This window comes from Apodemus sylvaticus, chromosome 5 (genome assembly GCF_947179515.1).
Source record: "Apodemus sylvaticus chromosome 5, mApoSyl1.1, whole genome shotgun sequence".
Lineage (NCBI taxonomy): Eukaryota > Metazoa > Chordata > Mammalia > Rodentia > Muridae > Apodemus > Apodemus sylvaticus.
Window position 1 is genome coordinate 141080321 of NC_067476.1, and position 143378 is coordinate 141223698.

The following is a 143378-nucleotide window of genomic DNA, read 5'->3' on the forward strand; positions in this document are numbered from 1 at the left end:
AGCACTTGGGAGGCAGAGGCAGGTGGATTTCTGAGTTCGAGGCCAGTCTGGTCTACAGAGTGAGTTCCAGGACAGCCAGGGCTACATGGAGAAACCCTGTCTCGAAAAACAAAACAAAGGACCAGGTCTCTGTCCCCGAGCACTCGTAAGTGTTTGTCAGCTAAGGCTAGAGGGAGGGAAACCCACGTCTCACACACCATGTTCAGCTCTGCCATTCCGACATGCCCGCCTTCCTTTACCCATGAGTCCTCCTGCTCTCCAGGCTTGTAGCTAGGAACTCTTAGAACTTGAGTGAAAGATAGAAGATAGGGGTCCAGACGGAGGTGGCCGCCTGCGAGGTCACCATGTAGCCCCCAGGAGCCTCCTCTTAGTCCCTCTGGAATCCACTTCAGCAGGCCTGGTGGGGGTGTCTGTAATCCAGGGACCAGCCATTGTTTGAAGCTGGGAACAATTGAAGGACAGGAGAGCTATAGATAGACGCACAGCAGCTGTCACCTGTTCTAGCTTGGGCCCAGGGCCCGGCATTGTCTACGTGGAGTCACTGAATCAGCGAGGGCCCCTGGGGGTGGGCAGTGGAGCAGGCTCAGCTGAGCCTCAGGGAGACAGACAGAGGCAAAGGCCAGGAGAATGTCCTCAGAGGGCAGAGACGAACAGGTAACATGGAAAGACCAAGACCCTTGAAAAGATACTCAGTCCTCCCGTCTGCTGTCCAAAACAGTCAGATTGGTGCTGGAGAGAGAGAGAGAGAGAGAGAGAGAGAGAGACACAGAGAGAGAGAGAGAGAGAGAGAGAGAGAGAGAGAGAGAGAGAGAGAGAGAACACAAGAACACTACAGCAAAGGATGAACTCCTGTGTGAGCAGATCAGATCAGAACCGGGAACAGAGCAACTGCTGGGAGGTAGAGACCTTTGGCACCACACACCTGCTCATGCACTTTCTCCTTTTACTGGGGTGACCACATCCCCGAATTCTTACTGGGGTGATTTGAGGCATTCTTTAGATCCCAGAGTCTTTATTAGAAACTTGAGGTTAGACTGCTGGGTGATATTGGCGCAAAGGCCTGCCTCTCCTTCTGTGCCTCAGTTTCCCTGACTTTAATGAGAGTTGATTTGTACAACCATTACAACGTCCCTTCATCCTCTGGGGCTGGCAGGACATCACTCCTCATGTGTCCACCCTCACCCCCTTGCTGCAGATGGGTCCACAGTCCCTTACATAGTCCTTTATGGGATGGGGGACAGCTGGTTCCCCACTTCCTCCCCCTAGTAACCTTCCAACCATAAATCCTTGCTTGGGCATCTCGTCTCCGGATAAACAGCCTAGATGCCTCTTGGCTGCCCTCATCCTATTTTCTGCTCAGAGCATCAGAGCTGGGGCCCACTGGAGCCCTCTGCAGCTGCCCAGGGCCCTGTGAAGAGGACAAACAGGGACCCAGCCACCCCCAGGGTGCCAGAGTGACGGGCCCCCCTTGGGGCCTCACCACCTTGCATGTGGACCATTATGGTAGCCTCCTCCTGAATGCGTCTTCCTGCCACCGGCGGGTCTCGCCCCTTCAATCCATCCTCCACACCAGCTGCCGCCGGGATCTGATGAACACATAAATCTGACCGCGGTGTCAGATCCTCTTGCTCAAGGCTCTTTGATGAAGAAACAAATAAAAACGCCTTTGATGGTGCCCCAACTCAGACAGGGGAAAGCTCAAAATCCCAATCCTGCTTTTGAAGTTCTTCAGAGTTCTATTCCAATGATAGGTCCAGCCTCACCCCTCTTTATACCCTGGGGCCTAGCCTCAGCCCATGCAGTTGTTCAGGCAGGATCTTCAGTTTCTTCTTCTGGGATTGTGGGCTCATGACACCTGTCTTCAACCCCATCCCCCACCCCCTGCCTTCAGCACCCCCAACCCCATCTGCCTCAGCTTGGGTGAGTGCAGCCAGCTCTTCAACTGTTCCCTGTACTACCTTCCCAGTCTGTTCTCAGTGTGACGGCCAGTGTGACGGCTCTTACACTTGAGGGCACTCACACCCAGTCCCGTCGTCTCCCTTTCCAAGTGTTTTGAGATTCTGAAGGACCTTGCCTTCTCCCTACCCTTGCTCTTCCCCAGGAAAACTCTTCTCCCAGCACACATGCTTTTCAACAGCCACACCCAGTGTTGTGGGGTAATGGTGGCAGGGAGATTTGGAGCTGGCTTCTAAAATCCTGGAGTCTAGCTTCCTGAAGTGGGACCAGACTTCAGCCCTTGTCCAGTTCCAAGTGTCGACCTCTACTGCGCGCTCACTTTCTTCCAAGACTGTTCTTCAGTGGCAGGCTGGCTCTGAGCTTAGCCCTCCTGGTGTACACAGCTCTGCACCCTGGTTCTTCTTACCCTGCCCATAGGTCTACTCCCCCGTCCCACATGCTGGGGACTAAACCCAGGGCCCAGGCTTACCAGAGACATGTTCTGATGAAGTTCTGTTTCCTTGAGGCTGCCCAAGTCCCACAAGTTCCCTTTGCTCCTGACAGCACCTGAACTTAACACCTCAAGCCCTTGCAAATTGCAAGCTCTGTTAGCTCTCTTGGGACACCGGTTTACCGGTTTCCTTACTGTTTTGCTATTCTGACCCAGATGTTCTAGCAGGAAGATGTGCTCAGAGAGCAAAAGGGAACCAAGCAGGATGCTTCTAGGCCTGGACTCTGGTTTGTTTCTAAGCACTCATCTGTACATTAAGCAGGTAACTAGAACTTTATCTACATTGTGTCTTTGACATAGACTATGGTTATTGGGAAGTTCTGATCTCTTTAGGTAAATTCTGTCACTCTGTCCTGGGGCAAAAAGCCCTGCATTCTGAGCACCTTTGAGCAGTGAAAAGTTGAATCTACTCTCTGTATTTATTTTCCTGGGTGTAGGTGTAGGTGTAGGTGTGGGTGATTGTGGGTGTGTACACACTCTTGTGCTCACATGTATGTGTGCACTCACCTCTGCATGTGTAGAGGTCTAAGGAGGACATATCAGGTGCCCTGATGTATGACTCGTGGCCTTTTCTTTTGAGGCAGGGTCCCTCACTGAACCTGGAGCTAGGCAGATGGCCGGCAAGCCCAGCCGTTCTCCTTTCTCTTTCCCCACGGTGACAGGTGTGCACCTGGCTATGTCAGCGGTTTGCAGGCGTGCTGGGATCTGAACCTAGATCCTCAGGCCTGTGCAGCAAGTGCTCTTACCCACTGAGCCATCTGTCCAGTCCCTACTCCCCACACCTACAAACTGTTCACCCTCGGCTCCCAGCCTCTGACCTTGTACAGAGATGAAACCCTATCACCTGACCTGTCAAGGTTGGTTCCTTTGCCTGTCAGCTGCCTACTGAGTCTCTCTCCTGGGCAGGCTTCCTGGAAGGTGCTGGGAACACAGCCCAGTCCCTGTTCCTCAGGGTTCCTTTCTAGTATCAGGAGGCAAATGAGAAACAACCTACCTCTACAGAGTGAAAATTCCTTATTCTCACAAATATGTTAAGAGGATGAGGACTAGAGATGTAAGATCCCGGACATAATGTAGATTTCAAATGTAGACAAAATTGGGCAGAGATGATCCCTCGGGGGGAATAGGGGTTTATACTCATGTCAGGCATTACCAAACTTGGCAATGAAGTTGTTTGTAAAACTTTCATTTTTGGGGGGAGGGGGAGGCTTTCATGGTGTATGTGTGCATGTGTGTGTATATGTGTGTGTGTTTCATTATATATGTGTGTGTGTGCACATACTTTTAAAACTTACAGCTTGATTTGATTCACAAAGCAGACACAAATATGTGACTGCCATAGCTCGACACCGTTTCTTACAGTCTAAGAATATTTTTACATACTAGCTGGCTCCCTTATGCCCGGCGTTCTCAGCAGCCTAGCCTTCCTCTTCTGTCCCCGAGCCTAGTTTCACCTGCTCCGAAAGCATATGTGGTGAGAGTGTATACAAGTACCTTTGTATATTTTGTTTGGCTCTGACACGTGTCTGGAATGGATTACCCGCTGATACAGAGCACCCCCCTGGTGTCTGTGTGGAACGTCCTGGGTCTGAGCGCAGTGGCCAAGGTTTTTGGATCCTTCTATGTTCTGCTTAGCCTGGCATCTGCTTGGAATCTTGGCTCTGGGATTCTCTAGCTCCGCGTCCAATGTTCTCTAGATCATCTGAGCCTATAATTCTAAAATCCTGCAGTGACACCAAGCCTTGAATGAATTGATGGACAGAAGATTCTGGAAGTGTCTTGACATATTCTTGAGTTGTATCAGGCAGGCTGAATTGTAAGCATCCCACTCTTCATGAGAGTTGGGTACAAGATGCTGACTTTCTGTAAATCATGAATGTCAGAATATGGAGGAGCTCCCAACTGGTATAAACTTTTAGATTTTCTTCCTCCTTTTTACTGTATGGTTTCATTTCTGGTTTTCTTTTTTTCCTTCCCTCCTCTCCTTTCCTCCCTCCATCCTTCCCTCTCTCCTCCCTCCCTTCCTCCCTTCTTTCCTTCTTTCCTCCCCTCCCTCCCACCCTCCCTCCCTCCCACCCTCCCTCCCTCCCTTCCTGTCAGGGACCACACCTAGTATCTCAAGCTTGATCTGCAAGCAATCTCTATGCATTTACATCCCCAACCCTCTTCCTGTCTATTATTATTTAATTTTGAGATATAGGGAACTTGCTAAATTACTTAGGTTGACTTTGAACTTGGCTCCTTCCTGCCTGGGTCTTTTGAATGTTAGGTCTAAAACTCAGGGTAGATGGCTAACTGCATCTCAGAAATTTGTCTTGAGTTTCTTTGAGACCTAATACTGAGTGCCAGGAGTTACGGGTGCCCACTAGGCCCAGGTTTGTTTGGGTTTTCTTCATGTTGGATTTCCCTTTGGAGACTCTGAGGGGGGAGCTGGAGGCTGAGGGGTAGTGTTCAGAAGGATGCAGTTCCTTTCAGTACTGTCTATGTGCTGCTGACCTTTGAGGTGCGCGTGTGCGGTGGTTAGTGCTGTTTTCTTCTGGGCTTCACTCTTCCTAAGCGCATGAGGAGAACTGAAATCAATGGCCACAGTGGGGATTCTAAGGCTCCCTTCCCTGGTCTCTTTGTTCTCTCCTTCTGGACGTGTAGGACTTTTTTTCTGCATGTAAGAGGCTCCCTGTGACTCAGTTTCCACTCCTGAGTACCTCACAGCCTTATCCTGGTCCCAGTCACTCTGAATCCTAACTTCCTGATTGAGTGACTGTCTCTCTCCGCCTTTGTGATCCCCTGACAATGGGAGGTAAAAATAGCCCAGGGGCTGAGCTAGAGGAGATAAAAGGGAATTTGCCTTTTGTGTCCTGTGGCTAGGCTGGGGGGTGCTGTGACACGTGGAGATTGCTGACATAGCTCTCCTTTGCTGACCTTGACAACCACAATAAAAGGGGTAGCAGCGTTCCCTGCCCTCACCGTAGTGCCAGGTGGGTGACCAGGGCTGAGGGTGGGTGACCAGGGCTGAGGGTAGGTTTGGAGCTTGAGGGAAGGCAGGAGAGCGCCCAAGGGTGGGCCCAGCACCTCAGTATAGCTATAGCAGAGGATGCTCTTAGATCTGGAGGTGTGCGGTTGTAGGCTCACTCGGAACCTCCCACTATCAAGCCTTGGGAGTTAGAGGATCATACCCCAGTGTGGGTCCCGGTCCCTGAGTTTCCTGTCCTTGCCACCTTGCAGGGCCTGCTGCCTAGGACTGCTTTGAGTTCCTGCCACCAAGGTTTTGGTGGCTCTTACATCTCTCGCCACCATGATGGATATGAATGAACTTGGAGAATCAGCCTGCTACCTCCGCCAGGGCTACCAGGAAATGATGAAGGTGCACACTGTCCCCTGGGATGGTAAGTGAGAGCAGAGGGGACACAGCCATGGAGAAGCCTGACGGATTCAGACTGGGAGTGAAGAGGACAGACGCTTGATAGGACAGGGCACTGTGGCCCGATACCTGGGTCTTCCCCTCCATTTCTGAGTGCCAGAGGCTAAAATCAAAGGCACCATGTGAGGAGGCTTGTGTGGCCAGAGTGAAACTTGGTTTGTTCCTCTGTAAAATGAGACAAAAGGAGACCTTGCTCCTGAAGTCTCTGTGAAGACTCAGGCTGGAACCTGGGACCTCTGACATGAGACTGATGTGTGCAGGTGGCCTCCATGTCTACAAAACCTGTGCTGAACTTATTTTTAGTGCTGTCCGTGGAGCCAAAGCCACTGTTGATTAGGGACAGGAACAAAGACTACTATTTATGACTTGATTGGCTCATAGTACAATAATAACATAGGCAATGCGCGTCTGGGACTTAAGATGTACCTCGCCTAGAGCTGATAATTTTCTGTGTATCTTCTCAATAATCTGGGGAGGTGGGAACTAAATCAGAGCCAGATTCAGTGGTATGTAACACCTGGAGTTGTACACAGCCCTGTGCTCAAAATGTACAGTGCCTAGCTGGACGTGGTGGAGAACATCTTTGATAGCAGCAGCTCTCAGGAGGCAGAGGTAGGGGGATCTCTGTGAACTGGAGGCCAGTCAGAGCTACAAAGTGAGAACCTGTCTCAGAAGAAAGGAGAGTTGTCTTGTGCTTGATCTCACATTCTGCTGTTGTTATCTTAACTGGTTCCTTTGCATGCAGAGGCTTTCTTTCCAACATTTTTAAATTAAAATTAATTAGTTGAATAAGGGAGCCTGGGTTGGAGCCTTATTATATGAATGGTTTCTGAACAAGGAATTGGCTAGCAACTGTGATAGCAGGGAACGGAACTTGCTGTCCGCACAAGTCCACATTTTATCACCATAAAGATGTGGGCTCTCCAAAGCTCCAGGGAAAGCTGACCAGTCAGGAGTGAGCAGAGGACATAAGGTGCGTCCCCTGACCGGCTGGCTGTGTCCAAGTCTTCAGTGAAATGGGGAAGGTACAACTCACCTGGAAGCCTCATCCTGAAGGGATGCCCACCCTGCAACTTCTCACGGCCTTCGCGTTTGAGGAAACAGGCCCAGAGAGAATGCAGGCATCCCAGGTGGCAGGGAGCCTAACCCAGGCGTGGAGTGTGGGTTCTTATTCCAGTCAGCTCATTTGAGATCTTTAGGGACCATCTCTGCCCTGAGTTTGGATGAGTCTACACTGGAATTTCTATGTCCTGGCAGAAGGACTCCCAGTGAGGACTGGGGGGTGGGAGGGGTGGGGATTATTGCTCTAGCATAGAAATCCCACAGGACACTTGGAGTCCTTCTCAAAGTCTGATTGGTTGATTGATTGATTGATTGATTGATGATTGATTTTGCAACCCAGGTAAGAAACGGGTCTGGGTGCCTGATGAACAGGATGCCTATGTCGAGGCTGAGGTCAAGACTGAAGCTACTGGAGGCAGAGTCACTGTGGAGACCAAAGACCAGAAGGTTGAGCTTCTCCTTCCTTGAGATTAGCCCCTCTCACCCTGGGTGCATCTCCTGGCCAGCTAGATCCACACGGCGAATGAAGCCGAATGGGGGCAAGGGAGTGTGTAGGAAAGGAAAGGTCAGGTGGCCCATCTCTGTTCCTCACCATGTGACACATCTCCTCGGAAGGTGCTGACGGTACGTGAAACGGAGATGCAACCCATGAACCCACCCCGCTTCGACTTACTGGAGGACATGGCTATGATGACGCACCTCAACGAGGCTGCGGTGCTGCACAACCTGCGCCAGCGATATGCTCGCTGGATGATCTACGTGAGCGCTGGGCGGGGACAGCTCAGCGGTGGGCGGGGCCATCAATGGGGCGGGTCTAAGGGAAGAACCCGCCCCGAAGGAATGGTTAGGCTAGAGGAGGGCTGGAGGTGAGCTCTGGGGCTGCAGGAGCAGACCGAAGAGTGGCAAAGGAGAGGGCTAGGAAATCAAACAGATGAATGTGGGGGGCGGCCTAGAGCGATGACTTGGTGATGTCCAGGGTCTTGGATGCAGAGCCAAGGCCTTGTGTGGAGCCTGGATGCTGGCACCTCTGAAGGGTCAGCAAAGGGTTATGGGGTCGGTCAGTCGTTACCTTCAGCTCAGGCTGGAACAGGAGAAAGGGCCGCGCATGGCCTATCTGGAGGCTTCTTGAATATTGCAGGGGTCATGGTGGGCTTGGGAATGGGAACTTGGACATCTCTCTTCCTGCCCCTAAAACTCTGCGAATTCTCTCTCCTCAGACATACTCCGGCCTCTTCTGTGTTACCATCAATCCATACAAATGGCTCCCGGTCTACACGGCCTCGGTGGTAGCTGCCTACAAGGGCAAGCGCCGCTCCGAGGCCCCACCTCATATCTATGCAGTGGCAGACAATGCCTACAACGACATGCTCCGCAGTAAGAGCCACCTCCCTCAGCACCCCTCAGCTCAGGGTGGCTTCCGGTTAGGATCCTCTCCTCTTCCCTTCCCTTCAGTGCTACCCCCCTCCCCCTTTGGTGCTACCCTAGCTATTCTGACTTTTTAGTTTGGGAGTCCTGCTTGGTCTCTCTCACAGGGCGTTCGGGTAGTGGTGACTGTGTCTAGTCCAGGCGGTCCACCCATGGCCAGTCCCTCACCCCGGCTAACACATTTATTATCATTATCTCCCCTTCCTCTAGACCGCGAGAACCAGTCCATGCTGATCACGTGAGTGGGAGTGGCGACGCTGGCCCTTTGATGGTGGTGGTCGGGGGAATCAAAGTTAATTGCCAGGGTTGGATCAAAAGTGCTTAGGTCAGGGTCTTTACCTCCTGGAGCCAATGTCCTTCCTGCCTTCCCGACCCACTTAATGTGCGGGCGGGGGTAGAAAGCAGATATTCAAACATGGAGTGACCCCAAGCTCCTTGCCGTCGCTTCTGGGATCTGGGAATCTTGATTCTTTGGAGATTCTATATATCCTCTTCCGTTCCTTCTCATCTCAGTTTCTCAGCCCTCATCCTTCCTTAGCCTTCATGGGAAAGGGATCTATTTCATATGTATTGAGTTCATGTCCAGTCAGGCCAATACATGCAAATGCACATGTGGATACACATGAGCACTTACACACGTAAGTGTAGGTTATTAAGAACAAGCCCTCGGAAGCCAGATAGAGCTGGATTTAGGCATTCCCATTTCTTGCTGTGTGTGCCTTCGGGCCCCTGAACCTCACTAACACAACAGAACAACCTAACATGCACCCAGAATGACCAGCAGTTAAGTCTGTTTAAATGTGAGCCTTGCACGGAGTGGAGGCGGCCCGAGCCTCCGAGGCTCATTCCTTTATCCATAAGATGATCGCGGTCTACCCTCCGCGGCTTCTGATGGAGGTGGGGTGCCTGGATTGGCACGGGGAGCTAAGATAGTACTCCGTTTTCAGTGGTATGTAGGTATTGTCATCGCACAGAGTGCTCTGTACCTGGCAGTTTGGATCTGGGATACCGAGTTGGGAAGAGAGATGGTGGGGGAGGGCTGACATTTGGAGGGCTGGGAGGATTAGAGAGACAAACGGGCTTTAGTGACTGATGTTTGTGTTGTCCAAGCGGAGAGTCGGGGGCCGGTAAGACGGTTAACACCAAGCGAGTCATTCAGTACTTTGCCATCGTCGCTGCCCTGGGAGACGGGCCTGGCAAGAAGGCAGTAAGACCCGCCCACTCGGGCACCAATCCCCACTGATTCCCGCTGGTTTTTGTTTTTGTTTTGTTGTTTTTTTTCCTTTCTTTCTTTCTTTTTAAAATTGCAACCTCCCAGAGCCCCCAGCCCTGCCTGAGTCTCCTACCTTGGTGAGAGGCTCTGGCCTGAGCAAGGCTCGACTAGAAAACCCGCGGGCACCTCAGACCCTGTTAGGCCTGATCCAGACCAGCTGCAGCTCTTCCAGGCACCACACTGACAGGAGCCACATTGCTGTTGCTGGGTGTGTGTGTGTGTGTGTGTGTGTGTGTGTGTGTGTGTGAGACAGAAAGAGAGAGAGAGAGAGAGAGAGAGAGAGAGAGAGAGAGAGAGAGAGAGAGAGAGAGAGAGAGACTTTTCCATTGTGACCTTCATAATTTTTAGAGTTTACCAAGCAGGGTGCTACAGTTTCATGGCCGGTGGTTTTGATTAAGAATTTTTGGAAACTTCTTAAACAACAGAGGCATAGTGCTTTTTGTTGTTTTTAATGTCACTATGCTGTCCCTGGCCCACAGGCCAGCTGTTGAGAGCTCTGTGGCTTGGCTGACCCCCACACATCGACACCAACGTGAGCAGGCCCAGGCTTCCTCTGCTCAACCCACATTCCTGGTCCTGCTGAGCCTTGCTTTATTCTGGGGCAAATTTCTTCTTTTCTTTTTTTTCTTCTCGCTGTGTTTTCTTTCTTTCTTCTTTTTCCATTTGTTGTTTGTTTTGCTTTGTTTTTTGTCTTTGGCTCCCCCCTTTTCTCCACTTCCTCACTTGATTGTCTTGATTTTGGATTTTGTTTGTTTGGGGGTTTGGTTGCAGCAGTGACTTTGGTTTTTGCTCTTGACTTTTTGAGATTCTTTCTCCCCTTCCTTTCCCTCCATTTCCCAAGCCTTGAAAGGCCTCCTGAGGGGACTGTGGGCAAGAAGGGTAACCCTGTCACAGGAAAAGAAGACAGAGCCCAAAGCTGGCAGGAACACAAATGGAAGGGCTGGGACAGGGGAGTACCTGCATAGGAAGGGGCTCTGACCCTGGAGTTGGCCCATGGGGGTGGCTCAGCAGAAGGTCACCCACAGGATTTGGGAACTTAAAAGCTGTACTAACTCCCTCCTCTGGAGCTCAGATTTGGCTAACCTGGCCAGAAAGAGTCTTTGAGCAAAATGGCTTTCTTAAGTCTTGGCTCCCTGGAGGTCAATAACTGAATGAGCGACCACAAAATCCCTAGTGACGTGTTTACCATGCCCAGAATTGCTCTGGGGGTGGAGCAAATGGAAATGGTGGAAGAAGGACGCTAGGAGGGAGGAAGGAGTGCGGGCTCCGGGCAATACTACCACAGAGCTTAGCGCGTGCAGCCCTGCAGCAGCCGAAAGGGCCGTTTTGGGTAGCAGTTCATTCACAATGCTGAAGGCACAGCTAACATAGGACAGGGGAGGTGTGCAGGGGCCACCAGGGAGGTTGGGGAAAGAAGGGGCAGAGTTGGCAGAAGTTGCTGCACCATCAAAGATCAGGGAGTCTTTCCAGAGGAGGAGGAGCTTTGGCAGGCCACTAAGGAGAGAAGACTCTAGCATGCCCCTTGTGCAGATGCAGACAATGAAGAGATTCCTGAGAAGGCAGAGACAGGGTCAGGCTTGGAACACAGGAGACTCTAGTGCTGCCCACACCCCCACCCCCACCTCAAGTCCTCAAGATGATGCTGGCCTCCCCTGCCTAGCATCTCCCAGCTAATCAGCCCAGGAGAGCTGGGTGCTCCAGGGGAGAACACTATAATTAACATTACTAAACATCTGGGTGGCTAACACACACTGCCCCACTGACTACCGTCCCGATGCCCCGCCCTTACTCTGGAAGACCTCACACCCTCTCACTCTTTCCTTCTCCCTCCAGCAATTTCTGGCAACAAAGACTGGGGTAAGTAAAGGGCCAGCTATGGGGCAGACAACACTTACGGGGTCCTGGGGATGCCCACTACTCCTTACAAGCAGAGATTCCACGGGCTGCTCTGGCCCCTCATTCCTGCTGCCACCAGGGCACCCTTGAGGATCAAATCATCGAGGCTAACCCTGCCATGGAGGCTTTCGGCAACGCCAAGACCCTGAGGAACGATAACTCGTCCCGTTTTGTAAGTGGGCACAGTGGGGAAGCACCTGGCAGGGGTCGGGGGAGAAGAGTCAGTATCCAGGAGGACCGGGTGGTAGGAGCCTTCACCAGGACTGAGGGTGGTGTGGTTCCTCTGCTGCAGGGCAAGTTCATCCGCATCCACTTTGGTCCCACTGGGAAGCTGGCCTCTGCGGACATTGACAGCTGTGAGTCTGGGGGAGAGCAGGGGAGGTGTGGGAGGAGGGACAAAGGCTGAACGGAACAAAGCCTTTGGCTTCTCTCTGCTCTGATCGTTTCTCTCCACCTCTAACCAGTTCCCACGCGAGTCCACCTTACCCATCATACTGGCCCCCTGGTCTCTACTCCCCGATCTGTCTATAGTTGACCATTCCCTGTCCCTGCTTCTAAGTCTGCTCTGAGGAGCTAGTGTAGCCGCCAGCAGCTACATGTAAACTGGGTTACCTGTTGAGAGAATTTTGGGGTCATAGGGAAGAGCGGCGAAAAGAAAGTACGGCTAAGTCAATGTTCACTGATCGAAGCCGTAAACTTTAATGGCGCCAGACCTTATAACAGTTCGGGCAAACCCTCCCCCCAGACTCCAGGCTGAGTTCCGGTGGAAGTTGTCTAGCTTCTCTTGGAGGTCTTCGTCTTGACTGCTCCGGCAGCTGGGTGGGTCACCTGTTTAATTCAGGAATTCCTATACTTGGAGGAACAATGAACTTGACCTTTACTACGTGCACTCCACCCTAGGTGGAGCAGGATCCTGGCTAACTGGGAGAAGTTAACCTTGACCAAAGTCAAACTCTGACCAAGTGCAAGACTGCCCCAATATGGCTCTGTACATGTCCTCCCTTTTTTTATTAATTTGAACACGAGGAGGTAGAAAACAAGTGGATAAATATCCTTCATAAGAAGGCGGGCCTTAACCAGGAGGGGAAGCATTGACCGTAATTCCTCTTAAATATTGTATAACGTCTTTTTCAGAGGAAGGGTAATAGGCTCCCTTATTATTTTAAGGACAGCCTCTCGACGTTAACCCCTATGCAATTAGGTGTACTTCCTGGGGACTCAGAAGCAGAAATTCACCTCCCCATGCAGTGCTTTGCCTCGCACGTCTCGCTGGTACCCATGTTTGTTCAAAAACAAACACACATAGATCTGAGTTCTATGTGGCTCCCTCTTTGGAGATCCACTTGTGTAAGTTTTGAAGCCAGGGGGGTCTGCAAGTGTCTTTAACAGACATGTAATCTCTCCATCCAGGTGAGCCTGGGTGGAGACAGCCAGTCTGCTTAACAGACAAGGTCAAGAGTTAAAGGTGGAATAGGATTAACTTGTCCCAGAAGTATCCAATTCAGTTGTAAATTAACAACTTTAAGGATCCAAAGCTTGGCCTCTGAGGTGGGAGAGGTAGCCTTGTGAATCAAGAATTAAGCTGTTACTTCTCAGGAAAAGTGGAGACTATATGTTAAATTAACACAGCTGGCTGAAGATTGTTAGCCATCTTCAAAATTGGAATCTTCAAAATTGGAATTATTTCTAGACCAGTCTATGGTTGAGTCAGCTGAGCACAATAAGGAGAAGAGTCATTTTAACTCTTCTAATTAATTTTTCCTAAGCTAGCATAACAGTCTCCATGTTCTGTCCCACAAAGTCTAAAAGCTTGAAGCTAGGCAATTTATCTAACCTGGGACATTTAACAATTGAGGTAAGTCAAGAACATATATCCAATATAGCTCTTATGTTACCATGGTCTGGGCATTCAGCAAGCACACAGTCAGCATATCTTCTGCCGCATTCTGTGGAAAAAACAGAGGACATGCCTTCTCCCCCAATATTAAATCAGGATCATGGCATATGTTAGTAAGTGAATTCCTTCATTTCACCTAGACATCAATATGTCTAATTACAAGATGTCATATACATTTAGCAAGGAGTTTCTTGGCATCTAAATTTTAAAATTTTTTTTTTAAAAACATGCAAGCATAATTTAAATTATATGCACAGGGACACAATTTCCCCTCTCTTCTTTCTTCCAAGAAGATATTGTTTTATTAATTTAAGTTGGAACACAAAGTATAAACCATAACATAGGCAATAACTATGTAATTATATAAAATATAGTTGCTTTTTCTGTTAGAGCAGTTGCAACTAGACAGCCTAAAAATGAATCATTAGTCACATGTACATATTTTTTTTATCTTTTAAATTAGAAATATGAATATCATTTATCTGTAATAACTAAGTCCTCTAGGATTAACACCATTACGTGGTAGAGGTAGAAATTGAGGACATCAAGAACAAATCTTTACAATTTGATGTGCACAAAATATAAAATTATTTCAAATACCTAAAGGACAGTCATTTAGAGAACATATCCTTTGTTCTTAGAAATTTGAATCACATTTGTATAAACTGTAGAAATTAAGAATTAGCAGTATTAAAAATGGACCAATTTTAAGCAATTATAAACCATGAGCTATGTATATCTACTATTATTAAAAGCTTGACCTTTAACATCTTAAAAATAGCTGCTATAGCACCCAATTCAGGTATCTGTGTTGAAGCAGGGAGAAACTTAAAGGAATAAACATGTGATCTGATAGTACAAATTATCTTTTGGATAACAATTATTAATTTTGCCTAAAAATGCTTGTCATGTAATAGACCAACCATTAATAATAAATTTGATTGTTGCTTGAAGCAAGGAACAAATGTTTCCTACCTTGAAAACAGAGGTTTAAGACCTTTTGTGGCAAGCTTAAAATGAGGTAAATAAGATAAAGCCAATTAATATATCCTAACAACTTTTGAAAGCCATTTACCTAAAAATTCTAAAAGTCTATAGGAGCAAGGGCCTGTAACAAACATTCTATGAACATTATACACTGAAATTTTTAAGATCTTAACTTCTGTATTGAAAGAGAGACAAACATTTTTTCTCACAAGACATAAGGCTGTTAGCCATTCCTTGAGGCAAAACTTTCTAATGAAATTGTTTTGTTGTCTCTTTAAAATTAGAAGCAAATGCTTTTATAATTATCAGAATGTAAAGCAAAAAACCAACCCTTTAAATTTACAATAATTTTATAGGGAGTAGACAGGCCAAATGTTAATGCTTTTATAGCCTCCTTGACCTTTCATAGATTTGAACTGCATTTTAACCCACACCTGGATAAGTCAAAAACCTTTTTTTTTTTTTTTTTTTTTTTTTTTTAAAGCCAAACACTCCCTAGGTGGGGCCTGTAAGGCGGAAACAATTTCTCAAAACTTCCTCACTAGCTTCCCCTGAGGCAACTCTAAGCTTTGCATTAACTCAAATGTAAATTTTTTTTTTTTTTTTTTTTTTATCTGCCCTAGGATCCACCTTGAGTCCTTGGCAAGAACATTGTAAATATCTTCTAATCTGAGCCTTTTATCTAAGACCAGAACCAAACCTACAAGGAAGTTGAGGATTAAACAAAAGAAACCTGTAATTCCACGGTCAAAGGAACCTGCTTGATATCAAATACATTTTCACTGAGATCTCCTTTTTAATTTTGGAGACAGCAGTATCACTCTTAAAATTATCTTAATTACAAAATGTTAACAATTACGAGCCTGCAAACTGAAAACTGTAGCCAATGACACACTGATTTTTATTGTAACTCAATGTTTTCTTGTAATATTAGAGCACAATTGTAATTTTGGAAGCAAATCTCAATTTTAAACAATCTATTTTCTTTAAAATTAATGGCAAACACATATTTACAGCACAAGGTTTGTATGCCAGTTCTTATGTTCAAGTGTATAACAGTGTAACTTATTAAAGAGACAATATTTTAGATCTTAATCTTCATTAAGTCTAATCTCCAGGCCAAGATTCACATGAAACACCATGCCAATTTAGGAGCGTCCCAAAGGCCTGTATTTCCTGGATTGCGTCATGCCACGTGGTGTTCAAAATGGCGACTACCCTAAACTACCAGCCTTAATCGTCATGCCACGTGTTCAAAATGGCGACTACCCTAAACTACCAGCCTTAACCATCATGCCACGTGTTCAAAATGGCGACTACCCTAAACTACCAGCCTTAACCTAACTTTTGTTAATAACATTATACCTTTTAAATCATGTGCAGTGACTTAAGCCAATACTCTATAGTCAAGACATGCAAAATATACCTTTAAATCCAATTATAAACAAGAACAAAGCATGAGTGGCGTTAGGCCACGTGTAGTTAGTTAAGATGGCTCTAACACTGAATTACCAGTTTTTAAACTAACCTTTTCTTAATAACACTATACCTTTTACATAATAACCAATTAATTTATAACTCTTTAGTCAAGAAATGTAAAGCCTTATATCATTAAAACCAATTAGAAACAAGTATAAAGCGACTACATGAATTTCACAAGCCAAACCAAAGTCTTCCCAAATCTTGAGGTTTCTGGGCTTTAAGAGCGGCTTTTTCCCCAGCCACGTTTCTGTCTTGGGTGAGTGAGCTACGCTGCTGCAGCGTGGCTTTGAATCAATCCCCACACAAACTGTGGCTAGCTCAAAAGGTTACCAGCAGATGTAATCTTTACCAATTTTTTCTTTTTAACATGAAACAGTCATTCACACAAAGACACAGAGAGGACATAAACATACACATAGACAGTCAGTCGGTGCACCGGGACAAACACGGAAAGATACACAGAAAGTTAAGCGTGCTTGTTAAGCAATTGCATCCATTTTCCTCTTTAAACAGCTCTTAGAAGCTGTGGACATATGCCTATTTTTAAAAACCCCTTTCTTTTCGCCGAAATCAGCTCTTACGAGCTTTGGGCAAATGCCTACCAAATTCCTTCCCCATATTTCCCTATCTTATCAACCCAAGCAGTCCTGCGCTGGGTCCACGCAGTATGCTTGAAAAACTGTATCCATTCCTGCACTCACAACCATAGACACGAATTCACTAGCGCTAGTTTTGCCCTCTATGTTGCTTACCGTGCGGACACCATTAATTTTCACCTTTTTCTGCGAAGCTTCGCTGGATAGGGCCACCTCAGGAATTCTCTCGTGCCAGGTCTTCCCACGTTCAGGCGCCACTATGTAGCCGCCAGCAGCTACATGTAAACTGGGTTACCTGTTGAGAGAATTTTGGGGTCATAGGGAAGAGCGGCGAAAAGAAAGTACGGCTAAGTCAATGTTCACTGATCGAAGCCGTAAACTTTAATGGCGCCAGACCTTATAACAGTTCGGGCAAACCCTCCCCCCAGACTCCAGGCTGAGTTCCGGTGGAAGTTGTCTAGCTTCTCTTGGAGGTCTTCGTCTTGACTGCTCCGGCAGCTGGGTGGGTCACCTGTTTAATTCAGGAATTCCTATACTTGGAGGAACAATGAACTTGACCTTTACTACGTGCACTCCACCCTAGGTGGAGCAGGATCCTGGCTAACTGGGAGAAGTTAACCTTGACCAAAGTCAAACTCTGACCAAGTGCAAGACTGCCCCAATATGGCTCTGTACAAGCTAGGAGAGGACCTGTGAGTCAAGTCTTTGCTGTGCTTTACAAATGGCCCACTTGTGGTCAGGTAGTGGTGACGCACGCCTGTAATCCCAGCACTCCAGGAGGCAAAGGCAGGCGAATTTCTGAGTTCGAGGCCAGCCTGGTCTACAGAGTGAATTCCAGGACAGCCAGAGCTATACAGAGAACCCCTGTCTCAAAAAAACCAAATAAAAAACAACAACAAACAAACAAACAAACAAAACAAACAGCCCACTTGTAAGCCCAGCCCGTGGGAGGTGATAGGCAGGGAGTCTTAAAGCAAGCTGCAGAGTTAGGCAGCTTCATCTGTGAGCTCTGAGTTCAACTGAGGGATGTCTGCCTCACTATATAAGATTGAGAGCAATGGAGAAAGATACCAGGGACTCCCACAGAGACACAAGTCCCAGTCAGTGACACAGATACTGGGAAGGCACTTCCCAGTGCAGGCCTGCCTGAACACAGACACAGGGACCTCCACACATGCCCTGCCTTTCCTGATTGCTGCTTCCCTATCCCCACACCATACTGGGGTCTTTGCCCTGGGAAGGGAGAGAGAGAGAGAGAGAGAGAGAGAGAGGAGAGAGAGAGAGAGAGAGAGAGAGAGAGAGAGAGAGAGAGAGAGAGAGAGCAGGCTAGCACTCTTCTTCTGCAGATCTCCTGGAAAAGTCTCGAGTGATCTTCCAGCTGCCCGGTGAGCGTGGTTACCATGTCTACTACCAGATCCTCTCGGGGAAGAAGCCAGAGCTGCAGGGTGAGGATCAGGGTGGGAGGTCAGATCCCAGAGACACTGCCTGGCCCCCCTCAGGCCCCTCTCTGCAGAGGGGTAGGGTACCTCCACTCTCCTGGAAACACACAGCCTGTTTGTACCCACCCTCTTCTTAAACCCTCTTTTAGTTTTTTATTTACTTTTTGGTAGTGGTTGTTACTGAGGGGGTGGTGATGTTGGCCACGTGGTGTGTGTGCCCTTAGCTCCACTGTCCTGCCAAGATTGCAACTGCCCATCCTGAGACTGGAACCCCCAACCCAGCACCAGGGGAACCCGGTGGTAATCTCTAGCCATCGTCACTTTTGAAAGGCAAAGCATGGTCTTCCCTTGTCCCAGTATCTAGCTGAGGATGTGGGGTAGAGAGATGACGGAGCAGTGGCCAAAGGATGAGGGAGTCTGATGGACTGAAGGTCATTCCCCAGAGAACTGTGAAAAATGGGGCTCATGCCCAGATATGCATGTGAACTTTAAAAATTAAAAGGGGTGGGGCGTGGTGGCACACAACTTTAATCTTAGTACCCAAGAAGCAGAGGCAGGCAGAGCTTTTGAGTTTGAAGCTAGCCTGGTCTACACAGTTCCAGCCCAGCCAGGGCTATGTAGAGAGACCTGTCTAAACAAAATAAAATAAATATGCTAATAAATATGTTAATAAGTAAAATACAAACTTGAAAAGAGCTAAGTACAACTCAGTGATAGAGAACACTTATGTAGGAGGCACAGAATCCTGAATTCTATCCCAAGCACGCAGGTGTGCACACACACACACACACACACACACACACACACACACACACACACACACACACACACGCACGCATGTACATGCGTGCACACACATGCATGCACACATATACACACATACACACACATACACACACGCACATACACACACATGCATGCTCACATACACACATACACATACATACACATACATACATACACACATGCACATACACACACACATGCATGCACACATGGAATGCATGACATGCGTGCACACACATACTCACACATAGACTCACACTCTTTTATACACTCACACACTCTCACACACACTGTCTCTCCCACACTCACACAACTGTAAAAAAAAAGGAAGCAGCCAGCAGGCCATGCCTGTAATTCCAGGACTCAGGAGCTAAGATCAGAGGATTGTGAATTACGGCCAGTGTGGGCTACATAGAACCTGCCTCAAAAGACTAAATAAGCAAAAATAAATGATGAAATAAGCTAAAAGCTACCTCTATGAATTATAGGGACCCGAAGCTCAGGTTCAGTGATGTCCTGGGGAGGCTCCAGACTCTAACTCACAGACCCCACCCCTCGGGCTTCCTGATGGGATGGGAGAGGGGAAGGCAGCCTGAGAATTCAGCCTGACTCTCTCTCCTCCTGGGGCTCTCTGTCTGCAGACATGCTGCTCCTATCCATGAACCCCTATGACTACCACTTCTGCAGCCAGGGCGTCACCACCGTGGATAACATGGATGACGGGGAGGAACTCATTGCCACTGATGTATGATGCTGGGGGCGGGGGCGGGAGGTGGCATCAAGTGGATTCCCATGGTTTGGGGGTGTGTGAGCGTGTGCACTGGGTAGAGACCTGGAATTAGGATGAGGGGTGGTCCTCGGCGAGACTTCTCTGAGGCTGCTCTGTTCCTCCTGCGTCAGCATGCAATGGACATCCTGGGCTTCAGTGTGGATGAGAAGTGTGCCTGCTACAAGATCGTGGGCGCCCTCCTGCACTTTGGCAACATGAAGTTCAAACAGAAGCAGAGAGAAGAGCAGGCCGAGGCCGACGGCACTGAGAGTGAGGCCCTCTAACCTTAGTCTGACCCGCCCTTCCCCCACACTGCCCCATGCATCCTCACTACCCCTTGTCCATAAGCTTTGATCTCAGTGTTGTCAGTTCCTGCCTGAATTCTAGACCCTCCTAAAGGTGACAATCTGCAGGCCCTGATTCCTCCTTTTTCTTCAAACCCCCAAGCTGTGACAAAGACAAACCTCCCCTCCCAAGTACCCGCATTGTTGACCTCCTTCTTATCCAAGCCGCATTCCCTGCCAGGTGCCGACAAGGCTGCCTACCTGATGGGGGTCAGCAGTGGAGACCTCCTCAAAGGTCTTCTGCACCCCCGGGTTCGTGTGGGAAATGAGTATGTTACCAAGGGCCAGAGTGTGGAGCAGGTGAGACGGCTACGAAGGCTTGTTGTGGTCAGCGGAGTCGGGATCCCCCTCTTGCCAAGCCCCACCCGACCCGGCCTCCCTGCACCCACAGGTGGTATTTGCCGTGGGGGCCCTGGCCAAGGCCACCTATGACCGCTTGTTCCGATGGCTGGTGTCTCGAATCAATCAGACCCTGGACACAAAGCTTCCCCGACAGTTCTTTATTGGGGTCCTGGACATCGCTGGTTTTGAGATCTTTGAGGTGAGAAAAGCACTTAACCGCGGTGGCACGGTGTGGGGGACCACAGCCCTGCTCCCGCCCCCTGCCCTCCAATCCCCATCCACAAGGAGCCTGCTGACTGGGGCTCTGCTGCCCGCCTGTAGTTTAACAGCTTCGAGCAGCTGTGCATCAACTTCACCAACGAGAAGCTGCAGCAGTTCTTCAACCAGCACATGTTCGTGCTGGAGCAGGAGGAGTACAAGCGGGAGGGCATCGACTGGGTCTTCATCGACTTCGGCCTTGACCTGCAGCCCTGCATCGACCTCATCGAGAAGGTCAGCTATGGGAACGCTGCCGGAAGTTGCGCATGCATGCGTGCGCGCGTGCGTGCAGTTCTGTATCAGCTGCCTATCATTGTGGGCTGTGATTGGAGTGTGAGTATGAATGTGGCTGCGTGGCTGTGCACATGGGTGTGCAGGGGAATATGTGGGTATAGGCGAATAGAGTCATGAGCGTGGTATGCTGGCCAGTGTTGTGGGCGGCTCTGCCATTCACCTGGTCCCTGTGCAGAACAGACTTGAGGGCTATATTTATTAGATTGTAACACATTGCATATGCGTCCCCACTGCACGCAGAATGGAAAAAGAAACTGGAAACACCGGAAATAAAAGTGGGGGAACTCCCTCGGAGCCTCGCACGGCCTGTGCATTGAACTAGTTCCCTCTGGATGCTTTGCCTAGACGTGGGTTTCTTTTAGTAATCGTGTCGCGTGTTTACTTGCTTTGCGGATTGATGTGTTGGTAAGGATGTACTATGGCGCATGTGGGGGCAGGTAACAATTCAGGAGTCGTTCTTCTCCTGCCTCATGGGTCCTGGGGGTGGAATTCAGGTGACCAGGCTCAGTGGCATGTGTCTGTTCCTACCGAATCATCTTGCCAGCCCAGCATGTATGTTTCTTACGGACACAGTCCTAATTTTTAGTATGTTTTCCCTCTGAACATGCATTTTTAATACTGTGAGAAAGCCAGAATAGGCTGTGCAGCAGGTGACTCTCAGTCACTGGCTGTTGGGCATTTAGGTGGTTGATGGTTTTTTGTCTATTAAATAAGCATCAAAGTGAATCATGATCCCCATTCAGTTAAGAAGTGAAGGTTTGGAACTGGAGAGATGGCTTAGTAGTTAAGAACATTTGCTATTCTTGAAGATCAAGTCAGTTCCTAACATCCGCAACAGGCAGGTCATAGTTATGTGCAACCCCAGTGTCAAGGGATCTGATTTCCTCTGGTCTCCTGGATACATAAGCTCATGTAGGCACATAATATAATACAAGAAAACAAATACTTATTAAAAGAAGAAACATAGATTTAGTAAAATACAGGAGTCCCTATTTCTAATGAGTGTAGATACCAAAATGCAGACTCAACTGTCTTAAAAAAAATCCCAAAACTTAGTGTGTACACGTGAGCCTTGGATGTCAGTTAATAGGGCACAGAGATGCCAGTCAGCTCTACACACATGGCCAGGGAAGGGGACTGGAAGTCAGGCCACAGACTTCTCTCCTAGGTGGGTCCCGGGTATAAACGTGTGCCTGGCTTCTGTGCATGGCTGGCGTCTGGATCTGAAACAGAGTCCAGAGGGAGAGCAAAAGTCTGAGGGCCCAGCCAGCATGGTCTAGCCTGGCCCTTCAACCTGGCTTCCTGTTCCCAGCCTCTGGGCATTCTGTCCATCCTGGAAGAGGAGTGCATGTTCCCCAAGGCTTCCGACGCAAGCTTCAGGGCCAAGCTCTATGACAATCACTCTGGGAAGTCACCTAATTTCCAGCAGCCCCGCCCAGACAAGAAGCGCAAGTACCAGGCTCACTTCGAGGTGGTCCACTACGCAGGCGTGGTAGGTGCTCGCGGGAGCTCGGTACTCAACCACGTCCTCTCTCCCTCCTCGGGGTCACCACCTGGGTCAACACTTTTCTTTGTAGGTACCTTATAGCATCGTGGGATGGCTGGAGAAAAACAAGGACCCCCTCAATGAGACGGTGGTCCCCATCTTCCAGAAGTCACAGAACAGGCTCTTGGCCACCCTCTATGAGAACTATGCAGGCTCTTGCTGCAGTGAGTACTGAGGACGAACTGGCCATTCCTGGGGATCCACAGAGTCACGACGGTCCTTGGCATGAACAGTTCTCATTATCTCTCCTAGCCGAGCCCCCCAAATCTGGGGTGAAAGAGAAGCGCAAGAAAGCTGCATCATTTCAGACGGTGTCTCAGCTTCACAAGGTAAGGGCCAGACTGGGGCCCCAGCTGCCACGCCCTCTGCAGGCTGCCCCGCCCTCTGCAGGCTGCCACGCCCTCTGCAGGCTGCCACGCCCTCCTTGCTCCCTGAGTCGTCCCTGTGTCTTGGGTGGGCAGCTGTTAAGACTTGCAGTGATGTTTAGCTCCTCTCCATGTGAACATCACAGCAAGTCTGTGCTGCTGCCCGCCCCCATGCTGCCTCGGTAGGGCTTGGGGAAGGGGAGCCATGGGAGGGAGCGGGGCGGCGGGGGGTGGGGAGGGGAGTAGATGAACACTTAGGGGGTGGGTGGGATGGGGCGGGTGTCATCAGGATCGTTTGGGCTCCTCCCCTACCCAGTCCCCTCAGGTCCCTATCCACTGCAGCATCCAATTCTGGTTCTCTGTTCACCACCCCCACCCCCCCCCCCCCGCTTTCCCCACCCCCAGGAGAACCTCAACAAGCTCATGACCAACTTGCGGGCCACACAGCCCCACTTCGTCCGTTGTATCGTCCCCAACGAGAACAAGACTCCAGGTGGTGTCCTGGGCTGGCCAGGCTGGGGAACCGGAAGCTCTCACCTCGCAGGGTTTGCTCGGTCTCTAAGGCCTGGGTAGGGACCTAAAGGCGTGTCCCAGCGTTTCTAACCTCTTTGTCCACTCCACCACACGCAGGGGTCATGGATTCCTTCCTGGTGCTACACCAGCTGCGTTGTAACGGGGTCCTGGAGGGGATCCGGATCTGCCGCCAAGGGTTCCCCAACAGACTGCTGTATGCTGACTTCAGGCAGCGGTGGGTGCTGCCTGCTTCAGCCTCCTACCTCTGCTCTTAGATTAGGTGGAGCCTGAGGGGGTGGGAGAGGCGCGTTGGAGCCTGAGGGACAAGGAGAGGTTCCGGTCCCCTGAGGAGGCGCCTCAGTCAGAACTGGGTTAAGGAAACAGGTGAATATGAAGGAGGAGGCTGCTTTGCCAGTTACTTGGATACAGGATAAGAAAGGGTTAGCCTGCCAGGCGGTGGTGGCGCACACCTGTAATCCCAGCACTCTGGGAGGCAGAGGCAGGCGGATCTCTGAGTTCGAGGCCAGCCTGGTCTACAGAATGAGTTCCAGGACAGCCAGGGCTATACAGAGAAACCCTGTCTTGAAAAAAAAAAAAAAAACCCAAAAAACCAAAAAATAAAAATAAAATAAAATAAAATAAAAATAAAGGGTTAGCCTATGGTTACTCCCAAGTCTCAGGCCTAAGCTACTGGATAGTAGATTTACTGAGTGATAAGGCAGGATGTTTAGATTGGGTGCATGGGGGTTTGAACAAGCCCAGTTAGAAATGCCCCCCACAGATGTCCTAGAAGAGAAGGGTAGCTGTGGGGTTAGGTTTATTATTCACAAACTCAGGTGGGCAGACTAGAAAGGATGTAGATTTGAGGACTGAATATGGGTTTGTGTGGCCCTCAAGTGATGCCTGACAGGTAGTGAGTGCTCCGGCAACGTCGGCAGCTCGCTTCCTGCTTCCCTGGGTTGGTTCTGTTGGTTAAACCCTAAGTGTCCTCAGGTGCTTCCCCTCTACAGTAACAGGCGTCACCCCCTGTCCTTTATAAACTGATATCGATACAGACGCTGGACGCGTGGGCACCGGCACAGAGAGAGCTTGTTGGCTTGGTTTCCAGGCTGTAATCAGTCTAGGGCCTGATTCCCCATCTCCAAAGACTCCAAAGACCTGAGTCTGCATCATCTTCGTCTGTTGTTTTAAAGCAGGGCATTGCTATGTAGCCCCGGCTAACCTCAAACTCTCACTACTCAGGGCATTGTGTCTTGCTCCTATAATGCTAGCACTAGGGAGCCTGGGCAGGAGGATCCCCAGGGGGGTGAGGTCAGCCTGGGCTGTGCAGTAAGTTCTCGGGAACCCTAGGTTTCGAACACAAAATCCCAGAACGGACTTCTGAGATGTGGCGGTTGGCTCACGACAGTGCTTGCCTCAAAGCAGGAGAGCCTGGCTTTGAGTCCCAGAACCCACATAAATGCTGGGCGGGGTGGTGTGCAGCCAATATCCCAGGGAGGAGCTCTGAGGCTCCAGGCCACCCAGTGCAATCTAACTGATGCGCTCCAGGAAGCCTGAATTCATGAGGCTGGTCGGGGCTGTCCTCTGGCTCCCATGTGCAGGTGTGCTTGCACCTGTACACATAAAGTTAAAACCAAACCTGTCCCGGAGAGCTGACTTAGTGGTTAAGAGCGTTAGCTGCTCTCGAGGAGGGCTCAGATTCAGTGTTTAGCATCGACATGGTGACTTAAAGCCACCCGTCCAGCAGTGTGCGACCAGTTCCAGGGGTTTTGGCTCCCTCTTCCGATTTCTATGAGCATATATGTGCAGGCAAACCATACACACATAGCATTAAACAACTCCCGGCCCTTCTGCCTCAGCCTCAGAATGCTGAGAAAAGCACGTGCCGTCACGCCCAGCACAGCACCACTGCTCTTCACTGCCTGTGCCCCAGTAACCCAGTGGCCCACACCCTCAGTGTGATGGGTCCCCAGCAAAGGGGCCTGCCCTGTCTCTGGGGCTTTCCTTCCACTGCATGGCAGCTGCCCACCTGTATACATGTGTAAATGTCCACATAAGTGGACATGCTAGGAATCTTTGTTCCTTCTGAAAAGGATTCTCAGATGTCTTTTTTTTTTTTTTTTGTGATGTGTTTCGGCACAGCACCACTTTGTTTTATGTTTTTGCCTTTAAGAAATCACAAAAGTACCACATGTTCTTTATAAAAACCACATCTATGTACAAGCTCACTAAAATGCTCTTAAGCCACCAAGCCCACTTTTGAGACAGGGTCAGGCCAGTTAACCAAGGTGGCCTCAAAGATCTCCCCGCCTCTGCCTCCCAGAGGCCGGAATTTCAGGTGTAGGCCACACGCCTGGCCCCTCTGCTGAGGCTTGTACAGATCTGCTGTTTCCCCCAGGGTGGGAACTCTCGCTTGCCATCTTCTGTAGCATGTCCCTTTGGAACCTCGCCTCTGAGAGGTCAGGCAATCGTGATTCTCTTGCTACCGGTAGCTCCTGGCTTCCCATGGTCAGTAGCCTGTACCCTGTCCTGTCCATTGCAGCTGCTTCTTGATCTCCTAGGTACCGAATCCTGAACCCCAGTGCCATCCCAGATGACACCTTTGTGGATAGCAGGAAGGCCACAGAGAAGCTGCTGGGCTCCCTGGACATCGACCACACTCAGTATCAGTTTGGCCACACCAAGGTTAGGGTGTCCTGGAGTTAGGGCTTAACCTGGGTGCGTATGGTCACACTGGACAGAGACCCCACCTGGCGGCACCCCTACCCTTAGGTGTTCTTCAAGGCTGGCCTTCTAGGCATCTTGGAGGAGCTCCGGGACCAGCGTCTGGCTAAGGTGCTGACTCTGCTGCAGGCTCGGAGCCGGGGCCGCCTCATGCGGCTGGAGTACCAGCGCATGCTGGGAGGAAGGTAGCTGCGGCTGAGGATGGACAATAAGGGCGGGAAGGGAAGGGATGGGGAGTAGGCGTGACCACTGTCCCAAGGCTTGCTGGGATCTGCCTAGGTTGCTCCTCCTCCATGGCTGGTTGGGGTGAGGTTCTGGGTCGCATCTGGAGCTAGCCTCAGATTTCACACCCTAAGTGGGGTGAGGGCCAGGGCAATGGCTCAGAAGATAAAGGCACTCACTGCCCTGCCTGATGTCATAAGTTCAATCCCCAGGACCTACATGGTGGAAAGAGAGATCTGACCTCCACATGGTTTCTGACCTCCACATACGTGCTGTGGTGTGCAAACACATGAGCATACACATGCACACTAAAAATATAACATGTGTTTAAAAGTTAGAGTGAGAGCAGCCTCTGTCCTCTGCATGTCCTTCAGAGTAACAGCATACAGTGTTGCCCAGATCTGAGCCATGATCTGAGTTACCACTCTCTTGGTTGAAGTAGAAGACAGCCCTCTCCGGTGGCTCTGCTCAGCAGAAAGGGCCTGAGTCAAGGGGTCTGACCACAGAGCTGGTAGCTAAGCTGTCTTAAGACACGCGCAGAGGCCGCCTGGACGTGGGAGGTTACAGACCTTGCCTTGGAGGTGGACCTGGGGCAGCTCCCCAGACTCCCCTGCTCTGGAGGGCTGCTAGAAAGACCTCTGAGAGAGGACACAGCTGTCTCACAGCAGCTGTCCCTCCCTAGGGATGCCCTGTTCACCATCCAGTGGAACATCCGGGCCTTCAATGCCGTCAAGAACTGGTCCTGGATGAAGCTCTTCTTCAAGATGAAGCCATTGCTGCGCTCGGCACAGGCGGAGGAGGAGCTGGCGGCCCTACGGGCAGAACTGCGGGGGCTGCGAGGGGCCCTGGCTACGGCTGAGGCCAAGCGGCAGGAACTGGAGGAGACTCAAGTCAGTGTCACTCAGGAGAAGAATGACCTGGCCCTGCAGCTGCAGGCAGTGAGTGAAGGGGACAAGAGAAGTCGGGTGGCCAAGGAGAGCCTGGAGCCAGACTGTGGCCAGGGCAGCCTGGAGCGCTCTGGGCACTTCCGCCTTCTGCGTTGTCTTCCTATTCTTGAAATGCCAGGAGAGGAGGTCTATTGGCCCAAGGTCTGCCCAGCCTTCCCTGCAGGTCTTTATCCATATGTCCTAAAGTCAAAGCTGCAGGGGGGCCGCACCTCCCGCCTCTATGATTTCCCTGAAAATACAACCTTGTTCCCTTTTCTGGTTCAGGGACACACAAATCTATGAGGCAGATAACACAGGGCCATACCAGAGGGCAGGGGCCAGAGTCTGGAAGCTCCTCAGCATAGTTGTTTTAATTTTTTCTTCTCCTATGTGCATTGTTTTGTCTGCACGTATGTCTGTGTGAGGGTGTCAGATCCCCTGGAACTGGCATTACTGACAGTGTGAGCTGCTGTGTGGCGGCTGGGAACTGAACCCCGGGCCTCTGGGAGAGCAGCCAGTGCTCTTAACCACCGAGATGTCTCCCCAGCCTCTACCCAGCATAGATTTTGAATGTCACTTGGATGCCAGCCCCAGGCTGGTGCTGGAGATGGTCCTGGGGAAGAGGCAGACATGGTGGTTATAAAACTCCCTAGCCGGCATGGGAGCTTCTGCAGCAGGCGCTGCTTCCTCCTGAAATGGCCCTTAGTGCTGCTCCCTGGTGGGCAGGGCTGGGCTTGCACCCAACCACACCACCTCTCAGATGGCGGCAGCTCCTTAGCAAGCAAGTGCACAGTGGGCCTTTTCTCCTAGAGCTCTGCTTGGCTTCCTAGGTCACCTGCGTTGGGGCTAATGTTAATTTTTAACAGTGCCACCTCTGTCTCTGTGTCCCCTGCAATAGTCCCCAGAACCCAGCAGACTGTAGACGCCCCAGCTCCTCAGTTATCAAGTTCAACTGGCAACATTTGCCTCACTGGAGTGGCCTTTGCGTGGACCAATGGCCTTTCTTCCCCAGGGCTGGGGCTGACCCTGGTTCCCGGCCACCAACGGCTCGTTCACTGTTCCCCCGCATCTCCTCAGGAGCAGGACAACCTGGCGGATGCGGAGGAGCGCTGCCACTTGCTGATCAAGTCCAAGGTGCAGCTGGAGGCGAAGGTGAAGGAGCTGAATGAGCGGCTGGAGGACGAGGAGGAGGTGAACGCGGACCTGGCCGCCCGCAGGCGGAAGCTGGAGGACGAGTGCACAGAGCTCAAGAAGGACATCGATGACCTGGAGCTGACGCTGGCCAAGGCTGAGAAGGAGAAACAAGCCACTGAGAATAAGGTGTGGGGAGCCTGAGCTGGGGCCAGGGTTGGAGCGAGGCGGCTGCAGGGGCCTCCAAGTGGGGGTACTAGCACTTATTAGGGTGACTAAGGATTTGGGTGTAACTAGCCTTTGCTAAGCATACACCAAAGGACCGTGCACACAGTAGATCAAGGCTAGCAATTCTGGTCCTGGACCGCAAGCTTTTTGGAGCGGGGCAGCTTTTCCGAACTGTGAGTCCTTCTGTCACAGAGACTTGCGGTTGCCAGTGTTGTGAGTACTGACTCTTACACAGAAGACGAAATGTAAGGCTGCTCAGGCTCTTAAGGTGCCAAAACCCAGGCCAGAGGTAGGACACAGTCTCAGAGTCCCTGATGATATTGTAAATGGCTGCCACCCGGCCTTTAACTCTGAGCCAGGCTCTGTGCTTGCCTATGAACCCTCTCTCAAGAATCCTTCACCCAGCTCAAGGTGTAGGTAGGAATGGTGGAGGCTCTGTAGCGTGGCCCTGCCTACGGGGGAGCAATGGCCTCACACTGAAATCGGGCCTTGCACAGGTGAAGAACCTGACGGAGGAGATGGCTGCCCTGGATGAATCCGTGGTCCGCCTGACTAAGGAGAAGAAGGCTTTGCAGGAGGCTCACCAGCAGGCTCTGGGCGACCTGCAGGCTGAAGAGGACCGTGTGAGCGCACTGGCCAAGGCCAAGATCCGGCTGGAGCAGCAAGTGGAGGATGTGAGCTGGAGTCCCCTGGGGGGCTGTCAGGGCGGTGACAGTGACACTGGCTTGCTCGAAGCTGAGCCCTGCGCTACCCCACAGCTGGAGTGCTCCCTGGAGCAAGAGAAGAAGCTTCGCATGGACACAGAACGTGCCAAGCGCAAACTTGAAGGAGACCTGAAGCTGACGCAGGAGACAGTGACAGATACCACACAAGACAAGCAGCAGCTGGAGGAGAAGTTGAAGAAGTAGGTGTGGCGTGGGCAGGGTCTCTGGGCCGGATGGGTTCTCCTTCTCAGCCCTGTTGCTGTGGGGAGGATACCAGGGCAGAGATCATGTCCTGCCTTCTCTGGATCAGGACTGAGTAGAGCAGACTCCGCTGGATCGCGGCTCCCTAGGGCCTCACAGGGGCGGGGCAGGTGGCTAGCAGGTAGGGCCAGGCCTGGCTCATCCCCATGTGCTCCCAGGAAGGATTCGGAGCTGAGTCAGCTGAGCCTGCGTGTGGAAGATGAGCAGCTCCTGGGGGCGCAGCTGCAGAAGAAGATCAAGGAGCTACAGGTGCGCCGAGGCGGTGGGGAACGCCCCGGGGCGGACCAGGCTGGGTTCAGGGGCTCACGGAGTCGGTCCCATCTCCCCAGGCGAGGGCTGAGGAGCTGGAGGAGGAGCTGGAGGCTGAGCGAGCAGCCCGCGCCCGGGTGGAAAAGCAGCGCGCCGAGGCAGCCCGGGAGCTGGAGGAGCTGAGCGAGAGGCTAGAGGAGGCTGGCGGAGCCTCGGCCGGGCAGCGCGAGGGTTGCCGCAAGCGTGAGGCTGAGTTGGGCCGGCTGCGGCGGGAGCTGGAGGAGACAGTTCTGCGACACGAGGCCACCGTGGCCGCCCTGCGCCGCAAGCAGGCTGACAGCGCTGCGGAGCTGAGCGAGCAGGTGGACAGCCTACAGCGGATCCGGCAGAAACTGGAGAAGGAAAAGAGCGAGCTGCGCATGGAGGTGGATGATCTGGGGGCCAGCGTGGAGACCCTGGCCCGTGGCAAGGTCTCTCCTTCCTGCCTCTAACGCAGCTTTGACTCTACACTGCCCCTGCCCTCTGTCCTCTGGTCAATGGCAATACTCCACAGCCGCGGTGACCTCCTGACCCCTGGATGGTCAACCTGGCGGCCGAGTCCTGACCTCTAACCCTGAGAGCTCAGTTCCACTCCTTGGCTCAGGTTCTGATTCACATCCAAACCTCAGCCTTTCCAACAGGAGTGTGACCCTAGCTCTGGACTCGCCCAAACACTCACTCTTCTTGTCCCAACTTTGGACACTCCCCCCTTCCCCCAAATCCTGACACCTGTCCCCAGATCTAGTACCCAATACTGACTCACTGACCTTGGGATGGGTTCTGAGACTCCTAATGTGTGCCCACAGTAGGAACCCAGACCCCGAACCCGGAACTCTAGTCTCCTTTTAATCTCTGGTCTCATAGCTGGTGTTCTAGGTCCCTTGGATGCACAAACTTGTCTTGATCCCTGACTCTGGGTTCCAGGCCAGTGCAGAAAAGCTGTGCCGGACCTACGAGGACCAGCTAAGTGAGGCCAAGATCAAAGTGGAGGAACTGCAGCGACAGCTGGCCGACGCCAGCACGCAGCGGGGGCGGTTACAAACGGAGAATGGTGAGGCCTGGGTCCCCGCTAGGCTGGGCCAGGTCGGGGTGAGGTGCTGCGCCTCAACCGCCTGCCTGGCCGGCCTGCTGGCCCTTCACCTGCAGGGGAGCTGGGCCGCCTGCTCGAGGAGAAGGAAGCTACGATCAGCCAACTGAGCCGGGGGAAGACCTCAGCAGCGCAGAGTCTAGAGGAACTTCGGCGGCAGCTGGAGGAGGAAAGCAAGGTGGGCAGCGACGGTGAACCGCGGGGCGGAGAGGTGGGCGCTGGGCCTTAGCTTGGAGCGATGCCGAGGCTACTGGTGTCCCTGCAGGCCAAGGGTGCGCTAGCTCATGCAGTGCAGGCTTTGCGGCACGACTGTGACCTCCTCCGGGAGCAGCACGAGGAAGAGTCCGAGGCTCAGGCCGAGCTGCAGCGGCTGCTGTCCAAAGCCAATGCTGAGGTGGCCCAGTGGAGGAGCAAGTACGAGGCGGACGCCATCCAGAGGACCGAGGAGCTGGAGGAGGCCAAGTGAGCGGCCGGCACCTAGACCGCGACCCCGGAGGGCCTCGGGCCTGTATGCCCCGTGCGGGCCTGGGCCTGGAAGCCCCGTGTGTGGTAGTGGGGATCCCCGGGGTCCTTTCCCCAGGCTCCCTTGGTCCATAGTCCACCCTGCCTGGTCTGTGGTCCAGGAAGAAGCTGGCTCTGCGGCTGCAGGAGGCAGAAGAAGGCGTAGAGGCCGCAAATGCCAAATGCTCCTCCCTGGAGAAGGCCAAGCTGCGGCTGCAGACGGAGTCGGAGGATGTGACCTTGGAGCTGGAGCGGGCCACCTCAGCCGCGGCAGCCCTGGATAAGAAGCAGCGGCACTTGGAGCGGGCGCTGGAGGAGCGGAGGCGGCAGGAGGAGGAGATGCAGCGGGAACTCGAGGCTGCACAGAGGGAGGCGCGAGGCCTGGGTACCGAGCTCTTTCGACTGCGGCACAGCCACGAGGAGGCGCTCGAGGCTCTGGAGACGCTCAGGCGGGAGAACAAGAATCTGCAGGGTAGGACCGAGGCCCGGGCACGTGAGGATCACCTTGGACTTGGGGTGAAGGAAGGAACCTGGCTCAGAGCAGAGGTGAGGGTGAGTCCGGTGCCCTGTCCCCGCTGCAGAGGAGATCAGTGACCTTACAGACCAGGTCAGCCTCGGCGGGAAGAGCAGCCAGGAACTGGAGAAGGCCAAGAAGGCGCTGGAAGGGGAGAAGAGTGAGCTGCAAGCTGCGCTGGAGGAGGCTGAGGTCAGGGCCGCTCGCGGGTGGGCAGACTCTGCTCCTCGGCTCCCCAAGGACCTGCCGAGGCCCCTGACTCCACGCCGCTTGGCCAACATCTCTAGGGGGCACTGGAGCTGGAAGAGACAAAGACTCTGCGGATCCAGTTGGAGCTGTCCCAGGTCAAGGCGGAAGTGGACCGGAAGCTGGCGGAGAAGGACGAGGAGTGTACTAACCTGAGGTCTCTGGAAAGCGGTCTTGTCAGGCCTATGGTGGCACACGGACAGACTAGCTGTCCCTGCCACCGGGCTAGAGTGTTCCCATCCCAGAGGTGACCTCCGCAAGGCGCTCAGGGCCAGAGTTCAGTCCACGCCCTTCTCGGTCTCTAGTGAATGAACTATTTTTGGCAAGTCACTAGGGGCTCGAAAACAGAGGCAATTCATTTGCTCCCCAAATGCGCCCCAACTCTGTGGGTCTTTGAGCATGCCACAGGTAATGCCTGACCTAGTCCAGTCCTGTGGGCCAAGCTCACCTTCATGTCACCTTCCTACAGGCGCAACCACCAGCGGGCCGTGGAGTCCCTGCAGGCCTCCCTGGATGCAGAGACTCGGGCCCGCAATGAAGCGCTGCGTCTCAAGAAGAAGATGGAGGGGGACCTCAATGACCTGGAGCTACAGCTGGGCCACGCGACCCGCCAGGCCATGGAAGCGCAGGCAGCCACGAGGCTGCTGCAGGCTCAGCTCAAGGAGGAACAAGCAGGGCGCGATGAGGAGCAGAGGCTGGCAGCTGAGCTCCGAGAGCAGGGTCAGGCCCTCGAGCGCAGGGCCGCGCTGTTGGCAGCTGAGCTGGAAGAGCTCCGGGCCGCCCTGGAACAGGGCGAGCGCAGCCGAAGGCTGGCTGAACAGGAGCTGCTGGAGGCCACAGAGCGCCTCAACCTGCTGCATTCGCAGGTGGGGCATGGGCCAAAGATGTTACAAGGACTGGGGAGGGCAGAGCCCCGCTGGCCCGCTGAGGCTCTGCTCCCCTCAGAACACAGGCCTCCTGAACCAGAAAAAGAAGCTGGAGGTGGACTTGGCCCAGCTGAGTGGGGAGGTGGAGGAGGCTGCGCAGGAGAGGCGGGAAGCCGAGGAGAAGGCCAAAAAGGCCATCACTGATGTGAGGCTGGGCCGGGGTTGGGGACGCGAGTGTGCAGAGCTCAAAGGCGCTTCCCCGGCCTCCCCTTCACTACACCATTTCTTCCCCTCCAGGCAGCCATGATGGCTGAGGAGCTGAAAAAGGAGCAGGACACGAGTGCACACCTGGAACGGATGAAGAAAACCCTGGAACAGACCGTGCGGGAGCTGCAGGCACGCCTTGAGGAGGCAGAGCAGGCCGCCCTCCGGGGCGGGAAGAAGCAAGTGCAGAAGCTGGAGGCCAAGGTGTGTGCCTGCGCAGGGCCCCTTCCCCCGTAGGCCGAGGCCAGGGCTGCGGCCAGCAGGCTCCCCTCCTCCTGCCCACAGGTGCGGGAGCTGGAGGCAGAGCTGGACGCAGAGCAGAAGAAGCATGCCGAGGCCCTCAAGGGTGTGCGAAAGCACGAGCGCCGCGTCAAGGAGCTTGTGTACCAGGTGTGTGCTGGGGTTCCCCGGGGGCGGCGCTGGAGCTGACCCAGTCCGCGCGGACCCTGGGTGAGCGGTGAGCAAGCGCCCTGTGCTTGTGCAGACAGAGGAGGACAGGAAGACCCTGGCTCGCATGCAAGACCTAGTGGACAAGCTGCAGAGCAAGGTCAAGAGCTACAAGCGTCAGTGTGAGGAGGCGGTGAGCGCACTGGGGCCAGGGCTTCTGGGACTGTGCGGGACACGGGTGGCGATCTGGGACTGTGCGGGACACGGGTGGCAAGGCCGTGAACACACTGAGGTCGGGACTGTGCGGGACACGAGTGTGGCTGCTGCTGTCAGCTGCAGAGCTTACAGCCAGGGAAGCATCTTCTGCAGCAGGCTGAACTAAAGGGTAGCCACAGCACGGATCGCCTACAGCTATAGAACGGACTGAAAAAGTGACCAGGTTCTTTCTTCAGCCCAGGCATGGTGGGCAGGTGACACACAGCTGCCTTCTGAAGGATGGTCTCCACTTGTTTTTTTTTTTTTCTTTTTGGTTTTTTGGATTTGTTTTTTTTCGAGACAGGGTTTCTCTGTGTAGCCCTGGCTGTCCTGGAGCTCACTCTGTAGACCAAGCTGGCCTTGAACTCAGAAATCCGCCTGCCTCTGCCTCCCAGAGTGCTGGGATTACAGGCCACATTTTTTTTCCTGTGTGGGTTCTAGTAAAGGAAAGCTGGCGACAGGAAGAGTGGAGGGAGGACCAGGAGAAGTCAGCTTCTGTCTGGGGATGGGAGCAGGTGGCCATTTTAGATAAAAATGGGGAACAAGGCCCTGCCTATGCCTCCAGGAGCAGCAGGCCAGTACTAACCTGGCTAAGTATCGCAAGGCCCAGCACGAGCTAGATGATGCCGAGGAGCGGGCGGACATGGCAGAGACCCAGGCTAACAAGCTGCGGGCAAGGTCCAGGGATGCCCTGGGCCCCAAGGTAAGGCGGCCCCTGCTGGATGTGTTGAAGTTGGGGAAACACAGGTGATATAGTTCAGCCTCTTTCTCATCTCTCTCAGCACAAGGAGTGACCCCCAGGCTCTGAAGAGGGATGCCCCACCCCTGCGATCCTGTTGTTTCTTTCCATCTGCCACTCTACCTTCCCTGAGCCTCGGAACCCCAAATAAACATCCTGTTTGCAGCAGCAACCACTGTCCTTATTTCTTGGGTCTAGAGGAGTTGGGAACAGAATCTCATGGACAAAGTCAGGTCCACATCAGTCTTTAAAATAAAGTTCTTTAATAGTCTCCATTTAATTGGTTTATTTGCTGTTAATAAACTGGCAACACTGGAGGGGCCAAGGGTAAGTTCTCAGCCAGGCTCCTGTGTCTGGGCTCAGGCAGGCACAGGCACTCCATGCCCCACGGGACGGAGAGAAAAGGCCCCACCTTGGGGAACCTCCAGATGAACACAGTGGCCAATGAGCAAAGAACCAGAGGAGCTAAAGGAAGACAAGGGAGGTCAGGGAGGAGATGGGCAGGCGGGGGGGCAGCATTCTCCGACACCCACCCTGCCCGGCTCAGGAGCCTCTCTGCCTGCCCTGGGGCCAGGGAGGTTTGGCTCACAGAGTCTGCATCTTCCGCTCCATCACGGGACTGATGGGAGAAGCTCAGACAGAGATGGTTTCCCATGATCCCATCCTCTGGCAGGCCAGGGCTCCAGGACTGCGAGGGAAAGGTGGGCATGGTGCCATTGTCCTTACCCTGGGGACAGTGAAGAAACAGGCTCCCCAATGACCTGGGCCCTCAGACCCAGGAGACAAGAGCTTCTAGGGTGTTCCTTCCACTGAGCCTGCACCTGCACCTGGGGTGGACAGAGCACTGGGGAGGCGAGAGGGACAGGGATGGGCAGAGCCTGTGGCACGGACACTCGTGCTCACTGCACTCGCCCTGGCCCAGCAGCTTCTCGCAGCCTGCCTCAAGGTCACTCCTCAGTGAAGTCTCTGTCTATGTCCATGTAGGGCTCCTCAATGTAGCTGACCAGGGCGGAGGGCGACTGGCGGTCTGGGTTCAACAAGATGGACACTGTCTCCTTCCAGTATGAGAAGCTGATGCAGGAGCTCTGAGTGAAGAGCGAGAGGGTTGGGCCTCGCCTGGTGTCCCACAGGAGGGACCTGGCTTCCCACGCTTCTCCTGCCCCCTCCCCCAGGGTTGGGACACTCACATTTTCCAGGCAGGTGCTGTCCTTGTCCTTGTGCAGGTAATGCTGCTGCCAAAAGCGCAGCAGGTTGTGGAAGTTGTTGAGCAGGAAGCCGGGGTATTTCTTGCTGTGCTCCATCCGCTGCAGCAGCCGCAGGTACAGGGGCAGCCGCTCTTTCCTTCGGGCCAGCATCAGGATCACCAGGCTGGTGTTCAGGCAGCTGACGTTCTCCTGTAAGGCCAAAGGCAGACAGACCGCGTGCCACACAGGCCCACACGCTGGCACAGCACAGTCCACGGGCACCTTTCTGTACCCTATGCCCACCTACCATTCACACTGGCAGTAGCATTTTGGTTCGTGTGTGATTTCTTACAGAAGCTTCTCTCCCCTGCTAGGGCTGGGAGCACAGGCTAAGTGTGTGGTTATTCTCTTTAGAATTTTAGTGCTGCACTAGGCGGTAAGCTCCAGAAATAAGTCTAGTCTACCTCGTTCACCAAGCATCCCTAGCCCCAGGCCTTCCCACCCAGCATGTCTGCAACAAAAGAACCACTGCTCAGAGGTGCAAAGCACGATTCTCATCTTAGAGAAGGGGTGAGGCTGGAAGAAGGGAAGACTGCCAGTTAGTGAAGGAGGTGAAACAGAACTTGGGTCCAACTCCACAGCCCACTGTAGCCAGAAGGTAAGGGTTGGGCACATGGGGAAGAACATTAGCCTGGAGTGAGAAGAATGCAGTGCCAAACTCCTCTCTGCCCCAACTGACTGACTTCAGGAGACTGGATACTGGTCTTAGTTCCCCTGTAAACTGAGCCACTGGACAACACCCTAGGAAGAACTGTTTCCAGAAAGAAGGGGGGAAACAGACATGTTGACCTTCAGGATGAGAGATGGTTTCTTTTTTTTGTTTGTTTTGTTTTTTTGTTTTGTTTTTTTTGAGACAGGGTTTCTCTGTGTAGCCCTGGCTGTCCTGGAACTCACTCTGTAGACCAGGCTGGCCTCGAACTCAGAAATCCGCCTGCCTCTGCCTCCCAGAGTGCTGGGATTACAGGCGTGCACCACCACAGCCCAGGAGCGATGGTTTCTAATCTACCCTCTCTGACCGCTCACTGGCTGGGGCCTCTCACCTGGGTCAGTGTCTGAACGTGGATGATATTGATGAGGCGGAAGAGGAAGGACATCTGCGTGGGCACCTGGGATATGTAGGCAAGCAGACGGCACTCGGACAGGACCTCGGCCACTGTGGAGGAAGGCAGAGGTGTGACAGCAGGTGCATACAATGGCAGGGCGTCTGTGCCACGGGTTAAATCCATTTGGGTCCTGACTGCAGCTGGTGCTCTCACCACCAAAGCAAGGTTAAGGGTCGGCGAGGTGGCTCAGCAGTTAGGACCACTTGCTACTCTTTGAGGACCTACGATGGTGGCTCTTCAGGGTATGCAATACTTTCTTCCAGCTTCTACCTACTCCTGGACTTATTATATACAGGATCCCATATTTACATAATTAAAAACAAATCTTTATAAAGAACCACAAAAACATAGCTTTCTTAAAAGCTGCAACAGCAGGTCAACCTCCAACTGCTTGGTCACCAGGCTGCGCCAAATCTCCGAGGTCCCACTGGCCCTTCCTGCAGCTCCCGCCCAGCGTGGCCCCAGCTCCAGCCTCTGTATGTCTCTTCTCAGGAGACAGGTTGAGAGCACTCAGTAAGAAGCACAGCAGGCCTGAGAAGCCTGCTGGACAACAGTCCTGCTGCACAAACATGAGCAGCGGGGCTTGGATCACTGGGACCCATGTGCAGTGTGCATCTACGACCCCAGAGCTGGGGTCACACAGGCAGGCAGGTCCCCAGCACCAGCCAACCTAGTCAAATCCATGAGCCCCAGGTTCAGTAGGAGACTGTTCAAACACTAAAGGTAGAAAGAGAGACCTGGTATCAATCTCTGGCTCTACATCTGTATACATAGCCACACACACTCCACATCTGTATGCATACCCACACATACATAAACCACACACAAAGAAACAGTCAAATTTAAACTTTCCAGCACTCTCAAGGACACTGGATGGCATAGCTCTCCGATACCTGTGTCCACTGGTGTGGTAAGGGGAAGGAGCACTGAACGACTGACCTCCCATACTACTGGGAAGGCACTACACAGCTTCCATCAAAGTGTGTGTGACCAGCCTCTTAAACAGACCCTTCAGAGAACAAACAGGAGGGAGATGGTCTTAATTATCCATGACCAAGATGCTTTTGGTACCAATGACAACAATCACTGTCCTTTTTTGGAAGTGTTCATAAGTGATCTGTTTGGTACCACAGACCTTCTAGGGGAAAAAGGCAGAGATGTGCATGTGTCACTACACAGGATTCTAGGTGAGGCCTGACACCACCACAGCCACACACTACAGTCCTGTGCAGAAAGAGACTAAAGGGGCCCTGTTCAATCCGAGCAGTCAGTCTAGAAGGCAGCTTTTCTTTATTAAGACGTTACACTTGTTCATTAAAGGAAGCAAATTCGTGGAAATGTTGACACAGCGAGGAGAAGGTCAAGACCGTCCTGACCACAGGCACACAATCCTGGCTGGAGGCCAGGTGTCCGGCAGTCAGACTGCAGCCACGTGCACTGGCCCCTTGGCCGCCTTACCTTTCATGTCCACCTGGTTTTCAAATCGGTCCAGTGACAGAGTGACGCAGCGCACCAGCATGTTGGAGTCCACTAGCGAGCTGTTGATCTGTTTCAGGAACACCTGGAACTGGAGCAGAGATGGTGCTCACTGGCAGGGGCTGCTGGCCAGGGCACCACCGATCTCCTACCCCAGCTCCACCACTCTGCAGACAGGACACACTGAGGAGCCTGCTAAGATACTGTAACAGGCAAAGTTCTCATTCCAATAGTCCCGGGGTCTGGCTCAAAGCCTGAGATAGAGTAGGTATAGTGAATGTTTGCGGAAGACTGTCCCACTGGGTCCCAGACTGGGTCCCCCTGTGTGACTACCTGAGATGGGTGAGATGGGCAGGCCAGAGCTCACAGCCTGCCCAGGCTGCGGCCAGCAGCACGGAGCTGCGGAGATGCATGATGCAAGCCCTACCTTGGCATCGGTGTTGATGTATTTATTGAATCTCTTGAATGCATCCACATTAAACTTCATCAGCTCCCCCAGGAGGTCAAAGTAGCTCTGGAGGACGTCCCGCGACTTGCACTCGCTGTCCACGATGCAGTATAAGATGTGCTGGGTTGAGCAGGGACAGGGTGAGGGTGTGAACATTCCGGCCTGGCCTGAAGCTCAAACTATCCTCCTGCTTCGAGCAGGCGTCCAGGTGATGGGGCCTGTGGCCTTGTCTAGGTTCTTTTCTGAAGGCACTGGTGGCTCCAAGGGCAGAGCCAGCGTCTAGCCTCAGCAGGACACAGGATGGGCATGTGGTAGTCTCTTTCCCAGACTCACACATGAAGCCTCTGACTTGCTTTGCAGCTATCTACATGTTTCTCTGTCTCCAGACCTAACAAGGGCCACTGCCCTGAGAACCAGGGCCTAGAATTAAAGGGCAGAGCACATATTCTGACGCTCAGCACGGTCTTTATGTTTATGGATGAAACTGCTTACAACATATACAAATCACTAAATGTTTATTAAGAATGATAAGCCAACTCAACTCAACAGGGAAACTGCTCCCAATACTTGGGTTCTGGTTTCCCCTCCCTCCCTCTGGTCATTCCTGTTTGGTGTTTTCTGAAGCAGGACCTGGCCTTGAACTTGTGCGACTCCTGGTTTGGCCTCTAAAGCACGGGGGATTCCCAGCTCAGTCCTTGCCTCAAGCCTACACAGACTGGCAGCTGCTTTCCTTTACAACTCACGGTTCCATGGTCACAGGAATTTTCTAAAAAATACAACTGTAATTCTGACTATTTGCTCTCCAATTTCTTTTTGCTACAGGTCATTAATCAATATGGAAAATTTTAACTTTTATTTTTTTACAGCCCGATTTCTGCCCCCTCCCATGGTCCCTCATTCCATTCCTCCTCCCTGCTTTCTCCAAGAGGATGTCTCCCCTCCACTCCCACCAGGCTTCTTACTCCCTGAGGCCTCAAGGGTTAGGCGTGTTTTCTCCCACTGAGGCCAGACAGGGCAGTCCTCAGCTGTAATGTGTGTCGGGCCTGTATGTGTATATGGGAGCCTCAGAGCAGCTCCTGTATGCTGCCTGGTTGGTGGCTCTGTTAACTTTTAGTCAATACCATATTATCCTCAGGGTCAAAGGGCTTGCTGGGTAACTCAATACCTACAGGGAGCCCACAGCTGGCAACCCAGGGCCAGCCCTGAGCAGTGTGCACTTGGAACAACCAGAACAGGCCTGTTCCTGACCAAACTCCTTAAGGCTCAGGGCAGGGAATCAATGTTATGGCTGGGGAAAAAGGCCACCCGACCCCAGGTTCCTCCGCCATACCTCCAGAAGGCCTCGCTTCAGCAGGAACATCTGGTCTGCATAGGAGGTGGTCCCTCGGAGGAAACTTTCCACAGCCCGGGCTTGCCAAAACCTGCGACCCAAATGTTGACCCCTGGCCCAGGCGGCTGTGGCTGCCCTCCCCTGGTGCAGGCTCAGTGCCCCCAGGGGCGGAGTGGTTTGCAGCCAAGTGTCTGACATTTACTTAACGTTGTCCAGGCTGGGTCCCAGTCCTAGGTCTTGAGGACACGGCAATGAGCAGGAGAATTGCCATTCTCATATATGGTGCTCACAGCTCAGCAGGGACCTGTCTTTCATGTGGCTGTACCAGATCGGGTCTCTATGGTATATAGGCTTACACAGTGGCATCTGGGCTCAAAGAGTGGCCTTTAGTAAGTGCCATGTAAAACCATGCTAGGCTTCCAACTCTCAAAATACTGGAAGGACACGGACCTAGAAGCCAGGGGTGTGTGGACAGCAGAAGGGTATGTGTGGAGACGTCACTGAGTTCGTATGCATTGAGCTGCCCTAGAGAAGAGTCAGCAGACTCTGAGTGGCCCAGAGGCTCAGCTAGGATCCCTGAGGGAGGGTCTGAATAGGTGAGGCTGTGATGACAGGGACCCTGTAGGGACAGAGCCTTGTACCCAGGCCTGCTAGAATCCTCTTGTCTACAACCTTTACAACCCCTGCCCCGCCCATCCAGGTGGCTCCTGGGGCGGTTACTGGTTCTATTTCTTCCCATACTGCACTGAAGCAGGTTTCTTTCCTTCCATGCTTATTTCCTATGATCCCAGTGCCAGTTTGATGAATGTTCACTTACTCCTAGCATCCCCTGCTGGCATGTGACAAGGACACACACACTTACCAGCTGAGTCCCATGGAGCCAGTGGCAGTGAGGCCATCCACCTAACAGGTTTGGAGACCCACCCATTGGGTCCACCCTGCTCCCAACCCTCGCAGGTGCAGCTGCTCATAACTCACCTGAAGGAAGACTCTGCTGGCTCCTTCTTCATCACCTGCAGCAGCCGAGTTAGTAAGCCCCTCTTGCCGTCACACACAAGACTCCTGAAATCAGAGGAACAGACAACACTGGTGACAGAACTGAAAGGCTGACGGGGCCACTGAGCTAGTCCTGTGTTGGTGTGGATGGATGACAGACGGGGTAATGTCTGAGTCTGCAAGGAGGCTTTCTTGCTCCATTGTGCACCAGGACCTCAAAGCCTGTGCAGCCATCAGCTCAATAGCCAAGAACATTTCTATTGCACTTTAGGCCAGTTTTCCCTCCTCAGACCTACTGGCAAGAGGCAGAGGCACACCCAGGGCCAGATGGGGCTCTGAACTGCCAGAAGAAGGCCATTTATATCACAAATGGGTTTAATCCAGGCCACAGCAGAGAATGCCAGATAGAATCAAATCTGTGCCAACTGGACAGGGCCCAGGGTTTTTTCCTGCCCGGGTCAGTTCCAGCTCAGCTGTGGGCTTCCAGGCTGCAGCCTATGCAGTCTATGAGGCAAAGGCAGTAGGCAAGACAATGACCAGGCCTGTCACAGTGGCCAGTGCTGGCCCTTAAACTCTCTCCACACAGCAGCCCCATCTCCATCCCCTGTAGACACTGGGGCACTGCTGGATCCATCTTATCAGGAAGAAGTTGGGCATTTATGACTCTAGTTGCTAGATTAGGTCCATACTTCACAAGCTCCCATGAGCCTGGCATGTCACTGTGTTGATCCCAAAGATGAGGTAGACATAGGGCGGGGGTCTGGAGGGTCTGCTTCTTCTTGCCCTGTTTGGCACAGCTGCCACTGGGCAGGAAATGAGGACACCAGTAAAGGGGCCATTTGCATGGACAAAGTGGGAGGACAGAGTATAGCTGACCTCTGGCAGGGGCCAGATGAGACCTCTGCCATCTACATGTAGAGAGGAAGATGATGACGGCACTCCTTCTGAGGGCCGCTGTGATGCTCACTTAGGAAATGCAGGAGATGGGAGTATCTAGCACACAAGCCAGTGGTGAGCGGCAGCTATGTGTGAGAAAGCACAAGCAGGCACACCCATGTGTGCCCTCTGGGAGCACTGTATCCACAGGGTCCCCACCAGGGTCACCTGTCAGTGTTGAGGACAGCTTCCACCTCAGGGATGTTGGCTTTCAGAGAGATGGCACTGAGTTCATTGAGCTCCTGATTGTTGAGCAGCAGGTACTTGTTCCTGAAACAAATGGGTTCAAAGGGTAAAGGGCAGGACGGGGCTGCTGGGCAGAAGTCTGCCTCTGCCCACGCCTGTGGGGAGCACTGAGCCCACAGCACTCCCGCACATGCTGGCCACTCACTAATGGCCCTTCCTTGGCATCTCCAGGTCTCCGTGTTGCACATCAAACACGTTTATATGGCTTCTCAAGTCACCCACACCTCAGCAGTCCAATCCCATCTGCCATCTTAGTCCTGAGCCTAGCCCTGCTGCAGCATTCTCAGTGGCCAGAGTCACGGCCGCAGAGGCCTGACCAACTATGACACAATCTCTCCTCTTCCATCCAGGCTTGTCATTACGGTCTGTGCAGTGCGGAAGCAGCGTCCTCAGCTGTTCCTCATGGGAGGGGAACCCTCACTCAGCTCCTTGAGTGACTTTTCAGAACAGGCTCTGGACCATGTAATTATTGAAAATGCTTGCCCTAATTCTCACAGTTCTGTTGTGTGAACACCTAGGGAGTGACCGTGTCTTCGCGGCCCTGTACACCATGCCACCTCTGTGGCTACGACAAACTGAGTGATTCACACCGTCACACCATCTGACCACTCTGGGTTTCATGACCCTGCCATACCCTCCTAAAGGGGCTTCTCTGCGTGGGGCCTTCTGGCTAAACAGTCCGCATGCTGCCTCCTCGCCCCCCAGGCCTCTGCTCACAGACTGCTTCTGCAATAGTCACTGGACACCGCCAGCCACTCAGGACACCGCCAGCCACTCAGGACACCGCCAGCCACTCAGGACACCGCCAGCCACTCAGGACACCGCCAGCCACCCAGGACACTTGGCAGCTGTCCTTTCACAGTGTGCTCTTTTGTTCCCACACACCATGCCTATTTGTCATCAGGCATTCTGTAACTGGTGACCTTCTCTAATGGTAACTTCCTCTCCCAAATGTACCCTACATGACAGCAGGGTATGGCCATAGTATTTCCATTGAGCCAGGTATGCAGAAGTGCCGATTGAGAGTTTGATGAAAGCTAGGACGGATGGACGGACGGACACACGGACACAGACATACACACACATACACACACACACACACACACACACACACACACACACACACACAGAAAATTAGTATAATTCTGTCATCTCTGGATGTCTTCAGCCACAGATGCTCTCACAAGACAGAATCACAAAAGAGACAGAGGCCCCTAGGCAGCGCTGTCCTGAGGCATGGTCTGTTAACTTGTACAACGTTCCAAACTTCTAAATCAACGTTTAAGAATCAGGTTAGGCCCAGTGCTGTCATGACTAAGCTAGGTGTTCCTCTGGTCCTCCATGGAAGCCTTCAATTCAGTGCACCCACTGCTTTGTGCACAGAGTTGTCAGGTCCTTCCCCTAATGCCAAGGCTAAGAATCCAGTTCCTCTGCACTGTCTCCCTTACAGTGGACAATCATTTTCTTGTACATTCACCACCAAAAGCTTAACCATTAAAAATCAAAAAATAGAATATCTCAAAAAAGTGGGAAGGGCTGTCAGCACATTTCACTGTAGAGGTGGGAGTCTCCGTGTTTCCAGTCAGGGACTCTGGCTCAGGGGTTAGTCACTGGACAAGAGCACAGAGGGGCAGCACTTTTGTCCTCTGAAGGGGACTGTGAGGAGAGAGGAAAGACCCAGGACATCGATGGAAGGAAGGGTAGTCAACACACAAGGCTGAGGAGCACAGCCATACCAGGATCCCCGGGGCTCCCACCAGCCCTCAGACCGCTCCTGGTCAGAGAAGGGGGGCCTGTAGAAGACACCTCCAGGGCATGCATACTTACTCATGGTGGTCACTGAAACTCTGGAGAAGTCTCAAAAACTGGATCTTCAAGGTGATGTCCTGTAACACAAATTAAAGCCACATTAGTCACAACACTTCTAAATAAAGCAAGGCTGGGCTCTAGCGACATCCCTGTCTGGTGACACTGCTTCTTTTGTGTCCCTGCCCTCCAGCACAGTGAGGGTTTTCTTGAGTTGAAAAGTCAGACCTTCATAGCTGATCGGGGTCAAGGTAAACTAATGTAGACCTTTTCTGCTAACAACATCCTAGCATATTGGATTTAAAAAATAAAATCCTCCAAGTCCTTTACATGTGAGACTAGTTTAGAAGCTAGAAAGGAAAACCTATCAGAAAGGCCTGGCCCTGAGAGCCAGGCAGAGGTGCACAGGAGCTCGGAAAGTGGAGTGTGGGGATGGTGAGAGGCCAGGTCATGACACGGCTCTGGCTTCTATGTCCTGCAGTGAACAGGGCGGGCCGAGCCGGGAGCTTAGGCTAGGCTGGTGAAGTCTCCCAGGAGAATTAAGAAATCCTGAGAGGCAGGGCCGAGAAATTAAACATGAATCTGGCTCCTCTAAAGGGAGCAGAAGAGTGTCCAGGGAGGAGGCTGCCTCCAAACATCAGAGAATGACACACACGCCACCCCAAGTGTGTGATGACCCAAACACAAGCTGTTGGCCACAGCAGCATATCCAAGAGACCATAAGGAAGTAAGTAACAAATTATTAGAGAAAAATTGTAAAAGCAAAAGCAGAAGACACAGTATGTTTCCACAATGAACAAAGACCAGGCGGTCATTCAGTCCCCCGAAGTCAGACGCATTATCTAGAAATATACTCACTCTAATTACCAACTCACATGGAAGGATGAAAGCAACCTGACAAGGTTAGAGGCAGGGCACTGAGGAAAGTCACACAATGCAGGTTTGAGAAACCACGGCACCAGGCCCTGCTAGGACATCAGGTCTTTTGTGCCAGAGTTGTGGAAAGGCGGAGCTCTGAGGACAATAGGCACATGACCCCCCTACTCCAAGAAAACAGGTTCAGAGATTCTGTGACTCAGTCAAAGGTGAGGGGCACAAAGGACTTCTTCTTCTTTTTTTTTTTTTTTTTTTTTTTTTTTTCTGAGACAGGGTTTCTCTGTGTAGCCATGGCTGTCCTGGAACTTACTCTGTAGACCAGGCTGGCCTCGAACTCAGAAATCCGCCTGCCTCTGCCTCCCAAGTGCTGGAGTTAAAGGCATGCACTACCACCGCCCAGCCACAAAGGACTTCTGATGCTCACTCAACACCTTATCGGGATGCTCTGGGATACAACCGGAGGTAAATTCTTGACCTAAAAACTTTGTTTCTGCTGTCTTCTACAGGAATGAGTCCCTCAGGGTCAGCAGTGGTTCTTAGAACAGCTAACTCTTTGCAGCTGACATCCTGTGTGCTCCGAGGTTCTCTCACTTACCGGGCTACAGTCACAGTTCTGGTTGTGACCATGGAGGACAAGGGCAGATGCTGAGTGCTTCCTCCAAATCAGTTTGTCGAACAAATTGTTGAGTCCTGGGATCAACTTGAACTCAGCAATCATCCTGTGGACCTGTGTGGGGTTGTAAGGGAGAAATACTGAGACCAGTGTGTGCATAAGATTAGCAAGGCCTCTCCTCAGTTCAGCTGTCTGCAGGGTGAAGAAAGAAGTTGCTAGTAGTGAGTGCTGCCATTCAAAGACAACCTCCACACACCCTCCACCCTGACTACACAGAAAAATGTCCTTAAAAACATAAGTGTGCTGAGCACACACACATGTGCTGGTGGCTTGAGAAGCTAGGAAAGGGCATCAGATCCTCTAGAGATGAGGCGTAAGCTGTTCTAGTTGGCTCGGAAAATGTTCTTTTCTTTTTCTTTTCTTTCTTTCTTTTTTAGGTTTTTGTTTTTGTTTTTTTTGTTTTTGGTTTTGGTTTTTTTGGATTTTGTTTTTTTGAGACAGGGTTTCTCTGTGTAGCCCTGGCTGGCCTGGAACTTACTCTGTAGACCAGGCTGGCCTGGAATTCAGAAATCCGCCTGCCTCTGCCTCCCAGAGTGCTGGGATTACAGGTGTGCGCCACCACCACCCAGCTTCAGAAAATGTTCTTAAGAGCTAGAAAGACGGCTCAGTTAAAGCAGTGGTTAGAAACACTGGCTGCTCTTCCAGAGGACGGCGGTTTGATTCTCAACACCTACATGGCTATTTAGAACCTTCTGTAACTCCAGTCAAATGGGATCCATCACATTCTTCTGGCATTTGAAGGTACCACACACATGATGTACAGCCACAGACAGGCAAAACACCCATACACACACCCGCACCCACACGAGAAGGAAATAAGTGCTCTTTAACTTGTTTTTATTATTTTATGTGTAGAGGTGCTTTGCCGACATCACATGTGTGCCCAGTGCCCATGAAGGCCAGAGAGTGTCAGAGCCTGGAACTGAATTTACAGAAAGCTGTAAGCTGCTATGTGGGTGCTGGGGACCAAACCTTGATCCTCTGGAAGAACAGACTCACTTTTAAACACATACAATCTCTCCAACCCTGAGAAAATCTTCCTAAATCACAGGAAAAGCTCAACCTCTCAATATGAAGAAAAGTTCACATCTCAAACAATCTCTTACTTTTTTAGATGGACAAAGGAGAAAGAAATTTAACAGTTCACAGTTGGTAGTGACATTTCAGGAGTTCTCAAGTCTAGGTGGATCTACTGGAGGAAGCCAGCCGCAGAGAGTATCTTGCTCCTGTCTCCTGCGGTCTGTTTTCTGTTTCCTGGCTGTCATATAGGACTGTTTTGTTATACCACTCCTTCTTGCCACAAGGACTGATCCCTCTAAACAGTGAGCCAAAACAAACCTTTCTCTTTCAGATTGCTTTTCACAGTGACACAAAACCTGATCGAGAAATCAGGGATCTAGAGATGCAGTGCCGCTGCTGTGGCCAAACCAGACTATATAGTCCCTAGGCCTTTGGAACTCATTTGCCAGAGAAAACTGGAAGTTGGGAGAGTGGGGCAGGATAGGAAGAGAGAGAGCAAGAGAGAGAAGAGGAGGAGATCCAGGAGAGATCCAGCAGGGCTTACCAGAAGTTCTAGTGGGGTCTCAAATACCAGGATACCATACAAGAGCAGACCAAAGAGACAGCTCATGAGGTTTCAGTGGGAACAGGATCTAGTGAACAATCCCAACACACTTTGGTAAATGACTTGCTTACATTTTGCCATCTCCTGAAGCTGGAAGGCTGAGTTTAAATGTGACAGATGAATTGGAGGAGGAAACTTGAGGACAGGACAGCTTTCGAGCTATGGCATGGCTGTTACTGACTGCTCTAGCCAATTTTAGTGAAAACCAGGAGCAAAAAGCAGATAAGAATTTGAAAAGCAAAGTGGGCTAGTCAGAAAAAGAAGGTGAAAGTTGTGTATAAAGAGGATGGGAAAGCGATTGGGACCATTAAAAAGAAGCCACGCTCTCTACACAGGAGCAGGGAGACAGAACGAGGAAAGCGGCTAACAGCACTTACAGGATTAGACTGCGCCCACTGACCCCAGGCTCCCAACCACAAGCTCATCTGAAGCACCTCCTGTGAGCAGAGGCTGTCCTACAGCACTTTTCTCCCAGGTTCAGCTCCCAGACACTGAAGACCACTGCAGTTGCAGTCCCAGTGGACCTAGTCATTACTTGTGTTAGTAGCACACCTTGGTACCACTTATAGGATATTAATTTTTTGTTTTATTTTTATGACAGAGTTTTGCTATATAGCCCAGACTGGTTTTGAACTTGGGCTCTTCATGCCCTCTGAATGCTGGGATTATAGATGAACAGCACCGCACGCAGCTGCACGATGCTGGTTTTGTGGGTGTAGAATGTAGGAGCTATGGAATCATGGAAGCTCTCACTGAGGTTTCCAGCAAAGCCTAGAGGCCAGGATCCTGAAGTGTAGTCTCAGAGTCCTCCAGAGGGCGTCTGAGCGGGTGATGCAGGAACCCAAGCGGTGGTAAAAGGCTTGGAGCCAGTGCTCAGCTGGTGGTTCTGCTTTGGCAGGTTGTTTCCGGCTGCCATGACTGAGCTGCTCTGTTCTGCCACACCCTCCCCACTACAATTAAATGACATCTCTGAAACTATGGGCAAAAATAAACCTTTCCTCCTTTATGAGACTTTTCTCAGGTATCTGGTCATCAATGCAAAAGTCTGGCTAATACAGCATCACTTTGGTGACTCAGACACCAGCCAAGTCTAAATGCTGCAGGTGACAGGGCATGCTGGTACTTCCTGCAGGAGGGTGGTTTGGCAGTATCCCCCGAATTTACAAATCCATACTTTTTTAGCCAACATTTCCCCTTTTATTACCAGACAGACCCTTACATGTGATAAATGACATAATTACAGCATCAGTGGTAGAAGCATTAGCTATAATATCCAAGGAAGACTTAATTTACACTTCTATTAATGAAAATTAAACAAATTATGGGATGAAAAACAGGAGCAGAAAAGAAAGAATCCAAGTCTTTCACATGTAGTCAGCTAGACAATCACTGAATACATGAAAGAAAATGTGTCTTATATTCAATTGAATGCATAAAAATGTTTGCTTCTGTAAGTATAAAAGAGCTATTGAAGGAAATATTCGGATGTGTGTCAGGATGCTGGGGCCCAGAGGGAAGACAGGTTCCATTGATGCTAATTTGTATCAACTATGGGAATTATATGCCTAAATTTTTTTATACAATATGAAACAAAACCCTTGCTACCTCGTTATGAACAGACTACCCTTGTTAAATAATAGCCAGAAAATGAATGAGGCTGGAATCCAACCCTATGATCAGCTACAGTCACTCTATGGGGCAGTAAAGCAAGGCTGGCTAAGGAGACAGCACCTAACTCAGGCATCTCCCTCCAGAGTTCTGGCTCGTCCCAGCGTACCACTGCACGGAGGCGGAGGAAGTGTGTCATGGGAATGTCCCTGGGGTTACACTTAGGGTGTCCTGCTTGTCACGAAGTAAGCAACTCTGCTCAGCACGCCCTTCGGTCATCATGTACAACCTCAAAAGACCCCATCAGGAGAACACGAAACTCTGAAAACATGAGCCAAATAAACCATTCCTCCCTTTAATCTGCTGCTACCAGACATCACCACAGCAGTAAAAACCTAAGAAAACCTTGTTCCTCCTCCTCCGAGGCTTAGGAGCCCTTTTCCCAGCATTTGTCCAGGTTTCGTAAGTGGGCACAGCTTTAGGCTCTGCCCTAGTCTCCTGATTCACCTCAGAGTGGCAGTTACTCTACTGTACCTACAAGGGCCAGTCTGGATTTTTAAAGATAGTTTTAATTTTTTCAGATTATAGTTACATCATTTCTCTCTTCCCTTTCCTCCCTCCAAACCCTTCCATGTATACCTTCCCTCCTGCTCTTTTTTGTTGAATTGTTGCTATATACATATATGTGCACCCTGCCCAGTCTATCTAAAGGTGATTGTATGCACCTTTTTAGGGCTGATCATTTGGTATTAGATAACCAATTGGTGATATCTTTTTCACAGCATCAATTTGTTGTTTGTTTGTTTATTTTTAGACAGGGTTTCTCTGTGCTATCCTAGAACTTACTCCGTGTACTAGGCTGGTCTTGAACTTCCAGATTTCCACTAGCCTCTGCCTCCTGAGTGCTGGGATTAAAGGTGTGCACCATCACCACCCAGCACACAGCATCAGTCTTTAATATTACATCACTAAAGTAAAATGCTTGCTCTTAGCCTGCACACTGTCACTCCCTAGAGATGCTGCCTGAAGCACAGAGACACTGATGGATACTTCTATCACTGAAGATTAGTTAAACAAATAATGACCCATCCAAATGACAGGATAAAAAACAGGAGTGGAAAAGAAAGAATTCAAGCCTTTCACATGTAGTGAGCAAATAATCACTGAAATACATGAAAAGAAGTAGATCTTATATTCAATTGAGCAAGTAAAAATTATATTTGCTTCTATAAGTAGAAAAGAGTCTAGAATCAACCTGGTTTCCTTACAAGAAGGCAGGCAATGCATGCTGCTGGGCTAGAGTGTATGTCTTCTGAGGCCAGCGGAGACACTCCTGGCCCCGCAGGCTCTGCTCCGCTCCTCTCTCCATTCGGAGGCTCACCTGGTTCCGCTGACGCCCCATCAGCAACACGCAGAGGACATAAAGCACTTCCAGTTTGTACATGATCTCATGCATGATCTTCATTGACTGGGGCAGCTGGGTCCTGGCTGAGGCGTGTGGCAGCCCACCCTCCTCCGAAGTGCCTAGGGAAGGGAACACAGTAGGGGCTGGCAGAGCCCCTATAGGGTGGGTGAGGCCTGGCTCCTGAGGAAGCTCACTCTCCTCAGAGGTCAGCTGTGAAAAGCTGGAACTGAAAAGCTATCAGACCTCACTCAAGCTCTCATTAGACAGTTTAAGTCCAGGGAACCTCCTCGCACCCTCAAGAACAGGACCAGCTTAGAAACCTAGGAAAGGGTTTCTTCAGTTCCATACATTTCTTTTCTTTTCTTTTCCTTTCTTTCTTTCTTTCTTTCTTTCTTTTTTTTTTTCCGAGACAGGGTTTCTCTGGGTAGCCCTGGCTGTCCTGGATTTCACTCTGTAGACCAGGCTGGCCTCAAACTCAGAAATCCGCCTGCCTCTGCCTCCCAAGTGCTGGGATTAGCATATTTTTCAACATCAAGTAAAACATTCTGCCTCAGCAACACAGTCACCTCTCCCTCGAATTTCTTATCACTAATCAGACCAACAGATGTCTGGCAGCAAATTGTGGAGAACACTCTTCAGGTCCCAATGACCAGCTGTCTACACACTGCCGACAGCATGTGGAGTCTTTTCCAATACTTCCCTGTAGGTAAGCCCTCTTCTTCACTCTCTTCCCCAGTGAACACGAGCCCAGCTCTGGATTCTAAGACAAGCTCTGCAAACCACAGTGCTGCAGGGAGATGACAAGCAGCACTTCCTCATTTCCATTTAACTGGATGGTTTTTTGGCTTGGTTTGGTTTTGATTTTATTTTTTTAGTTTGTATTCTTCCTGGTGACTCAAATGGCAGTAGGCAAAGTTTAAGGAAAATTGTACCATTAAAAAGAAAAAAGGCCTGAGAAAATGCTATGCACTGAATATAAGCTTGTACTCACAGTAGGAAACCCAGGACCCCTGCACCCGCACTGGGCATCCTAACCAGTCACTACAACAGACCCAGCCACACACTTGAGCCTTAAACACTATTATTCCTGGCTTTGCAGGGCTCTGGGGAGGTGCTGGTATGGTGGGGGATGGGGGGAGAGAGCAGGGTACACAGTGCTGGGGGGGACAGAGCAGGGCACACAGTGCTGGGGGGAGACAGAGCAGGGCACACAGTGCTAGGGGGACAGAGCAGGGCACACAGTGCTGGGGGGGGGACAGAGCACACGGTGCTGGGGGGGGACAGCAGGGCACACAGTGCTGGGGGGGACAGAGCAGGGCACACAGTGCTAGGGGGGACAGAGCAGGGCACACAGTGCTGGGGGGGACAGAGCAGGGCACACGGTGCTGGGGGGGCCAGAGCAGGGCACACAGTGCTGGGGGGGGACAGAGCAGGGCACACAGTGCTGGGGGGGACAGAGCAGGGCACACAGTGCTGGGGGGACAGAGCAGGGCACACAGTGCTGGGGGGGACAGAGCAGGGCACACAGTGCTGGGGGGACAGAGCAGGGCACACAGTGCTACAGCAGGGCACACAGTGCTGGGGGGGGACAGCAGGGCACACAGTGCTGGGGGCACAGAGCAGGGCACACAGTGCTGGGGGGACACAGCAGGGTACACAGTGCTGGGGGGACAGAGCAGGGCACACAGTGCTGGGGGGGACAGAGCACACGGTGCTGGGGGGGGACAGCAGGGCACACAGTGCTGGGGGGACAGAGCAGGGCACACAGTGCTGGGGGGGACAGAGCAGGGCACACAGTGCTGGGGGGGACAGAGCAGGGCACACGGTGCTGGGGGGGACAGAGCAGGGCACACGGTGCTGGGGGGGACAGAGCAGGGCACACGGTGCTGGGGGGACAGAGCAGGGCACACAGTGCTGGGGGGGACAGAGCAGGGCACACAGTGCTACAGCAGGGCACACAGTGCTGGGGGGGACAGCAGGGCACACAGTGCTGGGGGGACAGAGCAGGGCACACAGTGCTGGGGGGACAGAGCAGGGTACACAGTGCTGGGGGGACAGAGCAGGGCACACAGTGCTGGGGGGGGGGACAGAGCACACGGTGCTGGGGGGGGACAGCAGGGCACACAGTGCTGGGGGGGACAGAGCAGGGCACACAGTGCTAGGGGGGACAGAGCAGGGCACACAGTGCTGGGGGGGACAGAGCAGGGCACACGGTGCTGGGGGGGCCAGAGCAGGGCACACAGTGCTGGGGGGACAGAGCAGGGCACACAGTGCTACAGCAGGGCACACAGTGCTGGGGGGGGGGACAGCAGGGCACACAGTGCTGGGGGGACAGAGCAGGGCACACAGTGCTGGGGGGATAGAGCAGGGTACACAGTGCTGGGGGGACAGAGCAGGGCACACAGTGCTGGGGGGGGACAGAGCAGGGCACACAGTGCTGGGGGGGGGACAGAGCAGGGCACACAGTGCTGGGGGGGGGACAGAGCAGGGCACACAGTGCTGGGGGGGACAGAGCAGGGCACACAGTGCTGGGGGGACAGAGCAGGGTACACAGTGCTGGGGGGGACAGAGCAGGGCACACAGTGCTGGGGGGGGGCCAGAGCAGGGCACACAGTGCTGGGGGGGACAGAGCAGGGCACACAGTGCTGGGGGGACAGAGCAGGGCACACAGTGCTGGGGAGGGACAGAGCAGGGCACACAGTGCTGGGGGGGGACAGCAGGGCACACAGTGCTGGGGGGGGGACAGCAGGGCACACAGTGCTGGGGGGGGACAGCAGGGCATACAGTGCTGGGGGCAGTGAGGACCCATGAGGAGCAAGGAGGGGCAAAGGCAATTCCTGTAAACACAGAAAAGGCACGGACAGGAGTGAGGATGAAATGCTCCTTCCTACTTCTAACCTTTACTGGTTAATGGATAAAGCTGTTGAGCGGCTTTCCTATGTGCTTGGCCATGTCTCCCTGTTTGGAGACTTGTCTATTTGGAAAGCTGTCTATGTTCTGAAATGACCTTTATTATTCATCTATGGGTGTTCTTTGTATGTTTTATTTTTTAATTCATGTGCATGCTCATGTCTGTGTGAGTGTACACGGGTGCCCATGGAGGCCAGGAGAGAGCTCTGGATCCCTGAGAATCAAAATGGGTCCTCTAAAAGATCAAGAAGCAGTGTTCTTAACTGCTGAGCCATTTCTTCAGCCCTATGGTCTTTTCTTTCATATAATTCATCACCTCTTTTTGTCAGCACATGGCACTGAACATGGGTCTCACACGCTATAGGCACCACACCCTAGACTTCTGTACAAATCTATATTCAAGTCCCTTATTGTATACATGATTTGCAAAACTGTTCTGTTCTGTGGGTCAGTCCTTCAGTTTCTTGGTGATGTTTTTAAGACTTTTATGAAGTCTAATTTATCTATCACTACTCTGCTCACTGTGCTTGAAGCCACGTCTGTGAACCCGGCATAAGCTGTGGTTAGCCAGACGTCCCCCTCTACCTGCGCCGCACTGCCTATGCTTCCCAAGGGCAGCTACATACCAGTCTGGAGCCCAACACGGCCATCAGAGACATGAGAACTGTCTCCAGGTCTGTTAGGGCAACCTGCAAAGGCAGCAGGCTACATATACTCCCAAGGAGGCTGCTGTGCACAGCTCTTACCCCAGATCCCCAAGACTGGAGGAACCTGGTCAGCTTAATTGGTTGTAGAAGGTTTTTTTTTTTTCTTTAAAAATTTTTTTATATCTATATTTGTAAGATAATAGTCTGAAATTTCTTTTCTCATGATCTATTCATCTGCTTTTGGTATGAAGGTAAACATTGTCTCAAAGAATGAGTTGAGAAGTGTTTGCTTGATGGAAAGCTCTCAAAATATCAGTTTGGCAGAAATCATCAGAGAAACCATGTGGTATAGGGTTATTTTGAGTAGCTTTTGCATCCTATCCAATCTCTTTATTATACAACTCAAATTTCTTTATTTCTTCTTTTTATGTTAAAGTTTTAATAGCATCCTAGTATAGGACCGCATTAAGGAAAATTCTACTGTACAGAACTCTTAATTTTCCATAGAAAGAAGATCAACATCATCTCCAAGGGGCCCAGAAAATCCTCAGTACTCAGGGGACCTAGACAAAGTACCTTGATTGTGTTCAGACTCCTCATTGGCCACTCGCATCAGGGCGTCTAGCACCAAGGCGTTGTCTAGCCACGTGTACCACTCCTCCAACTCCTGGAGGAAGCTGGCTGTGCCTGTTGACTCTGACACTTTTCTGGTTGCCAGTTTGCAAAGCCGTTCCACAAAGCCAGGGATGCTGAGAAGAGCAGCTGCAGAGAGAGGGAGGGAGAGAAGGAATACACAAAACCGCTTTACCACCCTGAGCCACGAGGGGGACAGCCCCTTTGCTCCTTTGGTCATGGAGCTGTTGAGACAGGGTCTATGAGGCCTAGACTGGCCTTGACTTTCTGATCCTCTGGCTTCTACCTCCCAAGTGCTAGATAAACAGATATATGCTGCCACATCCAGCTAGGAAAGACTCTGCTGTGATAGCAGCTAGAGCTGGCTCAGAGGTTTAAAGAGTTTACTCCTCCAGAGGATCTGGGTTCAATTCCCAGCCCCACACAGTAGTCCTTAACTGTCTGCAACTCCAGTTCCAGGGGATATGACATCCTCTTCTGGCCTCCCTAGGCATCAAACACCCACATGGTACACAGACATACATTCAGGCAAACACCCATATACATAAAATAATAAAAAATAAAAAGTAACCAGGCATGCCTTTAATCTCAGCACTCAGGAGGCAGAGCTGGCACATCTCTATGAATTCAAGGCCAGCCTAATCTACAGAGTGAATTCCAGGACAGCCAGGGCTACATGGTGAAACTGTATTGAACAACCAAAAACAAATAATAACATCAAGCCAAAATAAAATTGCAATGACTTCAGAAATAAGTTCAGGGCTGGAGAGATGGCTCAGTGGTTAAGAGCACCGATTGTTCTTCCGAAGGTCCTGAGTTCAAATCCCAGCAATCACATGGTGGCTCACAACCATCCGTAATGAGATCTGATGTCCTCTGCTGGTGTGTCTGAAAATAGCTACAGTGTACCTACATATAATAAATAAATAAATTAAAAAAAAAAAGTTCAATTTTCAGATGTACAGGGAATCTGACTCTAAGAAGGTATATGCATATATATATATTTATGCTTTTAATATGTGTATTTGAGTTAAAGACTAATTTTTGGTACATTTTTCATTGAGATGATATCCATTCTTATAAACAAAAATATCTGTATTAAAGAGATGGAGAGAGACATCTCAGTTAGTAAAGTGTCTGCCTCACAAGAATGAGGATCTGAATTTGACCCTTAGCACCCATATAAAAAGTTGGCTCTCAGTACCAGTCTAGCCTAACTGGCAAGCCACAGGTCTGTCTTAGTGAGGACTTCTATTTCTGTGATTAAATAGTCCATAACTGACAAAGTCAGGACAGGAACTTGAGCAAGGTAGGAACCTGGAGGCAGGAACTGAAGCAGAGATGATGGAAGAGTGCTTGTACCAGATAGCCATCTTTCTTACACTATCCAGAACTTCAGGCCCAGAGGTAGAACCCTCCACATTGTTCTGAGCCCTTCTCAGTAACTTAGCAATTAAGAAAACGTCCCCACAGACTTGCCTACAGGCAATATGACAGAGGTATTTTCTCAATTAAGGCTCCTCTTCTCATGTGACCCCTGCTATGTGATATTTACAAAAAAAAAAAAAAAAAAAAAACAGACAAGGTCCCAGATGAAAGATTTTACCTCAAAAATCAAGGTGGACAGCTACTGAGGAACCATAGCTGAGGATGCCATCTGGCAACCCCCAACACATATGCACACGTACAGACACATGAACACACGCACATCTGTATAAAGACTCAATGATGAATATTCTTGTAATGGTACAAATACAGAGATCATTAAATGTCTATCAACAGCAAACTGAGCATATATAGAAGGTAACAAACCCTAAAATGATGACACGTGTGTTTATATAAGTCCTCAACAAAGTTGTTTAAGGATAAAAATATAAACTGTCAAACAATATTGGCTTAGACTCATTTCTTACTCAAAACTGCAAAGAGCAGGAGCAGGCCAGGCCCTGTGCTCAGTCTCAGGGCCAGAACAGAACAGAACAGAACCACATCCCTGAGTACATAGAGTGGCTACTCTTTCACTTATGAACAAGATAGAATATAAATACTTCTTCAAAAACTGGGTGGACTGAGAGACGGCTTGGTGATTAAGAATGTCTGCTGTTTTTCAGAGAACTCAAGCTCAGTGCCTCGCACCTACATGGAAGGCCTGAAGACTCCATACTTGCAGTGCAGGACTTGGAGCTGAGAGGAAGTCCTCCTTCATGCAGTGCAGTGCAGAAGTCCCAGGCGGTGCTATTCAAGTGAGTGGCAGGCTAAGAGCTGGGTAAACGAATTCTTTCTTTCTTTTTTTTTTCTCGAGACAGGGTTTCTCTGTGTAGCCCTGGCTATCCTGAAACTCACTCTGTAAACCAGGCTGGCCTCGAACTCAGAGATCCGCCTGCCTCTGCCTCCCAGAGTGCTGGGATTACAGGCGTGCGCCACCACCGCCCGGCTAACAGGAGTGGAGCTGTTCCACAAGGAGTTCTCGGCTTGGGACTGTAGCCTGAGTAGGTCATAGACCGCAGTGGGGAAGCCACTGCTGCTGCTTTACCTCGTGGACAGGATGTGCTATCCAATGCTGCTGTCTTTTGAAGCTCCCCTCTGCAGGAGGCATGGTAACTGCAGATTCGTAACTAGGGCAAGTGCTGGGATAAACAATGCCTGGGTGTAATGCCATCAACTGGCATCCACGTCACACCCTTCAAGGCTCAGGAACACAAAAGAGGGGCAGAGAGAAGGGAGGAGTGAGAGGGAGGAGTGGAGGAAATAGACTGCTATCTGTGACGCACAACACTGCTGCTGTATTCTGTTTTCTAGAGTGAGACTTGCACGGTCTGCCATCGGTGTGCCATGGGTGTGGAGAGAATCCATGCGCTCCATGCTTCTTCAGGACCAACAGGCAGACAGCAGTAGCAAAGGAGGAGGAGTTCAACAGCTCTCACCCCTACCTGACTATCTATAGGCATGGTCACTGGAGAGAGGGGAATATTTTCTTAGTGGTGTAACCAATTAGGTAAGAGGCCAAGGCTCTTGAAAATAAACCCTCTTCTAGGATCCTGTAAGAACAAAACAAATGGGGCCGGAGAGATGGTTCAGTGGTTAAGAGCACAGACTGCTCTTCCAGGGGTCCTGAGTTCAATTCCCAGCACCCACACGGTGGCTCACAACCATCAAAATGGGATCTGATGCCCTTTTCTAGTGTACTGTAGTGTCTGAAGACAGCTACAGTATACTTATATAAAATAAATAAATCTAAAAAAGAAAAAGAAAAAACAAATGAAACACTAATAAAATAAAATTTCTCTCTCTTTCTCTCTTTCACACACACACACACACACACACACGTGCGCACACACACACACACATACACATGCACAAACAACAAACACACAGTAAGGGATCTGATGGAGTGAGAGGAGAACAAGAGAGCAATGAAGGCTGGCTCTCTGTGATAAACACATCCTGCACACACATGAAAATGGCATGATGAGCCTTGCATGGTGCCACACACCTTGAATCCCAGCACGTGGGAGGCAAAAGCAGGTGCACCTTTCTGTAAGTTGGAGGGATAGCCTGGTGTACCTATTAAGTTTCATTTAGCCAGTCAGGGAAACACAAACCAAAACCAAAACCCCACTTTAAATAGTTATCATGAGGCCAGCGGTGGTGGTCCACGCCTTTAACCCTAGCATTTGGGAGGCAGAGGCAGGCGGATTTCTGAGTTCAAGGCCAGCCTGGTCTACAAAGTGAGTTCCAGGACAGTCAGGGCTATACAGAGAAACCTGTCTCGGGAAAAAAATAGTTATAATGAAATTCATTATTTCATATAATCAATATATGTTAATATAAGAAAACTGAAAAAAGTACTGAGTATGGTAGCATAGGAGGACCCCACATGAGAACAGCCCAGGATACAGAACAGAAAACTTGCCTCAAAACAGAGGAAAACCTATCATCTTCAGTCTCTAACATTTTTGTAATAAATATTTACTAGTAGGAAGAAAAAGGATGAGCATTTCCTTTAAGGTAATTTCCCCCCATCCCACCATGAGGAAAGTGTATGGTACCTCTCAAGGGAGACTGATCACAGGGAAGGGAACAAACACACTGTGTATCTGCTGGTCCCTTTATACTGTTTAGTAAATAACAACAAAAACCTCTTTTTTTTAAAACAAAAAAATTACCTTTTCTCTCTCTCTCTCTGTCTCTCTCTCTCTCTGTCTCTCTCTCTCTCTCTCTTTCTCTTCTGAGGCAGGGTATCCTATATCCCAGGTTGCCTTGAACTCGCTTTGTATCTGAGGCTGACCTTGACTTTCTTGGGTCCTCCAATCTTTCTCTCCTAAGTTCTGCTATCAGTCCAGTTTATACAGCACTAGGGAATAACCTAAGGTATGTGAAGCAAGCACCCTACCAACCGAGGTCTATCTCTAGCCCAGGTGTTACTCATACTCAAAAAAAAAAAAAAAGAAAAAAAAAATCAAATAATACTTGAAAATCTTCTCCAAGCTGTTTTTTTCTTTTGCTCTTCTTGCAGAATATATATATTTATTATTTTAATGATGTACACATGGTGCACGCATGTGGGTATAGGTGACTGTAAAGGTTAGAGGTGTCAGGTTCCTCTGGAGCTGGAGTTACAGGCCGTTGTGAGCTGCCTGATACAGGTGCTGGGAACCAAAATCTAAAACCTTGAGTCCTCTGCAAAAGCAGTATGAGCTCTTAACCACTAAGCCATAAGCATCTAATCTTTTTAAGTTACATTTATTTACGGGTAGTGGTGGTGGTAGCATGCCACAGCAGGCTTGTGCAGGTCGGAGAGCAACCTGTAATAGCTGGTCATCTCCTGCCGTGTGGGTCCGAGGGACTGGACTCTGGTCACCATGGCGGCACGAGCCTTTACTCAGCCATCTTGCCAACTACACAAGAAGGCAAGCGAGCCGAGCAACTTTAATAATTTTTTTCAACACCCCAAATCAAAGAAAAGTGGCCTTAGAATTATGAATTAGCCAAAAACCCACTTAGCTAGAGTATCTCAGTCCCGAGGATGATGGGTAATGCTATTTCACCTAAGATACACGAACCCAGTCAAACGGCTACAAAACAAAGTACTATTTAGAGAGCACTGTGAGGATGCTACCTTGGGATGATAATGGTTTTCTATTGCACTTTCATTGTTTTAATACGGTGTTGCTTTTGTCTCAATAGCTTGGTTTATAGCTGTTAATCTTCAATCACTAACTTTAAAGACATATAAGTGATTTAACTGAGTCATCTATACCCTTCCACCCAGCTGGAAGCACAACACTTCATCAACTTAACAGTTGGTGAAGCACAGCAGCACAGGCCTAAAATCTCAGCTACTGGGGTTGGAGAGATGGCTCAGCAGTTAAGAGCACTGGCTGCTTTCCAGAGAGGACCAATGTTCAATTCCCAGGATCCAGATGGTGGTTCATAACCATGTGAAACTCCAGTCTCAAATAATGTGGTCCTCTGCAGGTATCAGGCACACAATGGTTCACAGATATACATGTAAGGCAAAATTCACACATACATACAATAAAATAAAAAATAAAAATAAAAAAAAATCTCAGATACTAAGGAGACTGAATTGGGGGGCCAGCCTAGACTTCAAGGCTACCCTGAGCAACCGTAAAGAGACCTTTTCTCAAAAGGGCGGGAGACTGCTCATTCATCATATGCTTGCACACAAGACACCGAGTTCAATTCCTTACACCACTAAAAAGAAAGATATTGGAGATTAGAATAGTCTAACTTTTTAAAAAGTAACTCAAATGCAGTGTTCTAAACCAAACAGCCTAAGAAGCATACAGTACGAAGTTACAGCCACTTCCAAGCAGGTGACAGTTCACTGTACCCTTGAGTTTCTTTATGTAAGCATGCAAGCAAGCAAACGTGGAGTCCTGTTCACCTTCCCTATCTTGTAGTACGGGACTAGTCTACAGAGTCTCTCTCATTTTCGTTATGTGGACATCCATTGTGTATGTGGCCTCACTGTGGAGCACTTGGGTTCTTCATGGTCCTTTGCCATCAAAATACTGCAATTACAAATGTGGTATGCACCATGTCTATAAGGAACTTAGGGAGCCAGAGAGATGCCTCAGTGGTTAAGAGCACTGGCTGCTCTTCCAGAGGTTCTGAGTTCAATTCCCGGCAACCACATGGTGGCTCACAACTATCTGTAATGGGGTCTAATGCCATCTTCTGGTGAAGACAGCTACAGTATACTCATATAAAATAAACACATAAATCTTTAAAAAAAAAAAAAACTTAGAAGGCTAAAACACATGCATTTGTAATTCTGATTATACACTGGGTTTTTGAACTTCTAGACTCATTAAAAAACCTGATTAGAGCTAATGAACTTTGTCTGGAAACATAAAAAGAATTTAATGTATAAACATATAACATTTACATCCTGACTGAATATACATGCTAAAATTCATGTGGTTTAACCAGAGAGCACACATGGGCTGCGCTCTCTCTCTCTCTCTCTCTCTCTCTCTCTCTCATATACGCAGCAGATGTGCAGCTTGGTCTTCATGTGGGTACCTAACAACTGGCGTGGGGCTGCCCCAGAAGCCACTGCCTGTATATAGAATATATTCTTCTAGCTGTGCTGCTTTGTCTGGCCTCAGTGGAAAAGGATGTACCTACCCTCACTGACTTAAGGAGTAAGCCGGTGGGGTGGGGTGGGGTGGGGGCTGGATACCTGCCCCCCCTCCACTCAGGGAAGAAGGGGAGGGAGGACAGAGAAAGAATTATGGAGGAGGTGACTGGGAGGGGGCAGCGAGGAGGATCTAATGTGAATAAGTACAATAATAACGATAATGATAATAATAAGCAGCGTCGGGGCTTTACTAGGAGCCTCAGCTACCCTCTGGGGTGCTGAGAGCTCTGTACCTTGGTTGATCTCAGCTGCAGAAGGCCCCAAACTCAAGCTCTTCTTCTGCTGAGCATTTTTGGCAAGAAGCGTGTGTTTGTCGTCATTCCCCGTGTCCATCTCTGAAATGGTGACAGCCAGGATCCTGCAGAAGTTAGCAAGCTGCTGCTGATCGAAGCTGGACACTAAGGAGCTCAGGTTGGGGACTTCATCTAGACGGATCATTTCCTACAGAAGACACAAAGAAGCAGTCCCCATACTTGATCCCTCAAGAAGTTGTGCATGCTCTCCTGCACCCTTCCTGTGGGCTCAGATCCCAGTTCTGCAGACCTCAGTCAGGTTCTGGAATCTCTCCTCTTCCTTGCTAGTAACAGACTAGAACTCCCCATCTCAGAGAGTGCGGAGGTTCCACTTACTGTAACTGCAGGCATACCTGTTCTCACTGCCTTACCTTTGTCCTGGCAGCACATTTTGCCCTCTTTAAAAAAAAAAAAATTATCATTCAAGCTTTATAAATTACAAATCACTATTCCCCCACAGGTTTTTTGAGATAAGGTCTATGTAGCTCAGACTAGATGACTGAGGATTCCCTTGAGTTTCTGAGTCTTCTGCTTCCCCCTTTTGAGTGCCAGGTTAAAGACATGCACCACTATGCACACAGTTGATGGGTGCAGGGGATCAAGCCCGGAGCTTTGCACAGGCCAGGCAAGCTCTCTTCTAGTTGAGCTTCGGTCCCTATTCCTAGATTAATTTTTCAAAAAGAAATAAAACTTTTCATGGTCAAAGACCTCTGTGAAGTCCTACAGTTACAGTCTCCCCTCTCCTTCCAGAAGTAGCCATTATTTTGAACTCATGTCTGCCTACTCTTCCCAGGTATTGTTCAGTCCTCATAAATACCTCTGTTAACCTCAGGAGCAGGGTTGGGCATGTGATGTGAATATAGAGACCTTCCTTGTGACTCCACACTGAGATTTTTACAGAACTCTGACAAGCAGCCCTAGTTCAATTCCCTTTCGTCGCTTTACCGCATGGTGTTTTGCTCACTCTGTGCACTTGGGTGAACAGTAATGTCCACTGCAGTTGCACTGAACGTCTGTCAGGTACTCCTTGTGTACATGTACACAGTATAGAACTTCTCTTCCTGGCTTTTGTTTTGTTTTTGTTTTTTGGATTTGGTTTTTTCGAAATAGGGTTTCTCTGTGTAGCCCTGGCTGTCCTGGAACTCACTCTATAGACCAGGCTGGCCTCGAACTCAGAGATCGGCCTGCCTCTGCCTCCCAGAGTGCTGGGATTACAGGCGTGTGCCAACACCACCTGGCTCTCTTCCTGGCTTTATCAGTTGTAATGTTTACTATAACTTTTAACAGATGTTCTCTAGCAAGTAGAGGCCTTTTCCTTCTACTCTGATCTGTATGATCTCAGTCTCATAACAGGGTCACACACGGAGAGCGAAGACCAAGCCTGCAGAGAGCCTTAGGAAATTAGGGGTACCCAACTGGAAGGTAGCTCTCCTAAGATTCCTTAGTAACTCGGGGGAGAAAGACATAAAAGGACCGAGTTTCATGCCACCCAGTCGCTCTTCACGGCTCTCCTCACACTCCATGTTGCTATTTGCCATGAGGTGACACAGCCACTCAGGCTATGCTGTGTGAACTTTGAGGCTCAGAACTACAAGCCAAATAAACTTCCTGAGGGGGTCCATGTCAGGTGTTTTTTACTAATATAACCTGACTGATGATTTATTTAAAAAAAAAAAAAGCTTTTATTATTTTTTTTCTTTTTTTTCACCGTTTCTTTCTAGCCTGGTCTCCATCTACCTTGTTTATTGAAGCATGAGCTTGCCCAGGATCCATCTATGCCTTCTGAGGCAGGATTAAACCTGGGCCACCCAGACCACTTGGTTTTTATGTGAGTGCTGGGGATCCACACTCCAGTCCTCACACTTACGGCAAGCACGCTATCCCCCAAGCCATTTCCCTGCCCCCTAGTGTTTTCACATTCTCTAGGGTATTTTTCTAGTCAGGTGTGGTGACGCATGCTCTTAATCGCAGCATTCAGAAGGCAGAGGCAGGCAGATATCTGGTCTACAGTCAGCTCCATGATAGCCTACATGGAGAAACCTAGTCTCTAAAAACAAGCAAACAAACAAAAACAAAAAGCCAAAAAACGTTTTTTCTAATTACACTTTATATAATTATGTGCGCATGTAAATATATATATATGTAGTTGGGAGTACATGTGTGTATATGAATTGTGCATGTGGTTGGTTCTGTATGTGTGTATGTATGTGGTGTGTATAAGTGTGTATGTGTAGGAGGTAAGCGTGTATTATGTATGTGTGTATGCCATGTTTGTGTATATTTTGGTGGGTGTGTGCCATAGCTCAAAAGGAGGTCAGAGGACAACGTGCAGGTGTTGGTTCTCTCCTCCTCCCATGTCTCCCAGAGACTGAGCTCCGGTTCTCAGGCGTGCTGGCAGGCAGGTGCCTACCTGTAGGCCCTCTCTGGCTGCATGCTTTCGTTTCTGAGATCATTTACCTCCAAGTATGCCGAGGCACAGGTCATATAGAGCACACTTGCGGTCAAGCACCGAGGTCACCCTTGGGGCAGTGCTGCACACAGCACGTGCACATTCAGTCTTCCCACTCCACAGTCCTGGAGATCTGCTCTCCACACACGGAGTAAGATCTGCATGTCCTGACTTTCAATGAAGCCAAACACTGATTCATGGCTCATGTGCTTCTCCCTGGTGAGCCGCCTGTCCATAGCACTGCTCCCTTGTTAATCAGGCTGTATCTTTTTCAGGCTCAATTGTAGGACTGTTTGATGAATTCTCAATATTAATCCTCTGTTTGCTGCATGAATTGTAGGTACCTTTTCCACTTTAGTTATACATGTTACATCAAGGCACCTACAAAGTGTGGTCAACCTATCACCTATCTGGGTAACAGAGACAGGAATGAGAAGGCATGAGGGACCAGGTAGGCAAAAGTTTTTTTGGAGGGAGCAATTGCTGTCTCCTACTGAGCCTGCCAGGGAGCATGGGGCTCCTGCACTGACAGCTACTCTCACACACTGGACTGGGCACATGATTCTCAGGAAATAACAAAGACATTTTATCAAAGCACAAAGGGACTGTCTGGGGACTGGACACATTGGGAATATGTTCCCACAGATAATGGGACACTTGTGATGCTTCTGCCTGGGTAACAACAGGCGAGGCCTAAGTGAAAGCTAGGTAACAGTGTGTGGGGGACTCTGCTTTCTGCAACAGCCACCTCCAGGAAACTATGTAGCAAGGACAAGAAATCTGCCAATCAGCAATCAACAGGGAGGCATGGCGAGGAGTGTGAAAGTGAACTCAAGGCCCTAACAAGCTTCTGTCATAACTTTACCGTAGTGTATATGGGTGTGTTTTTAGAAGTATGTGAGTTTCTGAAGAGAAAACTTTAATGTTTTCATCTTTTTGTTGCTATTTTTTGAGACAAAGTCTCACTCTTACCCCGATAACTTTAAACATGTGATGAGCTACTGAGTAAGTGTCATGGCGGCGCACACCTTTATTCCTAGCACTCAGGAGGCAGAGGCAGGTGGATCTCTTGAGTTCGAGGCCAGCTTGGTCACACCCAGGGCTACACAGAGAAACCCTGTCTTGTAAAACAACAACAAAACAAACAAAACAGAAAGGAAAAAGAATGGCAGGATTTCAGAGCTTATGATATCTTGCAATTAACCAACCTGAGCTGAAGGCTGGTAAGAGAATATAAGGGTAGATTAAATAAGCAAAGGCTAAGTAGTACCACTAGAGGGAACACACACTAGGAAATAAAGTTCAAGCACAGATTGGTGAGCAGTCACCAGTACATATAACAGCAAAAGCATGTGAAACACAACTTGTTCACTATAGTAAGGAGCAATTTTATCTTAGCAAGGAATGCTAAAAATGACACTAATTCCCCACATCAATGCAAAGTTTATGTTTCTTCATACCCTTTGACTTAATTTATATGTACTTATGTTCCTTAGCCATGAAAACCCACCGGTGTAAAGAGCACAACCTAACTTTATATCTCAACCTCCCACCTATCTAAGAACAAAGAACTTAACACTAGGGCATGGAAGAGCTTCTTTGAAAGGAGTCTTGTCTAATTAACCAGGCTCAACAATCCAGTACCCACAACACCTCCCACAGCAGAACACAGCTCACCTTCTTAACACCCAAAATGTCTTCGATGAGAGTTGCTGTTTGTAAGAATGTCTTCTTACTTGTCATCAGTGTGAACAGAAAAATCACAAAATCATTCTTTTCTGCCAAACGCTTCGTTACTCCTTCCGTCTGTCACAGGGAGCAGGGAGAAAAGGCAGAATAGCTTATGACCATAACACAAAACACTATCCCAGATGCAGAAAGTAATCTCATCTTGAAAAACTAGAATGAGCCAACAAATCTAGGAAGTCACGTGTACTGTGGCGAATATGTGTAAAACGACTCCTGGCCTTCAGACCAATTAACAGGGAACCCAATTTGGAGCTAGGAATGAGAAAAAAAAGCAGGAAGCAATGAACAGCTTCAGATGGCTTAAAATCTAAGGCCCTAATAGCTCCACTTAGAGACTCAAGTGGTATCATCCACACAGAAGCCCACCTAGAGCACAAGCAGTAGTGTGAGGTGATGCTTCCTTCCTAAGAGAGCCGTGCAAGGCTTCTGCAGGCCAGCCTTGACCCCAACACGCCGTCTCAAGCATGACCACTGAGGGTAGAACTGAGGTCTGACTCCATCTAGGTGACCCTGACAAATTACTTCTCACCCCTCGACCTCCATGGCTTCACCTGTGCACAGTTATCTCCTAAGTCTGGGAGGATTCCAGCGAGGGAGTGCAGTAAGCCCCACCTGTACAGAAACCCTCGCTCATTTAGCCACTATCCTTGACCAAAGTGATCTGGGAGTAACCAACAGGCTTTAAGTTTCCGTTGCTGTCAACTGACTCGTGTGACTGACACTAATGGTCCTTCAAATGGGTGAACAGTATCTGCCAGACACAATCTTTCAGAGACTTACCTAGGATCAAGTCAGGCTGGATGGCTCAAGGTTAACATTACTGCCAATGGAGGAGGGTTTCCTACCTCTACCACTTGGAGGTACACTGCCCACAAAGTCCCTATCTGACAGCAGCATTTAGAACACAGGAAAAGGATGAGTGTCTGCTGGCAGACACATATTGATCAAGTATGCTTTGCCTACATTATGGGATATGCCATCAGAAAAATAATGTAGATATTCTTTTTGCCTTTTGTAGAATAAAAAGGCTTGTTATGAAATGCTTCAACACAAAACAGCATACAGAAGTCAAACTATTTGTAGCAGATTGCTGGTAGCTGTTTAATCTGGCTAATGGGATCACATGTGATTTACACTGTTTTCTTTAGTGGAGAATATGCTTTGGGGCCAGCAAGGCGATTCGTAAAGGCACTTGCCACCAGACTCACCCCAATTTGATCCTTGGACCCACAAGGTGAAAGGAGAAAAGTGCCCCCCCTCAACAAGTTGATCTCCAACTTAAAAACACAAACACACGCACGCACGCACGCACGCACACACTTTGTTAAAGATGGGAACAGGCAAGCCTACCAATTCATTCATCCAGATGATTCTCCTCCTCAGTGAAAGCACCCTAGCCCACTCTAAACACTTGCACTTCTCCTCCTCTGAAGCCTCCCAGCACCTGGTCTACTCCTGTCTACATTCTTCACCATACGTGACCCTCCAGCGCTGCCGTGTAACAGAGGTACTCTATTATTTACCATCACACCTCTGCTATCTACAATAAACCTACAACATGGATGGTATTTAAAGACTAGAATAAAAAACCAGGATAATGGAGGAAATAAAAGAACTTGCTGGCAAATAACCTCTAAAGTCAGGTTCAAGAGTTTGGCTTTTAAACCAGTGAGTGGGTATCCAAACAAAGAGAACTCTGTAATCAATGGGATAAATATGTCAAATTTAATTTTCAGAATGAAGGGATTGAATAAAATGTGCTGAGTGTCTCACTGGGCTAGAACTCAACAAGTAATCTAGGCTGGCCTGCCAGCAGGCCTGGTACCCTCTACCTCTGCCTCCGTGCACTGCGATTATGGGCATGCAGCAGCACATGCGCTTTGTTACTTGGGATCAGATGGGATCCTTGCGCTTGCATGGAGAGTTACCACAGGGGCCATCTCTGCCGTCATCCTTTTAAAATAAAAAGACTGACCTGTTTACTAGAATGTCTCTGATCATTAGTAAGTCACAATGTAAGAACACCCTGAGAGGGGGACTTGACGACTATGGAGTCACTCTGGTCTGTGCTGTCTTACTGAACTTTAGCTGCAAAGATAGTTGAACACTCTTGACAAACCTTTTGCCCTAATATCTTCCTGTGTTTTTCTGTGTTACTGAGCTGTAATGGCAAACTGAGACACATTCTAGCTGTGAGTCTCACACTAGATTCTGAAAATGTGGTACAAAAAAAGTAGAATATCTTAAAAATTGTATTGATTAGAGTGATAATATTCTTAACTAGATATGTTAAATATATTGTCAAAATAATTATTTTTCCTGTTTTAAAAAAAGTGGCTCTAAGGAAATATACAATAATAACTGACAACGCCTGAGTTGTAATCTACAGACAAGCTCCACAGATGCCGATGTGCGCGGATGCTCCAACAGCTGGCTCTCTGGGCGGCCACTGAGAAGCATCTTACCATCTGCGTTTTCTATCAGGCCGGTTGCTGGGGCTTATGTGCCTGCACACCTTCTTTATCCGCTCCTTTCTTATCTACGTCTCATCCTGTGGTCTTAGCAGCACTCACCTGAAGCCTTCTTTAGAAAGAGGTAAGGAGCAGAGTTAAACATTCCTTTTGCTTCTGTGATGGGTACAGTAGCACTTAGCATGTTCTGCTGTGTTCTGTGACAAGTAAGCGTACCATCCGTGTTGTTTTTAAAACCCAACTTTTACACACTGTTTACAAGTGCATTCACTGTGATCTCACTTAGCTCTCCCAACAAGCCTGTGCTATCTATCGGTTTGGTCACACACTGTGGACCAGGCTCATGGGGCTGTAACCAAACGCCCGGGCACAAAATCAACTTCCAACAGAGCTCCGTGCTTCCTTTCTGAATTTACTTCCTGTATCCACCACTCTTCTTGGAGCAGGGTTTGTGGCTTTTGTTTTCCACTAAGGAAAATGAAGGAAGGTTATCTTAAAGGACATGGCCGCTCTGCCAACACTTGTCACCTTTCACCTCTGCTTGGACACCTGTGTATGGGGGCGCTGGCAACAGGGTTTGGGGCCTGTTGAAGTAGCTTTGGGTCTTACTAAGTGCTACAAAATTATGCCTCTCCATTATTTCTACCTGCAGCTCGTGATTCTCAGGCACACAGAAAATAAGGCCAATCAATTCCCTAAAATATCTGAAGACAGGTCTCATGTCTGCCACCCACTCAAACACTGCGCTCTGACCACTGAAGATAGGAGCTAACTGGGCCGCAATGGGAGGAGTACTCACACAGACACAGGTATTATACAGGATGCTCAAGCAGTCCTTCGACATCTCATCACTTACTGAAAGGCAAGGAGGAACATTATTTCTCTCATAGAAAACACAGTGTAACTGACATTAGCACACTCTGGAACATAAGGAATGTTCTAGCCGGGCATGTCTTGTGTGCCTTCAGTCCCAGCTCTAGGGAGGCAGGTACTGCACAGGCTTAGACTGTGTGGCTGTAAGCGAACACAGCAGCCCTCACTATCCTGCAGTGCCACAGAAAAGGACTTAAGGGCTGCTTTCAGAAGCAGAACTACTAGAATCCAGAGTCAGAACCCTGACCCCCCTCATGAGCTCCCACTGAAGCCTCTGCCAGCTGAAAACCAGGGCATCGCCTCAGCCTCCAACTCGCCGACTGGGGGCTGAGGTTTGTGGTTACGATTATTTATATTAGGAAAGTGGCTTCTGTCTGATATACTGTCAATCCCAATAAAGAAAGATCTCACTATTTATGTCAGAACAAGACAATACAAAAAAGTAACTTAATTTTATGTTCCCGCAAACCCAGAGCTGAATGACCCTGAGTGTGAGCCATGGAGGAGTGCTCTATCTGGCGGAGCACTTATCTGTAAACAGTGTCCAATCTCCTTCCTCCTCACGGCCCTAAACTCTAGCATCTGCATCTCCCTCGAGATCCCAATGAGCAGCCTGTCAGACAGATGGGCTACTCGTACTTTTAACTATGAGGTATGTGCTGTCCCTCATGACTACCTCTCAACTTATTTTACCTTGCTTATTCATTTAATGATTTCAGAGTACGGTGGATCAAAATTACTTCATAACTTTCAATTTTCCACTTCATACTTCTCAACTTTCAATTTCCAAAGGGAGTTAGACTAATGTATTTATCAAGAATTTGTTCACTACTCATTTTTAATGCAGAGTTGCAAGCAAAAGAGAAGTCCTACTCCTCATGGTATCCTGTTGATATAGGTGCAAATTTAAAATGTATATATACCTTTACGGTAACATTTTTAAAAATTAAATATTGAAACCTAAAAAAGAGTGACTGTCACACATGTAAGTTATAAAGATAATAGAACAAATACATCCGCTTAAAAATCACGTATTATGCAAACACTAGCTTTTTACCATACATGACTCTGGCCATGAATGGACTTGTGTTTTCATTGATTTATCTATCTCCTAGAGACAGGGTCTTATGTAGCGCCTGGTGTCCTGGAACATACTACGTAGACGTGTCAGAGCTGGTATAGAGGAGCTGTCCCTCCACACCCAACATGACTAAGCTGTGTATCAGGGCAGGACTCTCCTTTATAAGGACGGACTGTCCAAACAACATGCTTCCTAGGTATCCTCTGCCTTCTCAGATACCTACACAGGTAACATAAAAACCTCCCAAGAAAACGAGAAGTCAAGTGATTGTTAGAAAATACAGAGATGCAACTCATGTAAACCAGAGGCCTTCAGCTTTTTCTTAAAGATAGCAAATCTTTCTTTCTAACAAATGTACAATTAATAGTACATTGTTTAGCTGGGATAGACAGAGTAACTTATAGCTAACTGAAAGACATGTTCTTATATCTCAAAAAAGAGCAGCTTCTCCCAGTGGCCACCACACTGGCGCGCTGGGATGGAGGCCGGCGTCCAACAAGCGTACTTACTTTTCAGTTTCTGCCCCCGGATAGAGATGGTAGGCCTCATAAGAACTTCTACAAGAAGCTGAAAACAAAAATAAATAAATAAATAAATAAATAAATAAATAAATGTTTTAATTAATTGATTGATTGATTAATTAATTAATTAAAAGCCCAGCTCACAAACCATTGTTACTATGAATACATGTGGTCCAGTCTAAAGAGCTGTCACAAATCCTCTTGTTCTAAGTAAGGTTCAATAGAAGCAGCAGTCTGGCCAGAGTTAAGAACCTTTGAAGGCCAGAAGAGGGCCCTGGGTCCTCTGGAACTGGAGTTACAGAAGCTGTGATTTACCATTTGGGTGCTAACCACAGAATCTGAATCCTTCAAATACTCTTTACCTCTGAGAGTCTCTCCACCTCTTAAGAATTTTTATAACAAGGGTTTTAATTATTGAATAAAATTGCTTTCTATTTCAGTATTTTTGTTGTCTTTGAGACACATCTAGATGAATAGCCCAGGCTAGCTTCCAACTCATGATCCTTCACCTTCCCAAGCACTGGGATTACAAATGGTCACCTCTAGCCTACTTTCCACTTAAATACACTGAAATATTTTATTTTATTTTATTTTATTTTATTTTATTTTATTGGATTTGGTTTTTACGAGACAGGGTTTCTCTGTATAGCCCTGGCTGTCCTGGAACTCACTTTGTAGACCAGGCTTTATGCCGGGCAGTAGGGTGGTGCACACCTTTAATCCCAGCACTTGGGAGGCAGAGACAGGCGGATTTCTGGGTTCGAGGCTGAGCTACAGAGTAAGTTCCAGGACAGCTAGGGCTATACAGAGAAACTCTGTCTCTAAAAATCGAGAGAGAGAGAGAGAGAGAGAGAGAGAGAGAGAGCAAGTGAACTTTAACCTCAGTTATCCAATCTTTGTATGTTTAGAAGGTTAAGGATTTGACTGAAGTTCTGACTGGATCTGTCTGAAAGGCAGGATGAAGCAAAGTCATCTAGAATCATCATGTTGGGGATTGGTTCTAATGCTTTGTCTTATTTTGGCTCCCAAAAAGCCACGCTTCCAGACTTGAGGGTCCCTGCCCCGAGCTGGCTTTGATTGATAATAAAGAATTGCTGTAGAGCCATTGGCTGGGCAGGGAGGCAGGGCTTTTAGATTGTGCGGGCAAGAGACTGGGAGAGAGGGGAAAGGGAATGAGGCCCTATGTGTGTGTGTTGGGGGGGAGGGCTCCCCAGAAGGTTATGAGGTAACAGAGATGAAATATAGAGTTTAGAAGGTGTTAAGCCTGGGAAACGTATGCTAGCCACGGGGAGGATTAGAAGTGCCCAACCACTGACCTAGTCAAGACATCAAAATTAAGCTTGTGCTCATGTGAAAAGCAACCCGACAGGCGCATAAAGCAGTTTAACTAATTCATCGTTACAAAATGTGGATTTTCGTTTTTTTTGTTTTGTTTTCTTTTTTTATATTGGCTTAGTAAAGATTTAAGATATAGAGCAGAAATGGCTTCTAGGTGTCGGTGTGTTCTACTTCTTTATTTGAGCAGTAACACAAAACTATTTTGTAGAAATTATCAGTGTGCTCTCCTGTATCAAGACCAGGCGTATATAACAAAATCCTAAAACACAAACATACACTGGGGGCAAACAGATGGCCAAGCAATTAAGATATGCCCAGCTCTGGCACAGGACCCAGCTGGATTCTTAGCACCCACATGGCAGCTCACACACATCTACAACTCCAGTTCTGGGGTCTTCCACCCTCTTCTGGCCTCTGCAGGCCAAGTGTACACACATGGGGCACATGGGTCCTCTGGAAGAGCAGCCAGTGCTCTTAACTACTGAGATTTCTCTCCAGCTCAAAAGAAATAATTTTTAAAAATACACACACATATATAGCATGTCTGTGATGTTTTAGGTAAAAAGATACTTTTGTAATTGTTCATGGAATTTAATTTGATAAAAGTTTGGTATAAGCTGCAGATTAATAAATGAAAGAAACATATTTTTTGACTTTAAAAGTCTATAGAAAGTTCTTTGGCAATTTTGTAATTAAAAAAAAAAAGATATGAAAATACTAAATGTTTAACTGGAGACTAAACAAATAAACTATGGTATAATTACACCAGGAAATACTAACTAGATTATTTAAAATATGGAATATTTAGGTGTGCATGGGAAAAAAGCAAAGTAGAAGAGGGCATACCGGACCTATGACCTGACGGGGCATGTGAGGAGAACAGACATGAAGCTGGGATGGAGAGCAGTTCCATATGCACACGCAGCTAATCCAAGATCATCTCTGGTGCACACAAGACACTAGTGATCACAGCAGCTTCCAAGGAAGACACTGGGACACCTTTCACTTTGTACGTTTTAGCACTTCAAATAAATTCTTTCAAATTTATTTTGAAATACTACAGTACTTCAACCTAAGAGAGTGCCATTGATCTCAAAGTTAAGATCCAGATCAGAAAAATGCCAACAGGGTAAGGTACAAGCCACCATGCTGATGACCTAAGTTGAATCCACAGAACTCACATCATGGAAGAACCAAACCACAAGAGGTACACACACACACACACAAATGTAGAATAAATTTTATAAATTAAAAGTTAAGCTGGTGGTGGTGACATATCTTTAATCTCAGCTCTTGGTAGGTAGAGGCAGATAGACCCCTGTGAGTTAGAGGCCAGCCTGGTCTACAGAGAGAGATCCAGGACAGCCAGAGTACAACAGTGAGACCATGACTCAAAAATACAAAACAATAAGGTTCTTTTTTTTTTTAAGTTAAAATATTTGAAATATTTGCTACAAAATCTGAAATTCTTGCCTCTTGTTTTAAATTCTTAACGACTTAAGTATTAATAGCATTAAACATCTACTTACATCAACACCTCCAAATAAGTCAAAAATATATGTATTTGGATACGTAGCTTCTTGAGTAAATTTCCTGTCTTCAGTTACAAACGCCATAGCCTCCATAGAGAGAAGAGGAGAGATCTCCTGGTTCACAAAAGCAAACAGATTCCATTTAGGATTTAATAGAAAGACACTAAAACATCACTATAATATGCATTTTAGTGACAAACCAACCCCCCAACCCCCCACCCCAGAACACAAGGCTAGCCCTCAATGAAGTATTCGGGACCCTTGGAGTCCTTTTCCCATGGAATGTGGCTGCTGTGACGCAGCACACTTAGACGCCAGCCCTACTCAGGGCTAGCACAGTCGGCTTTTGCTCCCACAGAACCCCACTGCCAGGCTGTGAACGCTTAGCAGGTAGCTCAGGAGAGCGAGGATGTGTCTCCTTGGCTGATTTCCAGCAGCAGCTTGCCAGGGTACCAGGAAGACCAAACATTTTCAGGCCTACAATAAATACTCCAGGAAGCAGATGAACATCTGGTTCACTGAGAACTGCTGAGAGAGAAGATGGGGGCAGAGAAACAACTGGTTCTGCAGCCACAAACAAATCTGTTGGACTGTGACCTCCTGATGGAAGTACTTGGTGACTTCTCTAAGTCAAAGGCATTCTGATGGTCTTCCATGGCCACTCAAAGGAATCTCTTTATGTCACTTTACTTTGTAACTATCTATAAACCTAGAGTTTTATCCCCTAGACTAAATCCGTGTTCCTTAAAGACAAACTGAACTCCCCTTAACATTTGGACAGGTTCTTTGTATTTCCTCCTCTAAGTCTCAAGGCAGAAGAGGTATTCACCACTGTAGGTGCCTGCAGTGGATCTCAAACTCTGGGAGGGGCATAGCATTCTTTGTTCATAAAAGGCAGTGACAGACAGAAGAACTCTCGTTAGAACACTGCTTAAGTGCACCACAGCCAAGGTCACTCAGGTGTTAATTTCCCAAGCCTTCAGTTTTACCTCAGTTCCGTAAAAGACATTTGGCAGGTTTATGGAAAACACCTTTAGTTGTTTTGAGAGACAATCCCTGACTAGCTTGGAATGAACTATGTAGTAAAGGATAGATAGCCCTGTACTCAGAAATCCACCTGCGTCTGGCCTCCCAAATGTTAGAATTAAAAGTGTGTAGGCACCACACCCACCACACCCAACTTGGAAAGCATTTAAAGGCATCTAGGAAGTCTATCAATCCGACTATGAAAGGATGAATATGTAGTATCTCTTCCTAAAGGGAACAACTTGCTTTATTTAATAAGCAAGTTTAGAATAAACCTGTAAGATTTTTTTTTTTTTTTTTTTTTTGGATTTGGTATTTTTGAGACAGGGTTTCTCTGTGTAGCCCTGACTGTCCTGGAACTCTGTAGACCAGGCTGGCCTCAAACTCAGAAATCCACCTGCCTCTGCCTCCCAGAGTGCTGGGATTACAGGCGTGTGCCACCACCATCCGGCAATAAACCTGTAAGATGATCATTGCTGCTTTGCCTCTGAAGAGCACTGTAGTACTCAGTGTTATTCTGACACCAGTTTACACAGGTACAACTGTGGCTCCAGCTGCTTCTCTTAATTCACACTTGGTCCCAGTCCCAAGTCAGAAACCATGAGTGTGGACCACTACTGAGACAGCACTCAAGTTGGAAAACAAGTGTCTAGAACAACGTCATAGAACTTTCAACCTGACCAGCAGTCTAACTCAATCTTGTAATGATTGTAATAATGTAACTAATCTTACATTAGTGATAATTATTGAGTCATAAAGCTCCTCTCAAGAGCCTTCAGTAATAGAGGGCCTTTAAAGCTCTTTTCAAAAAGGATGTCATCTAGGGATAGGAGTGGGGACAGGGACTCGGGGCACAATTCTAGCCTAGCATGTGCAAGGCCCTGGGCTCAGTCCTAGCATCACAGGAGGTGGAGAGGAGGGAAACAATCAAATTCCCAGGCACTGGAATAACTAGTAATGATTTTCTTCTTTTAACATCTCCAAACTTCTCCAGTGTTCTACAGCTCATACAAACACTGGCTATTTTTAAAAGGTTAATAGTTTGGGGTGTCTGAAGACCCCGCAAAGCCTCTCTCAGGCCCCTATCAGTTTACCTTGAGAATGTTTTGGCACTCCGCGAAGTCGCTGTGCAGATGGCTGGTGGCATGTAGTTTAAGGAGCAACTGCGGAATTCCACTCCATTTGGACAATTTGTCCCTCTCAGTCAGAAAGGTCTCAGTGAACTGTAAATAAAAACATAAAAACAAAGGAACATTTTATTGTCAAGGAAGAAGTTTTGGCAAAAGAGAGCAGCTGACTCCCAAACAGCCAAGAAAGCAACTTAAGCGTGCTCTGAAGAAATCTTATAAGCTGTAGCCTGAGCCCTCTGCCCCTCTGCTCCTGTTCTGAACCTACCCCTCCCCTCCTGGTCAGTCTATGCTTTCCCCAGTACACACTAAGACTCCAAACTCAGCTGTGTCTCCTCTGTCGCTCTCCCTGCCCAGAGGCTCTCCCAGGCCTTTCTATCTGAAATGCTGTCTTCCTTCAAACAGCGACAATGAGGGCCAGCAAGGGCGGGCCAGTGGGTAAGGCTGCTTGCGACACAAGCCTGATACTCTGACTGATTCCTGGAACCCACGTACAGGGGAGGAAGGGGCTTATGAACACCACAAATCATCCTCTGACCCCATAGGCACACCACAGCACAGGGCATACACACGTTTACTTAAAAATTTAAAGAAACTTTGATTTAAAATTCTAAGTTATTGTTTATTTTATGTGTATGGGTGTTGTGCCTACATGTAAGTCTGTATACAACTTTTCTGTTTTGTTTTGTTTTGTTTTTTGTTTTTCGAGACAAGGCTTCTCTGTGTGGTCCTGGCTGTCCTGGAACTCACTCTGTAGACCAGGCTAGCCTCGAACTCAGAAATCTGCCTGCCTCTGCCTCCCAAGTGCTTGGATTAAAAGTGTGCGACACCACTGCCTGGTTGTACACAACTTTTGCCTGGTGCCCATGAAGGCCAGAAGAGGGTGCCAGATCTCCTAGAACTAGAGTTACAAACAGCTGTGAGTTGCTATGTTTCTAAAAGAACTTCTAAAAATCCTAAACTACATAGTGAGTTCTAGGTCAACTTGGACTATAGAGACCCTGCCTCAAAACAAAGCAAAGGATGGGTGGGTGGATGGATCAAGGCAGGGGATGAGAGATGGCTCAATGGTTAAGAGCATTTCTTACTCTTATAGAAGAGCCAAATTTGGTTCCCAGTACACATACTGGGCAGCTCACAACCACAAATAACCCCAGTTCCAAGAATCTAACACCCTCCTTCCAGTCTCTGCCTGCACCCACACGTGTGGCAAGCATTCACATAGACAAATAAATAAACAAACAAACAAACAGACAAATAAAACTTTTTTCTAAAATACAGGTCAACAGCTAGCAACTTTATTTGGCTTTCCTCTCTCCTCTTCCTAAGGCCTAAGGGCCCCCTACTCAAGGGTTTCATTTATCACATATTTTAACCTACTCTATACAGTTCCTAGTTCATCTGCCCCTTTCTTTCTCTGGATCAGAACTACCCCAGAACAGATACCAAACTGCAAAAGCACTCCCTCTCTTTCTCTCTCTCTCATGCAGCTGCAGCGTTCCTGCACAGAGCAGGGGCTGAGGAGCTGTCTGAAGGTATCAAGGAGAGCGCCAGCACACTGACAGAGCGTGAGTAGATTATAGAGTCATTTCACCATACAAACACAGACAATCAAATCAAAAGCATCTTGTCACAACTTGTATGGGGCACACAAACCTTTAACAACGTTGGGCTTACCTGAATACACATGCCCCATGATAATGAACAAGTCTCATAATTCTGTCTACACTGTGTCTTAGATCATGGCATGAGGGGTAACAAAGTGCTCAGAAGAATGCCTTTTTTTAGGATGAAACACAGGAAAATGCTACTTCTTACATCACAAATGTCAAGATAGCAGCAATGTTATAGTGTTTAAACTCAAAGTCAATGCAAGCTAACAACAACAACAAAGGTTAAAAACCTCTTTCCTTTCTTTAAGCAAAGCAAGAAGCAAACCTACAGCTGAGAAGCCACTCCTACAGAGAATCCTAAACAGTACTATAAATGGGAAATCACAAGCTAATGATCTACCATGAGAAACTAGGGGAAATAAGTACAACAAAATAAAACAGGGCAGCAGAAATAAAATAAATTAAAAGTATAAAACTACACAAACATTGACAATACCTTTTATTTCAAGATTTTCTGGAAAGGTCAATTAACAGATAAACGTTAAACTATAGCAACTGGGTGGATTATTACACTCAGGAATGAATGAGAGAGTATTACTACCAATAACCCAGCTGAAGAGACTATAGGCAAGTACTGAAGATGACTGTATGCCAACAGTCGAGATAAGCTCAGGAAATGACTAGGAGAGCACAGGCTGTGGCACTGACAGCAGCAGGCAGCCCTGGAACGCCCGCGAAGCTGACTTAGTGATGATTCACACAGCAATAACTAAAACCTCCAAGACAAAGTCTAGATCCAGACTGAAGGCTTCATGAAGTATCAAACATTTAAAGAAGAATTAACACAAACACCCAGATTCCTCAAAATAGGTGAGGACAGTATTCTGGCAACCAACCTAGACAAATCTACCACAAGAAAACTACCGGTCAATCTCTCTTACCAATAGAGATGCAAACACCTAGCAGCACATACAGCAAAAACAAGCAGAAATAATTCAACATACCAACTATTACATAGATGAGAAATGGCAACAGCCAAACGTGTTTCCATGATTAGCACTCTGCACACAATAGAAGCAGAAGAGAACTTTCTCAGTCAGCTAAAGGTATTTACAAACTAACACCATACTAACTAGTAAAGATGAATGTTTTCCTACTAAGATCAAGAAGAAAAAAGACCTAAAGATGTCCACTCTTACCAATTGCATTTAACAATGTAAATATGAACAATTGGGCAAGAAAAATAAATTAAGAGACTTGAACTAGAAATATGGAATACTCTATTTGTGGATAACATGACCCTGATTATCAATTACACTTTATAGTAACATTAAAAATAAGATGAGCCGAGTGGTGTTGGTGCACGCCTGTAATCCCAGTACTCTGGGAGGCAGAGGCAGGTGGATTTATGAGTTCAAGGCCAGCCTGGTCTACAGAGTAAGTTCCAGGACAGCCAGGGCTATACAGAGAAACCCTGTCTCAGAAAAAAAAAATATACACACACACACACACACATATATATGTATATATATATTTGTTTGCCCAGCATGGTGGCATATGCACTCAAGGCCAGCCTGGGCTAAAAAGTAAGTTCCAGGACAGGCAGGGCTCTATCACACAGAAAAATCCTGTCTCAAAAACAAAACTAAACAAAACAAAACAAAAAGAAGATATTTAACAGCATCAGTGCAAGGCTTAAAAAAAAATTAAACATTGTTAAACTAAACACTCTTAAAAAATAATAAAGAATGCTCAGGACACCAAGGCAGGAGGATCTCAACCAAGGCCAGGCTGAGTTATATTGTAAGAACTTGTCCAAAAAACAAAAAACAAAAACCATGGAAAAGCATCACATGCTAAAGGAGGGGATTTTACTGCTTGGCAATATCTTCTATACTGTTTATTATCACTAAAACCTATCACTAAAGCCCTATGCTGTTGATTGGTAGAATTTCTATCAAAGCCCAGTTGTCTTCATTGTAGAAATTGTTAATTTACTACTAACTCTCATATGGTAATCCCAGGGACCCAGAACAGTCAAAACAGTCTTGAGTTTGGAAGAATTATAATCCTGAATTGCTGATTTGTAAGTTCATCACAAGTCAACACCAATCAAGACTGAATTAACAGACTGGACCCGTGGGACAGCAGTGACACCCCATGGTTATGCAGGCTTGGCTCTGCTTGTTCCGGGGGTTACCTGCTTGTTCCGGGGGTGCCTTTGTTAGGTTTGTGAGACAGTCTGTGTAGTTCTGACTGGCCTGGAGCTCACTGTGGACAACAGCTTGATCTCAAATTTAGACAGATCTGCCCACCTCTGCCTCCTAAGTACTGGGATTTTAAAAACAGCTGCCATCCACCACATCCCAAAGTTAATTGTTTTTTTGTTGTCAAACCATAGAACAATTTCCTCAACATATGTTACTAGTACAAATGAGTATCTCTAAGCAAAAAAAAAAAAAATATGTGCTTGCAAGTATGAGGATACAGTTCAATCCATAACCTACTTAAAAAAATAAAAATAAAAAAGGCCAATGTAGTAGGTAGACTTGTAAACCCAGAGCTGCAGACAGGAGGATTCCCTGGGCTGATTGGTTGGCCAGACTGGCCTACTCAGGGAGTTTCAGGTCAGTGAGAGATCCTGTCTCCAAAAACAAGGACAGCACCTGAGAAACACCTGAGGCTGTTCTGTCACCCACGAACACACATTTGTGCAATGCACCTGCACATATACAGAGGCATACTCTCTCTCTCTCTCTCTCTCTCTCTCTCTCTCTCTCTCTCTCTCTCTCTCTCACGCACACGCACATGCGCGCGCGCGCACACACACACACACACACACACGCACACACACACCAGAAGAGAAAAACTGTTACATTAGGCATACTAATGTATACTGTCTGAAGCCATATAGCAAAAAGCAGAAAAAATATTTAAAGCACAGAAAAGGGGTTTAAAAAAAATCATGCCAACTACTGAATTCAGTGATGTTATCTTTTGAAAGTAAAGGAAAATATGAATTTTCTCAGACAAAACTTGACCTCCCCTACTGGAAATATGAAAGGTAGCTCTTTAGAGATAAGGAAACCTACTGGTGAGAATCTCTGTGGCTACCTGTCTCTTGTAATTGTAATGCTTGTACACACAAAGAGGGCTGATGAAACAAATAAACACAAGTTAACTTTTTTTAATCTAAATTAATCCAAAATGCAAATAACAACAATTATCAGGTGACTGTAGCATGGAGAATGACCCAGATGGCAGTGATACCCAAATGACAGGAACTAGATGCTCGTTCTAAACAATCACTGCCTGACTATTAGGAATGCTCCAAACTCCAGGACAACCAACACAAACAAACCACTACAGAACACCATACATACCTCTTCTGAAGCCTAGGTTAGCCTCAAATAGTAGCAATCTTCTGCCCCAGCCTCTGGAATTCTGGGATTACAGATATAAGCACACAACCAACTAAAAATGACTTTAAAATAAAAATGACTGGGGCTGGGAACATGGTTCCCTCAGTAAACTGTCTGCCACCACAAGCACAAGGACCTGAATTCAGATTCCAGCACCCACTAAAAGCCAGGTAAAGCAGCATAGAGCTATAACCCCAGCACTGGAACTCAGTGGCCTCCAGACTAGTTGAAGTGAGAGGCTATGGTCGCAAAAAAGGAAAAACAAACAAACAAAAAAACCAAGTGAAAAGTATCAAAGCAGGCAGACCTGAGGTCAAACTGGTCTCCACACATTCATGCCCACACAGGAACACAACATCTACAAACGTACACATACCACACATACACGCACAGAAGTATGTAGATAATACACTAAAAGTCAGTATAATCATATAATTCTCAATTCATCACAGAAGCAGAAAAAAATGGAAGGTTAAGAAAACAAATACAATGCAGCTGTGCATATGGTAGACTCTACCCTCTTATGTCACTAGTTGCTGTACAAGTCTATACATGGTCAAACGCACCAATGACTGCATACCAGTTTTAGAAAATAATTATAAACAGTATCATTAAAAGTCTATGGGCAGTCGGGCAGTGGTAGTACACGCCTGTAATCCCAGCACTCTGGGAGGCAGAGGCAGGCAGATTTCTGAGTTCGAGGCCAACCTGGTCTACAGAGTGAGTTCTAGGACAACCAGGGCTATACAGAGAAACCCTGTCTCAAAAAAAAACCAAATCCAAAAAACCAAAAACCAAAAAACCAAAAAACCAAAAAAAAAAAAAAAAAAAATATATATATATATATATATATATATATATGTCAGTTGAATAAGAAGAAAAAAGTCAACTATATGTTGTTCAAGAAAACCCCTTTCATGACTAGAGAGAAGGCTTGTGGTTAGGTCTCTTGCAAAAGACCCAAGTTCAATTCCCAGCACCAACCACCAACATTGGGCAGTTTACAACCACCAGTAACTCTAGTTCCTGAGGGATTCTAATCTCTGGCCTCTTCCTGTACCTGCTTTATTTGTACATACCCAACACAGACTTATATGAATAGTCATAAGTAAAATAATAAAAATACATCTTTAATATACTACTTTAAATATGACGTTATGTATCCCTTAACAGTATACAGGCAGGGTCCCACATGGTAGTGCGTATTTGTAAACCCATTACTTCGGAGGTAGAGGCAGAAAGGTCAGGAGAAGTTCAAGGCTAGCCTCAGTTACCTAGTGAGTTCAATGCTAGTGAGGGCTACATGAGACCCTGTCTCAAGACAACAACAATAAACAGGTGTATAGAGAGAAGCTCAATGACTAAACACTGATCTTCTAGAGGACCTAAGTTTGGTTCCCAGCACCCATAAGGCAGATCACACCCATCCGATGCCCTCTTCTGACTTCCACGGGCATCATGCATGCATGCAGTACACACATATATGTGCAAGCAAAACATTCATACATATAAGATAGATCTTTTTAAGAAAAAGAAATCATGTTAACACTAAGAGAAAGCTTAAAGAGTTTTATATCAAGTTTCAGGCAACAGAGTCCAGAAAAGGGAGAAGCGTTAGGAACAGAGAGCCACGGCAGAACACTAATGGCCAGTTCTCCAAGATGACACGGGAGTTCTTAACATGTGTACCGAACTGCAGCTTACCAAAATAGAGGAAGCAAAACCTCAAAGAACTACCAAGAGAAACTGATGAATTTTGAACTTCATGAATCCTCATCAAGACAGGAAAATCAGTAAGGACAAGGTTGACATGAGTGCCACCATCAATTAACTAGGTCTGACATCTGCAGTGTCTTTAATCCAACAACAGAACACATACTATTCTCAAAATCACATGAACACCAAAGACAGACCACATCCTTCGCCACAAAGCACACCTTGACAAGTTTCAAAAGTAGCAACTGGCTCTTCCTGTAAGCAGCCAGGTCACCTGTAGAGATAGTTGCTACCCTCTTGACCCAGAAAGTCCCACAAAAATCACACAAATCAAGAGGTTCAAACCTGCATGTTCACCTTAAGAACATCCGGGAAACTGAGCAGGCCGTCAACGGTATGCATGTCCACAAAGCCAACACGTATCTGGAGGATGTCACTTCAATGAAGCCGTGTGTGCCATTCCAGCGGTATAATGGTGGAGTCGGTCGGTGCACCCAGGCCAGACGGTGTGGCTGGACACAGGGATGGTGGCCAAAAAAGAGTGATGAATTTTTGCTACACGTGCTTAAAAATGCAAAGAGTGATGCTGAACTTAAGGGTTTAGATGTGTATTCTCTAGTCATTGAACACATCCAGGTGAACCAGGAGCCTGAGATGCACTGACAACCTACAGAGCTCACGGCCAGATTAACCCACACGTGAGCTCCCCTGCCACACTGCGATGATCCTCACTGAGAAGGAACAGATTGTTCCACAGCTAGAAGAGGAGGTCGCCAGAAGAAAAAGATATCCCTGAAGAAGCAAAAACTCATGGCACTGGAATAAATTTGGCATAAAATAAATGCAGACAAAAGTTAAAAAAAAAAAAAAGTAACAACTGGGTAAAGTATGTTCTCAAACCACCATGTAATGTGTCTCAAAGCAACAAACAATGAACAGAACAGTTGGACAGTCTAAGATATTTGGAGAAGAAACAACCTTTCTAAATAACTGAGCCAATGACCCTCAAGAAAATGTAAAAATATTATGAGAAAAATGAAAGATATATTATCAAAGTTTGTAAGATGTGGTAAAATCTGTACTAAACGCATGTGTTAGAAAGAAGAAACAGCTCCAGTCCATAGCCTAAGCTTCTACTTTAACACGTCAGAGAAAGAAGAACATCTGAAGTCTAAAGCAAGCAGAGGAAAGAAAGAAATGAAATGAGAGCAGAGCAGTGGATTCAAGCTGACTCTTGCAACTCAGCCCAGTAACTTCAGGCACTTGCTGCCTGAGGTCAAAACACAGACCTGAGCTTGACACTAGACTGAGGACTGACTGAACAAAACCTGGTCTCAAAAGGACCTCCCCAAAAAGAAAGGAGAAAAAGAAAGATTAAATTAAAAAAACAGGAAATCTGTAGAGAAAAAATTTAATTAAAACCTGGATCTTTAAAGAAGAATAGAATCAATAAACTCTAGTCTGGCTAATTAATCAAGAAAAAGAATACAAATTACTAACGCCAGAAATACATGGAGGGCCATTATTACTGATCCCAGGGACATTAACAATAAAGTAATTCTGTGAACAACTCTATTACCAAAATTTTATTAAATTAATGGACCATTCTTTGAATGGTACAATCAAGAGACATAGAGGAGAGAAGAATATGCTGACAAACCATCTATTATAGAAAATGTACAAATAAAAGTGAGCAAAATCTCTACAAACAGATATTTCTCCAAAGGTAATAGACACATGGCCAGGAAATGCGTGACTAATGATCAGTGCCGGTGTCCTTAGAGGAAAGGCAATCCAATCCACAATGAGCTATGGCACACCAGCCAGGACCACAATCATAAAGATAGAAGGAACTGTTTGGGAAGCCAGACAGTGGCACTCGCCTTTAATCCCAGAACTCAGGAGACAGAGAGGCCTCTATGAGTTTGAGGACAGCCTGGTCTACAAAGTGAGTTCCTGGAGAGCTAGGGCTGTTACACAAAGAAACTCTATCTTGGAAAAAATAAAATAAAATAAAACAAAACAAAACAAAAATTTTAAAAAAAGAAGTGTTTGGGAAGGTCTGGGGAAACTGGAACTCTCTTTCACTCCAGGTAGAAATAAGAAGCAGCACAGCCACAGCTGAGCAAGTACTGAAAAAATTCAACAGGAATTCAGCAGGATATATTAATATTTATCTATTTATTGTAGGTAAGTACACTGTAGCTGTCCTCAGACACACCAGAAGAGGGCATTAGATCTCATTACGGATGGTTGTGAGCTACCATGTGGTTGCTGGGATTTGAACTCAGGACCTTTGGAAGAACAGTCAGTGCTCTGAACCACTGAGCCATCCCTCCAGCCCCCAAATTTTATATATATATGCGATTCCAACTTCAGTTCGCGGAGGGCAGAGCAGCAGGAGGGTCACGCTGATTTAAGGCCTACACAAGCTACTTAGCAAGACTCAGTTTCAAAACCTAAGTTGTGCAACTTGCCTAGCTGTTACAAGGCCCTGGGTTAGATCCCTAGCAAACACATACACACACATACACATACCGGAATTATCATATGACCCAGTAATTCTTTTCCTAGGCAAATGTCCACAAAAGTGTTGCACCCAAAGGCTTACAACAGCATTTGTCTTAGTAAGCAAAAGTAGAAACTTGAGTGTACCTAACTGGTAAACAGACAAATAAAATATAGGATATTAGTATGATGAAATGTTATTTGGCAAGAAGTGACAAATATAACAGATAAATCTTGAAGCTTGTTATCCTAAATGAAAGAAATCAGACAAAATACCACATATTTTTTAATTCTATTTAATACAAAGATATTCAGAATAAGCCCGCCCAAAGAGATAGAAAATAAATAAGATGAGCTGCTGCCAAGGACAGAGACAGTAACTGGGGAGAAGCTGTTGTAGGTACAGGGTTGGTTTGGGTTTCAGTTTGAGCCTGTAACTCATCGTTACCAAAAACTTTCTCTGTAGCTGAGGATGGCCCTGAACTCTGACCTTCCAAGTTCTGAGATTAAAGGCATACTGTGCTCCCTCCAGACCATAATCAAGTTTTTTTTTTTTTTTATTGTTTGTTTGTCTTGTGAGAAAATGTTCTAAAACACTGGTTTGTAGTATCTATGGCTTTGTACCGTGACTCAAATGGGGTGTGTGTAGAAAGTAAGTCAACACTTTAACAAGGTTGTTATGAACACTAAACAATGTACATAAGTGAACCTTTAAAGTGACAGAAAGGCCCTAAAACTATTTTGGTGACAGTTGCATAATTTTCTAAACAGACTTTTTAACTTATTATCATATTTGTATATGTATGGGTGTCTTCCTGTATGTCTACCACATCTGTGCCTGCAGAGGTCTGTACAAGGCTGTGACCTTGTAATTTTTCTAGGGAGAAATGGAGTTATGTACAGATGGTTGCAAACTGCCACATGGGTATTAGTAACTGAACCTATCTCCTGAACACCAAATGCCCTTAACACTAAGTTACCTCTCCAGTGCCATAATTTGCAAAACAAGCAAAGAACAGCAAACAGCTACAAACCACTGAAATGAGAATTTACAATTGGTAATTTCATTTTGGTTCTTGAGACAGTATCTAATGGAGCCCAGGCCATCCTCAAATTCCTGATCCCCCTACTTCTCCTTCCCAAGTACTGGAATTAGAAGCATGAGTAAATTTGGTTGTTTTAAGTCTCAATAAATTATAATTTAAAAGAAACATCAAGGACTGGTGAGATAGCTCCATCTCTAAAGCCCTTGTCTTGCAAGTGTGAGGGTCAGAACTGACTCATATTAAAACAGCCAGGCCTGGTGTAATATACCTGTAACCCCAGCAAGATCTCTAGAAACAGGCAGGTCAACTAGCCTGGCTATGTGGTCAAGCCAATGAGATTCTATGCTTCAAACAAAAAAGAAAGAAGGCATCTGAAGACTGACACTCAAGGTTGACTATGCATGCATGCACCTGCACTCACCCCCACAAACAAATACATGGTCATGTACACACAGACATACACACACAAATGATATTACCCAATAAGGAACACAGAACCAACATGACATCTGAAAAGTAAGTATCATATTAAATATATTTAAATCCCCAAATGTCAATTAGTACAGTAAAATTTAAAAACAAAATATATAATGCTGCCTACCAGAAAAACATTTAAGAATGTCTGAACATAACAGACTGGGAAATAATACATGATGTAAAAGTACACACCAGAAGAAAGGTGGTATAACCTGTCATCAGCAAGAAACTCAAAGCTAAAAGCACTAGCAGAGAGCTAGGCTGATGACACGTTGGTAATCCTCGCGCTCAACAGGCTGAAGCCAGAGGGCTGCCCTGAGTTCAAGGCTGGCAATGGCTGCACAGCAATATCTGTCTCACCAAGAAGTAAATAAAGAACAACATGTCGAGAGATCAGCACCTTATGAACGTGAATGTGCCAGTCCCCGTGAGATGCACAGTTAAATGCCAAAGCAAATCCATACACTTCAGAAGTATTCTCAATCTTCAAGCCCTCAAGCACAGGCAGAAATTCTGAAGCAGGAAAAATTACTTAAGTGATAGAATGATCTATAATAAAACTAAGCATTTATGTTTACCAACAGATCTTTTTGTTGTTTTTTGAGATGAGGGTCTCAACTATGTACAGCACACTGGCTGGCCTGGAACTATGAAGACCAGGCTGACCTTGAACTCAAAGATCTGTTTGCCTCTGTCTCTTCTATGACTGGCTCATCAAAAGATCTTTATAGATTAAAAAGGAGACATAGAATGAAAGAAAATATCTGCAAGACATCTATTCAAAAAGTACATATATCCAGCTGGATGTGGTGGTATACATGCTTTTAATTCCAGCATTCAGGAGACAGAGGAAGATGGATCTCTGTGAATTTGAGGCTAGCCTGTTTTACATACAGAATTCCAGGCTAGCCAAAGATACAGTAAGACCCTATTTCAAAAAAAAGTCAAAGACTTCTAGTTAAGTAAAGATGAAAACAGGGCCTGGAGAGATGGCTCAGTGGTTAAAAGCACTGGTGACCTTCCAGAGGACTCACGTTCAATCCCCTCCACCCATACAGCGGCTCAGTCTGCAGTGCCAGTTACAAGGGATCTGATGCCCTCTTCCAACTTCCTCAGGCACCAGGCATGCACATGCTACATAGACACGTTCATACAGGTAAAACACTCATACACAGAAAATAATTTCTAAAAGAAAATTAATAATAACAAAAATGTACAAAATATTTGAGTAGGTGTTTCACAAAGGGAGTATCTAAAATTTGCCAATAAACCTCTGAAAGGGAGTTCACTTCATTCACTCACCATAAACTAAACCCATAGTGATGATACCATTAAACACCTAAGGAGAAAAAACCCCAAAACCCTAAATTAAACCCTCCAGGTGGTAAAATACATACAAAATACACGATCAAGTGTTCATGTCACTATTATTCATAACAGTCCCCAAACTAGAAGGATCCATTTTATTTCTCAAAAATAAAATGACCTAATTATTGTCCACTGATAGAGTAACAGGCCAAAACAAAAAACCATCTTCAGGAATGAGTCTAAAACAAAATGGGCTAAAAGAATGTATTTGCTCAAAGATAGAACATTATTATTTACAATTTAAAAAAAATTATAACTCAGAATGAAACCTGATATACAAGTACCAGAATAAAAGATATTTTTGAGGGCTGGAGAGATGGCTCAGCGGTTAAGAACACTGATTGCTCTTCCAGAGGTCCTGAGTTCAATTCCAGCAACCACCTGGTGGCTCACAACCATCTGTAACAGAGTCCGATGCATTCTTCTGGCATATGTCTGAAAACAGCTACAGTGCACTTGTATAAATAGAAATAAATAAATCTTTTTTTAAAAAGATATTTTTGAATATGTAAACATAAAAAATTAACATTTGTATGCTCTTTCCTGGAGTCTATTATAGAGTAATAGAGGTAGATACAGATTTAGGAAAACAGAGTACAATGCTCTGAATTTGATGAAGAGAAGTTCCAAGACTTCAACAAAGAGGAGGCTTGAAAACTTAAAAAGCCAAACAAAACACATAGTGGAGTCAACTATGCACATAGTTTCTATGCACATAGAAAAAGCAGGGCAAACGTCAAGGAACGCAGTGTTCTGTCAGGGAAGATTCACAAGGCTCCACATGGTATGTGACATGTCCTTATGAAGTATCATCGTTTGAATATAAAATGTACCCCATGCTCATGTCTGAGCATTTGGTCCCTGGCCAGCTGTGCTCTTTTGGAAGATTATGGAGCCTTTGGGACTCTGACCTAGATAGCACAGTAGATGGAGACTGGGGCGACTCTTGAGGGTAACACCCAGGTTGGTTCCAGCCAGAGCAATCGGATTTCTTTCTGCAGCCATGTGCTCCCACCATCTACTCCCTCCGCCATCCTCTCCATGGTGGACTAGACTCCTGAAGCCAGAGCCAAAATACAACATCTTCTCTTCAGTTGCTTCCGTGAGGTGTCAAGTCACAGTGCAGAATGATGTGGACAGCAAACACAGTGTGATTCCAGAAGGAAAAGGTAGGAGAGAGGAATGATTATGGAAATAAGCTGATGTCTATAAGGAGACTCAAGATTCTAGCTTCAGGGGTGAGCACATGGCTACATACATCTTTCAAGTCTCATAGAAGCATACACTAAAACTGTTTCTCAATGGTATATAACACATGTTTAGCACATGCTAGGCCTGAGTTTAATCTCCAACATGAAAAGGAGAAAAGTGAATTTTACTATGGATGCATTTGTACATCAATTAAAAGCAACAAAAGGACTACTTTTAATATCAAGAAAAACTATATTGAGGCAGTAACTTTTAGACATATATGGCTCTATATAAACAGTACTTAACATCAGCAGCAGAATGTAACTACTTGATACCAACAACCAGACTTGATATACTGGGAGAAGGGTAGAGACAAGAGACATACATATGCTAATCTTTTAGTTAGAAATCCTGGCTCTCACAGCTGCAGCTACACTGTGGACAAGGGGCCTTGGGAGAACTGAGTGAAGAGCAGGCAGTGCACTGCTGTGGTCTCTAACAGCCTCATGATTTCCAGAGAGCCAGTCTTGGTCCAGACACCCGACTTCAGAAGGAGCTGCCTGTGCCTATAATTAATCCGAGCACTAGGAGGCCTAGCTAGGGCTGTACCATTAGTTAGATGCTATCTGGGGCCAGCTGGGCTACACAGAGAGATACTGTCTCAAAATATAATAAATAGAAATAATCACTTCCACTTTGTTTTCCTTGTGTGTAGCCAAGCCCTGTGATGAGAGAGCCACCACTCAGGCATCTTCTCAGCTGAGTTACTGGCAGGTGTCATATGAGGCTCTCTCTTCAAGCACTTGTGGTTTGACAGTTTACAGGAATGATAATCCCTTACATCGTGTTCCCTACTCTGTCAGCCTGCTTAGTCAATGTGACATTTCCAGACACTCACAGTTTTCATTGATTGTCTTCACTGTCTTCCTTTTAAAATAAAAGCAGATTTCTGTGAAAAATATATATATTTTCTTTGTTTAATCCTAAGCATAAGACAGCTAATATCTTAACATAGCAACATGCAGGCAAACAGGCATTTCGAAGGATTACTAATAAAGATTAAATATATTGTTAGGGCAGTCTAAAAACAAATATTAACCATTGACTATTTGTATTCTATGCAATGGTGTTTGTGTGGTTTCAACACAAGTACAGGTTAGGGTTTGTGGATACATCTTAGGGTTTATGGGTACAAATGTTACCCACTGAAATTAACAGTATTTATACATTTCTGGGACTTTAGTTATCCAGGAGGCTCTTTCTTTCTTCCTCTCTTCCCTCTCCCCTACCTATGGAAGAAGGGGTGTAGCTTTTGAGTCAGGATCTTCTATGTAATCCTGGCTGGCCTAGAACTCACTCACTACGTAGACCAACTTGGCCTTTGAGTAATCAATAGTCCTCCTGCCTCTGCTTCCCAAATGTTGGAGTTATCAGCTGTAGGTACCAGCTGGTGGGTGTCGTATGGGGAAAACCTGTTTTCCAAGGTGTCCTCAGTATCAAATTGCTCTTACCAGGAAAGAAAAGTTTTTTACTTAAATCACTACGTTTCAAACCCTAGTTAGAGTGAGACTAAAACAACCAGTACCTACAGAAGAAAAACTAAAGCAGGGAAAGGTTGTGGGAGTGTTTGCCTGGCAGGTACCAGGCCCCAAGTTTGATTCCTAGCAACACACAAAAATGGAGGGGGATGGGAAGGAAGGAGAGAGGATCTAAAGAAAAAAGTAGAAAGTAAAACCAGGGAAGTCATGAGTGATCAGTGACAGTAACAGATGCAATAGCAGCACCAGGGGAGCAGAGGGCTCCCAAAACCAAGACTACCAAATTGCCAAGCTACAGGCTACCTGAGGTTGGCAGGCCACGGTGTATACAGGTGCATCATCCTAGTGCCCACAGTTTATCCAGTCTTTCCCCTCAACTCCATTGGCCTTGCAAAAATCTGTATCCCTGTCATGCAGGAAGCAGATTTGATTCTACAGCAATGGGAAGCAGCTGGGAGCTTCAAGCAGAGGACTTATAAGACTCAATTTGCTTTGAGCACCAAGTGTACAAATGACTATGAAGGCATCAATGAGTTACATAGTATCTTGGCATATTTATTACCTTCACAGAGGTCAAAGAAAGGTTGGGAAGAGAAGGCGAATAAAAACCCAAGCCCACTCTAAATCCTGCAACCTACAGTCTTATCCCAGGTTGCCCTTGTGTTCCACTTATAGAAAAGGGAAAGATGGAGGGAACATGGGATCTGGTTCCCAAGAGGAACCCAAGATTCTGATTTCCTACATGTTAAATTTGAGTTGCCCATCAGTTATTTACATGGAGATTCAGAGCAGGTGATTAGAAATACCTACCCATGTGGAGCAAAAGAAAGAGTCAGAAATGGAGATAAAGTCATAAGAGCCATCAGAATATAGAGTATTTGTTAAAATAATGAAAGGCAACCTTTCTGCACACTCACTATACTTCAGCTACTATTTACAAGGTTCTCTTGTAAAACTAATTTTTCTTCATCATAATCTTAAGAGGTTAGGTACTGTAATGATCTGTTTTTACAGATAAAGAAACAGATATTAAGTAACTTTTCCAGAAACAATAAAAGTACATACCAGAGCCAGGTTTCAAATCACAGGTAACGTTACTCTGGAACTCTTAAAAGCCTTGGGATTACTGGAGAGTGACTATAGACAGACACAGACTGAGGATACAATATTCCAACTCAACTAAATCCTTCCTATTCAGTGCTTGGCATGGTTTGAGGCTCTGCAGATACAAAGAAAAATAAGAGACTCTCAAAAAAATCAATCTAATTACTGCTAGCTAAGAGTAACTATGTATCAAATAAGCAGTATTTGACACACTGGTTAACCTTTCTAGACCTATTGTTTCACCTGATTCTCATAACCTCAAGGGACAGATGTCATTACCACCATTTTAGAAATAATGAAGCTGAGATCTGACTTAAGCCTAGGGGCACTGGCTAATACAGGCTGGAACTAGGATTCAACTCAGGCCCAGTTTACTTCCAAATCCAGTCTTTCCCAAGGAAATTCTACCCTATGGTATGACTCAGATAAACTTTCAGGGCATTGGTTAAGCTCATAGTAAGACAAAGCACAAGGGTGGGTAGGCTGGGGGTGGGGGGGGTGGGGGCTGAAGAGTTGCTCAGTGGATACAGTTTCAGGTTTATAAGCTGAGAAACTTCTAGAGATCTGGTGTGCATCAGTGTGAGACTAGTAAACACTGATACTATAGTTTCAAGCAGTTGCAATGATCAGCTGTTACATATATATTTCTTATTTAAAAGGTATTTCTAGGTAGGTGGTACTCTTGTTACTGCCTAGCCTGCTGCCCCTTGCAGTGCACTTAATAAATCTGTTTTCTTCCCCACTCCACCGCCCCCTCCAAAGTTTTTTAAAAACTTGGCACTTTCCTACTCTGCCATATGCCATAGCCAGTATTCGTACTGTGCTATGGAAATATGGGTGAACAAGTAATTTATTCTGCACATCGGGAGAGGGAGAGCACAGCAAGGCAAAAGCCCTGAAGAACTCTACTAAGAAAGGAAGCAATGAGATAGAAAGGTCCCTGCTTCATTATCACTATTATTTGGGAGACAGGAGTTCTAATCCAACCCCTGAAATAGCTCCTGCACCTTTATAAAACTACCAAAGAAATAAGCAATTATAGGCTTAAACAGTAAGCATTTGAAACAAACTTTGGGGATTGACAGAGTAATAATAATGGAGATCACAATGAGCAGCCAAACAGGCTCCAGGAATATTTTAGTAACCTTCTAATCTAGTTCCCTAGCATTCCTAGCACTGCAGCACTGGAAGCAAATTATTCTCCTAAACGTCTCCTTCAGCACATTAAAGACTTTCCACGGCTCACTGTTCTTCGAGATCACCTGGAGGGATGTCAGGAATCATACACACTGCCTAACCTTTCTAAACCTCGGTTTCCTCATCTGTGCTAAGAGGTGAATTCAACATATGGCTCAAACGGCTGAAGATTGCTGGGTGTAGTAGTAGGCACCTGTAATCCCAGCACTAAGAGGGCAGAAGCGGGAGGACCTCCACAAGTGCAAGGCCAGCCTCATTTATACAATGAGTTTCAAGGCCAGTAAAATGGACATAGTGAGAGCTTGTCTCAAAAGTAACATCACTTTCAAAAAAAGTCAACAGCCTGCACACTGACTGATCCAAAATATGTGATCATTAAAGGTTAGTCAGTCCCCTTTCTGCCTGTCCTGACATACTCGCTCAGTGAGGTATTCTGGCTTCAAGGACAGAGCAAGTATTGCTCACATCTTAAGGCAGATGCAGAGGAATGCAATGAAGAAAAGACTGCTCATCTACAGTTTCTATAGGAAAATATAGCTGCCCCTTCATCTGCCACCCTCTACAAACACAGACCATCTCACCTTTATCTGTTCAGTCCAAGTCAGAGGAGTCATCTATCCTCATCTATTTATTCTAAGGTTGTGTCCTATCCCCCCCCTCAACACACACACACACACCACAACACCACATGTATAGGACATTAATTGGTTTAATGATAAGCTGGGCATTAAACAATACTCTTCAGCCCTTATATGCACCTGAAATACACTAACACTTGACACAACTATCTCCTCTGAATTTGACAATAACCTTAAAGGGTGAATTAAATGAGGAAACTACGGCCCTGAAAGGTAACTTGCCCAAGCAAGAAAGAGAACAGGGCTTTGAACGAAAGTTCTTCCCCCAAAGCACGTATCCCTACGCTAGTAAAACAGTCTTCTGCACCCGTTGGAGCTCAGCCTAATGTGAGATACAGGCGAGAAAAGGGCAGACAACAAAGAAATATGCAATCACAGGCTAAGAAAACAGTGCAACAGAAAAGGAGTAGGGTGATCTAATAGAATAACAACGGGGGGCCTACTTTAGAAAAGGAGGAGGAACGTTGAGGCCTTTGAGAAGATGACATTTATGATAAGCTTGATAACCGTTTGGGGGGGCTGCAGTGAAGAAGCCCCCTCCTGCTTACAAGGGGCAAACACGAGACCAGTAGAAGATGAAGCCAACTCGCCTAGGTTCTCCAGACACGCAGACGTGGCGCAGGGAAATGAGGATCTAGAAACTCGGCCCAGGGCTTATACGCGCCATCAATACCCTAGGCAGCTCGACCCCACTCGGCCCAGTCCCGCAGGCCTCCAAGCTGGCCACTGCCGCCCCTCCCCGTCCTAACGTGGCTGACAGCGTCCGGACCGCACACAGGACAGCGCCGCGGCCAGCCAAGGGGGATCTGGCCGGTCCGCTGCGGCCTGGAAAGGCCTCTTCTCCGGCCCCTGGCCAGCTCCAGCCTGGCCCGCCCCGCCCCGCCCCTCCGGGCCGGCCTCGTACCTGCACCGCCCGGACCAGGCCTCGGCCGGTGAGCTGGCCCTGCCGCAGCTGCAGCAGGATGTTACCCGGCCGCGGCCGACCTCCCCAGCCGCCCCACGCCGCCGCGGTAGCCGCCGACCGCCTCCCTCGGCTGGCCCCAGCTCCAGCCGCTGCCGGCGCTGCCGCCATGTCTCCTCGTCCGACAAACAGGAAGCAAGCGGTCCCGGAGCCGCGTCGATTTCTACGGGGCGGCGGAGGACTCTCTACATCGCCCCCAGTGGACTGACGCGGAGGTGCAAGCCGCGTGGCAGGGATTGTGCGTGCTCCGAGGCCTTATGGGAACTGTAGTCTTTGCAGAGAGCGGGCAGGTAGCGGAGATGCTGCTCTTCCTGGATCACCTGTTTTCCTATATCCCACCTCCAGCATTTCTACGAGGTTGCTCCAAGTGGAAAACCAGTTGCTGCGTGCACAAGCTCTCAAAATTTTTCGCTATCTGGAAATGATACAGTCCAGAGGTCATGGAAGAATTCTAGGCCCTTATCCAGAGTTGACACTTGACATGTTTCCCCTTCTTTTTTACAACGGACTTTAGCCAAGCCATCGCACTTTACCCATAGCCCTCAGTCCATTCAATATTTAGGGCATGGGAGCCAGATTAATCAACTAATATGTTATTACAATGAACAAATATGATTTACGTAAATGATACATAAAGGACCATCAATATGCTATTGCTTATTCAAAGAAAATGACGAAAATATTTCATTTACAGATGTCAATAAATAGTTGTTAAAGGCACCAGCTGTACCCCTCACATTGAATATATAGGTGAGGTGGAGGGCGAGGTACTAAGGAGAACAGCAGAGGACCCTGTTAGGGGGATGAGGATTTCAGGGGACCACAGCAAATCCACACAAATAAAGGTAATTATCTAGGTGATCGTGAAGTTCAGTGAAACAATGCAAGGAGACGAGATTGGCAAACTGTATCCATCTCTTGTCAAATAGAGCACTACCCTAATTTCCCCACAGATAGAACTGAACTCACATGCTCTACAGCAGGGTGGTGCTCACTCTCCCCACTTTCTCTTCTAGGAGGCCATCTTGTAACACAAATAAGGAGAGTTGAGTGTGAAAAATTGGGATGCCATGAAGTTTGTTACTTGTAACTAAGGTGGCTATAATTTGTTGCCCAAACCAGAAGTCCTTAAAGAGTGAAATGATGTAATAAGTAATTGCAGTAGAAGAACAGCAGGTGTTTCTGAGCACTGCCAAGACAAACCAGACTGGAAGTCATCTTCAGGCTCCCTTACAAGGCGTGGCTCCCGCTCACCTCCAGCAGATCACGGCTAGATTGTTTGGTTTAAAACAAATAAGATGGGATCCAGAGAGGTGAGTCAGTGGGAAGAGGCACTGGCTGCCAAGATGGAGGACCTAAGTGGTTGGCTCCCCTGAACCCATATTGGTGGAAGGAGAGAAATAACGCCTCCAAATTGCCTTCTAATCTCTCTCTCCCCCTCCCCCCCACATACACACACACTTTAAATATAATTTTTAAAGTTAAGAAAATTTTTTATTGAAAGAGAACAAGAAGAGAGAGGGGTTGGAGGGAGGAAAGGGAAGAAAAATGACACAATTATATAATAATCTCAAAGGCAAAAGAAACAATTTTTAAAAGAAAAAACTTTATAAAATAAAGGCCATATGTACTGGCTAGTTTTGTGTGTCAGCTTGACACAGGCTGGAGTTATCACAGAGAAAGAAACTTCAGGTGAGGAAGTGCCTCCATGAGATCCAGCTGTGGGGCATTTTCTCAATTAGTGATCAAGAAGGGGAGGGCCCCTTGTGGGTGGTGCCATCCCTGGGCTGGTGGTCTTGGGTTCTATAAGAGAGCAGACTGAGCAAGGCAGAGGAAGCAAGCCAGTAAGGAACATCCCTCCATGGCCTCTGCATCAGCTCCTGCATCCTGACCCGCTTGAGTTCCAGTCCTGACCTCCTTTGGTGATGAACAGCAATGTGGAAATGTAAGCTGAATAAACCCTTTCCTCCCCAACTTGCTTCTTGGTCATGTTTGTGCAGGAATAGAAACCCTGACTAAAACACCATAAAACTGCATTTTTCATGTAAATTGTCCCATCATGAAATTTTTTTTTTTTTTTTTTGGTTTTTTGGATTTGGTTTTATCGAGACAGGGTTTCTCTGTATAGCCTTTGGCTGTCCTGGAACTCACTCTGTAGACCAGGCTGGCCTCGAACTCAGAAATCCACCTACCTCTGCCTCCCAGAGTGCTGGGATTACAGGCGTGTGCCACCTCCGCCTGGCCCATCATGAAATTTGTAAGAACCAAATAAAATCCTGTGTGTTTGTGATTGTTGGAAAAGAATCAGAAACAGGTGATTTATCCTGTTAAAGGAGTTTCTTTTTTCAAGTCAATGGACAAAACAAAACAAAACAAAAAACATAGGTATTTAACTTTACAGTTAAATCTAAAATTCATCTTAGAAATATAAATGTAACAAAATCAAAGTGTAGTTTTAAAACTGGGTTTAGGGACAGTGGTGCACTGGCACAGATTTACACACACAAAAATAATCCAAAATAGGTGGGTTTTGAAATATAAGTTATATGTCCACAAAGCTATTGAAAGTTCAAAGCATTATTAAATGGTAGCCATGAATCAAGATGATCCTTCTGTAATCTGACAGAAGACATGCCTTCTTAAGCACAAAGGTACAAACCCTGACTAGAGGATAATAAAACTGACCTCAACATCCAGACAACATTCTTAACCAGACAGCATGGACAACCATAGAAAGCATGTGGTATTCTGGGAAAGAGTTCACTTAGAATGTATGAAAAACTTTCTGTCTGGTTTGCCTCAAGTTCTCCAACCCGGGGTGGCTGTCTGAGTGGCCGTCTGAGTGGCCATTCTCCATATCCCCTTGTTTCTGATCAGGCTGCTGCCTTGAGCACCGGTAGAAAGCTTCGTCTCCATCTCATACGCCCCGCCCCCCATGCCTGTGTTCTCTATTGACATGTCATTCATTACTCTGTGCACCTCTCCAGTCATTGAGATCTGTTTAGTTCTTTGCTACACCAGTACTCAGACCCGTACCTGGAATAAAGTCAGTGATAAAATTTGTTTTGATCTGATCAGTGGATCACTGAAGAGATACGGACACACCTACAAGATGGCTACAAGCCAAACCACACAATGGAAAGGAAAGTTGGGGGTAGCTGGTGAGATGACCCAGGGGCCAAAGGCATTTACTGTCAAGTCTGAAGACCTGAGTCTCATCCCTGGTACCCAAATGGTGGAAGCAGAAAGACCATTCCTGAATGTTAACCTCTGACCTCCACTCAAGTGCCATGACATTCCTTCCTATGAATGTGTTGTGCACACACACACACACACACACACACACACAGAGAGAGAGAGAGAGAGAGAGAGAGAGAGAATAAATCAATGTTAAAAAAAATAATAGATGAGCAGGAATAGGCAATTCGTAGGAGAAAGATGGCAAATAAATGTGGGGGAAAAGGTCTTCTTAGCTCTCCCGAGAGTACAATGCTGGAGATGAGAGGGTTAACCGAGATGCCTTTTCAGAAAGCAATTTTTATCAATATGTAATGTGGACTTCTTTTGACTCAATAACACTCCTTTAGCACTACAGCAAATTAGCTTCCTAGTTAGTGTAATTCTAGAAGATGTAGCCAGAGCAGTTAGTCAAGAAAAAAAAAAAAAAGCAGCCAAGCTGGAAACAAAACCACACAGTAGAGACCAAGCTCATGGGGCTGGAGAATCACAGCTCAGCTGGTAACCGGGGACACTGTTCCTGCCCAGAACCTGAGTTCCTTCCCAGCACCAACCCCGGGAGGCTCACTCCAGCTCCGGAGGACTTGATGCCCTCTTCTGGACCCCACCAGCATCTGCAATCACATGAGCATACCCTGAACACACAAATACATTTAAAACTAATAAAAAGAGGTCTTTTAAAAAGCCTTCTCTCTTCAACCTTGAATTCAGTCTTTAAGGGCGCCATAATACTAGGAAGTAAGGAGAAAGGTTTCCAGAAACCTGTGTGAAGACTGAGTGCGATTTATCTGTTTCCTGTCAGCCGCTCCCAACTGCTTCTCACCACCAGGGGGAGCAGCATCCTTCTGCCAAGTCTCCTGCTGATGGGTATCTGGGTCAACACTTAAAAAACAAAACAAAACAAAATGGAAACTCTTGGCTTGACCAATTTTTTGCGATAAACCCAGTAGTGTCACCACATATGATGCTGTTATTTCTAGAATATCACTTTCCTTCAATTAACTACCACGATCGTCTCAGATTTTTCTAGGGCAATTTTTTTAAGAGTGATTTTTCTTTTAATCATGGGGAAGTCATAATCAGAGTAAATTACATTATTATATTCAGACCATAGTAATAACTGTCGGTGTAACTGTGCATCATCTTGTGGTATCATTTTGGACACTATTTTTTCATGCTTTGTTTCTAATACACAATCTCTCAATGATTAGAACAACTGGGGGAGGAGGGAAGGTCCTATTCTTTCCTTTCACCTGTGGGTTCTGGGTACTGAACTCATGTCATGTCTGGTGGCAAGCGCCTTTGCCTGTGGAGCCATCTCACTGGCCCAATGACTTGTTTTTTTAAACATTTTCTATGACCTTATGGGCCAGGCGCTGTCACAGGGACTGGGGATGCTATGCTAAGAAAGCCCTGCTCTCACTGGACTTGCACTGGGTCCAACCCCCACCCCTTCCTGGGCACTCACCATTGGCCGGGCACATGACTCTCTCATGTCCTTTCACTTTCTCTCCTCAGTGTTTTTGGGAAAAAATTTCAAATCTACAGAAAGATTGAAAAATTATGTTCTGAGCACCTGTGTATCCTCTGCTTATATGTTCTCATTATAACATTATGTTCTCGATAGATAGTTAGATAGATAGAGATATCCTCCTATGTAGACATAGAGATCTATAATACATGATATATTTCTTCATATATTCTCATAGGTAGATAAATATTTATAGAGAACATTCATTTTGCTAAGCCTCTTATTTTCCTTGTGGGTGTGTGTGAGTTTGGGCATACACATTCCAAGGCTTATGAAGGTCGGGGGATAACTTGGTTCTCTCCGTCTCCCGTGTGAATCGGGGAGATCGAGGCCATGTCATCAGACTTGGCAGAAGGCTCCTTTACCCACTGAGCCATCTTGCTGACCCAAACCATTTATTTTTTGCTAAGCTATTTAAAAAAAATTATAGATACTATGAGACTATCTTCCTCTTCCTCTTCAGAACAAACACATGTTCCAATAAACATGAAAGGATCATATCCAAGAAATTAATGTGGGTCACATCTATAATTCCAGGACTCAAGAAGCTAAACCAGAGCTACACAGTAAAATCCATTAAAAAACAAAAAAACAAAAACAAAAACCCTACCCTAGTAAAGGGGTGCGGGAGACACTGGGCTGGGTATAGGGAAAGAGTCTGAGCTCACTGCTGAGTTTGGAAAACCCACTAATCCCTGGGTTCCTCACAAGTTCAGGACTGAAAAATCCCACCATTCCTCACCCTGGAAAGCTAAACACACGCACGCACGCACGCACACACGCACACGTGCACACATACATACACACTCTCACACACATACTATCTCACACACACTTTCACACACACACTCTCACACACATACATACTATTTCTCACACATTCTCACACACACATACACATACTCTCATATACACACTCTCACACATATATACTCTCACACACACACACACACTCTCACACCCACACCCACTCTCACACATACACACACACTCTCTTTCACACCCACATACACACACAGTCTCACATATATACACACACATACACACAATCTTTCACACACACACACACACACACACACACACGATGCCCTATATAAAGCTTGCCTCCACCCAGTTCCCTGCTGCTTCTTGCCAGCCCAGAGGCAGCCACCTTCTAGTGTCTTTCCCAATAAATCTCTTGTGTGAGGCTTGTTGTGCAGAGTGACTTTGTGGTATTCCTTGGTCTTGACTGCCAAAATACATTTCCCTTCAGTGCTGCAACATTTCTATTAAAGATACCTTTCCCCTCCAAGCCGTAATGGTTATACTAGGGCCATGTTTGATGAAGGGTTAATGACCTACATGGCCTTAGGTGGACTGGGAAACTCCAGACAGGAAAATTGTTTTGACTGATGGACCTTTAGGAGCTTCTGATAAGGAGAGTCACATATCAAACCCCACTGGGATCTAGCATTTTGAGGCCATAGGAAGACTGACTTCCAGGTGAAATCTTTTATCCCCTAAAGCCCTTTTACACCCGATAAAGTCCCCAAGCTCCCTGCTCCACGTGCATGGTCTCTGCTCCCAAGGAGAGGTGGCTTTGATTGGAGGACAATCTGTTTCTGCCAATCACTATTTTTTTTTCTGGTCCCCTCCATCAATCCTACCTAGTATTTGAGAACTACTGATACATGAAAACATTAAATATATATGAAAATGCCTTCTCTCCTTTCCAATTTTCATTGCAGTTTCATACACATCTCTACTGATGTTTAGTTGTTTCACGCTCTGGTCCTACTCATCCCCCTGCTGTCTGGTGAAAACATGCATCTTCCCCAGAAGTCCTCCTCCTAGTTCCACGGCTTCTTTTTGCTTGTGACCCATTGAGACTAATTAGAGTTAGAACCAAGTGTGCATGGGAGGCTGTTTCCTGGCACACAGGTAATATGTCAGTACCTACACCACGGGATTCAAAAGGCCCTTTGTGTCTGGCTTCTAGACAGCATGAATTTCCAGACTTATCTAGATTGTAGCATTTACCAGGTCCCCATTTCATCTCGGGCTTGAATCAGCAGTGCCAACCATATTGCTTCGGGGCCTGTGCTCCTCATCCTGCTGTCTACATTGCTTCTTTCTTCCTGAAAGCCGGCAAGAAAACCTGTAATATGGGAAAGCTCCGAGACAACCCAACCTCTTTAATGAATTACAATTGGGAGAATTTTATTTTTTCTATCAAAGAGGATTAGCCTGAATCTCCTCCTTTGCTATGATTGAGCCAACTGTATGCGATTGTGAAGTTGAGTTCTTGCCAATGGGATAAGACACAGTCACTACCTATGCTAGAGAAATCAGAGAGAGGCCTCCTGGCCAGCACTCTCCCTAACCCTGTTTGGGCCTGGTGTGCCCTCTTTGCAAAAAGAAATTGGCAACTTACTTTTGTTTTGTGTATTCCTCTGTGGGAGCCGGAGAGATGGCTCAGTGGGTAAGAACTGACTGCTCTTCCAGAGGTCCTGAGTTCAATTCCCAGAACCCATGTGGTGGCTCACAACCTCTGTAATTCCAATCCTCAGGAATGCCATGTCCTGTTCTGGACACTATCCACATATGTGGTACAGACATATGTGCAGGCAAAACACCCATACACGGGCTGGAGAGGTGGCTCAGCGGGTAAGAGCACCGACTGCTCTTCCAAAGGTCCTGAGTTCAAATCCCAGCAACCACATGGTGGCTCACAACCATCCGTAATGAGATCTGACGCCCTCTTCTGGTGTATCTGAGGACAGCTACAGTGTACTTACATATAATAAATAAATAAATCTTTAAAAAAAAAAACACCCATACACATAAAATAAAGATATTAAAAATAAAATAAACATGAGTGGAAAGGGGGAAAGGAGAAAAGGAGCAGTGAGGGGGAGGGAGGGAAGGAAGGAGGGAGAAAGGAAGGGAGGGAGGGAGGGAAGAAGAGAGGGAGGGAGGGGAGAGGGGAGGGAGAGAGGGGAGAAGAGAGGGAAGAAGAGAGGGAGGAAGAGAGGGAAGGAGAGAGGGAAAGAGAGAGGGAGGGAGAGAGGGAGGGAGGGGAGAGGAGAGGGAGGGAGGGAGAGAGGGAGGAAAAAGGACTTGAATATCTGAAGACATTGCAGAAACACTGCTAATTACCAAATATATGAACTCTGGTTAGATTCTGACTCAATATAATACACATTTATAACACAATGTGAGCATGAGTTAGATGTGTGAGGGTCTTGAGGAATAGTTGCTCATCTTGTTGTCATGCTTTGGCAGTAATGCACTCAGAAATGTTTTTAGAATTGTTTTATATATATTAATACACTTTGCTATCTTCAGACACACCAGAAGAGGGCATCAGATCCCATTACAGATGGTTGTGAGCCACCGTGTGGTTGCTGGGAATTGAACTCATGACCTCTGGAAGTGCTCTTAACCACTGAGCCATCTCTCCAGCCCCTGAATTATTTTTTGAGGCAGGGGCTATGTAGCTCAGGCTAACTTCAAGCTCATGACACCACTCCTTGACTTAGCCTCCTAAAAATTAAGATTATACATGTCTATAATGCCCACCTCCCAAGATACTTTCATTTTGGAATCTACAAAATATTTTATGGAATTAAGTAAGGTTGTCTGTAAGCCTACCATCCTTTAAACTTTTATTTATTTATTCACTTATTCATCATGCACGTGTGTGTGTGTGTGTGTGTGTGTGTGTGTGTGTGTGTGTGTGTGTGCATGTATGGGTGGTGTCTGTGGAAGCCAGAAGAGGATGTCAGGTGTGTGGCTTTGAGACAGGGTTTCCCACCAAACCTGGGACAAGAAGGCAGTCAGCAAGAAAACACCCATACACATAAAATGGGCGTTTTATGACCCAGAGTGAACCTGTGTCCACTGCATGGTGCTGGGAGGAAGACTGTGTGTGTGACCACGCCCCGGTTTTTATGCAAGTCCAGGTCCTCACACTTGTGCAGCAGTAGGCTCACCCACTGAGCTATCTCGCCAGCCTCAAGTCTACCATCCTTAAAGCTACATTTGACGTTGAGTGAAAAACACATGAAGGACCGCCATTTTGTTCTGTTTCCTGTGATATAAAAATTCCCCTCTACCAGAAGATGCTCCCAGACCACCCTCCCTAAAGTTCTCCTCATTACTAACAGCACCCTCTTTTCTTTCAACCTTCCTCTCTTTCCCTCCAGGCATGTGTGTGAATGAGAATGCTGAGTCCAGAGGATGACGTCTGGTGTCTTCCTCAATTGCTTCCTACTTTACCTCAGGTTCGGGGTCTCTCACTGAACACTTGCCTCTTCCCTCAGTCCTTCCCACCCCCAGCACTGTGATGACAGACTCTGGTGGGCCTGGCCTTTACGTGGGTGTTCGGGGATCTGACCCTTTACTCACTGAGTCACCTCCATCCCCTGCCCGATTCTGTTCTTCATGGAGCTGATGCCAATAGCACTCCATAGACTTACTGGCTTATTTTCCTCTACCAGAATCTAGTTCCAACAAGAATGAAACCTGTTTCCTTTGTCTGCTGCTGACTTTCTGCAGTTATGGCTGCCACCCAAGGGTGCTGTACTGCCTGGAAGGCCACATGGATAAAGAGGAAAACTAAAAGTTCAAAGCACAGGTCAGAAGAACCAACAAAGAAATAAACAGTGGTGACATCACCTTCCCCAAAGATGCCAGGAAAGGAAGAGAAATTCGATTTTTAGGCCTGGGGGCTCTGAGCTGTCATGGTGTTTAAGCACAAATCTTATTTTTTAAGTGAAATCTTATCAAGAATCCAGCATGTAAAACCTGATAGCCAAAAGCAGATTTATTATTATAGTTTAGTCTCAAAAAATAAAAATTAAAAAATTATCCAGTGGTCATGAGGAATCTAGGAAAACCTGGCCTAGCAGTGCCAGTTTAGAAGTGAAGGGCTGGCTGGGGCAGCTGAGAAGCGGGGTTCTCTGCCTGGTGGGCTGCCTCTCCCTGGGCTGGGTTTCAGGTGAGGAGGGTGTGGCTGTCCCTGCTGGGGGCTCCCAGGGCCCTGACCTCACTGTCTTTCTCTGAGCTCTTGGCCTGCTCTGTCTGAGAGAGTAGAACTCCTTTATCAGGTCCTCCACTTCCCACTGCTCCTCCTTCAGCCTCCGGCAGCAGTGCAAGGCAGCGGGGTCAATGGGGTGAGCTTCCGTGTTGAAGATGTAGCCCCCAGCTCCCAGGATGCACTCCCCATGGGGGGTCATCACAGAGTCAAAGGTGGAGCCATTGTTGTGGATGAAGTTGTTTGGGTGAAACAGAAGGTAGAGGTATTTCACAGTCTCGGCCAGGAAGAAAGACTCCATGCGGTTGTCAAGCTTGTGATCCCGGAGGTCCTTGATCTGCCACGGATGGAAGAAGCAGAGGAGTCAGCAGAAACACGGTCTGGGAGTAAGGGTCAGGCAGCTAACATTATCAACTGCTCTGCCACCAAACAGCTTTTGGGTGAATCACTTCTCGGAGTTGCCTTCCAAGCCACCAGGACCTGTCACCTGAATCATCACCAACAGGACTTCCTGCTTCCATCCTTTCCCTGAGGCACACTGAGATTGTGGGTCAAACCTCTTCCTGCTTGGATCCTTTCCTTGCAGTTCCAGCCACAAAGCACACTCTCCCCTGAGGGTCTTTATGAATGCTTTTTGCACACAGGTCCCAGGAAGTAAAGGAGCCAGCTAAGCGCCTGATGGGGGACAGAAGAAGCGCCTCTGCCCCTCTGCCTCTGAACTCCCTGAACTCTGCTGAGACTCCTTACCCTTTATAGACACTGTATCTATCACTGCCCACATTAGACAGACAGACAGACAGATGTAACTCCTGTGTGATGTAGAATATGTAACCCAAGAGTCAATATTATTAGCAAAGATTAGGATAAAGAAATTTGGGCTGGAGAGATGGCTCAGCACTTAAGAGCACTAGCTCCAGAGTTCAACTTCCAGCAATTTATTATTAAATAAATCATGACACTGTGGAACGACATGACATATCCATTTGTCTCTGACACAGAGCTCGTGACAGAGACACAACATTCCTGACCTAACCTTGATGAGCATCAGGTTTTTACTACTGCAAACAACTAACTATGGGTCAGCTGCAGAAAAAGTTAAAAAGATCACAGGCAGAGATTAGTAGGATAATTTACTATAAATTACTTTTAGCTTCTTAGATTTACCAATACATCTCAGCAAAAGTAATTCTCAGTGGGCATTTAGCTTGCACAATCTGTGACTCAACTATGGACTCAAGTCAGATTTTCTTCCCTGTTTGACATCATGCACCTCGGGAGCCTCCAGCAGGCCTCCTTCTCATGGACATGAGCTTTGCCTTCCCAGTGGACGTCTCGCTTGGTTTTCAGAGAACTGAACGCACAGGAAGCAGAAGAAGCCACTGCTTTATTACGGTACTCCCTGCAGTCTCCTCTGTCACAAATGAGTCCAGCAGGGGATGCAGCTCAGTGGTGGAGCCCTGCCCAGGCACACACCTGGCTCTAGGTTCAATCTTTAGCACCATGAAGGGAATAAAGGACCTATCTGTACTTTATTTATAAAATATTGTCACATTTCAAAACTTTGCAGGAGTTTTACTGTTTTATTTTGAAATCCACACCCCACACAAGCTCTATAGACTCCCAGGAAACTCCCAGTATATTTTCTTTACATCTGCTTTAAATGTATAAAGCATCTGTCTGTCGCCTGTTGGAGACTGTAAGGGTATCAGCGCTCTCTCAGAGTTGCTGGTGTGTTATTTCTAAAGTACAAATCAGATCATGGTACTGCTCTGCTGTGGATCCAAGTCTACTCTCTCCTGTGCTGTAAAGGCCTCCTTACATGGCCGACCGCGTCCTTTCAGACCTCTAACTTTCCTCCTGGCTCACTCTCCACTCAGACACACTACACTGGCTTGCTCTCTCTCTCCAGACACACACATTTTCCTTATTTTTCCAACTAAAATGTAAGACCCTCCTGAGAGCCAGGGTCCCGGTCTGCCTGAGTCTAACTCATGGCCTGAAACAGTGCATGGCACAAGGAAGCCACATGGAACCCTGGGGGACGGCAGAGCTGCTTACTAAGGGCCATGCTGGGATGCAGCGCTACTGGACTCCTGAGTTCCTCCTAAGATCCCCTTAAAAAGCCCTCCAACAACCTTTGTACAAACCTCACCTTGCAAAGCACATGTTCTGACAGATGGAGCACTGATGCAGGCAGACGCAGGTCAGGAACTTAGGGCCTAATCCACCTTGGTAGCTAGGCCCCAGCCATTTGAAAACTCTGGTTGAACTGAGAAGACCAGTAACAACGACAATTTGGCTTCTAAAAGTAAATTAACTCGTTTCTTTATATGTCTGATTGCCCTGGGGACCCCACATAAAGGCCACCAGGCAAGATGTCTATCAGTCACCTAACATTCTTCTACTGTCTACTCACTGCTTACCTAGCAATGATAAACAGCAGGCCAAAGAGAGACTTTCAACCTCCTCCACGGTTCCTTCTGTGTGTCCTGTATCTACACCAGCTTGTGAGAAGACATGGGCTCTAAGTCTAGAGTCCCCGTCTGCAGAGTCTTTCCCTGAATAAGGCCTGGACTGTCTTGAGTCACTCCGCCTTTGCCTGTCTTTCCTCCTTGCTGACCTTTCACACCTCCACCAGATACGCGCCTTCAGCAAGCTTCCCTGTTCATGACTTGACAACCCCTCCCTCTGGTGACAATGCTCCAACATTGTCAAACCACCACGATGGCTTCTGAGCGGCCAGAGGAGACAACTGCCAAGTCCCTGGGCCCCTGAAACACTTACCGTGGCAAACCCGCACTCCACCTTGCTGATCTTCTCGATGGACTCCACGGCATCTCTCCCCAGTTCTAAGAGTGTGGGATCCCCTGTGGCACGGTAGAGGTACATTGCACTCTCGATGAGCTCTGTGAAGGCGAGCAGGACATTCTCAGTGACTGACAGGCATGGCACGGGCCGCTCAGGGGAGCCAGCGGAGGGTTCCTCCCCTCCATACCTGGTCCCCGGAACACCCCTGGAGAGAATCATGGCTTGGCTTTTGGGAACTTGGTGGACTGCAACCCACGATACCAGCACAGCTATGGCTCTATTACTAAACAGACCCTGACATCGTGGGAAGACTGAGTATACCCAAGCTCACTCTCCAGAGCCAAGATGCACTCCCTGATCTTAGTTTAGTGCAGCAGACTCCCGTCCCCGAGGAAGAGAGGCAGCAGCCTCTGAGGTAGAGAAGGCAGCAGAAGTTGTGACCACAACATCTGCTGCTTCCCTGACCCCCGCAGCACACGCAGCTGTCTGACCGGCGACTCTTCCCAGGGGTGATGTGATAAGAACACCACGGAACAGTTTTAGGAAGGCACATCTGCCCAACTTGTGCAAGGCGCTGAGGGGGTGATTCACAGCACCACAGGGGAAATAGTAATTACAAGCTAGCTGGGTGTGGAGGTACACACCTAAAATCCCAGTGCTTGGGAAATAACAACTTGAGGATCAGGGGTTCTAATCACCTTCACCAGTACAGGGAGCTCAAGGCTAGCCTAGGCTACGTGAGACTATGATATGGCCGGGCGGTGGTGGCGCACGCCTGTAATCCCAGCACTCTGGGAGGCAGAGGCAGGCGGATTTCTGAGTTCGAGGTCAGTATGGTCTACAGAGTGAGTTCCAGGACAGCCAGGGCTATACAGAGAAACCCTGTCTCGAAAAAAACAAATCCAAAAAACCAAATAATAAATAAATACATACATACATACATACATACATACATACATACATAAATACATAAATAATTGTTATGGGGAAAAATGTTTTTCTGCTGTTGGTAGGCTCAGTGGGCATAAGTGAGAGTTCATTATATCTACTCTTTCTTTGTTTCTTTCTTTGATTCTTTCTTTCTCTCACTCTTTCTTTCATTCTAGTTGTTTTGAGATAGGGGTTCTCTGTGTAGCCCTGGCTGTCCTGGAACTAGCTCTGTAGAGCAGGCTGGCCTTGAACTCAGAGACCCGCCTGACTCTGCCTCCTGAACCACTCCCACCCACGTTCATTTTGTTTTCTACCTCGATACCTACCTCTTCCCAAATAAAAGACCCACTCTTCCTCCCTCCCGCAGCACCTCTTCTGCCTGGCTGTCTCCTCCTGACCAACTCCAGTTCTTGTCCACTCAGACACTCATTCCATAGTGCCGGGTGCACAGGCAGGCACACCACCTACCACTGAGCTGTGTCCATAGCCTTGGCTACTCTGACCCTGGAGAACAAGTCTCTGGCTATCTCGTGAGCACTCCTGATTCTTCCTTCCCTCACCCCAGGCTTCTGTTCACATTCTAGGGTGCATTCCAGGGCAGAAGAACACGCACAGAAAAGACAGCGCTCTCCTGGGAGGCCTCTCTCTGCTGCCAGCAGCTGGCTGGGACAAGGCCAACTTTTCTCACACAAGGACCTAGTGTGTGAGCCAGTACTCTGCTGTATGTCTCCCCGGCAACTCTGGAGGGCAGTCCAGGGAGGTGGAAGCCTCTAGAGACTTAGGTTAGGTTCTGTAAGTGCCATCGAAGACTCACAGCATAGTCCCACACACTGGCCAGCCTAGCTTCAGAACAGCACCTTCTCTCTCACCTGCCATGGTTTGGGGGTAGGAGGGGTGACTCAACTACTACACCCCTAGAATTCCTGGTGGTGGTGTGTACTCCTATCTGATCCCTTCCTGCCAGCCAGGCCTGCAAATAGGGCAGGTGGCCCAGAAAGCAGTGAGCTCCCCACGCTGGTGATGACTGGGCCAAGATTGGAGACCCAATGACTCTCTGGGGATTTCGGTGAGAAGACCCGTCTGAAGCCCTAATGCTGAAACTGCATCTGAGCATTTGATATGTAGTTGAGACTCTTGAGTTTTATCTTACCTCCTGGAAATGATAAATATGACTGATTTTTCTAAAGAGTTTCCTTCCTTCCTTCCTTCATTTTTTTTAAAGAAAAAACTGTACCTTTTAAAATAATTTTTTCTATTTTATGTGCATTAGTGTTTTTTCAGCATGCACATCTGTGTGAGTGTGTTGGATCCCCTGGTACTGGATAGAGGTAGTTATGAGCTACCGTGTGGGAGCTGGGAATTGAAGTCGGGTCCTCTGGAAGAGCAGTCAGTGCTCTTGACCTGTGAGCCATGTCTCCAGCCCCCCTCGAGAGTTTTCTCTCTCTCTCTCTTTTTCTCTCTCTCTTTCTTTCTTTCTTTCATTTTTGGTTTTTGAGACAGGGTTTCTCTGTGTAGCTCTGGCTGTCCTGGAACTCACTCTAGACCAGGCTGGCCTCAAGTCAGAAATCCACCTGCCTCTGCCTCCCAAGTGCTGGGATCACAGGCGTGTGTCACCACTACCCGGCTCGAGAGTTTTCTTACAGAAAGAAAAGAAAATAAAAGAAAACAAAACAAAACAACAACAAAAAAACCCTAAAAACAACATGAGAACAAATGTCCGAGAAACACCAAGAACTGTAGTCCATGCAGAGTCCCTGTGTGTGACCTCTGACCCCTCTACCAGCATCTCTGTACTGGTCTCTTCACTCCCAAGCTTCTGCGTTGCCTGGGGTGAGAGGAGGGAAGGAACGGGGCACAGAGCATGGAGCAGTGGGAGGCAGGAGGAATGCTGGTCTCGTGGCTCACGGGGCAATCAGGTGACAAGGGAGGACGCGCAGAGCCAGCCTACCATGCCCAGACAACCATAACGTGGCCATGTGCCTACCTGCTGACTAAGCTCAGCCTCTCTCCCTGGTCCTTCCCTCCTCACAGAGGACATCAGAGCTGGTAAAGAACTTAAGACAGTGTCCAGTCTGTGGTCCTCTCCCTGATTCTGAGCTCGCAAGGATGAGACACAGTGGTCTTGGCTTCAATGGCCCAAGGTTCTAACAGCCCATATGGCAGACGTGTACTTTACACAAACCACTGACAGAGGTGGCCTGTAGTTTGTGATGTCCTGGTGGCATCTCTCTCTTTTCTCATATCTCCAAGTTTGAAAGAGCTTGAGACTTAGATGGGAGACATGTACTTAACAGCCTTTAGCAAGCCACTTCAACCCAGAAGAACTCAGTTTCCACAGCTAACAGGGAAACAGTCTGGAGCTGTTAGAGAAGGCAAGAAAGGAGCCTGGGGAGCACCTGTGACGGTGAGGGTGTGAAGAACCCAAGATGCAGGTGGGCCATGGACCAAAGACACTGCTTACCCGGTCGGAGTGGGTAGCCTTCTCGCTTCTCCACTGTGTATCCCTGAGGAATGTTGTAGAACTCTGGCAGCCCCCCAAACTGCTTCCAGACAGTGTAGTAGTTGAGGAAGGTCCTCATGGCATTGTCAATATCCCCAATAAGGCTCTGTGGAAAAGCATGGGCGTCAGGTCAGCTGGCTCAGGCAGAGAGCCCACAGGAAAACTTCACTGTCAGTTACTCTCAAGGAAATGGCAAAGCAAAGCCTTCGAAGCAGAAGTGTTGATGTCAGTGCTGATGTCAGAGCTGAAGTCAGTGATGACGTAACCATTGACGGCAGCCCCAAGCGAATATCTCTGGGCCTTGTCCGTTAGATATAAAATTCAGCACCTATCTAATCCCTTGTGGAGGATCTGAGAGTCCATATTAAGTCTTTGGGCCTCCACGGTCAGCGTCTGCTATTATCAGACTTTTACTCTGGCCAGCTGTTCCAAAATTCTAAGCACAGTGGAGAGACTGAGCCTGTATGCTAAGATGCACGAGGATTCCACACCTCTAGCACACAGCCGTGTTTACTAGTGGGCTTTATAAGCTTCCCAAGTCTCTTTATGTAGATGTAAGAAAATGAGTGTGATGTGTCCCTGCACTACAAACAGCTTTTGAACGTGCTGCTCTGCACTTTTCCTTATTTGTTCAATAGTATATCTTGGTTTTCTTCCACATGGACAGAAAGGGCTCTTCTGTTTCTACAGTTGCACAGCATTCTGTCACCTAGACTGCAGCTGAGTCTATTCTATAAGTTCTCATCTGGCTGGCTTCCAGTCCTTTGCTGTTTCCTAAACAATTAATGCTGCAACAGATGCTACCTTATGTGCCACTTCAAGCATATGAATCACTGTTAAGTCTATTTAAGGAATCCTCTGTCTGTCTGTCTGTCTATCTTTTTTTCAGACAGTGTTTTACCATATGATTCTGTTTCTCCTGGAACTCACTAGTTAGACCATGCTGCCCTTGAACTCACAGAGATCCACTTACCTCTGCCTCCCAAGTACTAGAATTAAAGGTATATGCCACCATGGGTGGATCAATTACCTATTTTTTTAAAATTCTATGTAAGTAATTTTAAATTTTAATTATTCCTCCTAGTGATTTACTGTAGTGCAACAGCAATCTTTGTTTCTTCATGTTTCCTTGACTCCTTATGTGTGCACGTATGTTCCTGTGCATCTCTGTGTGTGTGTGTGTGTGTGCGCGCGCGCGCGTGGTAGGCTGTCCATTCTCACAGCCTCTTAAGTGTCTTTCTCTTAACACTTGGGAGGTAGAGGCAGGGGGATCAGAAGGTCAAGGTCACTCTCTATCACGAAGTCATTCCAAGGCCAGTGTGGCAGATGTATGGTCCTGTCTCAAAGCACAAGCAAACAAAAGGCATCTTTAGATTACCAAATATTTCAGTAGGTGAAATACTTTGGTATAGGCAGGGGTAGATCAGATGGGTTCTGAGGTCCCTTCTAACTATAATTCTATCAGACTATCTGGGGAAAAATCAGGATGGTGAGCAGAACAGGCCACTGTGTCAGGGCGGGAAACTTGAAAGAAATGTCCAGTGAAAAAGCAGTTGTTGCCAACAGCCATTCCTACATCGCCTGGAGCAATGCTGCGAGGTATTGACAGTGGCACCAAAGCCACAGCCAACTGGGGAGTCGGCTCCTAATGCTCCTGTTTAGGCAGGATCAAATTATCTGTCTAGTTCGGTTAGGTTCTTCCTTCCACACACTGCCCTCCACACTCCAGCAACTAAAGCTCCTTATTCGATACCTTAGAATAAGCCTGGATTATCATACCACAGGAAAATGGTCCTTCTCTCTGACAAGTCCTACCTGAAGACCAGGCCAGTAGGCCTCCAAGGACTGGAAGACAGGCATGGACACAGTCCCCTTGTACATCTGCACCCAGAGGTACCAGTCATCGAAGTGCGTGTAATTCCGGATGGCTTTGTTGTACTCTGCATTGCAGGGGAAGAGACAATGGACACAGGTGGCTGAAGAGACAGACAAGCCTCAACAGTGGAAGCATACACACGTACTCCGCGCAGTGCCCAGCCTTGAAGCAAACCAGGACACATCAAGGCAGGCACACTAGAAAGGAACACGGGGTCAAAACCCCAGGCCCCATTGTAGCTCTTCCTTCTCCATACGCTAGCAAAGACCTGGGGCCAATTTTCCCCTCATTAGCCTCAGGTTTAATAATAAATAGATGTTAGGTTGGAAAAGTATTTGGTTTTCAACAAGACAAAACTCTTCCTACAGGGGGACGTGTCAGTGGGAAGTTGAGGTGACATTTCTCCCCTAGGACGTGAGTCCAGGAGGAATTTAGTTTTGTGTGCACTGCAGAATCCCCACTACTAGGACAGTGCATAATAAATGTATTCTGGACGAACCAAATGCAGACACCGATTCATAAGCTTTGAAAAAAACGTAATAAGAATTAAGACAACCCATGCTCACAGCTTGGCGCAGGGGTTGGTATCTCAGTGATACCCACTAAATATGCAGCAAATAAATCAATAGTAGCTGAGATAATTATCACTGTGTGTCCAACAGGCCTGCATGAGAGATTATTTATTACTAGTGTCCGTTGACCTGAAAGGTTGATATATTAACTTACTGGTTAGAAATGTGACCTACTGCATATAAAGGAGTGGTGTACTGAGAATTTTGGTTTCTTTAAAAAAAAAAAAAAGACACAAAAATGTTATAGAACATGTTTTTGTTTTGATCCCGGGTATGAGATATGGACCTGCTTTTTCAAAGAAGCTGACTATGGCTTGCTCTATCCTCTAGCAGGGGTGTGATTTTGCCAGCAGCAGATAATTTCTGAAAGTGTCTGGTACTTTGAATTCTGAGGACTCTTGAAAGGGTGTAAATGCTAGGGCTCTGAGAGGGGCTTAGTCGCTGCCGCTACTGCTGCTGGTTGCTGTTTTTGTGGCTTGTCAAGTAGTCATGTCAAGAAACAAGAAGGTGAAATTGGATTTTCTGACAGTGAAGATCAAACTTTCCCCAGCGCCCTAGTCAGCAGAAAGTTGTCTAGCGATATTGACACCTCTTCTCCCTCCAGCCTTCTTCCTCTCCTACCTGGTGTTGGGGTCGGAAGGGTGGGATAGGAGTAGAGAAGGGTGGTAGGTAAAGTAACCTAGAAAGCAGCCAAAAGTCCAGCTACAGAGTGGGAGAAACCCAAAAATGAGTAAGGCACAGGGCATATGCCAAAGGCCCAGGACTCTGAGGAGGTGCGTACTGCTAACTAGGCAGGACATGTAAGCTAAACTCTGAAGAGAGGACAGAACGTAGATACATGAAAACACAGCAGGAGAAGCAAGCACCATGCAAAGTGACCAAGAGGTAAGGAATCCCGACCAGTTAGAGAAAGCAGTATCTCCAGCAGCTCCTAATGGTTGTTGTGTAATGGTTCCCTCCAAGATTAAAGCCTTCCATGTTGGAGGGAAGCACGTTAAGACACAGGTTAGAAAAGAAGTGAAAAACAGGAGGTAAAGCAATGGGGAAGCTCAGAAGGCTCGGGAAGTAAACAACTCTGAGGCTTCAGGAAGTCCCTGAAATCAACCAGATACACTGAGCCTGTCCCTCAGCAAGAAAATCTATGCGGCAAGGCCTGCCTAGAGATTGTCTGTGGCAAGCTGAGATGCCTGGCCAGGCTCAGACTAGCACCCAGCCACCTGGAAGAAGCAGAGAGCTGCCTAAAACATGCAGGGATCAGCCTCACTTCCTGGAGAGGCTTGGACCATGGGAGCTGCCGGGAAGAGGCTCTTCAACCTGTTGGGCTGTTTGACAGGTTTCCAGCTTTTGTGAGCTGTCACTCAGGCTGGGGTGGGCTTTGGTGATGCAGGTATCTTTGAGTCATTTCTGCTCCTGGAAGTAACCCCTCACTTATTTCTATGTAACCCCAATAAAACTCACTATTCACCAAGATGGATCTTGGTGGTATCCGTATGTCACTGGTTCCCTATCTGGAATGAAGAGATGTTTGTTCTTGTCGCCTCAGAAATAGTGTCATACAACAGAGGTAGAGTTGGGAAAATATAGGGTTTAAGGTTATCCTTGGCTACAAAGAATTTGAGACTCAGACTCAAAACCAGAAATACATAAATAAGTAAAACAAATAGAACAAAACTTAAACCAAACAAAACCATAAAACATGGGGCTGGAGAGATGGCTCAGAGGTTAGGAGCACTGGTTGCTCTTCCAGAGGTCCTGAGTTCAGTTCCCAGCAACCACATGGTGGCTCATAACCATCTATAGTGAGATCTGGTGCCCTCTTCTTCTGGCCTGTAGGTGTACATGCAGGCAACTCACTATATAAGCAATAGTTTAAAAAAAAGACCATAAAACATAAAAAGAAACTATGAAGAGGCACCGTGTACAACATGAGCCTCAGTAGCTCTGAATGCAGGATCGGTAGGTTCTGTAGACACCTGACAATAATCTGACATACACAATAAAGCACAATCAACAGGACTTGTAGGAAAAGCCCCCTTACCCTGCCCCTTTTACCTAGAAACATGGCCATGAGCTTCTTATCCTGAAGAAGGATGGCTCCTTTTACCAAGTACTCAAAATAGGAATCCACACCAGCCCCGATGCCTGCATCCTGGGCCACCCATTTGCCAGTGAGCACATCGATGTGATTGCCAACCTACAAGAGAAACACAATCTTTAGGAAGGACACACTTAGTGCTCTGACTGCCCGGTAAGATGCCAGGCAGGCACCTCAGTGCTTGATACATGCACCTATGGAGGAGGGCATGGGGCTGCCCCACAGCTATCCTTCCTGCACATCTCTAATGGGGAGACACAGCTCGTGCACATTTGAAAGGACTTAGCATACCAAACAAAAAAGAAAAAGAATGGCCTAATGTATTTGCTCTTGCTGAGAGTGTAGGTGAGATGAAACCCTGTTTCTAGAATCTGTCTCAGACCCAAGGCAAGTTTGTGACTCCAGTGTCTAAAAATCCAAGAGAGATGGGCATGGAGTTCAGTAGAAGAATGTTTGTTTAGCATTTGCAAGACCCCGGTTTAACCCTTAATATCAAAAAGCCAAAAGCAAAACAGTTCACTCACTCACACACTCACACACACACACACACACACACACACACACACACACACGCACACATATACACACAAATTCAGGAAAGACCTAGGAAGCTGATAGAGAAGTTGCCTCTATGGAAAGGAATTAGACAGCTGGAGGGCTGGGATCAGAGGGGACTCCTCTGGTATCACTGGGTACATTTTGTGTATGCTTTGGCCTTTGAATCCCATGACTATAAAGCCTTTTAAAAGTAACCATTAAGGGTTTTCCATATAACTTGGACTCTCCTGGAAACCTCACTTCAGCTGGTTTACAGCCAGTTGAAAAGATACAGCTAAGCATTCTGTTACTTCGGGAGCCTCATCTAGGAAGACCAAAAGACATTCACTTGGAAGGTGAGTTCCTGGAAAGTCCAGTATAGGAGGAAGGGGCAAGTGACTACTGCAAGGGGAAGCAACCTGTCAGGGTGAGTGATGGTGATCAAGCAGGTTCTCCTGGAGGGCACTCAGGGCAATGTGCTGGGATCTGAAAACTGGCACAGAAGATGCCCCTCAGAGGGAGCTCACCACAGACACCATCGTGTCAGTCACTGGTAGAGAACTGGAACGTGGGACTTCCAGACAGAAGCAAAGCAGAGTAGTGTCCTGCCTTGTTGTCCAGAGTGCACAGGGATGGTAAAGGACAAGGAACAGATAGGACCATCCACGCCCACCACAGTTCCAGGGCTGCAGCAAAGCCTGCCTGCGGTGGACTAAGGATGTTACCGTGCGTCTCCAGTGGGCATCTAAAGGGGTTTTCTGGTTCCTCAGACATGCTCCACTCCCTAAGCTGCCAGCACAAGACTCTACATAAAATCATTTTCAAACACAAGGAGTTACAGTGACTCTGCACAGTTCTTAATACAGTAGCATCACTGCTGGAATATCTGAGGGCCAGAGAGGTTGAACAACCTTGAAGCAGGGCCATGGCTTGATTCTAGCAGTGAACTGAATCCAGTGTTACTGTCCTAATTGTTGTTAGTGTCACTGCTTTATCCTGGTAGGATCTGAAATTAGCTTTGAGAGTTAGCTTGCCCAGAATGTGTTAAACTTCCATTTATTAATAGGAACTGAAGGGAAAATTAAGCCCTAGGGTCAACTATGCTTGGGAAAGAGATTCCTTTACCATTGAACTTAATAACTTTTATTCTGTCCAAGTTCTTCATGACTCTAAAAAAAGTAAAAAAGTTTTAAAAAAATCCCAATACCATATGCAAGAATCCCCCAATATAACTGTTCTGGAATCGTTTTTGTTTTTCATAGAACAGCCATTCAACATCTCTCAGCACTAGTGTTTTAGGAAACACAGTTTTGCACTGGCCATGTGAACTGATAATCTATGGTCAGTGAGTCAGGGGTGTGAAGCGGATGACTCCTTCCTAGAATTAAGAAAGGCTCAAAGTGACCAGAACCCTGCTCCCTCCAAGGATGAGCCATTTGCCTCTCCTCTCTCCTGTGTCAGCCAGTTTAACACAGCTAGGGTCATTTTGGAGGACAGAACCTCAACTGAAGAAATGCCCCTAGCAGACTGCCCTGTGAGCAGGCCTGTGGCATCTTCATGACTGCAGACTGATGGAGAAGGTTCCACTGTGGGCAGTGGAACCCTTGGGCTGGTGTTCCTGGGTGCTCTAAGAAAGCCAGCTGAGCAAGCCAGAGGTGGTAAGCCTGTGACCAGCACTCCCCCATGGCTCTGAATCAGTTTCTGCCTCAAACTCCTGCCCTGACTTCCCTGGATGGTAGACTACAAGATGCAATAGAAAACGTTCCATCCCAGTTGTTTTCAGTCATGGTGTTTTACCACTACATCAGAAACCCCTAACTAAGACAGCTTCTGTGGCAAAATGTAAAAGGAGGCTCAGTCTACTTTTGGTACCCTGGACTACACCTACAGTCACTGTAAGAGTCCCTTGGCTGGCCTTCCTTAGACCTATGGGTCTCATAAACGGGGGGCACAGAAGCCTTGGCTTATACACGAAAGCCAAGAGCTGACCTACCAGCCCGATATCTGACCGGCTCTCCCAGAGACGCATCAGGGCCACTCTGGCCACATCTTCAAACACAGGGTCACCGGTGAGGCTGCTCAGGGTGGCAAATTCCACAATGAAGGTCCCAATCCCTGCTGTACAGGTAACAGGGGTCTCTCCAGGGTTCACGCCATGAAGCAGGTTCACAGTTCCATAGGGCATGCCCGTGGGGGTCTGAAATGCTAAACCGTCAGAAACTTATGACTCCAGGTAGAAGAGAGATGGGCGGTTAGACCTCAAGCCTCAGGCCTCAGGTGGCCCTGCTTTCTGTTTTTCCTGGGTGATTGTTTGTGTCTGAGCCAGAGAAAGACAATATGTCCCACCGCCGGACCCTGAACTGCCTAACCCAGCCGCTGTCAAACACTATGCTGTGTCACCTTGGGTTCCCACTGTGGTAAGGAGAGCTGCTGGAAAGAGCGGAGCTCCCAGCTGCACACTCCACACCAGCCGGCACAGCATTTTATTTTACTACTTTATTTTTACACTATGCCTTCCAAAGCCAGGCGGGTCACTGAGTGTGAAGCAGGCAAGGTTTGTGCTTTAGGAGAAGTGGGGCCACACTGGAAGTCACTCACAGATGCTCACCAAGTGAAACAGACTGGTAGAGGAGTCCATTTTAGATCCCTGATTCAAATAAAAGTGCAGGGACAAAATTATTTTTAAAATAAAAATCTAAACATAGGAAACAAACCAAACAAACCGCTGATATAATACAACCCCCTGCTTACAGGTAGGGGCTGTCATGCCAGTAACAAGTGACTCAGCTAAAGGTCACATCGGAGAGTCATACAGAGAAGGAATTGGAATTGCCTGCCCTGACCTCACCCCTCCAAATCCAGCCCAGTGCTCTGCCCATCCTACCCCACGTCTAGGGAAGAACTTAACAATGAGCTCAGGATAGAGATTTCCTCTCCAGGCCCAAAAGGCCAACAATGTCAGGGCAGTCTACATGTCACCAAATTGTGAACTAAGTTGTCAAAACTTGTAAGCGCACTAAGCACCAGACATGCTGTCTGCTGGAGGAATGGAACCTGCTTTCTGGCACAGAGCAGGCAAGGAGAAAGAGTCCCACGCAGGAAAAGCTCAAAGGGATATTCTAGGGACAGGCAGGAGGTATTGAAGGAAGGGTCTGAGAATCTTCTGAGACCCACAGAGGCGATACACTGGTGCTGGCTTTCTAATTACTCAATATGAACTTTAGAATATGTATATTTCTCACTGCAAATAATTTTTCAGTGGGAAAAAAAAATAGAAGGGGCAATAAGGCAGCTTTCTCCAAGGATGAGTCACATGAAACATGTTTGTGAGGAGACGTGGCCATGGCTGTGAGCCTTGGTCTTCCCTGGGGCTGAAAGGCAAGTGCTACACTTGAGAGACAAATAAGTAAGGAGGCCAAGGAGCTATGCAGCGGCAGTCACGCGTCTGGGTGTGCGATCCCTAGACTTCTGCCACACCCAGGAGGGAACACAGTGTCCAGCTGACACTGCCGAGCTCGGCCTTGGTGGCCCCACTGGATAAAAACAGGGAGGCCTGGCTTGAAGTCCTGAATGTGGCTTAACCACAGAAACCGATCCCTCTCATCTGGTTGGCCAAGCATCCCCTCCTGCCTAACCTGAGATTAGCCTTCTAAAAGGCACATCTAGCAGGTGAGAATTATGGTTCGCAGAGAAACTGAGCAATGGAGCAGGAGAGTGAGGGGGTCAGGATGCTGGGTGGCAGAGGAAAACCTCAAACCCATAGCTCCTGATGCTTGGATCAAAGCTGTTCCCTGGGGCCCTCTTACCCTAGCAGCATGTGGGCTGGGATGGAGCAAGAGGGCTCACTGAAAACAAATACAAGGACCATGCGCCTGTGAAACTCACTTCTGGCTTATACCTGCAAACAGCAGTAGTATCAGCTTAGCCAGCCTGAGCCAACACCCTCTGATTTCTACAGTGAAAACTTTGATTTTTATTGTGGATGGTTTCTAAAGGGGCAGAAATAAAGATTTGAGGTTCAAAAAAAAATTAGGGAAAAATCTCAGCATTGCCATTTTTACCTCCTGCAAGAAAAGATTAGAGCCAGACATGGTGGGGTATATCTGTCAGCTCAGCTCTGGAGACAGGCAGGACTGTCAAAAGCTCAAGGTAAGCCCTGTCTATACAGTGAGTTCCAGGCCAGCCAGAGTCCACCCTCCCACCCCTCCACCCCCACCCGTCTCTGCCTGACTCTCACCTGGGAGGAGTTTGCGGGCTGCCTCCTCCGCCATCCTGAGGAGAGGTCCAGAACAAGGCCATCCAGCCTCCACCTCCACACCGGCCTTCTTTGACAAGAGATGAGCAGAAAGGAGGCCTCCTACCACTGAAGATGGCAGAAAACACAAGTGTCAGGGCCCTAAGGACCAGTCTTTCTCTTATGCTAACCAGAACTGTGCCTCACTAGAAAGGAGCTAATGAAAACGCCATCTCTACCCAGAAGAGTGACATACATCTCTAATCCCAGTGCCTGGGAAGTAGACAAGAGTTTGAAGCTAGCCTGGACTATATAGTAAGAACCTGCCTTGAGAAACAAACAATTCTATTGGCTTTCATAGTGCTGCAAGGCTATGCTGGCTGGAGAAAAGTGTCAACAGACTTACCCAGCAATGGACCTGAATGCTGCAGTACTGACCGGTACCAAGATGGTCCACTGGTGCAGCACTGGCATGAGGGTCATAGGAATAACCAACCACTTTCTGATTAGGTTTGAAGCTTGCTCCACCGGAGGAAATTTGTGTCTTGGTAACATAAACCTGATCAAAAGCCCATGGTAAGGTAGGTCACAGGTTCTTAGAAGGGAACCTACTACTGTTGGGTTACTACATAGGCATGTTATCAAACACCTTCCAAATATTTATTTTTATACTCACACATTAGTACTGCAGAAAAGAGCTTCTCTGAAAGTAGTCAGTATTGTAGCATTCCACTTATTCTCCATGCAGAGGCCAGAGTCATAACTGGTCAAAGCGCTGAGAGTAAGAGACTGCTGAGTGCTCAGCCCTCAACAGAGCATCTGTATCACTCACACTCAACAGAGCATCTGTATCGCACTCACTCAACAGAGCATCTGTATCACCCTCACTCAATACAGCATCTGTATCACTCACTCAACAGAACATCTGTATCACACTCACTCAACAGAGCATCTGTATCACACTCACTCAACAGAATATCTGTATCACACTCACTCAACAGAGCATCTGTATCACACTCACTCAACAGAGCATCTGTATCACACTCACTCAACAGAACATCTGTATCACACTCACTCAACACAGCATCTGTATCACTCACTCAACAGAACATCTGTATCACTCACTCAACAGAACATCTGTATCACACTCACTCAACAGAGCATCTGTATCACACTCACTCAACAGAGCATCTGTATCACACTCACTCAACAGAACATCTGTATCACACTCACTCAACAGAGCATCTGTATCACACTCACTCAACAGAGCATCTGTATCACACTCATTCAACAGAGCATCTGTATCACACTCACTCAACAGAGCATCTGTATCACTCACTCAACAGAACATCTGTATCACACTCACTCAACAGAGCATCTGTATTACACTCACTCAACAGAGCATCTGTATCACACTCACTCAACAGAGCATCTGTATCACACTCACTCAACAGAGCATCTGTATCACTCACTCAACAGAGCATCTGTATCACACTCACTCAACAGAGCATCTGTATTACACTCACTCAACAGAGCATCTGTATCACCCTCACTCAATACAGCATCTGTATCACTCACTCAACAGAACATCTGTATCACACTCACTCAACAGAGCATCTGTATCACTCACTCAACACAGCATCTGTATCACTCACTCAACAGAACATCTGTATCACACTCACTCAACACAGCATCTGTATCACACTCACTCAACACAGCATCTGTATCACTCACTCAACAGAACATCTGTATCACACTCACTCAACAGAGCATCTGTATTACACTCACTCAACAGAGCATCTGTATCACCCTCACTCAATACAGCATCTGTATCACCCACTCAACAGAACATCTGTATCATACTCACTCAACAGAGCATCTGTAGCACTCACTCAACAGAGCATCTGTAGCACTCACTCAACACAGCATCTGTATCACTCACTCAACAGAACATCTGTATCACACTCACTCAACACAGCATCTGTATCACACTCACTCAACAGAGCATCTGTATCACATTCACTCAACAGAGCATCTGTATCACACTCACTCAACAGAGCATCTGTATCACCCTCACTCAACACAGCATCTGTATCACTCACTCAACAGAACATCTGTATCACACTCACTCAACAGAGCATCTGTAGCACTCACTCAACACAGCACCTGTATCACTCACTCAACAGAACATCTGTATCACACTCACTCAACACAGCATCTGTATCACACTCACTCAACAAAGCATCTGTATCACACTCACTCAGCATAGCATCTGTATCACACCCACTCAGCACAGCATCTGTATCACACTAACTCAACACAGCATTGTATCACTCACTCAACAGAGCATCTGTATCACTCACTCATCAGAACATCTGTATCACTCACTCAACAGAGCATCTGTATCACTCACTCATCAGAACATCTGTATCACACACACTCAACAGAGCATCTATATCACACACAATCACAGAACATCTGTATCACACACACTCAACAGAGCATCTGTATTACACTCACTCGACAGAACATCTGTATCACACACACTCAATAGAGCATCTGTATCACTCACTCAACAGAACATCTGTATCACACACACTCAACAGAGCATCTGTATCACACACTCAATAGAGCTCTGTATCTCACACACTCAACAGAGCATCTGTATCACTCACTCAACAGAGCATCTGTATCTCACACACTCAACAGAGCATCTGTATCACTCACTCAACAGAGCATCTGTATCTCACACACTCAACAGAGCATCTGTATCACTCACTCAACAGAACATCTGTATCTCAGACACTCAATAGAGCTCTGTATCACACACACTCAATAGAGCTCTGTATCACACACACTCAACAGAGCATCTATACTACACTCAAAGCTCAGAAGAGATGTGGAGTGAATGCAAGAGGCGGAGGATGGAGGGGAGTGCTGGGAGGGGAGTGCTGGAACATGACATGACCCTGCACTCGTGATCTCACAACAGGGTGGTTCCCTGCATGGTACCAGGCTAGTAAGCATCCCAGCATGAATGGGACAGGAGCTCATGAGGCCCCAGCCCTATCTTAGTAACCACCGGTAACTGATGGCTCTGAGGGTTAGGGAACCATTTTCTTCAGTGGTTTGGTCGCTGGTAGGTTGCCCATGCTTGAGTGGACCACAAAACCATGGGCAGGCAACATTAACTAGATGTGAAGGTTGATGGAAGAAGTATTGGGGGCAGGTTCTGGAGGGATTTGAGTTGGATATGACCAAGGTACAGTATATACATAGATGAAATTTTCAAAGAATATAGTTTTAAAGGGCCACTAAGCTAGCTCAGTGAGTTAAGGCACTGCTGCCAAGCCTGACGACCTGAGTTCCATCCCCTGGACAGACCCACATGGAGGGAGGAGAGAACTGATTCCCCCAAGCTGTTCTCTGTCCTTCACACAAATGCTGTGTCTTTGTGTTCACTCACACCATACAATAAATAAGTAAATATAATATACCTTAAAAATTAAAACACTCTAAAGAAGTGGTTCTTAACTCTCCTATCGTATGACCCTTAGTGCAGTTCCTCATGCTGTAGTGACCCCCAACCATAAAATTATTTTTGTTCCTACTTCATAATTGTAATTGTTTTCCCTTGGAGAGCCACAAGAACAGTGACCACCTTTTGGTCCCCAGGACAGACCAAGTTGTAGGTGCTGCTGCCCCATCTTGCAGATATGAGTTTTAAGGTTCAGAGAAGCACATTGACCTGCCCTGGGTCACCTGTCTGATATCTGGTAGGACAGCCTGTCCCATCCTAAAGCTCTGCTCCCTTCAGCTTGTCACTGTTCTGTCACCATGTCAGGGGATGAGAAGACACTTGTCATTACCCACATCTTATCTTTCATTTTGATTTACCACACAATATTCAGGAAGAGACAGAGATTCTGTGACTGGAAATGCATGGCTAACTAGATACCAGGAAGTGCCCTCTGACAAAAAATAACCTGAGACCTTGAGCTCTGGGTTTTCCTTCTTACGGCCTAAGAGGAACTGAGACAAAGAAAGACTGGGCCAAACAAGTCTGACAGACTAAGTAAGGGAGAATATCCTTAGCAGAGGCTATGCATGCACAGATAACATTTCCCAAAGACCAAGGCAGTGAGAAAAAGACATTTTCATGTACATGAAACCCAAGAAAGTTTGCCCACAGCACAGCCACACAAATGAAAACTCTCAAGTTCTTTAAAGAAAAGGTAGACCACACAAAAGAGCCGAGACCCTGAAGCATGGTCAGAAGGTGACAGGTAACAGGGCTGGGGAGTTGCCTCAGTGCGTGCGGTGCTTGCCCAGTGAGGATAACGACCCAAATCCCTTCCCTAACACACAAGTAGGCCCGTGCTGAAGAAGCTCACTAGCCTGTCAGCCTAGCACAGTCAGCAAGGCCCAGGTCCCAGTGAAAGCCTGTCTCAGAAAACAAGGTGAACAGCTCCAGATGAGTAACACGGAGAGCTGACCTCTGGCTAAACACATGCATGCACACTTGCACAAACACACACACATACAAGGTGCTAAATACAGGAGTAAACCTGAAGTTCAACTGTAAAGAACTAAATGTGGAATGATAGCCCATGTGTCAAGATGTTCTCCAGGGTGTGTCTCTCATTTAGGAAGAGAATAGAAATTTCTCACCACTTCTAGACTTTGGTGAATTGTTTGTTCTATTTGTTAAGGAAGCTATTTTAGAAGAAGCCATGCACAACTTTAACATTAATAAGAGGAAGAGGGGAGTTGGGTGTGGTGGTTCACGCCTGTGATCTCAGCAGGCCGGCAGGCTGAGGCAAAGGATGACTGAATACTACACTGAGCTGGGACCTGGCCGTGGCAACAGTGTGAGACCATGTCTCAAAAAACCCAAAAACAAACAAACAAAAAGTAGGGTGTGGTGGCACATGCCTTTAAACCTAGCACTAGGGAGGCAGAGACAGCAGATATTTGAGTTTGAGCTGTGTGTACACCACACAGCCCAGAGTTACCAAAGTGTGACTATGTCTCAAAAATAAATAAATAAATAAATAAATAAATAAAAGAAAACAAACCAAATCAAAAAACATTTCAATTATCCACAAAGGTCTATTGGCTGCAATAACTTCCAAAAAGGCAGAAAAGGCAGAGTCATGCCTTCCTTGTTCAAACTCCAAATAAATGTTATTTACCCCTGCCAAGGCTTGAATATGCTTGGCCCAGGGAGTAGCATCATTTGAAGGTGTGGCCTTGTTGGAGTGGGTGTGGCCTTGTTGGAGTAGGCGTGTCAGTGTGGGTGTGGGCTTTAAGACCCTCATCCTAGCTGCCTGGAAGCCAGTATTCTACTAGCAGCCTCCAGATGAAGATGCAGAACTCTCAGCTCCTCCTGCACCATGCCTGCCTGGGTGCTGCCATGCTTTTGCCTTGATGATAATGAACTGAACCTCTGAACCTGTAAGCTAGACCCAATTAAATGCTGTCCTTATAAGAGGTGCCCTGGTCGTGGTGTCTGTTCACAGCAGTAAAACCCTAACTAAGACATCCCAGAAGGCAGCACCGCTGTCCGTCACTACGCTGAAGCCAGTGCCCTGGAAAGAGGACTCTTGAAGGCCTCAGTGACAACTCCAATCTCTCCTACAGGCCCTAAAAAGCAACCCTTACCTCGGATGTTGGTTTCGAACACAGAGGCGTTCACATCAATATCAAAGTCCACGTTGTCCTGGAGAACCTCCACCACTCTTTGGAATTCAGAGGTATTCCCCAAAATCTGGAATGAAAGAGAACCCTGACCACATGGCTCCTCTGGGCATGGAAACAGTTCAGATGCTGGTGTGACCCTCACTTTTCAGTCAGAACCTCTCTGTCCTGGGTTCAGTTACACTGAGCCAGCAACCACACTGAAACTCCGCCTGCGTGATTTCCTGGCGCCCATTTAGATGGATCCCACGTAAACAAGGCAGGGATCAGAAGTGGACAGCAGTCGTTTCTACCTCACTGCCCTTTCCACTTTGTGGGAAACAGCACCAGCTGCTTCCCAGTCTTCTTTATCCCAAAGTCTCCTGCCGAGAAGGCCAAGAACCCTGACACTACCTTTCTCAGCCTCCTTTGCAGTAAGAGGTCACAGGGACACCATAACTGTGATCCTTGTGAAGCATACCTTTGGGAACAAATCTTTTCCTGAGAGCAGATATGGATAGCATGGTTTTAATTCTGCCCCTGATTTTCTGCTTTGGAAGCAGACTCGGTTTCTGGTGTGGTGGCAGCTGTGTTTCACCATGTTTCACCATGGGGGAAAGCACGAGAATAAAAGCTCAGTGATGGGTGACGAGGGAGTGACAAAGAGCCCCAGTCTGATGGCACAGTTGAGTAGCTGACTCACTGCTAACAGAAAATAATAAATACCTTTTGGCTTTTCTTTTCCTTTTTGAAAGCGTTATTTGTGGGTTTGAGTGTTTTGCCCCCAGATTCAAGAGTGCCACATTCATGCTTGCTGCTCCTGGAGGTCAGAAGTGGGTGGGGTGGGGTGGGGTGGGGTGGATCTTCTCACACTGGAGTTGCAGGTGGCTGTTGCAGGTGTCTGTGAGCCACCATATGGGTGCTGGGACCGAGACTTAGGTCCTCTGCAAGAGTAGCAGTTCTCTTACCACCTCCAGCCCCGAAACCGTGTGCTTAAAGGATGAGTCTGCATTCTCATGTGGATTTATGACGGGGAGTGAACTGCATGCATAAGGCAAGTAGTCCATCACCTAAACCACAGCCCTTCCTTTCTTTTACGTGGGAAAAGAAATCTGGTTAAATCTAGCCAAATTTTATATATATATATATATATATATATATACACACACACACACACATATACAAATAAACATATATTGTGTGTATCTACATATATATCTATATATACACAGTGTTGCATATGAATATACATACATGGAGGGAGAGAGGGTATAGGAAAGGGGGAGAAGAGAGAGGGAGAGAGAGAACAAACCTGTTTGAGATGTTCTCATACAGCCCAGGATGGCCTCGAATTCACTACTTAAGGCAAGACCGGCCTCGGACTGCTGATGTTCCTGACTCCAACCCTCAAGTGCTGGGGTTTACAGTCATGTGCTACCACGCCTAGCTTAACATATAATATTAATTTTTCTGCTAATATCACCCCAAATTTCCCTTGAATACTCTTCCTCCCAGAGTCACTCCTGTAATTGAGGACCCCAAGTCCCTAGCTGTGGCATGGGTACCTCACTGGGACCAGCCATAAGACCATACCACTTCACCAGAGACAGTTCAGGAATATATATGTGACCCGAGCCTGATCGATGAAAACTTACTCCTTGGACTAAGGGGAAACAGTGATTCTTTGAACATACTGTTTCCTTTTTTTTTTTTTTTTTTTTTTGGATTTGGTTTTTCGAGACAGGGTTTCTCTGTATAGCCCTGGCTGTCCTGGAACTCACTCTGTAGACCAGGCTGGCCTCGAACTCAGAAATCCGCCTGCCTCTGCCTCCCAGAGTTCTGGGATTAAAGGCGTGCACCATGACCGCCCGGCTGAACATACTGTTTCTTAAACTTGGGGAGGGGGTGGTAATCAGAAAGGCAATTGGCTGATCTACCTTTTATGGAGACTGAGAACACAGCAGCCAGAAGGCAGAGATAAAAGGTAGAAGGGGACTCCTATTGACGTCATCTGTCTGTCTGGATCAGGTCTGAGGCCAGCCTTGACCTGGACTTTTTAGTTATCTGATTCAGTAAGTCTGTCTTCTTACCTCAGTCAGTTGAATTGTGAGGCTCTGCAATTTGCAGCCCAGACAATCCCTGACTATCCCAACACCCAGTTTCTTAGGACCCGGAGCCAGCCTACCTCTGTCCTCTCTCTCTCACATTCGCCTTGCTCTAGCCTACGTCCATCTGTAGTAAATTGTGCCCAGTCTTTTCCAGTTTCTGGTTTCCTCCACCAAAAGTCACTTCCTCCTATGTCTTCCATTTATAAATCCAGCCTGTCCCTGGCATGTGTCACCTACTCTAGGATACCTTGCCTTTGGTCTGACTGACCGGTTGTAAACCTGTATAATCCTCAGAATGTAGCCCAGGACTGGCAGAGATTCCATGGGCACAACCCCCTTCTTTCAATCTTTTCTTCTTTTAAAAATCCCTGCGAGTTCTATTCATACTACTGTTACGGTCCCCATTTCTTTCCACATAGAAACAAAACAAAAAACCTTCACAACGGCCATTCTTGTATTTCCTTGGAGTGCCAGACACAGCTCAGGAAGCAATTACTTGACAGATGTTGTTAATGAGAACACAAATCTTACTTTACAAGACAGTCAGTGATCTCAAAGCAGACATTTCATCACTTCCTGTCTTGTACTTAAGAAATGCCACTGGATCTCCTGAACCCTCCAGTGAATGATCCCAACGCGGTGAGGGGGAGCATGTGCCTCCAGGCCCCACATACCCTTCTCTCTCTCTCAACCCCAGCATGCTGGCTCCTTCTACTCACTCCCTCGCTTCACTCTCCGGTCACAAAGCCTCCACACTAGCGGGCCTACAGCACCCTCTCCCATCATTTTCCTGGTTACCGCCAGCTTCTCCTTCAAATTCCAACTCCAGCTGCACATCACTGCCTCAGGGACATTCTCCAACATCCTTGGCTACATCAGATTGGTGTTTGTTTGTTTGTAGGATTTTTTTTTTTTGAGACAGTTTCTTTTGTGTAACTCTAACTGTCCTAGAACTCACTCTATAGACCAGGCTATCCTTGGACTCAGAGATCAGCCTGCCTCTGCCTCTTCCTTCTGAGTGCCAGGACTAAAGGCACACACCAGATCATTGTTTGTTAGGACCTTTGCAATGCTGAGCTCTGGCCTCCATATGTGGTTATCATCTTCAATGGCTAGTCTTTGATCCCGGTGCTAACATCTCAAACTCCAGGCAAGCAGAGGTCACTTCTGTTTGAACCTACCATTTTTTACTTCAAAGTTCACCACTATAGTTGTCCTCCATAAATATGTGATAAAGAGATAAAAACATACAAATTAACGTTAAACAGAAATTATAAGCCAAACCATATCTATGTAGTCTTCATGGTCACATAAATATTTCAGATGTATAAAAATGAGGAATGGCCAGGCATGGTGATAAATCTTTATAATCTCAGGACTTGGGAGGCTGAGGCAAGAGGATTGCCAAATTCGAGATCTGCCTGGCTAAACAACAAAACCCTGAAAGGGCGTAAGCAGAACAGAAGACAATCAAGGACTGGAGTCACATAAAATTAAGTTTACGTCTGAGTTCTGGTTTTATCTTCCTAAGCATTGCATTTCTTTCTAAGAATCACATTTCTCAGCCGTAAGAAGGAATAAAATAATGAAATGACAAAGCCAGGAGACTATGGGGAGGATTACACAGCATAATGCATGTGTTGCAATTTGAGTAAGGAGCAATCATGACAAGCTGTGGGAAGTCTAGGTTCCCAGAGGGCAGCACAGGTAATGGAAACCTTATCAGAGGGAGGAAGTGGGGGTGGGGGCACAACTTGGGGTGGGTATCTTGTCCTTGGCCCACTCCTGTCTCTTGATCTCTGTTTCCTATCAGCCATGAGATGAAGAGGCATCTCTGCCACATTACTGCCCAGCACACAGGGTGAGTCGCCATGTACTGAGGCCTCTGGAACTGTGAGCCACAATCCGTTCTTCCTCCTTTTAAGATGGTCACCACAATGATGAAAACTAATACAGCCTGTAAAGGACTTAGCAGTGGTCATGCACACGACACGGTGACTGGTTTTGTTATCATCTTTTTGCCATTGCACATGGCTAACTGGAATGTAAGCTTTTGAGAAGGATGATGTCAAAGTCTCTCTGTCCCCCACTGAGCTGTGCCTGTCTATCACAGGTCCTCTGTAAATATTTGCTCAACGAATGAACCTGTGCAAGTTGGTTTCTCTTGGAACTTAGCATCCTCTCCCATGCAGTTGGGTAACCAGAGCCTGGTGGCTCAGAATCATGAGAGAGATGAAAGGCCTAGGGGAGGAATTTACTCTGTACCCACAGACAAACTATCAAAAGAGGAAGGATGTGGGTTGGGCAATGATAGAGAGGGAAACAAACAGATGGGATACTTACCAGCAAGGTGTCCAGGGCATCAATTAGCGTCAGAGAAAAGCTGTGAAAAGACAGAAGTCCCGCTGCTTCATAAGAACATCAAACGCCAGATTCACAACTGCCCAGATCTAAACGAGGCATAGCGATGTCCCTAGCGATCCCACTTACAGTTATAACAGAGGAACCAAAGGGAAACCTCAGAGTCCCTTGACTGCCAGGTGTAGCTCAACTGTAATGGACATATCACCTATGTTTCCTGGCATTATTCCCTACTAGGGAGAGGCAGCATGGTAAGAGTTATGACATCAAAAGGCATTACCAGTTGCTCACAAGTTGAAGAGTGACGGGCAAGCCAATACCAACAAGTACAAATGTATGGCATCGTTAAGGTTATCAGGAGTTCTGTGTCCTAATGAGACGATCACGCTGTTAAGTGGAAAACACAGTGTATGAAGTAAGCCATACAGCATGTTTTCATATGCATTTCACAGTGGGGGCAGGAGGCTGGATAGACAGCTCAGTGCTGGACAGAGCCCTTACTGCTCTTGCAGAGGACCTGAGTTTGGTTCCCAGCAGTAATATGGGGGTTCACAGACGCTGCCAACTTCAGTTCCAAGGACTCTCTAGCCAGGAGCCTCCACAGACTCCTGCACACATGTGGTGCATCTAAATTTATGCAAAGCAAACACACATACTATTAATAAAGTTTAAAAAACCATTCTGTCAGAAAGCAACTGTGCTGCTGTCAGGGCCAGTAACCACAGAAGGATAATACATTAGGATAAGGAAGTATTCTATCTGCTAGTTGTAATGGTGATTTCTATACATTTTAAATGGAGTATTTTATTACATGGAAATTATACCTTTAATAAGATAATTTTTAACAAAGATACATAGTAGCCAGGTATGGGATATGCCTGCAGTCCTAGCACTGGTGAGGCTGATTGAGAAGGACTGAGAGTTTAAAACCAGTCTGGGCCACATAGCAAGATCCTATCTCAATAAACAATGCATATATGCACACCTGTATCGTATAAACTGAGAACATTCTAGAATGATATACAGGTTGTAGACCTAAGGAATGAGAGACTTAGCAAGCATGATTCTATTCTGCCTCAATTAGCCATTTGTTTGCATTGACTTTTTGTTCCACCTAAAAAAAACTGGCACACGTTCTTAGCTTACTTGCTTAGCCCTTGGCATCAGAGAACATGCTATCATGTATAAATATTTGTAAAACGAGGATAATAAGGCAGGGGTGATAGTGAACACCTGCAATCCAGCACCTGGGAAGCAGAGGCAGGAGCATCACAAGTTCACGGTCATTTTTAGCTATGTGGTAAGTCTGAGGCCAGCCTGGGCTATGTGAGAACTATCTCAAACAAGCAAGCAAGCAAAAAATAAAAGACCTCGGGGGCTAGAGCAATGGCTCAGTGGTTGAGAGCACTGGCTGCCCATCTAACACCCACAAGGCAGCTCACAACTGTCTGTAGTCCCAGTTCCAGGGAATCTGACACCCTCACATGGCTACAGAGGCAAATCACCAGTGCACACTAAATAAGTAAATAATTTGTAAAAAAACAAAACAGAACAGAACAAAACAACTCAGGATTAAGCCCTCATGTCAGTTTTGGCTAGTCAACTGATTCTTCGCTTGTCTGGGTTTTTATTCCAGGGAAAATGAAAAGATGATAGGGTAACAGAGAATTACTAAATGAAAATGAACCAGGTGACTTGTATGTTCGGCGGTGAGAGGAGTTGGTATGAGGCTCGACAGGAAATATTTTTCAGTCATACAGAGTACACCAAATACAAAGGGCCTTAACTGTGGGGAGAGCAACATTCCTCTGGGACCTGTGTGCCCACCTATAAAATGAAGGTGTTGAGTTTCCTGACTCTTGGGAGTTTTTTCAAAATATTCTGTGACTCCAGGAATGTCCCCAAGTCCTCATACGTGGTGCCTGTTCCTGCTGAGGTGAGCCCAGAGGGCTTGTCTGTCAGGTTAATCCAAGACTTTTTTGTACTGTGAAAGCTGTGTAGATTCTGACAGTGCTGGTTTGGGTTGAGGGAAAGGGGCTGAATCAGCCCAGGTCGGAAACTTTCCATGATCAGTAAGACCATGAAGCCACCAGCCCTCCTACAACCCCGGCCAACCCCCTTGGCCCTCAAACTCGCTCTACCTGCCCCAGGTGTCGTGCCCGTCACAGGTGAGAGGTCTCAGCTCATCGTAGGGAAAGGCATTTTCCAGGTAACTGTCGTAGGCGTGGTAGAACATGGCCTTGACTCGCTCCCTGGTTCGAGGGATGAGAAATAAGGTAGTGGGCCAGAACACAAAACCAGGCGGGAGAAAGGACCAGACACAGAACGGAGAATGGGAACCACCAAATGATTTCTGCCGAGGGCCCAGCAGCGGGACCAGAGCTCGTCAGGGTGGGGGGTCCTGGGGTTGAGGGAAGGGAAGGGGCCCGGTGGGCGCTTGCCATTCCCCAGCCGTAGAGAGCGGGAGCCTGGCCCCCTTCACCTGTAGTGGGCGGGGTCGGGCGCGGTGCCGTCGGGGCCTGGCGCACCATGGTGCAGGGGCAGCAACACGCACACGAGGCCGAGCGGGATGAGCAGCCGGAAAGGCATAGAGCTCGTGTCCTGTCAGTGCCGCCGCAGCAGCTGCAGCCACCGCCACCCGCTCATTCTCCGAGCCGCGGCTGGTTCTTCCGGGGATACGCACCACGACGCCTGCGCGTTGGGCAAGAAGCCACTTACTTCCTGACTACAAAGCCCAGGATGCAATGGGAAGTGGAACCCAGGCCAAAGAGCATCTCGGGATTTCTAGTCTACAGAGAACAGGTCAACGTGTCTTAAAGACAGTGGTTGCTGTGACTGCTGTTAGTGATGTTTTCACAATCACGGTTTCTGTTTGTTGAGCACTTACGGTGAAGTAAAGCGTTAGGAGCACTTTACAGGCGCTATCTAGTTGGTTTTGTTTTTTTCCAAATACCTTTTAAAGGAGGGAATAGCAGGGACTCAAGATTTGAGCAGATGTCTGGGTAAATATGGATGAAAAATGTTCGGCTTTGACCATTATTAGGCACGGGGTTTGCCAAACCACTTCCCCCATTGTGTAAGAAAACTCTAGAATGACTTTCCCAAAGCAGTCACTCTTAAGGTTTCCAGAAATCCGGTTTGTTCTAGGAATTCATACATTTCTGACAGTCTTTTTCACCTCAAAGTGCCATGAAATCATGGTCCCTCCAGTCTCTAAATCAACCAAGAACTTTTTCTGTCCCAATACCCTGGACCATCTCAGTGGCTGGCATCCTGGTGAGAATGAAGACCTGGCACTATTCCTCTGAGAACATTTGGGCCAGTTTTCCCACTCTCTTGCTAGGTCCTAGACTTTGTCAGTGCGCTATCTACAACACCCATCTCTGGTCAGTGCGACGCCTTGTAGAAGACAACCCTAGATTGGAAGTTCCACTGGGGTCGTTACAACTCTACCATTCACACATCACCTATATAACCCTAAAGGAGCCCTCTCTTCTGGGCACAGCATCCACGTTTGAAAAGGGGTTTGTCTAAACTGATATTTGAGATCCTTTTAACTTGAACTTTTAATTCTAGAGTTGCCAAACTCTTCTTTGCTGAAAAATTCAGAGGGAAATGGCCGCTCCATTTATTGAGCAGTGTATAGCCAGGCTCTGCCTCCTTTACCCCAGTTTTCTTTCCTTCTTTCTTTCTTTCTTTCTTTCTTTCTTTCTTTCTTTCTTTCTTTCTTTCTTCTTTTCTTTCTTTCTTTCTTTCTTTCTTTCTTTCTTTCTTTCTTTCTTTCTTTCTTTCTTTCTTTTTTTTTCTTTGGTTTTTTGACACTGGGTTTCTCTGTGTAGCCCTGGCTGTCCTGGAACTCACTCTGTAGACCAGGCTGGCCTCGAACTCAGAAATCCGCCTGCCTCTGCCTCCCAAGTGCTGGGATTACAGGCATGTGCCACCACGCCCAGCTCCAGTTTTCTTTTTTAAGTTACTGTTCTTTGACAATTTCACATATGTATGAATATGTTCTGCTCACTGCCCCTCCCCATGACCTTCACCATCCTCCTTTCTTCCTTCTTCCCCTCAAGCCCCTCCTACTGTCATCTTTTGTGGTTATGGTCCTAGTATGTTAGGTTTAATTAGGGCTGCTTACATAAGCATAGGTGAAGCAAGTTTGGAGTTCAGCATAATACTATTTATTTATGTACATGAGAGTTTTGCCTGTATGCATACCTGGTCCCCTCTGAGGCCAGAAAAGGATGTGGATAATATAATTCTACTCCTCTGGGTCTAGAATTATAGGTCTTATGAACCTCTGTGTGGGTACTGAGAACTCAACCCAGATCCTCTAGAACAGTAGCTTAACCATTAATCCATCTCTCTAGTCCCAGTCCAGCATTCTTGAAAATATCCCTCATTAAGTGTCCCAAAGTGTCATAAGTTGATAAGCAAATTAAACTCCATATCTAACCCAAAGACACCGAAGTGAGCCCTGAATATAATAAAACGGTTTTGTTATAGGTGGGTGGAGGCTAAGCGTGTTAGTGTTAAATCAGGGCGTTATTATTAGGAGTGTGGTCCCACCTTTTTTCTCATTTATAAATTATGAAGAATATTAATACCTGCTTAGTAGGGTTGGAGGATTCAGTGACGTATATAAAATGCCTATAATAATGGCAAAGCAAACACTGAGTAACTAAGAGAATATTTTTTAAATACTTCTCAGAGGGGCCAGATAGAAGGGGAACCACAGGAAACTAAGACCTGGATAACAACCCAGGAACACCGTATCAGGGACACTGTATCAGGGACATTGAATAGGAATTCAGAAGTCAGTTCCACTGAGCCTAAAACAACATTTTGAGAAAGTTTCCCTCCCCTCCTTCCTACTGCTTAAGAGGAGAGGCTGCTTGTCTCAATCAGGGTTTCTACTACTGTGACAAGATACCACGATTAAAAGCAACTTGGGCAGGAAAAGTCTTATTTGGCTTGTGTCTCCTAATCCCAGTTCACTGAGGGAAGCTAAGGCGGGAGCCCGGAGGCAGGAGCTGATGCAGAAGCCATGGAGGAGTGCTGCTTACCAGCTTGCTTCTCATAGCTTGCTCAACCTGCTTTCTGGTAGGAGCCAGGACCACCAGCCCAGAGATGACACCATCTACAATGAGCTGGGCCTTCCCCTCAATCACTAATTAAGAAAATGTCCCACAGCCTTGCCTACGGAGCATTTTCTCAGTTGAGGATCCCTCCTGTCTGGTGACTACGGCTTGTGTCAAGCCGCCTAAAACAAGTCAGCACACTGCTTCTTGCCTGTCCAGATTCTCCTGACAGTCAGAATCCCCCAGCTTAGAACGGCGTCATTCCAGTCTGTGGTTCTGTCTGCACATCTGTCTCTTTCCTCTTTGATTACGTATCACATCTCCCTCTGCTTCTCTTTCTTAAAACCTTTCTTTTATATTTATTTAGACCCCACCTTGAAAATCTTGGATAATCTCCCATCTTAAGATCCTTAATGAGACCTTCAAGGACTCTTTTCAAATAAGGTAACACAGGATGTAGGGCTGATGATGTGGACGTTAGAGGGCTGCTTTTTTAGCTTAGTATAGGTGCTAAGTACTTTTCAGGCATAAGTTTTTCTTTATGATGAAAGTCAACTTAGCCTAAGCGTCCTTTCCCATGTTATAAGCCCTAGAGTTTAGCTTTTGTCTCCTATTCAGAACTTTAGTGTGGATGAAATATTTGCAGGTAGAGAGGGATGAGACTGCCTGGATTTGGTGATGTGTGTTCCTATGAACAAAACAGAAATAGTTCAGGTTCTTAATGTCTTTTCTTATTATGATAAAAACAGCTTTTCAGCATTCACAGAATAAAGAAAGTCAAGATTTACATTTCACAATGTTTTTGTGACTGATTTCACATGCCTCTGATGAGACCAAAAAAAAAAAAAAAAGTATTTTTTACACCCTGAAGAAGGATTAGAATTCTTTCTTTCTTGGCTTCACCCCCTCACTCTTTTTATGATATTATGATCTAGCTCAGGACGGGGTGGTCCAGTGAAATAAGCAACTACAATATTTACACATAAGGAGACTGGGAGTGAATCGCCAAACTGCCCTAAACCTCACCATATTTTAATGCAGAAACTGACAAGGCAAGAAAGGATGTCTTCAGATTAAATGGGATAATGGAGGTAAAAAGTCAGTCCCAACATAATGACTTGTATATATTGTCCTTGTTTTTGTTGGTGTTTTGTTTTGTTTTGAGAAAGATTTCTCTGTGTAGCCCTAGCTGTCCTGGAACTTTGTCTGTTGACCAGGCTGGCCTTAAACTCACAGAGATCCACCCGCCTCTGCCTGCTGAGTTCTGAGATTAAAGTCATGTGCCACCATCACCCAACATATATAGTGTTCTGTAGGGTTCCATAGCTGCCTGCAGCTATTACGAAGTGGGTTTCTGGAACAGAAGCTGAGGAATAAATAGGGGAGAGGGGCGAAAAGAAGTATGGCTAAGACAATATTCACTGATCAAAGCCAGAAACTTTAATGGCGCCAGACCTTTTAACAGTTTGGGCAAACCCTTCCCCCCCAGACTCCAGGCTGAGTTCCGGTGGAAGTTGTCTAGCTTCTCTTGGAGGTCCTCGTCTTGACTGCTCCGGCAGCTGGGTGGGTCACCTGCTTAATTCAGGAATTCCTAGACCTGGAGGAACAATGAACTTAACCTTTACTTCGAGCACTCGGCCCTATGTGGAGCAGGATCCTGGCTATCTGGGAGAAGTTAACCTTGACCAAAGTCAAACTCTGACCCAGTGCATGACTGCCCCAATATGGCTCTGTACAGTGTTCCTAATTGATACTAATTCTTTTCCCGGTCTTCCTGTGGGATAGCTATTCGTTTTGCATTCGTTTCTAGTAGTACTAGGGAGTCACAGGCAACAACTCTGATGCTCAGGAGTTTGAGTCTTAGTGCTGAGCTTGAAACACTTTTACAAAGCAGTGGGTCGTGGCTCTTCCCTCGTAGACCATGCAAGGGAAAGATATCTGTTGCTGAATACTTGGTGGATACTCGGAACACAGAGTAGTCACATCCTCCTATGGGTAAACAGAGTTTGGAAGGGACTTTGCTCATACCACTACCTAAGAACAATGACCTTGGACTGTGTATTGAGTAGAGTAAGCCTTGTATTGGTAATTAATAAGCCTTGGTTCTATTACTGGTTTAGCCACTGTCTTTGTGTGATCTCAGATAAGTTACTTTCCCTTTTAGGGGCCTGATTTCTGTCTGGAAAGCAAATGAATGAGACTACCTCTCAGTATAAGAAAAAAAAAATTAACAAATCACTGGGTTGTTGCAAGAAAAACAATCAGAAAACAGAGACTGAAAGTCATCAACTACAGAAGGCCCCTCGGGAACATTCATGAAGCAAAACGCAACTGGGAAACATTCCAAATGGAATGAAACCATGTGCAAATGGGGGAAGAGAGGTAGAATGAGGGGTCGCAGAGGAGAGGGAGTGGTAGAGGAGGAAGGGGAAAGGGTTGGTGCGCTGGCAGAAGGACTTATTCCGTGCTGTATGAATGTACTGCTGATATGCAGCTCTTGGCCCTCTCTTTGCCTCAGTGCCATTAATCCAAACCACAACCTCCTAGCAGGATTACTATCATCATTTCACAGACTTTTAAAATTAGAAGCACAACTTTTAAAAGATTTATTCTCTCTCTCTCTCTCTCTCTCTCTCTCTCTCTCTCTCTCTCTCTGTGTGTGTGTGTGTGTGTGTGTGTGTATGCACTTGTGTGTGCATGTGCCCACAGAGGCCAGAAGAAAGCATCAGCTCCCCTACAGATGGACTTATAGTCACAGGTCCTCTGCAAATGCAGAATGTGCCCTTACCCACTGAGTCATATCTCCAGCTCCTTGAAGCACAAATTTTAAAAGTGAAAGAGAGCAGGAAGGTAGCTGCATAGACCTTTAAATCCCAGCACTTGGGAGGCAGAGGCAGGCAGATCTCTGTGAGTTTGAGGCCAACCTGGCCTACAGAGCGTGTTTCAGGATTGCCAGGACTACACAGAGAAATCTTGTATGGGAAAAAAAAAAAAAAAAACAAAACCAAAAAGTCAAAGAAGGGAGTCAGGCAGACCACATTCTACCATACTGATGAGAAAAATGAGATGTTGGTCTAGAATTAGCAAGTGTCAGTCTGGTCAACTTCTACAGTGTTGGATATCTTTCCAGGGTCAGCATTCCTCTCCCTTTTGTTGCAAAGCCAGAAAATGAAGTTCAACTTGTGAGGTTGGAAGTTAGATCCCCTTTGGCTCATATACTGGACTTTTTTTTTTTTAGCAGGGAAATATCTGGGAATCCCTTTTCCGAGATCTGCAGGTCAGAAGGTTCCAGCAGTTTCTCTCAACTCCCAGAGCAGATTTGTCCACTACATACTTTTTCAAACTGCCAAGAAATAACTACTTAGTTCATGGGAAGTTCTCCATCTGCTGCCTTGTAGAGATGCTTGCATTTCCCCTGTGCCCAGCATGTCCAAACACTCTCTCTCCAGAGCCCTAGACATGTTTTCCTAATGCTTGTGTTCTATGTGACCTCAGACTTATTAATGACTCTACAGCTGAGCTGCAGTCTTAAAAGAGAATTGAAATGATCTGATCTGTTATACATATTCATCAGATCTTTGGTAGTGGACATTGAGCATACGGTCTTGAGCATGCTAGGCAAGCACTCCACTCTGAGCTTTATCCTCAGCCCTACAGTATTTTGATTTGTTTGTTTTGTTCTGTTTTGTTCTGTTGGGAGCAGGATAAGTAAATGTAAAATGACTAAATAAAACTGCAGAACTTTCCATGGCATCTACTGTCACTGTAGCAATTCTTTCAAAGAAAAATCTCTTTTTATTGAGCAAAAAGTGTGGGGAAGGTGTTTTGGAGATGTCCGGAGTGGGCACTTTCTCTGCTAATTCGATGGTTTGAAGATGTACTACTCCCCACAGCACACCTCACTTGTGATGTTAAGAACAGTGTTACGAAACGTGTTACTAAAGGGAGAACATGATTGTGAGACTTTCTTGGTTTGGGCATAGGGGTACACACCTTTTATTTTTATTTTATGTGTATGGGTGTTTGGCCTACGTGTATGTCTGTGTACCACATGTGTACACTGTCCATGGAGGCCAGAAAAGGGCATCAGATCCCCTGGAATTGGATTTATAGATGGATGTAAGCTGCTGGGACTTCAACCAGTGTCTTCTGGAAGAGCAGTCAGTGCTCTTAACTCTGGCCATCTTTTCAGCCCTGTGTGACATTTTGATGTCATGATAAACCATTGGCCAGCAAATCTATTCAAGAGTCTTCTGACTCAGGAGGCCAAGGCAAGGGCACAGAGAGTTTAACTTGCATAGGATATCTACTGAGATCCTGTTCAAATGCAGCAACAAGATTAAAGAGACAGCCATCCGTATCTGAGAAGAATGTGCTTTTGTATTATCAAGAGAGCCCACCTAATTTCAAAAACTGATAAAATCCAAAAATGTCCTCTCGTGCCTAGTACAGGAGAGAACCCCAAAGGCTGTGGACTTATTATGCGGGGGCATTTAACCATCTTGCATTTTATTTAAATACTCTTAGCGTCAGTATTATCCTCTTCCATTGATCATGTGAAAACTCTGGGTTTAATATTCTAAGTTGGATTTGTCATCTTCCTGTGCCCTTCACTGACGACTTGAATGAACCCGTGACTCACACCGACTTTCTATTTTTATAAGAATGACGTTGCTACTGCTGAGGATTATCCATGGGACAAGTCTCAGTCCCTCCGTTGAATAATGTCAGACCCATGACACCCCAGTTTCTAATTTACTTTATTTTTATGTGTAGGGGTTTTTGTCTGCATTTATGCTGGGCAGCAAGCGTGTGCAGAGCCTCTGGAGGCCAGAAGCCGGTATAGATCCCCTGGGACTGAGTTACATACATGTGGTTGCTAGGAGTGGAACCCAGGTCCTCTGGAAGAACAAGTCAGTGCTCTTAACCACTGAGCCACCTCCCTAGCCCTGAGATAGTTTCTATTTTATCCTCACTTTCCAGATAAGAAATCAGACTTTCAGAAAGATAAAAAAATACTTTTAGGGCCGAGAGGTTGACTAATCACTTTTTTATTTTTATTTTTTTCAATTCTCTCCTAGGAATCTCGTTTGCTCGCTGACTTAGGAAGCACCTCTCAGGACCTTACTATGGCCCTGGTGATACAGATGTGTCCAGACAGCCTCTGTCCTCTTCCAGTTTTTCAGTTTTTGGTCTGGAAGATAGGGTTTTGTTGTTGATGTTGTTGTTGTTGTTGTTGTTGTTTTAACACATGGCATATAGGAGGGTTAAAAGAAAAGTGCTAGGTTTCTGAGAAGAAGCAACTGGCTAACAGAAATGGCATGTGCCCAGGAAGGGCTTTTCAAAGCAAAGGAAGAACGTGTACACAGGCTTCAATACAGCCAGAAATGTAATCCACTTAAAAGGAAGCGGTGGTCACCTCTATGGAAGAAAGGCTGTAAGCAGTGAGAAACAACAGCATGGGGACTGGGTGATACAAATCTCTGTAAAGACAAGCAGGGACCTTGGTCTTGGTTCTAAGTGCAAGTCGGCTTTCAAAGAGTAAAGAACAAAAATAGGGGTTGGGGGTAAGGGGGCAAGGAAGCCAGCAAGGTGGTAATGGCCTAATCCCAGCACTGAAAGGTCAACGCAAGAGGAGCAGGAGTTCCAGTTAAAAGGGGGTCAGTCGGTTAAGTGTGCGTCGTGCAAGTATGAAAACCCAGATTCACCTCCCAGAATCCACATAAAGATGTGCTACGTGTGGGGGCCGGTGAGATGGCCCAGCAGATAAAAGTGCCAGCTGCTAAGCACGACCCCCTGAGCTCTGTCCTCACCTCACAAGGTGGAAGGAAAGAACTGACTCCCAAAAGTTGTCCTCTATGTTGTGTGCATGTGTGCACACACAGTAAATCAATAAACATCATAATCAAATTCCTTTTCAAATACTGAGTATGGTGGCAGGTGTCTGTAATCCCAGCACAGAGGTGTGGGAAGACAGAGGCAGGGAACTGTTGGGCCTCTCTGGCCAATTGCCTTTGGCAAACTCCAGGCCAGTAAGAAATCTTGTGTCCAAAAAAAAAAAAAAATGTAGAGGGCATTCCTCTTCAGGAACGCCCAGGGTTATCTTTTGGCCTGCTCCATGTACTGACATGAGTAAATACACAGACATGAGAGAAAGAGAGAGAGAGAGAGAGAGAGAGAGAGAGAGAGAGAGAGAGAGAGAGAAAGAGAGACAGAGACACAGAGACAGACAGAGAGACACAGAGAGAGACAGAGACAGAGAGACAGAGTCAGAGAATACCCCACCAGGCTGAGCTACATGAGGGTCTGTCTTTTAAGGGGCATGAGGGGTAACTGGCACACACAGGGAATCCCAGCACTCAGGGAAGCAAAGGTAGGAATGGGAGTTCAAGGCCAGCCTGAGCTACACATCAAGACACTTCTAAATAAATAAATAAATAAATAAATAAATAAATAAATAAATAAAGTGAGAACGAGAAAGAGGGCTCAGTAGCTCACTGGTTAAGAGTGTCTGCTGTTTTTCCAGAGGATGAGGGCTCAGCTTCCAGCACCCATACCAGGCAGCTCACAACGTCATATAATTCTAGGCCCAGGGTATCTGAGACCCTCTGAGGGCACCTGCACACGTGGGGCATGCACATAAATAAAACACATCTTTAAAACATAAGTACGTGAACAACAAACAAAACTTAAGCCAGGCAAGGTGGCTCATGCCTGTTATCCTTACACTGGGAAGACTTAAGGAGGAGACTGCCAGTAGAGGTCAGCTTTGGACCCAGGCCCAAGGAAGAAAAAGGAAGCAGTGGGGGGGGGGGGGGATACCCAGTGGGGGAGGGGAAGCAAGGGGGTTTGGTTCTTGCCATACAAGCATGAGGACCTGAGGAAGGTAGAGACAGACATATCTAAGGGCTTGCTGGTTAGTCAGCCCCAGCTCCTCCTGCACCATGCCTCCTGCACCACGCCTGTCTAGATGCTGCCATGTTCCCACCTTGATGATAATGGACTGAACCTCTCTGAACCTGTAAGCCAGCCCCAATTAAAGGCTGTCTTATTTTTTTTAAGATTTAATTATTTAATTTATGTATATAAGTACACAATAGTTGTCTTCAGACACACCAGAGGATGGCATCAGATCCCATTACAGAGGGTTGTGAGCTACCATGTGGTTGCTTGGAATTGAACTCGGATCTCTAGAAGAGCAGTCACTGCTCTTAACCACTGAGCCATCTATCTCTCAAGCCCGAAATGTTGTCTTTATAAGAAGAGTTCTTGGTCATGATATCTGTGCACAGCAAAATGAAAACCCTAAGCAAAACAATTATGGTAACTAAATGCAAAATAATACAACAAAATTGTCAGCATTTCTGTAAGAAATAAGCAGTCAGAAAATGAGGTTTTCTCAAATATTACTTTCAATAACATTTATTTCCCACAGGGTCGAGGCAGGAAGTCACTTAGGCCCTGGAGTTCAAGACCAACCTGGATGACAAAGCAAGGCCTTAATCTCAAAAATAAATAGATATCAGGACCTAGAGTATAGACTGTGTTACTCTCTTGTAGAAGACCTGTATTCCCAGAATCCACATGGTGGCTCACAGCCTATCCTAACTTTAGCTAATTACTCACACATACCCAGAGACATAGCCATACACATGAACTGAAATAATTCTTAAAAAGAAGAAACCCTTTCCTAACCTTAAGTCTCCTGCTTCTCCCCTGAACTGTATAGTTCTGCCTTTTACCTTTAGACATTAGATAGGAAGCAAAGGTAGAGGCTAGCATCTTATCACAGAGGAGCAAGCTCTTGGGCCAACACCCAGCAAACAAAAGCTGGAGGGTTGTGAGCTGGAGGCCAGCCTGGGCTACATACAGAGATAAAACAAAACAAAACAAAACAGAAAGGCAGCAGCGCAACGCCTGGCTTCTCTCACAATGTCAGCCGCCACTCAGCCCAATCAGTTTTTCCCTCAGACCCGCAGTGACATCGAGGGCTGACTTCCATGGCATTCTCTCTGCACTCTGGTGACCTATCATCCCGGTTAGTATAGTTTTAAGATCAGTCTTCAGAGCGCAGGGGCTGCTTTGCGCTTCAAGAGCACCTTGGCAACTTTTCAGATTGGGATAAGCATGTTGAGTTTGGAATCATTTTGTCAGGCTGAAGTGCTCTAGGTGGTATCACATCTGATTTTGTTTGTTAGTTTGTTGTTGGTTTGGTTTGGTTTGGTTTGGCTTTGCATGTGGAATATCAAATGACTTTGGGGAGAATAGATATCTTCACCATATTAAACTATTCAATTACAGCATAGTGCATGTCGGTCTCTTTTTTTAACAATTTCTTTGACATCTCTCTGAGTTCTATAATTTTTATTTCTAAACACCTTACACACACATTGTTAGTTTTTTTCCTCAAATAGCTTATGTTTTTATTGTATTTGCTTATTTATTAGGTATGTGCTTGTTTTCA

At 47.1% G+C, this 143378-nt stretch overlaps 3 protein-coding genes and 1 non-coding gene across 5 annotated transcripts; 1 reads left to right on the forward strand and 3 right to left on the reverse strand.

The window, feature by feature from the left end:
• Positions 1 to 19550: 19550 nt before the first annotated feature.
• Positions 19551 to 34690, forward strand: Myh7b (myosin heavy chain 7B). The gene is made up of 30 exons (XM_052181722.1): positions 19551 to 19746; positions 20002 to 20120; positions 20212 to 20361; positions 20484 to 20654; positions 22027 to 22206; positions 22292 to 22424; positions 22513 to 22589; positions 23031 to 23118; positions 23256 to 23373; positions 25700 to 25823; positions 25911 to 26047; positions 26767 to 27022; positions 28088 to 28330; positions 28867 to 29043; positions 29128 to 29273; positions 29493 to 29583; positions 29664 to 30053; positions 30547 to 30673; positions 30769 to 30887; positions 30975 to 31171; positions 31333 to 31682; positions 31792 to 31916; positions 32012 to 32127; positions 32440 to 32836; positions 32916 to 33041; positions 33134 to 33304; positions 33386 to 33490; positions 33585 to 33680; positions 34308 to 34445; positions 34525 to 34690. Exons 1-30 carry the CDS (start codon positions 19551 to 19553, stop codon positions 34534 to 34536), a joined length of 4875 nt encoding a protein of 1624 aa, XP_052037682.1. The 3' UTR covers positions 34537 to 34690.
• Positions 34691 to 34727: 37 nt separating this feature from the next.
• Positions 34728 to 94523, reverse strand: Trpc4ap (transient receptor potential cation channel subfamily C member 4 associated protein). Of its 2 annotated transcripts, none has more exons than XM_052184043.1 (19): positions 94295 to 94523; positions 75540 to 75668; positions 73417 to 73533; positions 70538 to 70595; positions 68874 to 68929; positions 65532 to 65660; positions 61346 to 61553; positions 54386 to 54571; positions 50229 to 50371; positions 45538 to 45669; positions 44088 to 44146; positions 42183 to 42284; positions 41061 to 41144; positions 40083 to 40173; positions 38732 to 38872; positions 38287 to 38395; positions 36766 to 36878; positions 35669 to 35875; positions 34728 to 35566 (listed from the first exon to the last, which is right to left on the reverse strand). In XM_052184043.1, exons 1-19 carry the CDS (start codon positions 94460 to 94462, stop codon positions 35429 to 35431), a joined length of 2370 nt encoding a protein of 789 aa, XP_052040003.1. In that variant the 5' UTR covers positions 94463 to 94523; the 3' UTR covers positions 34728 to 35428. The 2 variants fall into 2 exon arrangements, with proteins under 2 accessions (XP_052040003.1, XP_052040002.1); XM_052184042.1 differs by having other exon boundaries at positions 50229 to 50395.
• On the reverse strand, positions 53825 to 53956 carry LOC127686515 (small nucleolar RNA SNORA70). Its single transcript, XR_007978138.1, has one exon. It is a non-coding gene; the product is annotated as a small nucleolar RNA SNORA70 (small nucleolar RNA).
• A 9385-nt stretch (positions 94524 to 103908) lies between the features above and the next one.
• Edem2 (ER degradation enhancing alpha-mannosidase like protein 2) lies at positions 103909 to 132521 on the reverse strand. The gene is made up of 11 exons (XM_052184045.1): positions 132319 to 132521; positions 131978 to 132088; positions 129819 to 129858; positions 125353 to 125458; positions 119692 to 119817; positions 117448 to 117659; positions 114875 to 115016; positions 112190 to 112314; positions 110336 to 110480; positions 106921 to 107042; positions 103909 to 104473 (listed from the first exon to the last, which is right to left on the reverse strand). Exons 1-11 carry the CDS (start codon positions 132423 to 132425, stop codon positions 103979 to 103981), a joined length of 1731 nt encoding a protein of 576 aa, XP_052040005.1. The 5' UTR covers positions 132426 to 132521; the 3' UTR covers positions 103909 to 103978.
• Between the last annotated feature and the right edge of the window lie 10857 nt (positions 132522 to 143378).

Bases quoted from the DNA above. Each gene is read 5' to 3' on its own strand.
- Myh7b (XM_052181722.1), top strand. From the start codon at position 19,551: ATGAGGGGTGGTCCTCGGCGAGACTTCTCTGAGGCTGCTCTGTTCCTC. The intron at 33,042-33,133 runs GTGAGGCTGGGC...CTTCCCCTCCAG, and splicing joins CCAAAAAGGCCATCACTGAT to GCAGCCATGATGGCTGAGGA. The intron at 33,305-33,385 runs GTGTGTGCCTGC...TCCTGCCCACAG, and splicing joins TGCAGAAGCTGGAGGCCAAG to GTGCGGGAGCTGGAGGCAGA.
- Trpc4ap (XM_052184042.1), bottom strand. From the start codon at position 94,462: ATGGCGGCAGCGCCGGCAGCGGCTGGAGCTGGGGCCAGCCGAGGGAGG. The intron at 41,145-42,182 runs GTGACCCTGGTG...CTCTGATTTCAG, and splicing joins GCTGTCCTCAACACTGACAG to GAGTCTTGTGTGTGACGGCA. The intron at 38,873-40,082 runs GTATGGCGGAGG...TGCTCAACCCAG, and splicing joins TGAAGCGAGGCCTTCTGGAG to CACATCTTATACTGCATCGT.
- Edem2 (XM_052184045.1), bottom strand. From the start codon at position 132,425: ATGCCTTTCCGGCTGCTCATCCCGCTCGGCCTCGTGTGCGTGTTGCTG. The intron at 125,459-129,818 runs GTAAGTATCCCA...CTTTCATTCCAG, and splicing joins ATGCCCTGGACACCTTGCTG to ATTTTGGGGAATACCTCTGA. The intron at 110,481-112,189 runs GTAGGACTTGTC...GCTTTTCCACAG, and splicing joins CCTACTGGCCTGGTCTTCAG to AGCCTTATTGGGGATATTGA.